At 44.0% G+C, this 144,179-nt stretch overlaps 3 protein-coding genes and 1 pseudogene across 5 annotated transcripts; all 4 read left to right on the forward strand.

Moving 5' to 3' along the window:
- The first annotated feature begins 23,060 nt into the window (after window positions 1-23,060).
- On the forward strand, window positions 23,061-25,882 carry LOC101322735 (uncharacterized; annotated as a pseudogene).
- A 35,265-nt stretch (window positions 25,883-61,147) lies between these two features.
- Window positions 61,148-70,998, forward strand: RGSL1 (regulator of G protein signaling like 1). The gene is given in 4 exon segments (XM_073808110.1): window positions 61,148-61,228; window positions 65,068-65,142; window positions 66,424-66,570; window positions 68,707-70,998. Coding segments are annotated over 4 exon segments (1,446 nt in total). The 3' UTR covers window positions 69,850-70,998.
- A 17,759-nt stretch (window positions 70,999-88,757) lies between these two features.
- TEDDM1 (transmembrane epididymal protein 1) lies at window positions 88,758-89,737 on the forward strand. The gene has a single exon (XM_033857917.2). The coding sequence runs from the start codon at window positions 88,778-88,780 to the stop codon at window positions 89,735-89,737; it is 960 nt and encodes a 319-aa protein (XP_033713808.1). The 5' UTR covers window positions 88,758-88,777.
- Window positions 89,738-95,381: 5,644 nt separating this feature from the next.
- Window positions 95,382-104,708, forward strand: GLUL (glutamate-ammonia ligase). Of its 3 annotated transcripts, XM_019918426.3 has the most exons (8): window positions 95,382-95,517; window positions 96,543-96,656; window positions 98,116-98,294; window positions 99,597-99,758; window positions 101,352-101,498; window positions 101,910-102,037; window positions 102,237-102,436; window positions 103,011-104,708. In XM_019918426.3, exons 2-8 carry the CDS (start codon window positions 96,646-96,648, stop codon window positions 103,327-103,329), a joined length of 1,146 nt encoding a protein of 381 aa, XP_019773985.1. In that variant the 5' UTR covers window positions 95,382-95,517; window positions 96,543-96,645; the 3' UTR covers window positions 103,330-104,708. The 3 variants fall into 3 exon arrangements, with proteins under 3 accessions (XP_019773985.1, XP_019773986.1, XP_073659742.1); XM_019918427.3 differs by lacking the exon at window positions 96,543-96,656 and having other exon boundaries at window positions 95,384-95,517; XM_073803641.1 differs by lacking the exon at window positions 95,382-95,517 and having other exon boundaries at window positions 96,158-96,656.
- Window positions 104,709-144,179: the final 39,471 nt, after the last annotated feature.

Genomic DNA, 144,179 nt, shown 5'->3' on the forward strand with positions numbered 1-144,179 from the left:
TATGCCAAGTAGTGGGATTTTGGGTCATATGGTAGTTCTATTTTTAGTTTTTTTAGCAACCTCCCTACTGTTCTCCACAGTAGCTGTATCAATTTACATTCCCACCAACAGTGCAAGAAGGTTCCCTTTTCTCCACACCCTCTCGACAGTTAGTTTGAGATGACCATCCTGACTGGTGTGAGGTGATACCTCACTTGGTTTTGATTTGCATTTCTCTAATGATTAGTGATGTTGAGCATCTTTTCATGTGCCTCGTAGCCATCTGTATGTCCTCTTTGGTGAAATGTCTATTTTGGCCTTCCTCCCATTTTTGGATTGGGCTGTTTGTTTTTTGATATTGAGCTGCATGAGCTGTTTGTATATTTTGGAGATTAATCCTTTGTCCATTGTTTCATTTGCAAATCTTTTCTTCCATTCTGAGGGTTATCTTTTCATCTTGTTTATGGTTTCCTTTGCTGTGCAAAAGCTTGTAAGTTTCATTAGGTCCCATTTGCTTATTTTTGTTTTTATTTCCGTTACTCTAGGAGGTAGGTTATAAAAGATCTTGCTGTCATTTATATCACAGTGTTTTTCCTATGTTTTCCTCTTAAAAGTTTTACAGTGTCTGGTCTTACATTTAGGTCTTTAATCCATTTTGAGTTTATTTTTGTGTATGGTGTTAGGGAGTGTTCTAATTTCATTCTTTTGCATGCAGCTATCCAGTTTTCACAGCACCACTTATTGAAGGGGCTGTTTTTTCTCCATGGTATATTCTTGCCTCCTTTGTCATAGATTAAGTGACCATAGGTGCATGGGTTTATCTCTAGGCTTTCTATCCTGTACCATTGATCTATATTTCCATTTTTGTGCCAGTACCATACTGTCTTGATTACTGTAGCTTTCTAGAATAGTCTGAAGTCAGGGAACCTGATTCCTTTGGCTCCATTTTTCTTTCTCAAGATTGCTTTGGCTAGTTGGGGTCTTTTTTGTTTCCATATAAATTGTAAAATTTTTTGTTCTAGTTCTTTGAAAAATGCCCGTGGTAATTTGATACGGATTGAATTGAACATGTAAATTGCTTTAGGTGGTTTAGTCATTTTCACAATATTGATTCTTCCAATCCAAGAACATGGTATACCTCTTCATCTGTTTGCGTCATCTTTGATTTCCTTCATCAGTGTTTCATAGTTTTCTGAATACAGGTCTTTTGCCTCCTTAGGTAGATTTATTCTTAGGTGTTTTATTCTTTTGGTTGCAATGGTAAATGAGATTGGTTCCTTAATTTTTCTTTCTGATCTTTCAATGTTAGTGAATAGGAATTCAAGAGATTTCTGTGCATCAATGTTGTATCCTGCAAATTTTCCAGATTCATGGATTAGTTCTAGTAGTTTTCTGGTGGCATGTTTAGGATTTTTTACATATAGTGTCATGTCATCTGCAAGCAGTGACAGTTTTACTTTTTCTTTTCCAATTTGTATTCCTTCTATTTCTTTTCCTTCTCTGATTGCCATGGCTAGGTGTTGAAGAACTATGTCGAATAATAGTGGCAAGAGTGGATATCCTTGTCTTGTTCCTGATCTTAGAGGAAATGCTTTCAGTTTTTCACCATTGAGAATGATATTTGCTGTGAGTTTGTCATTTATGGCCTTTATTACGTTGAGGTAGGTTCCCTCTATGCCCACTTTCTGGAGAGTTTTTATCATAAATTGGTGTTAAATTTTGTCAAAAGCTATTCTGCATCTATTGACATGATCACATGGCTTTTTATCCTTTAATTTGTTAATATGGTGTATCACATTGATTGATTTGTGTATATTGAGGAATGCTTGCATCCCTGGGATAAATCTCACTTGATCATGGTGTGTGATCCTTTTCATGTGTTGTTGGATTCTCTTTGCTACTATTTTGTTGAGGATTGCTGTGTCTATGTTCATCAGTGGTATTGGTCTGTAATTTTCTTTTTTTGTGATATCTTTGTCTGGTTTTGCTATCAGGGTGATGGTGGCCTCATAGAATGAGTTTGGGAGTGTTCCTCCCTCTGCAAGTTTTTGGAAGACTTTGAGAAGGATGGGTGTTAGCTCTTCTCTAAATGTTTGATAGAATTCGCCTGTGAAGCCATCTGATCCTGGACTTTTGTTGTTGGAAGATTTTTAATCACAGTCTCAAATTCAGTGCTTGTGATTGGTCTGTTTATATTTTCTAATTCTTCCTGGTTCAGTCTTGGAAAGTTGTACCAAGACTGAACCAGGAAGTTGCTTGTAGTAGTCTCTTAGGATGCTTTGTATTTCTGTGGTGTCTGTTGTAACTTCTCCTTTTTCATTTCTAATTTTATTGATTTGAGGCCTCTCCCTTTTTTTGTTAATGAGTCTGGCTAAAGGTTTATCAATTTTGTTTATCTTCTCTAAGAACCAACTTCTAATTTTATTCATCTTTGCTATTGTTTTCTTCTTTTTCTATTTCATTTATTTCTGCTGTGACCTTTATGATTTCTTCTCTTCTACTAACTTTGGCTTTTCTTTGTTCTCTTTCTAGTTGCTTTATGTGTAAGGTTAGATTGTTTATTTGAGATTTTTCTTGTTTTCAGTTTCAGAAACAGAAAAAGTATTCCCTTTTTCAGTTGTAATAGATACTGATAAATGTCCCATCAAAGTGGTGGTACTAATTTTCACTCAACCTCACAGCCCATTAATCAACAAGTTCTCTAGATTCTCCTTCCTAAGTAACTTTTCTGGTCAGTTCCTTTCACTCCATCCCCACCCACCACCCTTGTTCAGGCATCACCAACCCTGCATTGTTTCAATATCTCTTAACGAGGTTCCAATCCTCATTGATTCCTATCCACATTGCAACCACAGTGAATGAAGACCTAATCTTGGGAATGAAGATATAATCATGCCACTGGCTAATCTGAATTCTCTAGTGGCATCCCCTTGACTTGTGGATAAAATCCACGTCCTTAGAATGAACTTCAAGTCGCCTCGTGTTTTGCCCTGGCCTCATTTCCACTCCCTTCCCACATTCTCTCCAGGCATATCAGAAGCTTCTAGCTGGGTCTGAAATGGGCTTCCTATTACACATTTTTTCTCTATCTGAGAAACTCTGCCTTTCCTTCAAGGCTTAGCTCAAGCACTGCCTCCTCTCAACTGGGAAGGATATCTCTCCATGCAACTTCTAGTCATCTCTATCGGTACAATTGCCACCCTGTTTCACCAGTCTTGTTTTACTGGGAAGTCTTTGAAGTAGGAAACCGTGTCCTGTCTTGTCTCTTTAGAATCTAGCCCTATGCCTGGAGGTGCTCAATGGATGTTTGTTGGATGAATGAATACATGAACACATAAACACGTGAGCTCCACCATAAAATGCTTATGTTATAGTTATAAAGACAGAACAGATACATACAAATGATGCAAGTCACTAATGCTAAGAGTGAAATACCAAATGAGTGGAACAAATGACCAGAGCTATGCAATTACAAGGGAGAATTCACCCCAGCTGTCGAAGACAGGGCAAATTGGATCATTCCCAAAGAACAGCTGGAGAGACTGACATAGGTGTGTTCAAAGTTTATCTTGACTCCTTTCTCCTCAATTAAACACAGAAGAGGCCGAAGGAAAGGGTATGGATGACTTGGCATAATTATAATTTCCCAGAGACTTAGACCCCTTTTGCGTAAACCAGTGTTTTTCAACCCTTTTTTCATTTTTGTCCTCCTTAAGGAAGCTTTTCAACATATGTTCCCTTATCTCGTCCCCCCCGCCGCATGAAAATTTAATAACGAAATATACTGTCTATCTCTTTTATGTCCTATAGCCCTTTGGAAAGCCACACATCATTGTAATATCTAAAATCACAAATTGTTCTTCCTTGGGGGTCATAATGCCCGCTTTGAGAGCACATGGTGTAAACCAAAGGCAGAGTGTGATCCCAGCAAAGAGCTTGGTGATGCAGCACAGAGCTCATCTTCCAAAACACTGGTCTTCAATAAATGTATTTTTAGCAATAGGCAGTGAGGGTTCTTTAGTGAGAGGCAGACTAGATGGCCTCAGAGGCACTTCCAAATTCTACATATGGAGCTGTCAGAACCCAGAGATCTCAGGGGGAATGTCCTGGTATTTAATTAGAAAACTAATTTAATTTGGAAAGAAAGTAATTAGGAAATTCATGTTCTATTACAGGGACTTGAATGAAAATTGCTTTCCTCTTACTCTTCTCCAGTCAATAACCAGGGTGACAACTATAGGAGAGAGGGAAGTGTTATCTAAAAGGATGAAAGGGATAAGCATACCTCTGGTTTAGGGACTTGTAGCCCAAAATAGATGAAATGCAAATCAGGAGACTGAGCTTACCCCAATGTGGTGGAAGCAAGGAGCTCCCTTCTATTCAGCCACACATGGCACCGATGGGGCATCCAGCTAGGACGGGGGAGGAGCAGCTGCCAAACTCACTACCTGACGCTCTGTGACCTGCAAGTAAGGCCTCCTCCGGAGGCAGCACTCCTGGTACCGTGGTGGACACTTGGCCACGCACTGGCTTACCCTCAGGGACAGGGTCTGATGGGCACTTGTCTCAACAGTAAAGTATGCGTCTTGCTGCACATCAGATTCATCTCAGGAGAGCTGTTCTAAAATACAGAGTACTAAGTTTTGTGTGACCCTACTAAATAAAGGCTCTGGGTTGGGGCCCAGGAATCTGCAGTTTGTATCATCCCCCCCTCTCCCACCACTGGTGATCCCAATGCAAGGGCATCTTTCACCTGATGATTGGAGACCATTGCATTTGACTGGAAAGCACCACCCTGGTTATCAGGTCTCACCTGGAAGCTATCTTCCTGCCCTCACTGACCCACAGACTCACACAGGAGTGTGGGGCAACATCTTTGTAAAAGCAGAACTGAAAAGGATTTCCCAAGAAAGGCTGGCATGCAGGAGGAAACGGAGGGAGGGGGAGGGAGGTGGCTAAGAGGGGGATGGAGAGGGAAGGGAGAAGGAAGGAGGGTGGAGGAGAGAAAGAGAGATGGAGAAGGCTGAGGGAGAACGTGGAGAATTCCGCAGAAAGAAGACAAAGAGGGTGAATGCAGACCAGACCCTGGAAAGGAGAGGGGAGGAAAGGAGGAAACAAGGGAGCCAGAGGCCTGTGCTTTCTCTCTCAAGGTGGGAGAGAAGTAAAAAGTCCTCATGTCCAAGCCCAGGAGATAGTACCAGTTGGTGATTAAGAAAATGTGTGCTTGGCCAATTGCTAGGCGGGTGTTCTAAGACAAGTTACTTACCTTCCTAACATTCATCCTCCTCACAGGTAAGTGTGGAATTGTAATCATGAGGACTCCATGAATAGTGCATCTTAAAGCAGGTTATCAATATAAAGCACTTTAAGGTGTTAATCTTAGGGCTGGATGAGACCACTGGGTCTATTTCCTCCAAATCCCTCTTTTCACAGAAGAAGAAACCGAAGCCCAGAGACAAGTGACCCACAGGGTGTCACATGGTGAGCGGTGCGTCAGTGACAAAGTATATGCTGAGATACTCAGTCACCAGCTGTCAAGAAGTACGAGAGAACTCCAGCCCACCCTCAGGCAAAAGGGGAGGTAAGTGGACGAAGGCTGTGAGCCCTCTTTCCCAATCAGCCCCCTCGGCTGACGGCCCCCAGGCCACAGGAGAGCACAGCACTCGGGCCAGCCCGCGAGCTGGATCTTGGTCTGTCCCACCCTGCCCACCCCCTCGCGGTCTTGTCAAGAGGAGAGGCCAAAGGAGGCATCCCCAGAATTGGGGGACGAGGAGAGTCAGCATCAAACAAGCAGAATTGTCCCTGCAGGAGCACCCCACCCTAAGAGGTACTGGGCACCACACACATGTCCACCATTAAAATGCTCACTTGAATGTACCCTCAAGACTGGAATGCAGCTGGAAAAAGCAAGAATAAAATCAGTTATTTTGAGGCTGGGCTTCGTGGTAGAAGGATGTGTTGGCTGAAGGGGAGTGGCTGGTCAATACGGAGCCAGAAACACATATAGTTAGAAGCAAGAATTTATCGTCTTCATCCAGTGCTAACCAAGGAGAAAGACTGTACTGGGGAGGAAATAAGTATTACAGAAATGAAATCCTTTTGGAGAAGGGGCAACTTGTCAAGCTTTTCCTTTACCTGCTTTATTTTCCCCGCGAGTACATTTAGTTATCTATGTTCTGAGTCAATGTTCTGAGCTAAGCTATCCCTTGCTACTTTGATCTCAGGTGAGGGGCAGGGTGGGGGGCGGAGCGTGGATGGGTGGGGGCGGGGAGCATCTCATAAGCAGGCACAAGTAATTCAGTCACTGCAGAGACATATCCTTTAATGTTAATGAATACACGGGGCTTCTGGTTTATAAGCATCGGTCAGTCCTTCGGAACCTAAACAGACTGATAAACATGAGTTTCTGCATCTGTAAAGCTGAGGTCTTGGTCCTACTCAGGATTTATCCTGCCTTGCTGCGAGCCCCAAGCCCTGCCCCACCCTACTTGCCACCATCTCAGCTACAACAATACTCTAATACTGCCCAGATCACACACTTACATTTAAGGGAAACACCCCAGAAACACCAGTGCCTTAACCCATTTCCCTTCAACAAATGTATTAACCAGCTATGATCAGCCAGACGCTACACTAAAAGCCGGTATTACAATGGTGAATAAGACATGGCACCTGCCTTCAGGGAACTCAGAGGCAGGACCTTGCCACTGCAAGTGTGGTCCATAGGCCACCAGTGTCAGCATCACCGCGGAGCTCGTTAGAAATGTAGATTCCGAGGCCCTAGGCCAGACCTACTGATTCTGAATCTGCATTTCACTAAGATCTCCAGGTGATTTGTATGCATATAAAGTTTGAGAAGCGCTGATCTAGTAGCAAAGATTCAACTAAAGCCATGTTGAATTAAACTTCATGACGATGAAGTAAACTAAGTATGGTGGGAACATCGAGAAGGGTTTGGTTAATTCTGAGGGAGAAGTAGCCATTTGCACTGAAATTGAACTGGCCAACAAGTTGGGGCTGGGGGCAACTGAGATTAAGTAGGAGCATTCACCTGTGCAAAAGGGCATGAACAAAGCTGTGAATGTGCATGTTGTGTGGGTGATGGGGGCGTGTGAGGGTGAGGGTAGGCCATGTGCAGAGCCAGATTGGGACAGACTGGAAGAAAGGTCTTTCAAGGGCTCCTAAATCTCACCCCAGGATGGATGGCTGCCCAGCCTATAGGTGCTGTGTTCTTTGCACTGCCCTTGTTACCAGCCCTCCATGCTAGGATGTGACCAGTGCATGGACAGGGAGTGGCCTCTTCCCAACTCCTGGCCCTCAGTGACCCCTTGGGGATGAGGGGCTGATGTTTGCAGACAGCAAAGGATGCCGAGTCTCAGATCTCACGCCAGGACACCTGGTCCCTGGCAACAACTCTGCAGAACGACCTTGGTAGGAAGTGGACGCACAGATTCCCACGGATCCCACGGATTACTGGCAGCCCAAACAGCCTCCGAGGAGAGGGCTTCCCCCTTATTCAGCTTGTAAGAGAAGCTGACTCTGGAGAAAGTTGAGAAAGTAATGACATGTTATGGAAGGGGAATGGGTCAGAGTCTGGAGGCTGGGTTCCAGTTCTGACCTGGCCTCTAGCTGTATAACCATAAGGAAGTCTCTGGGTCTCAGCTGTAAAATGAAGAAGATGGACAAGGTGATTCCCAGGTCCTTTCCAGCCCTGATAGTCTGTGATTCTGGAACCTTCCAGTTTTAGAAAGGTCTGCCATGTTCCCCTTTTTCAGACTACTTGGATTCTTGTGGAATTTACTGCTGAGTGTCAAAATAAAACATCCTGAGGACAGGATCTCCATCCAACTAACAAGGGCGTCTGGATTATATTGTCCATTGGGTTACATTTAGAGGACTAGATAGATAGATAGATAGATAGATAGATGACACACAGACAGATTGGCAGATAGATAAATTATGAAACTGACATTAAACCTCTACCATGGGTTGTGTTTGGCAATTGAGTTCAGCACCCAAAATGCAAAACCTTTGATTCTGGCCAAAATGTTGTCATATATCTTTGGAGAAATATGACACATATTAACAAAGAAGAAAGCACTATATAATTTCATAATAAAGTGCTCTGTTAATGATAATTGTTAACATTTTACAGTGCTAAACACTTTATAGGAATTTCCTCATTTATCTCCCTCAAATCTATAAGGTAATAAATCATGTAATATGTTTTTGCCTGTAAATCATAGAAAACCCTGATGATGCTGGCCTAAGCAGTAAGGAATTTATTCTCTCACTTAACAAGAACTCCAGAGGTAGTGTACCTCCAGAGCTGGTTAATACAGTGACTGAATGAAATCGTCAAGGGTCCAGTTTATTTCTAGTTTTTCTCTCTGCCATTCTCATTGGCCTTGTCCTCAGATTAGCGACCGTAATCGTTCCAAGATGCTGTCACACTTAAAGATGCCATATTCTCATAGATTGTCCAGAGGCAGAAAAGACAGCTCTATCATATACATAAAATATTCCTTTATGATGGGGGAGCACTTTACCAGAAGAACCAGAGCAGGCTTCCCCTCGCATCTCCCTGCCTGGGCTTGCATTTCACGCCCACCCCTAAACCCACCACCAGCGAGGGAATCACTGCGGGGCTCAGCCTGCTTTACTGTTGTTTTACTCCTTGCCTGTGGTGGGCACGCAGGCCCACCTTCCTCGGAGAGGGAGGGGAGCTAGTGAAAAGAAAAGGAGGGGGTGTTCTATAGGAAAAAAGAAAGGCAAGTGGTTTTAAGGCAAAAAAAGAAAAAATATCATTTTACAGTATAAGAAATGGAAGTTTTTTTTTTTTTAATTAATTAATTAATTTATATTTTATTTTTGGCTGCGTTGGGTCTTTGTTTCTGTGCGAGGGCTTTCTCCAGTTGCGGCGAGCGGGAGCCACTCTTCATCACGGTGCGCGGGCCTCTCACTATCGTGGCCTCTCGTTGCGGAGCACAGGCTCCAGACGCGCAGGCTCAGTACTTGTGGCTCACGGGCCTAGTTGCTCCGCGGTATGTGGGATCTTCCCAGACCAGGGCTCGAACCCGCGTCCCCTGCATTGGCAGGCAGATTCTCAACCACTGCGCCACCACGGAAGCCTGAAATGGAAGTTTCGAGAATTAAGTAACTTGTTCAAAGGCATGCAACTTGCAAGCAGCAGAGTTGGGATTCAAAACAGAGCCCATACCCTGACACATTCCAAATCAGGTCAAAGTCACCTGCCCGCTGCAGCCTCCACTGCATTCCTGACCTCAGCCCCCAGGCAGTTACTCACTCTGGGGTCAGAGGCTTCTTGCCCCGTCAAGGTCACAATGCACAGATGTTATTTGCTCTCCCAGCCTTCTCCAGGGCAGGGACTAGATTTCATCCATCTTTTTATTTCTCTTTTATCCCCACCCTCTAACACCATGCTTAGTTTCTTTTTTTTTTTTAATTAATTAATTTATTTATTTTTGGCTGCATTGGTTCTTCGTTGCTGCGTGTGGATTTTGTCTAATTGTGGCGAGCGGGGGCTACTCTTCATTGCGGTGCGCGGGCTTCTCACTGCGGTAGCTTCTCTTGTTGTGGGGCATGGGCTATAGGCACGTGGGCTCAGTAGTTGTGGCACACGGGGTCAGTAGCTATGACTTGCGGGCTCTAGAATGGAGGCTCAGTAGTTGTGGCGCACGAGCTTAGTTGCTCCCTGGCATGTGGGATCTTCCCGGCTGGGAAGTGGGATGTGGGGATTAAACCCTTCTGCTATGTTGCCAAACAAAGGAAGTCCTTGGACTAGCTGTTCAAGATAAGCTCATTTTCTAATTCATTTATGCAAATGAATTACTTTTTAGTGACAATAAAACCTGTTTATTTGCCATCAAGTTGTCTAGGAAACTGGAATTAAATTCAGCGTTTAGTTTCAGTTTTTAAAATAATTTTAGACATGAATATTGCTAAAACATGTTGAAACTTCTCTGCTACCTTTAATAAGGGATGGTGAAAACAACTGAAGTTTTATTTTTTATGGCTCAGTTAGTTATCTTGTTGTACCATCATATAGGAAGGAACACCATGAGGTGGGGGGGATACAGAGGGAGCGCTGTGATTATCTACACTTAACCCCAAACTGGCAAGATCGTTTAAGTTTTGTTTTGCTTGTCAGAGTTTCTTCTCTTAGGCTACCAGCTAGTTCTTCTTTGCTGTCAATATGTCAATTTTCTCTTCAATTAACATACTGTTTCTAACTTATGACCTAATAAATGAATCAGGAAGATAACACTTATTAACATTGCATATAAAAGAAGAGCGAGTTGGTGCTGAGTGAGGTTTCCAGGTGCCTCTCTGCGTGATTGCCACTGCTTGAACTTTAGAACGTTGATTCCAGCTGAAGTGCTTAAGGGGGCTCTTTTCTCTTGGACCTTCTCTGTATTCTGGATACTTGAGGTTTCCGATCTATAATCTTCCACAAGTGAGTCAAGTATAAGGATGGACATTATTCTCAGAGATTCCACTCTTTAACACCTAACTCCATGTGTAAAAGTGTGGATTTGAGCACTCTTTCATTTTTCCTTTCTGTGTTCCCTCCCTCTCCCAGCTAATATTGCCCTGTTCCCTTCTCTCTAAGCATTCATGCCGGCAGCATATTGTCAGGAAATAAAATTGGCCTCTGAATTTGCACCACTCAGTCGAATTCCTAATTTTTCTTAGGATGTTAATTTGGAACGTCAAATGGCTGCTCTGAACCTCAATCACCTCATTAAAAAGAGTGATAATTCTTCTTAGATGGGAAAACTGAAGGTGGTAATGCTGTGAAAGCATTTCCTAAAAGTATTGTCATTCAACAGTGTAACCTTCTCACATGTCCTTGCTAACAATTATTGACAATTATTCTGTGACAGACACTGAATTAGGCTTCATAGATTTTTCTCATTTAATCTTCACCAAAAAATCCTAATTTATGCTGCAATAATGCTAATTTTACCTCATTTTGAGAAAGAGGAAACTGATGCTTAGAAAGGCTAATTAACCCAGGTTGATGCAGGTGATAAGTGTTAGAGTTAAGGTTTAAGCTCAGGCAGGAGGACACCAGACCCCAAATCTGAGTCCCCATACGATGGCAGAATTCAGATATCTTGTCTGGTGGGGGGATCAGGGAAAGAGGAGGGGTGAATTAGGGGAGCAGATTAGCAAAGGCCCCTCAGACCACAGCCCCACCGGTGGCTGTCTCTCCATCATGCTCCATTCAGGCCCAGGGCAGCCCTGGCCCCGCATTCCCACGACAGCTTTCAGAGTCCCACTTCAAGAATGATTCAAACTCCCTTCCAGGTAGAGGTCGGACCACCTCCCTCACAGGCCATGCTGAATTTCTATGGATTCCTGTATGTAGCTGGCATTGCAACTTTTCCATGGTGAAATGGGGCAAGCAAGGCCCTAACACCCATGGAAACACATCTGTGTCTCCATCATGCCAGCTAGCACTTGCTGATCTAAGAGAAAGCTATAGTTCTATAGAGTTCTATATATCTCCAAGCTGCTGATGGAGCCCAACGTCACTGGTTTACAAGCACTTTCTTTGCCTGCTCTTTCCCTCTGCCTATGCACCCGCCTAATCTCTCTATGTGAAAAGCCCCAGGATCAAAAAGGATATTGAGTCATTACCTAATAATCTAACAATCTAAAGAATTCAGCAATGACTGCAATCTCCTGTGAGAGCTTTCCTTGCAACTTGGACCATGGAAACAAAGTAGGATTACCAAAGAGGGGACTATAATCTGGGGCTAAGTGGGGTTTAACTAGGTGGAACTGTCACGTTCTGGCCAAAAAGTACTGGCGCTTCTCTCCCGTGGTTCTCCATTTACCCCATCATTTATTGACTCCTCACAACTGGATGGCATTTAAACATAAACTAATGGCATAACCCTTCTTATGCAACACGCTCTGTGGGTAGCAGATCCTTACAATAAGCTTCACCCTATTTGACAGATAAAGTATTTGAGGTTTAAGGACTTGTCAGAGGTCACATAGGCAGGAGGTGAAAGACTGGGATTCAAACCCAGGTTCAGCTGGGACCAAAGCCTGGTGCTTGCCCCTGGACCACATTGCCTCTTGGACTGACCGTCACCACTCATTCCCTGGGAAACTGGACTGTGCCAGCCATGTCTGGTCAGAATCTCAATACCATATGTGATAAGATGAATAATCCTACCTCTAAAATACCCAGCCGGCTAGCAGTTTTCTCGCCCTGATTCACTGAAATGAAGAGGCATTGTTAAAGCATATATTAGGCCCCTGCCTGAGAACCCAGAGCCTGCTGCTAACAGGCAGCTGACAGTAGTGCCTGGCTTTCTGCAGACACAGGCTGTTTTAAAGCCAGCATCAAATGCACTCATTCAGGAGGACCCCTTCTTCCCACCCCTCCTTAGATCCCTGGTGAGTTTCTATTCCCCATTAATCTTTATCCCAAGAATTGTATTCCCAGGATGGCCCTAACTCAGGAAGGAAACTGAAGGTTGGATTAGCATAAAAATATGTGCCTTTCATTAGATTGGCGGCAGGCAGCATGAGTTGTAACCTGCCCAACTTCAACACTTGGAATAGAAGCATAGCTCACAGTCTGAGAAATACAGTCAGTGCTAGATTCCCACTACGCCCCTGACTGTTCGGGATCTCTGGCTCCCTACTGGTTCATCAGGCCCAAAATAAATGCCACAGTCTGGCATTCAAGGTCTTCTGTCCGCTGTCTCCAGGGCTCCCTAGTCAACCCTGGCTGCTCCGCCCAAAGCTCCCCGGCTTGGCAGGCAGCTGCCCCCAGCTCCTCCCCATCTTGGCGCCTTGGCTTACGCCTGAAACACCCTCTCGTCTCCATCCTACCCCTCTAAGCCCATCATTCCTTTTAAGACTCACAAGGCTCCAGGAAGCTCTTCCTGACCAGCCCCTATGTCTGCATTTCTTTCCATTAGCCCTTACTCAGTAGACCTCCCATGGGTCATCAAGCCCTTCTTTGGCCAACATTTTCTGAGCCCTTTCTGTGTGCTAGGCACGGGGATAAGTGCTTTGCATATGATCCTCTTGCTCTGCTCCCCTTTACAGGAAACCTCCTCAAAGAAGTTGTTTATACTCGTGTCTCAATTCCTGTCCTCTCATGCACTTTTGAACCATCTTCAAACAGACCCTTGTCCCCACCTCTCTGCTGGAATTGTTCTTTTCAAGGTCACTGATGATTTCTACACTGCTAAATCCAATGATCACTTTCCAATCCTCTTCCTCGTTTCAACAGGATTTGATGCAAGCATCGGACTCTATCATACCCTCTCATGTTGAGTAGGTTTTACTAAAGAGAAGTTAGATAATACCCCGCCAAAATTGTCTATTTCTTCCTATTTGACCTTAAGAAATAAAGGCTGAATATAAATACACACACACCCCTACAATTACTATAATTGTTTCAGCTGCAACTGTAATGTCGTATGAGGTGTGACTACTCAAATAATGGGTCTTGCTGCTAACAATGTATTTTTTCCCCCAAATGGTAACTTTCGATAATATTCTGAACAAAGCAAAGTACAATGTTCCTTTGATTTAAATGATTAAATATTAAGCGTATGTTGCCATACTAAAAAGAATATTTTGTAAAGTGGAAAGACAGTCGAGGTTCAAATAATTCCAATAATTATAATTTTTTTCACTTCAGTGAATGCCTAGCAAGACATTCAAAGTGGTGTGGGACATGAGATCGTTCTCTTTGTGTGATACTCGTCTCTCACATTGCAGGATATCGAATAGCCCTGGCTCCTGCCTATGAAATGCCAGTAGCACCCCCAGGCATTGCAAAAGCCAACAGTGCCCCTTCAGAATTCCACAATGCTGCTTCAGGGGTGACACCATGTGGGGAGACAATTGTCCTGCACTCCTGAACAGCTCATGAGCAGAGAAGCCGACTGGCTTTATTCCGGACTGTCTTTCCAAGGATCTTTGTGTAGCAAACAGCTTTGGAACATACAGATAGTGTCCGTCTCAGAGCAAAGGATAGGCGTGCCTACTGCCTGTTACAAAAGCTTCAGGCTCCCTCAGCCTGGGGTTCCTTTCCTGTCATGCAACCCACTGTGTGTATGCAGGCACCTCTGGCCCTCTCCACATTGCCTTAGGCAACTGAGACTCAGGGAACAGGGCAGGGAAGGGCGGGTACTCTGGCTACTGCTATTGCTGAGAGTAATAATGTCTTTTGTCTGTGACCCCAGGAACTCATGTTTTCTGCCAGCATCCGTGAGGCTGGGGTAAGCTGACCTTAAATAGGGTCAAACTCAGATCCTTCACAGATCCTGACAATCACTCCACTGAAAATCAGTAGAACTCTACGCTAACTCCCATTTCTATATACTAGTCCTGACCCCTTCCTGAACTCCAGACGCTTATAACCAATTACCATCAACACTTGAATGTCCAACAGGCATCTCAAACTTAAAGTGCCCCCCAATACACTCCTTAACTTTCCCCCGAATCCTTTCCTTCCTGAAGCCTTTATCATCTCAACGGAAAGCAAATTCATCTTTTCTTGCCTCAGGCTGAAAATCTTGGCGTTGGCGTTTGGGGAGGTGCTTTCCTTTCTCTTGTATCACACATCTAGTCAGTCTCTTAGTCCTCTTGACGCTACCTTCAAAAACCACACAAACTCTGACCACTTCTCACCGTTTCACCTCTCTCACCCTGGTCCACACCACCATCACCTGCGATCTGGATAACTGCCATCATCTTAACTGGTCCCTTCCCCAGACAGTGCATGACTCACTAGCTCATGTCACTTCTTTTAGGTCTCTGCTCAAATGTCACCATTATCGCACAGGTTTTCACATATGACCCTATTTGAAATAGCATCCCCTTGCAGGCCTGGTGAATCCTATTCCCTTTCTCTGCTTTATTTTTCTCTCTAGACTTTACAGCATCTCATATATACATATATTGCTTGCTTATCTTTTATGATCTATTTCCTCCCATTAAAATGTAATTGTCTGTTGAATGGGTGAATCGATCAATACAATCTTCACAGCACACCCCTAGAATTCCAAAAGTAAAATTTGCAATAGTTGCTAGAACTGAACTGCTCATAACCTGTGTGGAGGGAGAGGATGAAATGCCATGAAACAACTGACAAACAAAACCTGGAACCAGGAAGCCTAGGGTCAGATCCTAGTTATTTCGGTGGCTAGCTCTGTACTACTGGGTAAGATAAGAACACTGACCTACAGTTATTTCATTTGTCGAACAAGTACATTCCCTGCTGATCCCATGGGTTGCGGTGATTGTCAAACTTAGTAAGTTATCCCCCAAAGCTCTGCAAACTGTAAAGGACTGTAGGATGTGTTTTTTGCTGTTTATCTTTAAAACATACCACATTTTTCATTCCCATTGTCACAGTTACAGCCTGTATGATCTCGATCGGCAAGCATTCCTGTGCTTTGTTGTACACCTGGATTGTCTCAAGCAGTTCTGTCTGTTTTACATGCCTTTGCCCCACCCTTGCCATTTGCCCTGACCCAGATCCCCTGCTACAGAGACTCCAGGTCCTATGATGGAATGTCTTTCCCATCCCTATACTGCTTTGGAATGGTACTGTCAGGCTTCTCAGGGTGTGAGTGTTATTAAAGGTGTTACTGCTCCTTAGCAGCTCCTAGGTTGCAGGTATTGGGCCTATTCACCTTTGTGACTCCCCGACTCCTAACACGTGTGGTTATAGCACAGCCTCTACTTGGCTGAATGAGCTCAACATGTCAGGGAGCAAGCTGGAAGCAATTTATGATTTCTCACTGACATCCTCTGTAAAGAAATCACCACTTTCCAATCTCTTGTCAACCTCAACTTCTTACATGGGCTGCGTGATGGACAAAAGCCAGCAGCGTGACTCCAAGCCTCCCTTAGAAAGTCTTGCATAGGGGCTCCAGCACCTCCCCTTGGAATGACAGCAGGATTTCCCATCAACGGTTGTATTACTAACCATTCAAGCCTCTGCCGAAACTTAGAGACAAAAGAGTGAGTTACAGTGAAGATCTTATTTCAAGCATTTGTTGACTTGAATACCAAAAATTCAAAATGATAAGATATAGCTCCAAACGAGGTGTATTACACTTGAAACAAGTCCAGAAGACCTACTCTGCTAGGAACAGAGCAGCTGATGAATTGTTAAGCTCCTTTCTGGAAATGTCTTCAAACAGAAGACTGGGAAAGCAGTGAAGGAAATGTCTTTGAAAGAAGATCTCTTTGGTGATGCACATGTGAGAAGACACTTGGAAAAGATGCTCATGCCATCCTGCGGTTTGTAACAGGATGGGAACAGTTCAGTCCTGGACCCGAGGGCCCTTTGATGACAGGGAGGAACTACCTCTGCTGGGGACTGCCTGTGGAAATCCTAAACCTCCTCAGTTAACCCTCAGTATTGACCTGCCGATCCCTCCCTTTTTTGCCCCCAGATTCCATGTCCCAGTAGAAATTCCTGGGAATCTGCTCCTCACCAGCTTAGGGACTGCAGTGAAGGGGAGAAACAGAAACAGGCATGAGGGACACTACTATCATTATTCAGGCACATATAACGATCTACACACTTGCCTGTTTTAAGCCATTTAATCTTTACAATTATTCTGAGGAGTATACAGAAGTAGCCCTATGGGGAAACTGAGGCTCAGGTTGCTGAAGACATTTTCCCATGAAAACACAGCTAGAAGAAACAGGGGAGGTACAATTTGCTGTTCCCAGAACGTTCCCTGGACTGCCCTGCTGGCGCTCACCCTGTGTACTCCACCTGAAAGACCACTGCTCATCTCTACTGGTCCAGATCCCACTCTTCTTAAAGGGGCAGCTCCCATCTAATTACCTGCATACAGCAGTCTTGGTTCCTCCCAAGGTGGAAGCAACGGCTTCTTCGTCCATCAGATGGAACTTTGTACGTTTTACATGTCACAGTCCCCCACTCCTGCCCCCAACGTGGCCATTTGTGTACACCTTAGTTCCTCTACTAGAAGAAAAAAGCCTGTGGGCTGCGACAGTGTCTTATTCACCTTGGTAATACCCAAAGCATATAATCAAAGCATTAGAGCAAGTTTCTTGCTCATAGTAGGTATTCAACACGTGTTTGTTGAATGAGGAACACAGAGGCATTGTAAAAGGTGAAATCTCAGGTATTCTGGTCCCAGAGCCCCTTGTTTTCAGCTCAGATGAAGAAGATCTGAGGGTTCGCTGTCATCAAAAGCAAATGCTGGCCCAATTCCAGAGGGCATCTACCCCTTCCTGGCTTCTGCTTCAAAGTTTCCCCTGAGTCCCAGTCGCAACCCTCTTGATCTTTCCCTGTTTGCTCATTAAAGTTAATTTGGGACATGAAAAGATCCAGGACTGAATACTTCGTTCAGGCCAGGTCTCCTTAATACAGCAACTGCAGACAAAACGTACAAAGATGGCAGAGGTTATCAGTACGAGGCCAGTGCATGGAGCACCTGTTTACACCCTGGACCCTCTGTTCATGGATATAGATCTTCAGTCAGCTTTGGGATGCTAAGAATAGCAGAAGTAGATTACGTCTCTTCATAGAGATGTCAAGAGTCTTCAAGAAGTTCCACAGCTCTCCTTCTGGGAGGGATTAAGAAAATGTCGATTTGTGTGAAAATGGCCTTATGTTGAGTCCTGGGTATGGACGAAGATCATTGTTAAGAATATCAGTTATTGGGCTTCCCTGGCAGTCCAGTGGTTAAGCCTCCACACTTCCCTTGCAAGGGGGCACAGGTTTGATCTCTGGTTGGGGAACTAAGGTCCCCCATGCTGCATGGCACAGCCAAAGGGAAAAGAAGCAAAGGAATATCAGTTATCATCTTCCGAGTTCTTCCGGTGTGGCGAGGATCGTGCTGAGTGTTTTCACATCGATTACCTCTTCCAATCCTCCCAGCAATCCTTCAGGTGGTATTATAATTCACCTTGTATTTCTTATGAGGAAAGCATGGCCTAGAGAAGTTCAGTTACTGGACTGAGATCTTACAGCTATCGGACGACAGGGAAGGTGACAAAGCTGAGATTCCAGCCATGGCAGAATAGGCCCAGGGTCTGGACTACTAACCACCACATCCTATTGTTCCTTAGGATGTCTCAAAGTGTATTTTTTAGCAGGTAGAAAAGATACGAACCAATAACTGCTGCCTTAGAAGGTGCCGCTCTGAAGAGTGGGGCAAGGCCTTGGCTTTTGTTAAATTTCACTTATAAAATTGATTTATTTGAGGAATGAAAGAACAGAGGTTGTCGCATAAACAGTTGGTGCCGTGAGAACCCAAGGACGACTTTGCCTATGTGACATGCCTATAAGGCATGTCAAGGTTTCAGGATTCAACGGGATGGTCTGTAAAGTTTACAAAGCTGGAGCCAGAGGGGTGAGGACAGTGGACGAACACAGAAGCACTGTAAAGTATCGCCAGTCTCAAGTGCCCATCGCCTTTGATTCTAACAGACATATATTTGCTTTAGAAGAAATTTTAATTCTAGTGAATGTAAGTTACTCAGTCCTATGGAAATATTTTTAAAAGCGGAACTGGGGTCAGGACTAAAATAAGAAACGATGGAAGCATAAAATAAATTTCTACAACTACATCCAAATATATCAATGATCACGGTAAATGTAAGTCTCTTAAATTCCCATCAAAATAATAGATTTTCAGAACAGGTCAAAATACCAAGTCAAGCTATATGCTGATTATAAGACATATGCTTAAACAACTGGGCACAGAAAGGCTGAAAACATAGGCATTAAAGAAGACTAGAAAAATAATAAAAGAAAATAGATGTTATAATACTAACATCAGACAAAAGAACACTAAAGATGAGAATCACTAACATTAAAAGGGACAAATATATTTTGTCCTTTCTGTTACGTTCAAGTCACAAAGAAGATAGAACAATTATCAATTGTAATGCGTTAACACTGCGGCCTCTATATGCATAAAATAAAAACTGATAGAAATAAAAAGAGAAATGTTTTCCAGATAACTTTTGGGTTAAATAAAAAATAAATAAAGTAATAATGACAATATAAATGGAAAAATTATTCAGAAGTGAATGACAGTGAAAGCGCTCTATGTACCAAAACCCATGGGATGCAGCGAGAGTGGACTCAGCTCAAAAGAAGTCACCTTGCCATTTCCTGAGCCTTCAGGCTCTTTACACCAGCACTGCACCATTTGCTGCAGTGGCCACTGTCCACATGTGGCTAGTTAAATGTCAATCTATTACAATGAAAAAGTCGCTTCCCTAGTTGCACTGACCACATTTCAAGTTCTCAGTAGCCACAAGTGGCTAGAAGTTACCATAGTGGACAGCACAGATTTTAGGAACTGCTCATCCTTGCAGAATGTTCTGCTTGGCCGTGCTTCTCCAGAGTTTGCCAGGGAAGTTCCAGTATGTCAACTTTGCCGACTGTAGGCCGCCATTGAGCCCAGGTTTCAATTGGCCAAACTAGCCAAGTATCGATATTTATACCATTCCCAGATGCTCAAGCCACGTATTAACCCTAGAATCTCAGGAGAGTCAACTCATATGGATAAATGAGGCCCAATCAACTCTTCAGTTTCATTCTACATAGTCAAACACCTTTAGAATTCATTCACACCCACGTTCCCCATACTCTTGCCAATGCCGATGGGTGAGGTCTTGTTACACTTTTGGTGGGTCGATTCCCTCTCTCACCTCAGGGCAGGTCTTGTACCCCTTGTCTGGGCTGTGCTGGGATCTACTCTTGGTAGGGACATGCAGGTATTAAGAGTGGTGGGAGTAGGGCCTACAAAGACTGGCATCCCCTGGTGATGGGACCATCCCGGGTGCAGTCACTGAAAGGTGTTTATGCAGAGGAAGACATTTTCTCTCAAGTGGGAAGACGGGTTTCCTCCATCAGAAAGAGAGGTCCTATGGAATTGGGGAGTTCAAACCTCAGCCTCCCCCGTTTCCCCATTCCAGATCTCAAGGTCCCATGCCTTCCTCCACAGGAGCCCTTGTCTTAGCGTTAGAGACTGGGGGAGCAGGCCTTTAATTGGCCCTGCCACTCTACAACACACCCAGTACAGCACTGGGTCCTTAGCCATGTTGGCCCTGCAACGGTAAGAACGGACAGATTCCTTTCAAGTTGGTATAAAGGCTTTTGAAAGTACTTGACACTAGAAGCTTCCCTGAGTTTCTGGCAGTTTTCTAAGACATACCCAGGGATGATTCTGACCAACCTTGAACCTCCCCAGGAACACCTCCTGTCAATGAACTATTCTAATCTGCACTCGACTCATCATTCAGCATGACATTCTCTCATTAGTGTGTAATTTGAATATTTCCTGTGCGTGTCTGAGTCTACTACACCTTTAACTATATCGTAAGCTTTGTGAGGGCAAGATTATCTCACAACATTTAGTAAATTCATATGTACTGAATTCCTGAAGGCATTCTGGCTCATCCTGGCATTTCATGCCAGACAAGTGGCAGTGGCTGTGCCTGGGGCCCCTCAAGAACGTGGGGTGGTGGTCAGGGAGACAGGTCTGAGGGGGAGTCTCGCCGTGGAGCAGCCAGGCCATGAAGGACGTCCGTGGGCTCCTGTGGTCAAGCTGAGTTTTCCTCAGGAAACTCTTTTGAGGCACTCGGTGTCCACAGACTCTGGAGCTGTCTGCCAGCTCTGCTAGTCATTCACCATCTTTGGCTTCCTTCTGGTGACTGGTGGGCCGTGTCTGGTTTGGGATGGGTGATTCCTATCTTCAAAGTCTTGGTCAGGAGGTTCCTATTTTAATGAACACCATGCAGCCTTGGTGCCTGGCCAAGGTGGGGGCCAGAGCAACCCGGACGGGACCTGAAGTGGGGCCCCCTGTCCTCATGCATGCCACTTGCAAACTCACACTGCTGTGGGCTCAGTGCTGCTGTTCTGTCTCCTCCTCCGGCCACTGGCAATCAGCTGCCGGAAATGGCCAAGAGGTGGAGAGAAATGTGGTCAGGAGATGACCGGTGTCTGCTTGCCCCTCAGTGTCCACTCTGTCCCTTAGATCTATAGCTCTGAAGTGCTGGACATATCATTAGGAGCGACCTAAAACAGCCTCTTTTGACACCTGCAGTCCAATCTAGGTAGAACTGGGCTACCCAGAAACGTGCACTGGCTCTGTGCTGATGGTGAGTACTCAGCGGAGCAATGGCCTTTGCTGCACAGAGGGCCACTTCCGCTCCCAGCAGCTCAACAGCTCCCCAGAGCGCGGGCAAGAACGAAAGAGAATACTGGAGATTTCTCCTCCCTGGTTCACTCATCACAGTGTCACGTGCATGGCTTCCCTTTGTACCTCCTCTCCCTGAGCATTTAGCTTTTTGAAGTTTTCTGGGTGTTTTGATCACTAGTTAATAAGGAAATACTGTGGGGTTACACAATTACTCCCTTCTAGGCAACAACCCCATGCTTCCCTCCCTCCTTCTCTCTCTCCCTCCTTCTCTCTCTCCCTCCTTCTCTCTCTCCCTCCTTCTCTCCCTCCCTGCTTCTCTCTCTCCCTCCTTCTCTCTCTCCCTCCTTCTCTCTCTCCCTCCTTCTCTCTCCCTGCTTCTCTCTCTCCCTCCTTATCTCTCTCCCTGCTTCTCTCTCTCCCTGCTTCTCTCTCTCCTTCTCTCTCTCCCTCCTTCTCTCTCTCCCTCCTTCTCTCTCTCCCTGCTTCTCTCTCTCCTTCCTTCTCTCTCTCCCATCATTCAAATGATGTTACATCATTTGCAAATATTTTCTCCCATTCTGTAAGTTGTCTTCTCATTTTTTCTTTTTTTATGGTTTCCTTTGCTGTGCAAAAGCTTATAAGTTTGATAAGGTCCCATTTGTTTATTTTTATTTCTATTGCCTTGGGGGACTGACCTAAGAAAACATTGGTATGATTTATGCCAGAGAATGTTTTGCCTATGCTCTCTTCTGGGAGTTTTATGGTGTCATGTCTTACTTAACATGTGTTTAGTTCTCACACTGCATGTTTCTGTTTCTGGAGTCTCTATTACATCATACTATGTTAATTTATGGGCATATGATACTTGCTTGCTCCTACACCACAGTTTTAATTATTGAATATGTATAATGTATTATGAAAATTGGTAAAGCAATTTATTCCTCATTTTTTCTTCTGGGAAAAAAAAAGAGAAAAAGACCTGGGTTCTTCTCTAAATGTCTTTCCCAGATATATTTTAGAATGGGTTTGCTGAATTCCATTAAAATTATGTGGACAATTTTTTTTTTTGGATTGGGAGTGCATTTAATTTAAATATGTTTCTATAAATTCAGGTATGTTACCCAAAAGATATGTTTTATGAGGTATTATGTTGGTAGAAATTCATTAATTATCAGAGATTTGCCTAGCAGTTTAGAACTGGAGCACAAATAACTTGCTAAGAGCAAGGAGGAAGTGTTTTCTGAGTTATTTCATCATTTTCCATGGCTGTATTAAAAAATGGCGATAAAAAAGTGGTATCCCAGAAGAAAAATAATAGGAAAGAGCCAAGTAACTAAGTGTAACAGGAGAAACAAGAAGGATTTGAAACACTCTGACCTGTACCGAGAAAGGTAAGCTCCAGCCGGGAACGTGGAGGCTTCTTAGCCTCTCCACACCCTGGGGAACCTGGGGATAGAGACAGAAAGTATGATGTATACATACTGTTTAGGAGGATAAGGGATATTCTCACTGTTCTACTCATGCACACTGGGTCTCCTTGCTGCCCACTTTTTACCCATTTTGTTGTCTGATTAATCACCCCGTTCTCTGCAGAGAAGTCAGTGGAAGCCAGATGACAGAAGCAGGGGCTTGAGGCCAAGCCTACCAGCTTAATCCCTGTCCTATCCCTGACCAGCCATGAGTCTTTGGGCAAATTAACCTGTTGGAGTCTCAGTTATGGAGATTTCTGGAAAACCAAGAGGGCGTACCTTACGTAGAGATATTAAGCAACGATATACAGAGAAACTCTCTCAAAGTCAGTGGCGTGTTTTTACACACAGAACAGAAAGAGAGTGGACCCGCTGCTTAGATAATTCAGACTTTAGACCATTGATGCCTCCCTGAGAGTTCACAGGGCAATCAGACATTACATTGAGGAGAGACAGGAAAGGGAGGCGCTAGAAGCAAAGGAGACTTTATTAAGTATCAACTGTGTAGAGGACATTATATTCTTCTGGAACTTGCAGAGCAAATTAGGTAGCTAGGATATGACAAAGTCTCTGCTCCCTTTTTTTTTTTTTCTGGCCATGTCCTGTGGCATGCAGGAGTTCCCTGACCAGGGATCGAACCCATGGCCCCTGCAGTGGAAGTGCAGAGTCTTAACCACTGGACCGCCAGGGAAGTCCCACAAAGTCCCTGCTCTTAAGCAGCCTCCCTTTTAGTTGCTGAGGCAAAACCTCCCCCCAAAAAACAATGTGAGAAACAGGACAAGGCAGAATCCATCTGTCTAACAAAGGAGAGAAGAGCAAAACTCAGGAGGTCTCCACCCGCCTTCTCCCTGAGGGCTCCTCAAGTTTGGGGCCGTATATACAGAGCTAACTTCTACCTACTTTTATCATCTCCCTCTGGCCACTGCTCCCGGGCAGAATGGAAAGTTGTGGACACGAGCCTACACGTCTGGTGAACTGGTTCTCACTGTTCCCTTCCATTCTAGCACACTGGGAACTAACTGCCTTCTGCCAAAGGAGGAAGGTAAACATTTCCCAGTGTGCACCTGCGAGAATGTGTGCACTCCTGACGTCTGTTTGGGCCTTTGAGATGCTTCTGGTTACACTTGTCCCTCTCTCCCATGGCCTGCTTTCTTCTGCTCCTGTCCAGTGCTTAGAGGAGAGGCGGACAGGTCCACAAACACGGAGACTATCCAGAAAAGGCCTGGGTTCCTCACAAACATTTGCACATCGTTTAAGATCCCTTACTCATATGTTTGGTCATATATTGAAAGCATGAAACCGTATAAACATTGGGGAGTGTGCTCACATTATACATACTGAGCATCTATCCAGCCTCTTCATTTTTCTGTAACAGACACATTTGGGGGAGCACCTAGAAAGCCCCTCACCTGCCCCTAAATCTCTCTCCACTGGACAGTAGATGAACCTGAAAAACTAGCTTTTGAGATTAATTTTGGGATGTCAGGGTATCATTTCTTATTAATATCAAGATATGTTGTTGAATATTACATATTCAACATATCTGCATATGTATTGAGTATGAATTAGCTCATCAACTTTATTCTCTAATTATCTGCTGTGTGTCTAACACACAATAGGGGCTCCCCGCTCCCTAATCATGACGCCCGAGCAGCGCGGGCCTCAGTGGCTGAGGAGAGGGGGAGGAGGTCGCGGCGGCGGGAAGATGCTGCACTTTGGCGTAAATTGCAATCGATTAGGGATCGTTTCTCGGACTCAAGTTAGAAGGGAGAGTTCAGATAAGTGAGGCCGCCATTGCTGCTTTGAACACCTCAGAAGGGGAGAATGGATTTATCAGGAGTGAAAAAGAAGAGCTTGCTAGGAGTCAAAGAAAATAATACAAAGTCCAGCACTGGGGTCCTCCTACCAAACGCAAAGACCTCTCTGATGGGAAGTCCAAGGATCGCTCTAAAGATAAGGGGGCCGCCAAGGAGTCCAGCGAGAAGAATCGTGGCAGGGATGAAACTCCAAAGAGGCGCAGCGCTTCCAGTGATAGCAGCAGCACCAGCTCTCGGTCCAGCTCGACCTGCAGCTCGGGCTCGAGCACCAGCACGGGCTCCAGCTCATCTTCAGCATCGAGCCGCTCAGGAAGTTCCAGCACATCCCGCAGCTCCAGCTCCAGCAGCTCCCCTGGCTCTCCGAGTCCTTCTCGGCGCAGGCAGGACAACGGCGGCATTCCCGCTCCAAATCCAAACCACCCAGAAGATATAAAAAGGAAAGGAAAAGGCGGAGCCCTTCCCCTAAACCCACCACAGGGCACATTGGAAGGCTCACCAGGAATGTGACCAAGGATCATATCCTGGAGATATTCTCCACCTATGGGAAAATTTAAATGATTGACGTGCCTGTAGAAAGGATGCACCCCCGTGGAGTCTGAGAATCCAGATGAGGCCGAGAAGGCGCTGAAGCACGTGGAGGGAGGACACATCGATGGCCAGGAGATCACTGCCACCGCTGTGGTGGCTCCCTGGCCTCGGCCGCCCCGCCCCCCGGCGATTCAGCCGTCCCTGGAGAATGCCGCCACCGCCTCCCATGTGGCGCAGGTCCCCCCCACGGATGAGGAGGAGGTCGCGTTCCCCTCAGCACAGGTCCCCGGGGCGCCGGCGCCACAGGAGCCGCTCCAGCTTCAACTCCTCCGTATAAGCAGGGCCACGGAAGCTCTGCCCTGTGACTTGTATCCCATCCAACTCACTTCTGTCACTTTTCTAGCCGAAGGAGGATCGGTAGGAAAGAAATCCCTCATTCAGGGTCAGGCTTCGGAGGTGAAGGCAGTAATTGCTACGTTTCCCCTGGCGGCAGATTTCCGGCTGCAGGGGCGTTGTTGGTTTGGGGGTCACGCTTATAAAGATGCCCTCCAGTTTTCTGGCTAGAAAGCTTCCACATTTCTAGTTCCTGAGAGGCAGTTTAGTGGCAAAGTCAGCAGGGATGAGCAGGGGGCTCCAGGAGGTGGTACAGCCCCAGCCTGGGAGCATGTTTTCCCCTTCCACAGATGACCTGGGGCCGATCTGGTGGCCTGCTCGTGCCCTAACCTGCTGGCCTGCAGGGTCCCACAGGAAAGGGTGTGCTTTCACGCAACTGCCGTTCCTGTTAGCCTGGCCCTGCGCCCCTGTTTGAGTCCTCTTCTGACCTCAAGGGCCAAATACCCGAAATGGTTCTTTTCATGTGTACTCATGTGCGTACACACACACACACACACACACACACACACGCACATCTCCCTTTCTCTCTGAAACTGGTAAGTTGAGAGCCAGCTCTGTCGGGTCATCACAGAACTGCCCCCTCACCCCCCCCGCCCCCCCCGGCCCCCCCCCCCCCCCCGTTGTGTCGGTATTCATGGTGGTCGTGTCGGTTACCTTGGCAATGTGTTCATTGCTTTTTTGGCTTTTATTGTACAGTCAGTACTATACATTTTCTCTGTTTTCAGTTTTGTAACTTTGTAGCATTTTAGATAATATTGTGTTTGTACTTTGTTGTGTAGAGAAAAGAATTGTGTTGAATAAACCTAGGATTAGAGTGCAAAAAAATAAAATAAAACATACACAGGTAGAAAGAGTTCTAGGCACTAGGTGACTTTCAGTTGCATTTGCAGGACTGTATTCAAGGCAAGAGTCTACATGTAAAGGGGATGGTGAAGAACAAGGTACAGGGAATGTGAGACATGCCCTGGGAACACCAGTGGTTCTGGATTTATTGTAAGAGGTACATGGAACCAAAGTTTCTCTGGGAGGGAGGGATAGGAGTGCTTAGAGGAGAGGAAGGCCATTATTCAACATGAATGATGCTGACCTCACAGTCTTCTGCATAATCATCTGTCCTTACCGTGTAAGCAAGGCTGTGGGGCAGAGAGGCAGCACTCATGTGCTGACAGCGCCCCTAGTGGAGAGGAGGAGAGTTTGCACCCAGGTCACAGCACTGCCTGTGAACCCTCAGTCTCAGCCCTCAGCTTCTCCGTTTCCTATAACTCTTTAATATCAGAAAGTCCAATCTGTCCATGCCCTTGAGGATGAAGGTCATTTTCTTGACTGTGGGACAGTGGGGATTTCAGTGTGAAAATGCTGTGGGAGAGAGAGCTTAAGATTGCTTTACGGAAGGGCTTACCTTCCTTATTCCATGTTAACTTCAACTTTCTTTTCTTTTTCTTGTGCAAGTGTGGCATAGATTGGCCAGCAATTCACCATATTCATTTCCTTTTCCTCTGTATGCTGATAAACTACATTTTCCACCTACCTTGCAGGTGGATGCAGCCTGGCAACTGGGTTCTGGCCAATGGATTGTGAATGGAAGCGACATATATTACTTTCCGGTCACATCCATAAAATCCTGTCTCGCACACTCTTCCATGCTATTTTCCTTTCCTCTGGATTTATACAGAATATCACAGCTTACTTGAAAGTCATATGTTGCTGAGGATGGAGGAGCTGCAAGATGAAAAGGAAAGATTTCCTGGATTACACCTTTTAGGAGGCCTGTACATTGTTCAGGAACACTCATTTTGGACTACATGTGGTCAAGAAACAAACTTTTTTGATTAAGCCATGGAAAGTTTTCACATTGTTTGTTATAGCAGCTAGTTTACCTGAGCTAAGGCAAAACTAATATGGAGCCTTTAGAGGAAAATTTGGAAAAATCTGTAAGCAAAAAATGAGAGAAAAAATAAGCACCTGCAATTCTAAACCTGATGATAACCACTGTTAATATTTTGCTGTAGAATCCTAGCTTTTAAGAAAGCAGGGTGGTGAAATGGGGTAAAAGAATGACTGGAAATAGAGAGACCAGGAATCTGGTCACCATTTCCCCCTAAATAGCAGAGCTTTGGTTTCTCTATGAAAAAAAAGAAAGAGCTTTGTCACCTGTCTTGTCTAAGGATGGGCGTTGTGGGGTGGGGGGTTGGAAAGCACAGAAGTGAAAAGAAGAGGGAGGGAGAGAGAGAAGGAGGGAGAGAGAGAAGGAAGGAGAGAGAGAAGGAGGGAGAGAGAGAAAGAGGGAGGGAAGCATGGGGTTGTTGCCTAGAAGGGAGTGATTGTGTAACCCCACAGTATTTCCTTATTAACTAGTGATCAAAACACCCAGAAAACTTCAAAAAGCTAAATGCTCAGGGAGAGGAGGTACAAAGGGAAGCCATGCACGTGACACTGTGATGAGTGAACCAGGGAGGAGAAATCTCCAGTATTCTCTTTCGTTCTTGCCCGCGCTCTGGGGAGCTGTTGAGCTGCTGGGAGCGGAAGTGGCCCTCTGTGCAGCAAAGGCCATTGCTCCGCTGAGTACTCACCATCAGCACAGAGCCAGTGCACGTTTCTGGGTAGCCCAGTTCTACCTAGATTGGACTGCAGGTGTCAAAAGAGGCTGTTTTAGGTCGCTCCTAATGATATGTCCAGCACTTCAGAGCTATAGATCTAAGGGACAGAGTGGACACTGAGGGGCAAGCAGACACCGGTCATCTCCTGACCACATTTCTCTCCACCTCTTGGCCATTTCCGGCAGCTGATTGCCAGTGGCCGGAGGAGGAGACAGAACAGCAGCACTGAGCCCACAGCAGTGTGAGTTTGCAAGTGGCATGCATGAGGACAGGGGGCCCCACTTCAGGTCCCGTCCGGGTTGCTCTGGCCCCCACCTTGGCCAGGCACCAAGGCTGCATGGTGTTCATTAAAATAGGAACCTCCTGACCAAGACTTTGAAGATAGGAATCACCCATCCCAAACCAGACACGGCCCACCAGTCACCAGAAGGAAGCCAAAGATGGTGAATGACTAGCAGAGCTGGCAGACAGCTCCAGAGTCTGTGGACACCGAGTGCCTCAAAAGAGTTTCCTGAGGAAAACTCAGCTTGACCACAGGAGCCCACGGACGTCCTTCATGGCCTGGCTGCTCCACGGCGAGACTCCCCCTCAGACCTGTCTCCCTGACCACCACCCCACGTTCTTGAGGGGCCCCAGGCACAGCCACTGCCACTTGTCTGGCATGAAATGCCAGGATGAGCCAGAATGCCTTCAGGAATTCAGTACATATGAATTTACTAAATGTTGTGAGATAATCTTGCCCTCACAAAGCTTACGATATAGTTAAAGGTGTAGTAGACTCAGACACGCACAGGAAATATTCAAATTACACACTAATGAGAGAATGTCATGCTGAATGATGAGTCGAGTGCAGATTAGAATAGTTCATTGACAGGAGGTGTTCCTGGGGAGGTTCAAGGTTGGTCAGAATCATCCCTGGGTATGTCTTAGAAAACTGCCAGAAACTCAGGGAAGCTTCTAGTGTCAAGTACTTTCAAAAGCCTTTATACCAACTTGAAAGGAATCTGTCCGTTCTTACCGTTGCAGGGCCAACATGGCTAAGGACCCAGTGCTGTACTGGGTGTGTTGTAGAGTGGCAGGGCCAATTAAAGGCCTGCTCCCCCAGTCTCTAACGCTAAGACAAGGGCTCCTGTGGAGGAAGGCATGGGACCTTGAGATCTGGAATGGGGAAACGGGGGAGGCTGAGGTTTGAACTCCCCAATTCCATAGGACCTCTCTTTCTGATGGAGGAAACCCGTCTTCCCACTTGAGAGAAAATGTCTTCCTCTGCATAAACACCTTTCAGTGACTGCACCCGGGATGGTCCCATCACCAGGGGATGCCAGTCTTTGTAGGCCCTACTCCCACCACTCTTAATACCTGCATGTCCCTACCAAGAGTAGATCCCAGCACAGCCCAGACAAGGGGTACAAGACCTGCCCTGAGGTGAGAGAGGGAATCGACCCACCAAAAGTGTAACAAGACCTCACCCATCGGCATTGGCAAGAGTATGGGGAACGTGGGTGTGAATGAATTCTAAAGGTGTTTGACTATGTAGAATGAAACTGAAGAGTTGATTGGGCCTCATTTATCCATATGAGTTGACTCTCCTGAGATTCTAGGGTTAATACGTGGCTTGAGCATCTGGGAATGGTATAAATATCGATACTTGGCTAGTTTGGCCAATTGAAACCTGGGCTCAATGGCGGCCTACAGTCGGCAAAGTTGACATACTGGAACTTCCCTGGCAAACTCTGGAGAAGCACGGCCAAGCAGAACATTCTGCAAGGATGAGCAGTTCCTAAAATCTGTGCTGTCCACTATGGTAACTTCTAGCCACTTGTGGCTACTGAGAACTTGAAATGTGGTCAGTGCAACTAGGGAAGCGACTTTTTCATTGTAATAGATTGACATTTAACTAGCCACATGTGGACAGTGGCCACTGCAGCAAATGGTGCAGTGCTGGTGTAAAGAGCCTGAAGGCTCAGGAAATGGCAAGGTGACTTCTTTTGAGCTGAGTCCACTCTCGCTGCATCCCATGGGTTTTGGTACATAGAGCGCTTTCACTGTCATTCACTTCTGAATAATTTTTCCATTTATATTGTCATTATTACTTTATTTATTTTCTATTTAACCCAAAAGTTATCTGGAAAACATTTCTCTTTTTATTTCTATCAGTTTTATTTTATGCATATAGAGGCTGCAGTGTTAACGCATTACAATTGATAATTGTTCTATCTTCTTTGTACTTGAAGGTGACAGAAAGGACAAAATATATTTGTCCCTTTTAATGTTAGTGATTCTCATCTTTAGTGTTCTTTTTTCAGATGTTAGTATTATAACATCTATTTTCTTTTATTATTTTTCTAGTCTTCTTTAATGCCTATGTTTTCAGCCTTTCTGTGCCCAGTTGTTTAAGCATATGTCTTATAATCAGCATATAGCTTGACTTTGTATTTTAACCTGTTCTGAAAAGCTATTATTTAAGATACTTACATTTACTGTGATCATTGATATATTTGGACTTATTTGTAGAGTTTTATTTTATGCTTGCATTGTTTCTTATTTTAGTCCTGACCCCAGTTCCACTTTTAAAAATATTTCCATAGGACTGAGTAACTTACATTCACTAGAATTAAAATTTCTTCTAAAGCAAATATATGTCTGTTAGAATCAAAGGCGATGGGCACTTGAGAATGGCGATACTTTACTGTGCTTCTGTGTTCGTCCACTGTCCTCACCCCTCTGGCTCCAGCTTTGTAAACTTTACAGACCATCCCGTTGAATCCTGAAACCTTGACATGCCTTATAGGCAGGTCACATAGGCAAAGTCGTCCTTGGGTTCTCACGGCACCAACTGTTTATGCGACAACCTCTGTTCTTTCATTCCTCAAATAAATCAATTTTATAAGTGAAATTTAACAAAAGCCAAGGCCTTACCCCACTCTTCAGAGCGGCACCTTCTAAGGCAGCAGTTATTGGTTCGTATCTTTTCTACCTGCTAAAAAATACACTTTGAGACATCCTAAGGAACAATAGGATGTGGTGGTTAGTAGTCCAGACCCTGGGCCTATTCTGCCATGGCTGGAATCTCAGCTCTGTCACCTTCCCTGTCGTCCGATAGCTGTAAGAACTCAGTCCAGTAACTGACCTTCTCTAGGCCATGCTTTCCTCATAAGAAATACAAGGTCAATTATAATACCACCTGGAGGATTGCTGGGAGGATTGGAAGAGGTAATCGATGTGAAAACACTCAGCACGATCCCCATCACACCGGAAGAACTCGGAAGATGGTAACTGATATTCCTTTGCTTCTTTTCCCTTTGGCTGCGCCATGCGGCATGGGGGACCTTAGTTCCCCAACCAGAGATCAAACCTGTGCCCCCTTGCAAGGGAAGTGTGGAGGCTTAACCACTGGACTGCCAGGGAAGCCCCAATAACTGATATTCTTAACAATGATCTTTGTCCATACCCAGGACTCAACATAAGGCCATTTTCACACAAATCGACATTTTCTTAATCCCTCCCAGAAGGAGAGCTGTGGAACTTCTTGAAGACTCTTGACATCTCTATGAAGAGATGTAATCTACTTCTCCTGCTATTCTTAGCATCCCAAAGCTGACTGAAGATCTATATCCATGAACAGAGGGTCCAGGGTGTAAACAGGTGCTCCATGCACTGGCCTCGTACTGAAAACCTCTGCCATCTTTGTACGTTTTGTCTGCAGTTGCTGTATTAAGGAGACCTGGCCTGAACGAAGTATTCAGTCCTGGATCTTTTCATGTCGCAAATTAACTTTAATGAGCAAACAGGGAAAGATCAAGAGGGTTGCGACTGGGACTTAGGGGAAACTTTGAAGCAGAAGCCAGGAAGGGGTAGATGCCCTCTGGAATTGGGCCAGCGTTTGCTTTTGATGACAGCGAACCCTCAGATCTTCTTCATCTGAGCTGAAAACAAGGGGCTCTGGGACCAGAATACCTGAGATTTCACCTTTTACAATGCCTCTGTGTTCCTCATTCAACAAACACGTGTTGAATACCTACTATGAGCAAGAAACTTGCTCTAATGCTTTTATTATATGCTTTGGGTAATACCAAGGTGAATAAGACACTGTCGCAGCCCACAGGCTTTTTTCTTCTAGTAGAGGAACTAAGGTGTACACAAATGGCCACGTTGGGGGCAGGAGTGGGGGACTGTGACATGTAAAACGTACAAAGTTCCATCTGATGGACGAAGAAGCCGTTGCTTCCACCTTGGGAGGAACCAAGACTGCTGTATGCAGGTAATTAGATGGGAGCTGCCCCTTTAAGAAGAGTGGGATCTGGACCAGTAGAGATGAGCAGTGGTCTTTCAGGTGGAGTACACAGGGTGAGCGCCAGCAGGGCAGTCCAGGGAAGGTTCTGGAAACAGCAAATTGTACCTCCCCTGTTTCTTCTATCTGTGTTTTCATGGGACAGTTTTCAGCAACTGAGCCTCGGTTTCCCCATGGGGCTACTTCTGTATACTCCTCAGAATAATTGTAAAGATTAAATGGCTTAAAACAGGCAAGTGTGTAGATCGTTATATGTGCCTGAATAATGATAGTAGTGTCCCTCATGCCTGTTTCTGTTTCTCCCCTTCATTGCAGTCCCTAAGCTGGTGAGAAGCAGATTCCCAGGAATTTCTACTGGGACATGGAATTTGGGGGCAAAAAAGGGAGGGATCGGCAGGTCAATACTGAGGGTTAACTGAGGAGGTTTAGGATTTCCACAGGCAGTCCCCAGCAGAGGTAGTTCCTCCCTGTCATCAAAGGGCCCTCGGGTCCAGGACTGAACTGTTCCCATCCTGTTACAAACCGCAGGATGGCATGAGCATCTTTTCCAAGTGTCTTCTCACATGTGCATCACCAAAGAGATCTTCTTTCAAAGACATTTCCTTCACTGCTTTCCCAGTCTTCTGTTTGAAGACATTTCCAGAAAGGAGCTTAAGAATTCATCAGCCGCTCTGTTCCTAGCAGAGTGAGTCTTCTGGACTCGTCTCAAGTGTCATACACCTCGTTTGGAGCTATATCTTGTCATTTTGAATTTTTGGTATTCAAGTCAACAAATGCTTGAAATAAGATCTTCACTGTAACTCACTCTTTTGTCTCTAAGTTTCAGCAGAGGCTTCAATGGTTAGTAATACAACCGTTGATGTGAAATCCTGCTGTCATTCCAAGGGGAGGTGCTGGAGCCCCTATGCAAGACTTTCTAAGGGAGGCTTGGAGTCACGCTGCTGGCTTTTGTCCATCACGCAGCCCATGTAAGAAGTTGAGGTTGACAAGAGATTGGAAAGTGGTGATTTCTTTACAGAGGATGTCAGTGAGAAATCATAAATTGCTTCCAGCTTGCTCCCTGACATGTTGAGCTCATTCAGCCAAGTAGAGGCTGTGCTATAACCACACGTGTTAGGAGTCGGGGAGTCACAAAGGTGAATAGGCCCAATACCTGCAACCTAGGAGCTGCTAAGGAGCAGTAACACCTTTAATAACACTCACACCCTGAGAAGCCTGACAGTACCATTCCAAAGCAGTATAGGGATGGGAAAGACATTCCATCATAGGACCTGGAGTCTCTGTAGCAGGGGATCTGGGTCAGGGCAAATGGCAAGGGTGGGGCAAAGGCATGTAAAACAGACAGAACTGCTTGAGACAATCCAGGTGTACAACAAAGCACAGGAATGCTTGCCGATCAAGATCATACAGGCTGTAACTGTGACAATGGGAATGAAAAATGTGGTATGTTTTAAAGATAAACAGCAAGAAACACATCCTACAGTCCTTTACAGTTTGCAGAGCTTTGGGGGATAACTTACTAAGTTTGACAATCACCGCAACCCATGGGATCAGCAGGGAATGTACTTGTTCGATAAATGAAATAACTGTAGGTCACTGTTCTTATCTTACCCAGTAGTACAGAGCTAGCCAACGATATAACTAGGATCTGACCCTAGGCTTCCTGGTTCCAGGTTTTGTTTGTCAGTTGTTTCATGGCATTTCATCCTCTCCCTCCATACAGGTTATGAGCAATTCAGTTCTAGCAGCTATTGCAAATTTTACTTTTGGAATTCTAGGGGTGTGCTGTGAAGATGGTATCGATCGATTCACCCATTCAACAGACAATTACATTTTAATGGGAGGAGATAGATCATAAAAGATAAGCAAGCAATGTATGTATATATGAGATGCTATAAAGTCTAGAGAGAAAAATAAAGCAGAGAAAGGGAATAGGATTCACCAGGCCTGCAAGGGGATGCTATTTCAAATAGGGTCATACGTGAAAACCTGTGCGATAATGGTGACATTTGAGCAGAGACCTAAAAGAAGTGACATGAGCTAGTGAGTCATGCACTGTCTGGGGAAGGGACCAGTTAAGATGATGGCAGTTATCCAGATCGCAGGTGATGGTGGTGTGGACCAGGGTGAGAGAGGCGAAGACGGTGAGAAGTGGTCAGAGTTTGTGTGGTTTTTGAAGGTAGCGTCAAGAAGACTAAGAGACTGACTAGATGTGTGATACAAGAGAAAGGAAAGCACCTCCCCAAACCCCAATGCCAAGATTTTCAGCCTGAGGCAAGAAAACATGAATTTGCATTCTGTTGAGATGACAAAGGCTTCAGGAAGGAAAGGATTTGGGGGAGAGTTAAGGAGTGTATTGGGGGGCACTTTAAGTTTGAGATGCCTGTTGGACGTTCAAGTGTTGATGGTAATTGGTTATAAGTGTCTGGAGTTCAGGAAGGGGTCAGGACTAGTATATAGAAATGGGAGTTAGCGTAGAGTTCTACTGATTTTTAGTGGAGTGATTGTCAGGAACTGTGAAGGATCTGAGTTTGACCCTATTTAAGGTCAGCTTACCCCAGCCTCACGGATGCTGGCAGAAAACATGAGTTCCTGGGGTCACAGACAAAAGACATTATTACTCTCAGCAATAGCAGTAGCCAGAGTACCCGCCCTTCCCTGCCCTGTTCCCTGAGTCTCAGTTGCCTAAGGCAATGTGGAGAGGGCCAGAGGTGCCTGCATACACACAGTGGGTTGCATGACAGGAAAGGAACCCCAGGCTGAGGGAGCCTGAAGCTTTTGTAACAGGCAGTAGGCACGCCTATCCTTTGCTCTGAGACGGACACTATCTGTATGTTCCAAGCTGTTTGCTACACAAAGATCCTTGGAAAGACAGTCCGGAATAAAGCCAGTCGGCTTCTCTGCTCATGAGCTGTTCAGGAGTGCAGGACAATTGTCTCCCCACATGGTGTCACCCCTGAAGCAGCATTGTGGAATTCTGAAGGGGCACTGTTGGCTTTTGCAATGCCTGGGGGTGCTACTGGCATTTCATAGGCAGGAGCCAGGGCTATTCGATATCCTGCAATGTGAGAGACGAGTATCACACAAAGAGAACGATCTCATGTCCCACACCACTTTGAATGTCTTGCTAGGCATTCACTGAAGTGAAAAAAATTATAATTATTGGAATTATTTGAACCTCGACTCTCTTTCCACTTTACAAAATATTCTTTTTAGTATGGCAACATACACTTAATATTTAATCATTTAAATCAAAGGAACATTGTACTTTGCTTTGTTCAGAATATTATCGAAAGTTACCATTTGGGGGAAAAAATACATTGTTAGCAGCAAGACCCATTATTTGAGTAGTCACACCTCATATGACATTACAGTTGCAGCTGAAACAATTATAGTAATTGTAGGGGTGTGTGCGTATTTATATTCAGCCTTTATTTCTTAAGGTCAAATAGGAAGAAATAGACAATTTTGGTGGGGTATTATCTAACTTCTCTTTAGTAAAACTTACTCAACATGAGAAGGTATGATAGAGTCCGATGCTTGCATCACATCCTGTTGAAACGAGGAAGAGGATTGGAAAGTGATCATTGGATTTAGCAGTGTAGAAATCATCAGTGACCTTGAAAAGAACAATTTCAGCGGAGAGGTGGGGACAAGGTCTGTTTGAAGATGGTTCAAAAGAGCATGAGAGGACAGGAATTGAGACACGAGTATAAACAACTTCTTTGAGGAGGTTTCCTGTAAAGGGGAGCAGAGCAAGAGGATCATATGCAAAGCACTTATCGCAGTGCCTAGCACACAGAAAGGGCTCAGAAAATGTTGGCCAAAGAAGGTCTTGATGACCCATGGGAGGTCTACCGAGTAAGGGTTAATGGAAAGAAATGCAGACATAGGGGCTGGTCAGGAAGACCTTCCTAGAGCCTTGTGAGTCTCAAAAGGAATGATGGGCTTAGAGGGGTAGGATGGAAATGAGAGGGTGCTGGGGAGAAGATGGGGAGGAGCTGGGGGCAGCTGCCTGCCAAGCCGGGGAGCTTTGGGCGGAGCAGCCAGGGTTGACTAGGGAGCCCTGGAGACAGCGGACAGAAGACCTTGAATGCCAGACTGTGGCATTTATTTTGGGCCTGATGAACCAGTAGGGAGCCAGAGATCCCAAACAGTCAGGGGCGTAGTGGGAATCTAGCACTGACTGTATTTCTCAGACTGTGAGCTATGCTTCTATTCCAAGTGTTGAAGTTGGGCAGGTTACAACTCATGCTGCCTGCCGCCAATCTAATGAAAGGCACATATTTTTATGCTAATCCAACCTTCAGTTTCCTTCCTGAGTTAGGGCCATCCTGGGAATACAATTCTTGGGATAAAGATTAATGGGGAATAGAAACTCACCAGGGATCTAAGGAGGGGTGGGAAGAAGGGGTCCTCCTGAATGAGTGCATTTGATGCTGGCTTTAAAACAGCCTGTGTCTGCAGAAAGCCAGGCACTACTGTCAGCTGCCTGTTAGCAGCAGGCTCTGGGTTCTCAGGCAGGGGCCTAATATATGCTTTAACAATGCCTCTTCATTTCAGTGAATCAGGGCGAGAAAACTGCTAGCCGGCTGGGTATTTTAGAGGTAGGATTATTCATCTTATCACATATGGTATTGAGATTCTGACCAGACATGGCTGGCACAGTCCAGTTTCCCAGGGAATGAGTGGTGACGGTCAGTCCAAGAGGCAATGTGGTCCAGGGGCAAGCACCAGGCTTTGGTCCCAGCTGAACCTGGGTTTGAATCCCAGTCTTTCACCTCCTGCCTATGTGACCTCTGACAAGTCCTTAAACCTCAAATACTTTATCTGTCAAATAGGGTGAAGCTTATTGTAAGGATCTGCTACCCACAGAGCGTGTTGCATAAGAAGGGTTATGCCATTAGTTTATGTTTAAATGCCATCCAGTTGTGAGGAGTCAATAAATGATGGGGTAAATGGAGAACCACGGGAGAGAAGCGCCAGTACTTTTTGGCCAGAACGTGACAGTTCCACCTAGTTAAACCCCACTTAGCCCCAGATTATAGTCCCCTCTTTGGTAATCCTACTTTGTTTCCATGGTCCAAGTTGCAAGGAAAGCTCTCACAGGAGATTGCAGTCATTGCTGAATTCTTTAGATTGTTAGATTATTAGGTAATGACTCAATATCCTTTTTGATCCTGGGGCTTTTCACATAGAGAGATTAGGCGGGTGCATAGGCAGAGGGAAAGAGCAGGCAAAGAAAGTGCTTGTAAACCAGTGACGTTGGGCTCCATCAGCAGCTTGGAGATATATAGAACTCTATAGAACTATAGCTTTCTCTTAGATCAGCAAGTGCTAGCTGGCATGATGGAGACACAGATGTGTTTCCATGGGTGTTAGGGCCTTGCTTGCCCCATTTCACCATGGAAAAGTTGCAATGCCAGCTACATACAGGAATCCATAGAAATTCAGCATGGCCTGTGAGGGAGGTGGTCCGACCTCTACCTGGAAGGGAGTTTGAATCATTCTTGAAGTGGGACTCTGAAAGCTGTCGTGGGAATGCGGGGCCAGGGCTGCCCTGGGCCTGAATGGAGCATGATGGAGAGACAGCCACCGGTGGGGCTGTGGTCTGAGGGGCCTTTGCTAATCTGCTCCCCTAATTCACCCCTCCTCTTTCCCTGATCCCCCCACCAGACAAGATATCTGAATTCTGCCATCGTATGGGGACTCAGATTTGGGGTCTGGTGTCCTCCTGCCTGAGCTTAAACCTTAACTCTAACACTTATCACCTGCATCAACCTGGGTTAATTAGCCTTTCTAAGCATCAGTTTCCTCTTTCTCAAAATGAGGTAAAATTAGCATTATTGCAGCATAAATTAGGATTTTTTGGTGAAGATTAAATGAGAAAAATCTATGAAGCCTAATTCAGTGTCTGTCACAGAATAATTGTCAATAATTGTTAGCAAGGACATGTGAGAAGGTTACACTGTTGAATGACAATACTTTTAGGAAATGCTTTCACAGCATTACCACCTTCAGTTTTCCCATCTAAGAAGAATTATCACTCTTTTTAATGAGGTGATTGAGGTTCAGAGCAGCCATTTGACGTTCCAAATTAACATCCTAAGAAAAATTAGGAATTCGACTGAGTGGTGCAAATTCAGAGGCCAATTTTATTTCCTGACAATATGCTGCCGGCATGAATGCTTAGAGAGAAGGGAACAGGGCAATATTAGCTGGGAGAGGGAGGGAACACAGAAAGGAAAAATGAAAGAGTGCTCAAATCCACACTTTTACACATGGAGTTAGGTGTTAAAGAGTGGAATCTCTGAGAATAATGTCCATCCTTATACTTGACTCACTTGTGGAAGATTATAGATCGGAAACCTCAAGTATCCAGAATACAGAGAAGGTCCAAGAGAAAAGAGCCCCCTTAAGCACTTCAGCTGGAATCAACGTTCTAAAGTTCAAGCAGTGGCAATCACGCAGAGAGGCACCTGGAAACCTCACTCAGCACCAACTCGCTCTTCTTTTATATGCAATGTTAATAAGTGTTATCTTCCTGATTCATTTATTAGGTCATAAGTTAGAAACAGTATGTTAATTGAAGAGAAAATTGACATATTGACAGCAAAGAAGAACTAGCTGGTAGCCTAAGAGAAGAAACTCTGACAAGCAAAACAAAACTTAAACGATCTTGCCAGTTTGGGGTTAAGTGTAGATAATCACAGCGCTCCCTCTGTATCCCCCCCACCTCATGGTGTTCCTTCCTATATGATGGTACAACAAGATAACTAACTGAGCCATAAAAAATAAAACTTCAGTTGTTTTCACCATCCCTTATTAAAGGTAGCAGAGAAGTTTCAACATGTTTTAGCAATATTCATGTCTAAAATTATTTTAAAAACTGAAACTAAACGCTGAATTTAATTCCAGTTTCCTAGACAACTTGATGGCAAATAAACAGGTTTTATTGTCACTAAAAAGTAATTCATTTGCATAAATGAATTAGAAAATGAGCTTATCTTGAACAGCTAGTCCAAGGACTTCCTTTGTTTGGCAACATAGCAGAAGGGTTTAATCCCCACATCCCACTTCCCAGCCGGGAAGATCCCACATGCCAGGGAGCAACTAAGCTCGTGCGCCACAACTACTGAGCCTCCATTCTAGAGCCCGCAAGTCATAGCTACTGACCCCGTGTGCCACAACTACTGAGCCCACGTGCCTATAGCCCATGCCCCACAACAAGAGAAGCTACCGCAGTGAGAAGCCCGCGCACCGCAATGAAGAGTAGCCCCCGCTCGCCACAATTAGACAAAATCCACACGCAGCAACGAAGAACCAATGCAGCCAAAAATAAATAAATTAATTAATTAAAAAAAAAAAAGAAACTAAGCATGGTGTTAGAGGGTGGGGATAAAAGAGAAATAAAAAGATGGATGAAATCTAGTCCCTGCCCTGGAGAAGGCTGGGAGAGCAAATAACATCTGTGCATTGTGACCTTGACGGGGCAAGAAGCCTCTGACCCCAGAGTGAGTAACTGCCTGGGGGCTGAGGTCAGGAATGCAGTGGAGGCTGCAGCGGGCAGGTGACTTTGACCTGATTTGGAATGTGTCAGGGTATGGGCTCTGTTTTGAATCCCAACTCTGCTGCTTGCAAGTTGCATGCCTTTGAACAAGTTACTTAATTCTCGAAACTTCCATTTCAGGCTTCCGTGGTGGCGCAGTGGTTGAGAATCTGCCTGCCAATGCAGGGGACGCGGGTTCGAGCCCTGGTCTGGGAAGATCCCACATACCGCGGAGCAACTAGGCCCGTGAGCCACAAGTACTGAGCCTGCGCGTCTGGAGCCTGTGCTCCGCAACGAGAGGCCACGATAGTGAGAGGCCCGCGCACCGTGATGAAGAGTGGCTCCCGCTCGCCGCAACTGGAGAAAGCCCTCGCACAGAAACAAAGACCCAACGCAGCCAAAAATAAAATATAAATTAATTAATTAATTAAAAAAAAAAAAACTTCCATTTCTTATACTGTAAAATGATATTTTTTCTTTTTTTGCCTTAAAACCACTTGCCTTTCTTTTTTCCTATAGAACACCCCCTCCTTTTCTTTTCACTAGCTCCCCTCCCTCTCCGAGGAAGGTGGGCCTGCGTGCCCACCACAGGCAAGGAGTAAAACAACAGTAAAGCAGGCTGAGCCCCGCAGTGATTCCCTCGCTGGTGGTGGGTTTAGGGGTGGGCGTGAAATGCAAGCCCAGGCAGGGAGATGCGAGGGGAAGCCTGCTCTGGTTCTTCTGGTAAAGTGCTCCCCCATCATAAAGGAATATTTTATGTATATGATAGAGCTGTCTTTTCTGCCTCTGGACAATCTATGAGAATATGGCATCTTTAAGTGTGACAGCATCTTGGAACGATTACGGTCGCTAATCTGAGGACAAGGCCAATGAGAATGGCAGAGAGAAAAACTAGAAATAAACTGGACCCTTGACGATTTCATTCAGTCACTGTATTAACCAGCTCTGGAGGTACACTACCTCTGGAGTTCTTGTTAAGTGAGAGAATAAATTCCTTACTGCTTAGGCCAGCATCATCAGGGTTTTCTATGATTTACAGGCAAAAACATATTACATGATTTATTACCTTATAGATTTGAGGGAGATAAATGAGGAAATTCCTATAAAGTGTTTAGCACTGTAAAATGTTAACAATTATCATTAACAGAGCACTTTATTATGAAATTATATAGTGCTTTCTTCTTTGTTAATATGTGTCATATTTCTCCAAAGATATATGACAACATTTTGGCCAGAATCAAAGGTTTTGCATTTTGGGTGCTGAACTCAATTGCCAAACACAACCCATGGTAGAGGTTTAATGTCAGTTTCATAATTTATCTATCTGCCAATCTGTCTGTGTGTCATCTATCTATCTATCTATCTATCTATCTAGTCCTCTAAATGTAACCCAATGGACAATATAATCCAGACGCCCTTGTTAGTTGGATGGAGATCCTGTCCTCAGGATGTTTTATTTTGACACTCAGCAGTAAATTCCACAAGAATCCAAGTAGTCTGAAAAAGGGGAACATGGCAGACCTTTCTAAAACTGGAAGGTTCCAGAATCACAGACTATCAGGGCTGGAAAGGACCTGGGAATCACCTTGTCCATCTTCTTCATTTTACAGCTGAGACCCAGAGACTTCCTTATGGTTATACAGCTAGAGGCCAGGTCAGAACTGGAACCCAGCCTCCAGACTCTGACCCATTCCCCTTCCATAACATGTCATTACTTTCTCAACTTTCTCCAGAGTCAGCTTCTCTTACAAGCTGAATAAGGGGGAAGCCCTCTCCTCGGAGGCTGTTTGGGCTGCCAGTAATCCGTGGGATCCGTGGGAATCTGTGCGTCCACTTCCTACCAAGGTCGTTCTGCAGAGTTGTTGCCAGGGACCAGGTGTCCTGGCGTGAGATCTGAGACTCGGCATCCTTTGCTGTCTGCAAACATCAGCCCCTCATCCCCAAGGGGTCACTGAGGGCCAGGAGTTGGGAAGAGGCCACTCCCTGTCCATGCACTGGTCACATCCTAGCATGGAGGGCTGGTAACAAGGGCAGTGCAAAGAACACAGCACCTATAGGCTGGGCAGCCATCCATCCTGGGGTGAGATTTAGGAGCCCTTGAAAGACCTTTCTTCCAGTCTGTCCCAATCTGGCTCTGCACATGGCCTACCCTCACCCTCACACGCCCCCATCACCCACACAACATGCACATTCACAGCTTTGTTCATGCCCTTTTGCACAGGTGAATGCTCCTACTTAATCTCAGTTGCCCCCAGCCCCAACTTGTTGGCCAGTTCAATTTCAGTGCAAATGGCTACTTCTCCCTCAGAATTAACCAAACCCTTCTCGATGTTCCCACCATACTTAGTTTACTTCATCGTCATGAAGTTTAATTCAACATGGCTTTAGTTGAATCTTTGCTACTAGATCAGCGCTTCTCAAACTTTATATGCATACAAATCACCTGGAGATCTTAGTGAAATGCAGATTCAGAATCAGTAGGTCTGGCCTAGGGCCTCGGAATCTACATTTCTAACGAGCTCCGCGGTGATGCTGACACTGGTGGCCTATGGACCACACTTGCAGTGGCAAGGTCCTGCCTCTGAGTTCCCTGAAGGCAGGTGCCATGTCTTATTCACCATTGTAATACCGGCTTTTAGTGTAGCGTCTGGCTGATCATAGCTGGTTAATACATTTGTTGAAGGGAAATGGGTTAAGGCACTGGTGTTTCTGGGGTGTTTCCCTTAAATGTAAGTGTGTGATCTGGGCAGTATTAGAGTATTGTTGTAGCTGAGATGGTGGCAAGTAGGGTGGGGCAGGGCTTGGGGCTCGCAGCAAGGCAGGATAAATCCTGAGTAGGACCAAGACCTCAGCTTTACAGATGCAGAAACTCATGTTTATCAGTCTGTTTAGGTTCCGAAGGACTGACCGATGCTTATAAACCAGAAGCCCCGTGTATTCATTAACATTAAAGGATATGTCTCTGCAGTGACTGAATTACTTGTGCCTGCTTATGAGATGCTCCCCGCCCCCACCCATCCACGCTCCGCCCCCCACCCTGCCCCTCACCTGAGATCAAAGTAGCAAGGGATAGCTTAGCTCAGAACATTGACTCAGAACATAGATAACTAAATGTACTCGCGGGGAAAATAAAGCAGGTAAAGGAAAAGCTTGACAAGTTGCCCCTTCTCCAAAAGGATTTCATTTCTGTAATACTTATTTCCTCCCCAGTACAGTCTTTCTCCTTGGTTAGCACTGGATGAAGACGATAAATTCTTGCTTCTAACTATATGTGTTTCTGGCTCCGTATTGACCAGCCACTCCCCTTCAGCCAACACATCCTTCTACCACGAAGCCCAGCCTCAAAATAACTGATTTTATTCTTGCTTTTTCCAGCTGCATTCCAGTCTTGAGGGTACATTCAAGTGAGCATTTTAATGGTGGACATGTGTGTGGTGCCCAGTACCTCTTAGGGTGGGGTGCTCCTGCAGGGACAATTCTGCTTGTTTGATGCTGACTCTCCTCGTCCCCCAATTCTGGGGATGCCTCCTTTGGCCTCTCCTCTTGACAAGACCGCGAGGGGGTGGGCAGGGTGGGACAGACCAAGATCCAGCTCGCGGGCTGGCCCGAGTGCTGTGCTCTCCTGTGGCCTGGGGGCCGTCAGCCGAGGGGGCTGATTGGGAAAGAGGGCTCACAGCCTTCGTCCACTTACCTCCCCTTTTGCCTGAGGGTGGGCTGGAGTTCTCTCGTACTTCTTGACAGCTGGTGACTGAGTATCTCAGCATATACTTTGTCACTGACGCACCGCTCACCATGTGACACCCTGTGGGTCACTTGTCTCTGGGCTTCGGTTTCTTCTTCTGTGAAAAGAGGGATTTGGAGGAAATAGACCCAGTGGTCTCATCCAGCCCTAAGATTAACACCTTAAAGTGCTTTATATTGATAACCTGCTTTAAGATGCACTATTCATGGAGTCCTCATGATTACAATTCCACACTTACCTGTGAGGAGGATGAATGTTAGGAAGGTAAGTAACTTGTCTTAGAACACCCGCCTAGCAATTGGCCAAGCACACATTTTCTTAATCACCAACTGGTACTATCTCCTGGGCTTGGACATGAGGACTTTTTACTTCTCTCCCACCTTGAGAGAGAAAGCACAGGCCTCTGGCTCCCTTGTTTCCTCCTTTCCTCCCCTCTCCTTTCCAGGGTCTGGTCTGCATTCACCCTCTTTGTCTTCTTTCTGCGGAATTCTCCACGTTCTCCCTCAGCCTTCTCCATCTCTCTTTCTCTCCTCCACCCTCCTTCCTTCTCCCTTCCCTCTCCATCCCCCTCTTAGCCACCTCCCTCCCCCTCCCTCCGTTTCCTCCTGCATGCCAGCCTTTCTTGGGAAATCCTTTTCAGTTCTGCTTTTACAAAGATGTTGCCCCACACTCCTGTGTGAGTCTGTGGGTCAGTGAGGGCAGGAAGATAGCTTCCAGGTGAGACCTGATAACCAGGGTGGTGCTTTCCAGTCAAATGCAATGGTCTCCAATCATCAGGTGAAAGATGCCCTTGCATTGGGATCACCAGTGGTGGGAGAGGGGGGGATGATACAAACTGCAGATTCCTGGGCCCCAACCCAGAGCCTTTATTTAGTAGGGTCACACAAAACTTAGTACTCTGTATTTTAGAACAGCTCTCCTGAGATGAATCTGATGTGCAGCAAGACGCATACTTTACTGTTGAGACAAGTGCCCATCAGACCCTGTCCCTGAGGGTAAGCCAGTGCGTGGCCAAGTGTCCACCACGGTACCAGGAGTGCTGCCTCCGGAGGAGGCCTTACTTGCAGGTCACAGAGCGTCAGGTAGTGAGTTTGGCAGCTGCTCCTCCCCCGTCCTAGCTGGATGCCCCATCGGTGCCATGTGTGGCTGAATAGAAGGGAGCTCCTTGCTTCCACCACATTGGGGTAAGCTCAGTCTCCTGATTTGCATTTCATCTATTTTGGGCTACAAGTCCCTAAACCAGAGGTATGCTTATCCCTTTCATCCTTTTAGATAACACTTCCCTCTCTCCTATAGTTGTCACCCTGGTTATTGACTGGAGAAGAGTAAGAGGAAAGCAATTTTCATTCAAGTCCCTGTAATAGAACATGAATTTCCTAATTACTTTCTTTCCAAATTAAATTAGTTTTCTAATTAAATACCAGGACATTCCCCCTGAGATCTCTGGGTTCTGACAGCTCCATATGTAGAATTTGGAAGTGCCTCTGAGGCCATCTAGTCTGCCTCTCACTAAAGAACCCTCACTGCCTATTGCTAAAAATACATTTATTGAAGACCAGTGTTTTGGAAGATGAGCTCTGTGCTGCATCACCAAGCTCTTTGCTGGGATCACACTCTGCCTTTGGTTTACACCATGTGCTCTCAAAGCGGGCATTATGACCCCCAAGGAAGAACAATTTGTGATTTTAGATATTACAATGATGTGTGGCTTTCCAAAGGGCTATAGGACATAAAAGAGATAGACAGTATATTTCGTTATTAAATTTTCATGCGGCGGGGGGGACGAGATAAGGGAACATATGTTGAAAAGCTTCCTTAAGGAGGACAAAAATGAAAAAAGGGTTGAAAAACACTGGTTTACGCAAAAGGGGTCTAAGTCTCTGGGAAATTATAATTATGCCAAGTCATCCATACCCTTTCCTTCGGCCTCTTCTGTGTTTAATTGAGGAGAAAGGAGTCAAGATAAACTTTGAACACACCTATGTCAGTCTCTCCAGCTGTTCTTTGGGAATGATCCAATTTGCCCTGTCTTCGACAGCTGGGGTGAATTCTCCCTTGTAATTGCATAGCTCTGGTCATTTGTTCCACTCATTTGGTATTTCACTCTTAGCATTAGTGACTTGCATCATTTGTATGTATCTGTTCTGTCTTTATAACTATAACATAAGCATTTTATGGTGGAGCTCACGTGTTTATGTGTTCATGTATTCATTCATCCAACAAACATCCATTGAGCACCTCCAGGCATAGGGCTAGATTCTAAAGAGACAAGACAGGACACGGTTTCCTACTTCAAAGACTTCCCAGTAAAACAAGACTGGTGAAACAGGGTGGCAATTGTACCGATAGAGATGACTAGAAGTTGCATGGAGAGATATCCTTCCCAGTTGAGAGGAGGCAGTGCTTGAGCTAAGCCTTGAAGGAAAGGCAGAGTTTCTCAGATAGAGAAAAAATGTGTAATAGGAAGCCCATTTCAGACCCAGCTAGAAGCTTCTGATATGCCTGGAGAGAATGTGGGAAGGGAGTGGAAATGAGGCCAGGGCAAAACACGAGGCGACTTGAAGTTCATTCTAAGGACGTGGATTTTATCCACAAGTCAAGGGGATGCCACTAGAGAATTCAGATTAGCCAGTGGCATGATTATATCTTCATTCCCAAGATTAGGTCTTCATTCACTGTGGTTGCAATGTGGATAGGAATCAATGAGGATTGGAACCTCGTTAAGAGATATTGAAACAATGCAGGGTTGGTGATGCCTGAACAAGGGTGGTGGGTGGGGATGGAGTGAAAGGAACTGACCAGAAAAGTTACTTAGGAAGGAGAATCTAGAGAACTTGTTGATTAATGGGCTGTGAGGTTGAGTGAAAATTAGTACCACCACTTTGATGGGACATTTATCAGTATCTATTACAACTGAAAAAGGGAATACTTTTTCTGTTTCTGAAACTGAAAACAAGAAAAATCTCAAATAAACAATCTAACCTTACACATAAAGCAACTAGAAAGAGAACAAAGAAAAGCCAAAGTTAGTAGAAGAGAAGAAATCATAAAGGTCACAGCAGAAATAAATGAAATAGAAAAAGAAGAAAACAATAGCAAAGATGAATAAAATTAGAAGTTGGTTCTTAGAGAAGATAAACAAAATTGATAAACCTTTAGCCAGACTCATTAACAAAAAAAGGGAGAGGCCTCAAATCAATAAAATTAGAAATGAAAAAGGAGAAGTTACAACAGACACCACAGAAATACAAAGCATCCTAAGAGACTACTACAAGCAACTTCCTGGTTCAGTCTTGGTACAACTTTCCAAGACTGAACCAGGAAGAATTAGAAAATATAAACAGACCAATCACAAGCACTGAATTTGAGACTGTGATTAAAAATCTTCCAACAACAAAAGTCCAGGATCAGATGGCTTCACAGGCGAATTCTATCAAACATTTAGAGAAGAGCTAACACCCATCCTTCTCAAAGTCTTCCAAAAACTTGCAGAGGGAGGAACACTCCCAAACTCATTCTATGAGGCCACCATCACCCTGATAGCAAAACCAGACAAAAATATCACAAAAAAAGAAAATTACAGACCAATACCACTGATGAACATAGACACAGCAATCCTCAACAAAATATTAGCAAAGAGAATCCAACAACACATTAAAAGGATCACACACCATGATCAAGTGAGATTTATCCCAGGGATGCAAGCATTCCTCAATATACACAAATCAATCAATGTGATACACCATATTAACAAATTAAAGAATAAAAGCCATGTGATCATGTCCACAGATGCATAATAGCTTTTAACAAAATTTAACACCAATTTATGATAAAAACTCTCCAGAAAGTGGGCATAGAGGGAACCTACCTCAACATAATAAAGGCCATAAATGACAAACCCACAGCAAATATCATTCTCAATGGTGAAAAACTGAAAGCATTTCCTCTAAGATCAGGAATAAGACAAGGATATCCACTCTTGCCACTATTATTCAACATAGTTCTGGAAGTCCTAGCCATGGCAATCAGAGAAGAAAAAGAAATAAAAGGAATACAAGTTGGAAAAGAAAAGTAAAACTGTCACTGTTTGCAGATGACATGACACTATATGTAAAAAATCCTAAAGATGCCACCAGAAAACTACTAGAACTAATCCATGAATCTGGAAAATTTGCAGGATACAACATTGATGCACAGAAATCTCTTGAATTCCTATTCACTAACATTGAAAGATCAGAAAGAAAAATTAAGGAACCAATCCCATTTACCATTGCAACAAAAAGAATAAAACACCTAGGAATAAATCTACCTAAGGAGGCAAAAGACCTGTATTCAGAAAACTATAAAACACTGGTGAATGAAATCAAAGATGACACAAACTGATGGAGAGGTATACCATGTTCCTGGATTGGAAGAATCAATATTGTGAAAATGACTAAACTACCCAAAGCAATTTACATGTTCAATGTAATCCGTATCAAATTACCACTGGCATTTTTCAAAGAATTAGAACAAAAAATTTTACAATTTTTATGGAAACAAAAAAGACCCCAACTAGCCAAAGCAATCTTGAGAAAGAAAAATGGAGCCAAAGGAATCAGGTTCCCTGACTTCAGACTATTCTAGAAAGCTACAGTAATCAAGACAGTATGGTACTGGCACAAAAATGGAAATATAGATCAATGGTACAGGATAGAAAGCCTAGAGATAAACCCATGCACCTATGGTCACTTAATCTATGACAAAGGAGGCAAGAATATACCATGGAGAAAAAACAGCCCCTTCAATAAGTGGTGCTGTGAAAACTGGATAGCTGCATGCAAAAGAATGAAATTAGAACACTCCCTAACACCATACACAAAAATAAACTCAAAATGGATTAAAGACCTAAATGTAAGACCAGACACTGTAAAACTTTTAAGAGGAAAACATAGGAAAAACACTGTGATATAAATGACAGCAAGATCTTTTATAACCTACCTCCTAGAGTAACGGAAATAAAAACAAAAATAAGCAAATGGGACCTAATGAAACTTACAAGCTTTTGCACAGCAAAGGAAACCATAAACAAGATGAAAAGATAACCCTCAGAATGGAAGAAAAGATTTGCAAATGAAACAATGGACAAAGGATTAATCTCCAAAATATACAAACAGCTCATGCAGCTCAATATCAAAAAACAAACAGCCCAATCCAAAAATGGGAGGAAGGCCAAAATAGACATTTCACCAAAGAGGACATACAGATGGCTACGAGGCACATGAAAAGATGCTCAACATCACTAATCATTAGAGAAATGCAAATCAAAACCAAGTGAGGTATCACCTCACACCAGTCAGGATGGTCACCTCAAACTAACTGTCGAGAGGGTGTGGAGAAAAGGGAACCTTCTTGCACTGTTGGTGGGAATGTAAATTGATACAGCTACTGTGGAGAACAGTAGGGAGGTTGCTAAAAAAACTAAAAATAGAACTACCATATGACCCAAAATCCCACTACTTGGCATATACCCTGAGAAAACTATAATTCAAAAAGTCACATGTACCCCGATGTTCATTGCAGCACTATTTACAGTACCTGGGTCATGGAAGCAACTCAAATGCCCATCGATAAACAAATGGATAAAGAAGATGTAGTCCATATATACAATGGACTATTACTCAGCCATAAAAGGAAAGGAAATTGGGTCATTTGTAGAGATGTGGATGGATACTGCCTTATAGAGTGAAGTAAGCCAGAAAGAGAAAAACATATATCGTATATTAATGCATATATGTGGAATCTAGAAAAATGGTACAGATGAACCTATTTGCAGTGCAGGAATAGAAATGTAGACGTAGAGAATGGACGTGTGGACACAGCGTAGGGGAAGGAGAGGGTGGGATGAATTGGGACATTAGGTTTGACATAAATACAGTACCATGTGTAAAATAGATAGCTAGTGGGAAAATGCTGTATAGCACAGGGAGCTCAGCTCAGTGCGCTGTGATGACCTAGATGGGTGGGATGGGAGGGGAGGGAGGTCCAAAAGGGAAGGGATATATATATATATGTGGCTGATATAGTTCATTGTACAGCAGAAACTAACACAACATTATAAAGCAATTATACTCCAATACAAAATCCAATGGCTTGTTTATTCTGCATATTCTTCTTTTTAATCCTCACTACTATTCTATGAAGTAGACTTATAGATGATAACCTAAAACTCCAAAGTCGTAACAAAGTGGCTAAATGTAGGTAGACATTTAGCCATGTCACATAATGCTATAGCTGCGAGTCAAAGGGAATGGAATTCTGTGCGGGTAGAGTTCAAGTATTGGGATCTTGTAAAAGAATGTCTTTATGCGACCCATTCTGCTTTTCTCCCTGCTGCCCCCAGGATGTGGAGAATCTAAGCTTCCCTACTTGTGGTCACGGCTAAAATATTTATGCTTCGAACAGAGTGAGGCTGGGACAAGGATTCTAGAGAGCCATTATCCTTCTAGTTTCCCCCTTGCTTCTAGTTCCTAGGAAAACAAGATGTAACCCTTTTCCTTTGGTTCTGGCGCTATTCTTCCGTGTTAATTTTCTTGTTCAAAAGTTAAGGTGTAGCAGGGGTAAATTGTTGTCTGGCTGTTAAGAGCCTCTACTCTCTGGTTTTGGGGATCTGTGAGCATTCTGACGATTGCAAAGGAGGGAGGTACTACCCAGTGTTATTTACAGGGGGCTCAGCAGTGTCTCAGGATGCAGGCTGGCATGCATGTGCTGAACGTCCAGTGTGTGAGCAGCGGGCAGCTCTCCACGGGAGGCTTACACCTTGTACCAGTGGGATGATCAGGTAATGATGCTGTCCACAGGAGATGAGCCATGGTCCCCGGGGTGGAAATAAAATATTCCCCAGACAGTAGTTCAGCTTCTGTGCTTCTCCTTGCTCCTGGTGACTGTGGAGCTCTGCACTTGCCCCTGGAGGTTCTTCTCTGTTTCTGGTTGTCACCTCTAGGTCCCATCCCCCTGTTTCTTACCCACACCTTGGGTACCTTTTCAGGCCTTGCCCAGCCTTGCAGCTCCTCCTTCCTGTGGCCTCATTCGAACTCCTCTAGTGCCTTGAGTTTGGGGTGGCAGGGAGTCTGGTTTTCCTCTATATTCGTTCCTAGTGATTTGACAAAACTCTGTTTTCTACTTCATGCAGGCCTCCTCTTCTTCGTATTAAAAGCATATTTTCGATTTATTTTAACCTAAAAATTGACTTTTTTTTGGTATTACAATCTGACCTCATCTTGAGGCAATGCCTTTCACTAATGGGAGAAAAGTTATATACAAGGGCAGAAAAGAACAGACACAATATTACTATTTTAAGGTATTTTCTCTCTACAAAGGTAGAAGTTGAAGAGATACCTCAGCCACTTTTTGACAGATCTGTCTTGCTTCTGAGTACTTTTGAGATCAGATACTGATGAGCTCATCTCTTGTAGTAAATTAATGCCTCAATATATTATTGTGTCTCACAATGTGTTCCTTTGAGGTAAAATAATAAATAGCAGCAGGGACCTTCAAAGCCACAAAGGATCATTACTGAGGCCTGATAGAATGGTGGAATGGGCAGGGCTGCTGTTTGGGTGATAAGGAACTTTCTGCATTCCTCATATCACAGTAGGTATGAGCACTCTGACAGTAATCCTAATGACGCTGGAATGTAAAATCAACTGAAGATAAATCTGGGAAAAAAAGAAAAATAAAAAACCCAAACAGAATTCTGGAGAGAATGGTGTAATTTTTACCACCATCCACCAGAGGGCACCATCTTTGCATAAGCTAGGAAGGGGCCCTTGCTCTCCATTTGTGCTGAGGTATCAATTTTAAAAGAAATGAGGGAAGGATGAAGAGGAAGGTAGAAAAATACATAAGCTAGTGTTTTCCCAGCATCTAGTAAGCATAATGAAGGTCTGTTTGTTTCCTATTAAACTTAGATGTGTGGACATGAATAAGCATAAAATTCAGCTGATAGATATAGAGTATATATGTATAGATCTATATACACAGATACATAGATGGATATATAGATATATAGATACAGATAGCTATATATACATAAACATTTAGATATATATGTTTGTGTGTCTCAAAAACACAGCAGTGTCAAAACGCTTGAGCTAAAATGGCTGTTTTTTAGCAACTCTATAAAAGTCATCAAAATGCTCATTTAGCTCATCACATAGGCATACAGTAAAGAGTTGGTGAATGAGTAAATAAAGCATCTAGTACAGGTGTAACATGGATGAAATGTCAATTTAATTCTGATCTGGGTTTTGAGGGATACGCAGGAGTTTGTTAGAGGAGTTCAGGGGAGGCACTTTGGGGTCATACGTTCCTGTACTCATAAGCCCAGCAGTGCAGTTCCAGAATTTCATGGCCCAATGGTACCAGAGAAAACTCTTGAGTTCCTGCCCCCTAGGAAGGATGGCTAAGGAAGAGCCACACAAATTGTTTTATGGAAAGTTCGTTAATTTGCATTTCAGGTGAAAGGTAGAAGATTATTAATGGGCTCTTCCAATGGAGCGAGGTGCCAACCACAAAATGCTGGCAATTGCTGTGTTATAATCAATATTCAATATATTATGGTACATATATATAAACTAATTGTTAAGCTTTTAAACTTGGCATATAGAATTACTTTTAAATGTAATTTTATTTTAAATTGCTTTCACTTTTTCCTCATTTTTCAATAAAATCATACATTTGATAAATCAAATTTTCCTAAACAGATACCACTTCCATATTTTGTTAACTAAAATTCCTTAGGCATTTCATATTATGGGCTGAAAATATGATTTTAAAAAATACTTTACATACCTAACAAGGCAGATTTACAAACCTAAGAACTTTCTCCTAAGGACTTAAAAAGGCTCTTGTAAATTTAATGTCAGATTTTAAAATGCAAAACAAAATTTAAGCATTTTACTGTGCAAAAAACAACATACACAAAATAGCACACATTTTTTTAAAAGTACAATATATTTGCATGTGTGTCTTGATGTTTCATGTGTTCCAAGATGAGTCTGTAGCCTACCATGTTTCTTCAATCATCAATTACCTCATTCATTAATCAGGGTAACACACACACATGCACACATCTTTCCTTAGATTATCACTTCCTTTGGAAAAGAGATCATAACCTGGGCAAAAGAAATTCTTTTAGTTCTCTTCCTAGAAGAGTGGTGTATACAGCACTGATATATACCCACATTCCTTAAGACACTATGTTTTTTATTTTTTTTTAACATTGTTATTGGAGTATAATTGCTTTACAATGGTGTGTTAGATTCTGCTTTATAACAAAGTGAATCAGTTATACATATACATATATTCCCATATCTCCTCCCTCTTGCATGCCCCTCCCACCCTTCCCATCCCACCCTCCCTATCCCAACCCTCTTGGTGGTCACAAAGCACTGAGCTGATCTACCTGTGCTATGTGGCTGCTTCCCACTAACTAGCTATTTTACATTTGGTAGTGTGTATATGCCCATGCCGTTCTCTTACTATTCCCCAGCTTACCCTTCCCCCTTCTCGTGTCCTCAAGTCCCTTCTCTACATCTGCATCTTTATTCCTGTCCTGCCCCTAGGTTCTTCAGAACATTTTTTTTTTTTTAGATTCCATATATATGTATTAACATATGGTATTTGCTTTTCTCTTTCTGACTTACTTCACTCTGTATGACAGACTCTAGGTCCATCCACCTCACTACAAATAACTCAATTTTGTTTCTTTTTATGGCTGAGTAATATTCCTTTGTATATATGTGCCACGTCTTCTTTACCCATTCATCTGTTGATGGACACTTAGGTTGCTTCCATGCCCTGGGTATTGTAAATAGAGCTACAGTGAACATTGTGGTACCTGAAACTTTTTGAAATATGGTTTTCTCAGGGTATACGCCCAGTAGTGGGATTGCTGGGTCATATGGTAGTTCTATTTTTAGTTTCTTAAGGAACTTCCATACTGTTCTCCATAGTGGCTGTATCAATTTACATTCCCACCAACAGTGCAAGAGGGTTTCCTTTTCTCCACAGCCTCTCCAGCATTTACTGTTTGTAGATTTTTGTTGATGGCCATTCTGACAGGTAGTTTTGATTTGCATTTCTCTAATGATTAGTGATGTTGAGCATCCTTTCATGTGTTTGTTGGCAATCTGTATATCTGTATATTTTGGAAATTAATCCTTTGTCAGTTGCTTCATTTGCAAATACTTTCTCCCATTCAAAGGGTTGTCTTTTTATCTTGTTTATGGTTTCCTTTGCTGTGCAAAAGTTTTTAACTTTCATTAGGTCCCATTTGTTTATTTTTGTTTTTATTTCCACCTAAACTTACAGCTAAAGCAATTAGAGAAAAAAGAACAGAAAAAACCCACAGTTAGCAGAAGGAAAGAAATCATAAAGATCAGATCCGAAATAAATGAAAAAGAAATGAGGGAAACAATATCAAAGATCAATGAAACTAAAAGCTGGTACTTTGCAAAGATAAACAAAATTGACAAACCATTAGCCAGACTCAATAAGAGAAAAAGGGAGAAGACTCAAATCAATAGAATTAGAAATGAAAAAGGAGAAGTAACAGCTGACACTGCAGAAATACAAAGGACCATGAGAGATTACTACAAGCAACTATATGCCAATAAAATGGACAACCTGGAAGAAATGGACAAATTCTTAGAAAAGCACAACCTTCCAAGACTGAACCAGGAAGAAATAGAAAATATAAACAGACCAATCACAAGCACTGAAATTGAGACTGTGGTTAAAAATCTTCCAACAAACAAAAGCCCTGGACCAAATGGCTTCACAGGCGAAGTCTATCAAACGTTTAGAGAAGAGCTAACACCTATCCTTCTCAAACTCTTCCAAAATATAGCAGAGGGAGGAACACTCCCAAACTCATTGTACAAAGCCACCATCACCCTGAAACCAAAACCAGACAAAGATGTCACAAAGAAAGAAATCTACAGGCCAATATCACTGATGAACATAGATGTAAAAATCCTCAACAAAATACTAGCACAGAATCCAACAGCACATTAAAAGGATCATACACCACGATCAAGTGGGGTTTATTCCAGGAATGCAATGATTCTTCAATATACACAAATCAATCAACGTGATACACCATATTAACAAACTGAAGGAGAAAAACCATATGATCATCTCAATAGATGCAGAAAAAGCTTCGAAAAAGTTCAACACCCAATAATGATAAGACACTATGCTTTTAGACTTGTCTTCAATGAAGTTATGTGAAGCCACCCTCTACTCCTAATCACTGCCCTGCTATCTTCCCTGCAGCTCAAAGAGGCTGACTACTGGAGCTATTAGCAACCAAATGGAGTGTTGTCACCCCAATAATAGCAAGGACTAAAAGCCAACAAGGCTGGCTAGAGGCTTGAATTACATGATGGTTAGATCCCTGATCCTTTCAAGACCTTCTAGTTCCCAAAGTGAAAGGGTACCAGATGTCTCCTTTACTTGTGTGATGATAAGAATCACCTGGGGTGCTTGCTAAACACATCCATTGGGCTTCCCTGGTGGTGCAGTGGTTAAGAATCCACCTGCCGGTGCAGGAGACACGGCTTCAAGCCCTGGTCCGGGAAGATCCCACAGGCTGTGGAGCAACTAACCCCGTGCACCACAACTATAGAGCCTGCAAGCCACAACTACTCAGCCCGCATGCCTAGAGCCCATGCTCTGCAACAAGAGAAGCCACAGCAATGAGAAGCCTGCGCACCGCAAGAAGGAGAAGCCCCCACTTGCCACAAAAAGAGAAAGCCCGCGCACAGCAACAAAGACACAACATGGATAATAAAACAAAACCAAAAAAAACAAACAAAAAACACATACATTACCATGTCCATGCTCTGACAACTCTAGCTTAGAAGAGCCTGGGTGAGGCTCAAGTGTTTTGTATATTTTACAAGTGCCCCAGATGATTATTATTATCAGGCAAATATAAAATATATTGTTTTTTAAAAAATTATACCTAAGTTCACTTCTCAGCTCTACCACTTACCAGTTGTGTGTTGGAGCAGATCTAGTGTGCAATGATTTCCCAAAGCTCTGGGCATCTCCTTTACTCCAGTGCACCCCTACCCTGGAAATGGCAGCAGATCTCTTTGGCAAAAGTTAGGAAGAGACTCTCAGGAAATACTTGCAAAAATATCGCAAGTTCTTCCTAAGGGGCAAAATGCTTTCTTTTCATTTAAGAGCTTCTAGTTCTGACTCAGGACTGAAAATTGGATGAGGGGTCTGGAATTCTACCTGACGGCTCATTTTTGGTTCATATTCATATTAATTCATTCACTCAAATATTTATTGAGCACTTCCACGTGACAGGAACTGCTCTAGATGTTTGGGATGCATCCCTTGAAAAAAGAGTAAAAAATTCCTGCCACCATGTAGTTTATGTTCTCAAGTAGAATCTCACTGAGCCTGCCACACAGTTTTTCCAAGGGACCCTATGATCATTTGCCACCACAAAGAATCTGTGTGTTGGATCATTCTGATATCCATACACCATAGCTGCTATTATGATATCCACATATACTTTGGTGGTTAGCACCACCTCCCATTGCAATCAAAGGTAATTTTCAACTACAGCATCTTCTTTCAGCCTTTGTGGACACCTCCACTGTGCCATTACTGCTGGCACCATCACCAATGAGCCTTTGCTGTAATAAGCACCACCATGCATAATCTCTCATTGCCCCTGAGCTTTTTCCTTTTGCTTTTTAAAATTATTATAATTATTATTGTTTATTGGAGTATAACTGCTTTGAGTCACCCCTTCAAGATGAAGAGCCCTGAATGGAGGATCTGACTGCTGAGTCTAGGACAGGTGCCCGTGTCCTTGCGGCCAGGACAGGAGAGGGACTGTCCGGCCCCTCTGGCAGGAGACAGTCCCTCCAAGACTCACACAATTTTTCAGCCCAAATAAGAAGGATGGTCAGAGACTGAGTGACCAAAACAAAGCTACACAAAACCCTAATAAATGCACTTGCCCCTGGCCCACTCAGTGTTCAGGATCCTCTTTGGGCTAATTTACAGGGATCCTAGGACAGTGTAAGGAGGGATCTAAATGTGGCAAATCAGACCCAAACCCGGGACTACCCAAAATCATTTGCCTCTCCTTCAAGTGAACAAGAACTTACTCTTCAAACCCATTTGAAGGCAATAAAAAATGAGTATCAAAAGTTAATTTCCACATTAAAATCTTCTGAACACTTGTCTTATAACCAGCTGTTCTCTGTGAGTAAACTCATGCTGAGCTCCAAATTTCCAACTTGCTACAAATGTTTTAGACCTTGCTAGAAATTACTTCTGCCTCCTTTCTCTTCGGTTATTATTGTTCTTCATCTCTAAAACTCTTTCTATGTGGATCAAAAGTGTTCTGCCTGGCCCAGTTTACAATAGAAAATCATTATACCATCCTGAGAAAAATTAAAATGAAAGAATTATAACTTCTTTCCCATATTGCCTCTTGCTTGCCTCTAGTTTTCTGGGGTGACTGGTCTAGATGGATGAGGGATTGATCAGGATCAGAACATTTCTGGTCAAAATTGGTCACAGAAAATCTGCAGTTCTTTTGTATGCTATGATTTGATGAAAATATTAAATGACTTTGTCTCAGTCTTATGGTAAAATTCTTAGATAGGTGGGGTACCTTTTTCTAAGTAGCTCTTTTCCATATAGGTATTGTTTATGTCTTCCTTTATAACATCTGTGGGAAAGAAAGCCTAATTAAACATATAAGGATACGCACAAGAAGTGGCAGGAGAAATTATACAGAAAAACACATCATTGTGAGCAAGTCTAAGAGACTTATTTCTTTTTTTTTTTTTTTTAATTTTTTTTATTTTTTTAACATCTTTATTGGGGTATAATTGCTTTACAATGGTGTGTTAGTTTCTGCTTTATAACAAAGTGAATCAGTTATACATATACATACGTTCCCATATCTCTTCCCTCTTGCGAGACTTATTTCTAAGCCCATTAAAACATGTTTTTCATGTGAAAGGGAGGTTTGATTTCCTGGCACATTTGAAATAAGATGGGCTCTTGAATCGCATAGGCAGAGTCCAATCTCAGTGTTGCACTTACTATCTTTCATTGAAAAGGAGGTGATGATAATCCCTATTTTGCATGGCTGAGAATGGAATGAGAATCAAGTATAAACACCTCATCTAATTCTTCCTCATGGAAGGCATTCAGCTAATATTTATTCAATCTTTTTTCAAAGCCAGTGGATAGTAACCCACAGCCAACCAGAGGAAACTCTTTGGGAAGGAAGAGAAGGGATGGAAAACAGCATGGATATTAGGTTGAATTTTCCAGCTTCTCTGGGAGACAAGTCATTAAACATTCACTGTGTACCTGTTAAATTTCTAGCAGGATACTGGATCCAAAAGACACATGAGAAATGAATGAACAGATTCCTACTCCCTCGAAGCATAAAATCAAGTTAAAAAGACAGAACTTAAACTCAGGATCTAGAATTAGACAACAATTATAAAGAAACTGTCGAACCACACCAAATAGTATGGACTGAAGCCCTAAGTATGGGAAGAGTCTGTATGGTTAAGGGAATCCAGAAGATCAGGTAACGTAAAGACTTATTTTCAGACTGAGGTCTCTACCAGAGGTATCGAATCTGGAACCCCTAGGAGAAGGTGTCATTGTGCATTCATAAGGAGCAGTGGCAGGAAGAGCAAGGCCACATGAGCAATGCTGGTGTGAGTCTCTGAGAGGGATGTCTCCGCGGCTTTGAGCCCCCCAAGTAAGGCAAACCACTCACCTTCGTGGTTGTTAACAGGAATGAGTCATTCAGGGACACCACATGTAGATTTTATGTTATTCATACCAGTTGTTTTTCTCTTTTCTCCCCTTAACCCACCTTATGCCACCACATCTTTTAGGATCAGATAGAGTCCCATTCATAAGACAACTAAGGCAACTAGGAGGGATAACTAATAGGGAAGAATTAAAATGCATATTGGCCCCTTGTGTGTCATTCCGCCTCCAGGGAGAAGGCTAGCATGAGGTTTGGGGTTATCCAACAATTTCTTTGTTACCACATCAATATCACTATTGTGTGGAACGAATGTTGAAAACCTGCTCAGATTATAATGAAGTTTGAAGGCAAAACAGGTGAGAATGGAAAAACAAGAATGGAGAAATAGGACAGGGAAGTGGAGGATATGGAGAGCCTTGTTCCTACATCCCATGAAGACTGTATTGTTAATGCCAAGCACTGCTCTCAGTCAAGCCCCTTGTCACCAACAGTATGTGTGACTATAGAAAACAATCGATTGAGAAATGTATCCAAAACCTTGCTTTCCTGCACTCAGATCGTCTCAATAATCTTATTCAGCAAATCCATGCCAGGATTTATGAATAACAACAAATGAACAAAAGTCCAAACGATTGAAGATCTTTTCTTGAAAGAACAATTCATTCAACATTTACAGAACTTAGACACTGTGCAAACACTCTTAGTGTCTAGAGGAAGAAAGATGAAAAGACAAAAGTCCCACCTCTCATGGAGCTCAGGGTGCTGAGGAAGACAGTTGAGGAATACTCCTCCACTGCATAGGGGAGTATTGAGAGAGAGAGAGAGAGAGAAACAGAGCAACAGGAATCAAAGATGATTTTCAAGTTTCTGGTTTAGACAACTGGATGGTGGTTCCAGTAACTGAGACTGGGAAAACAGGAAAAGGAGAAGGTTGGGAAGGAAAATTATCAGATCAGCTTTGAAAATGTTGAGATGAAAGTGCTTGACGGGTGTCCATGTGGAGATGTCCCATAGCTCATTGGATATTTAAAGCTGGAGCCAAAGAAAGAAGTCTGGACTGAGAACATAGATTTTGAAATTATCCATGGGGAATAGATAAATTAAATCAGGGAATTCTCATAAAAAGATGAGCAGAGGGCTGAGGAGGAGGACGATAGAAAAAAACACATAAATATTTACAACACTAGGTAGCAAAAGAAAAAGACATCTATGGAGCAGAGGGCAAGAACGGGCATCAGTTCTGTTACAATCGTGTTTGATTGTCTGGGTTTCTATTTCTATTTCTATTATTAGAAGACAATAACCACCAAAGTGTCATTAGGAAAAGTAATGAAGGGGATTGTTTAGTTTTCTTATGTTATTACAACTTCACCCTAGTGGAGTGCCATGTACTTTTCTCACCAGACATTTAGCTAGCTGAGAGATAGGACTAGTGTATAATATTTAAGTTTCTCATTTTATGAGTGTTTTTTTAAAAAAATAAATTTATTTATTTTTGGCTGCATTGGGTCTTCGTTGCTGTGCACGGGCTTTCTCTAGTTGTGGTGAGCAGGGGCTACTCTTTGTTGCAGTGCACGGGCTTCTCAGTGGCTTGTCTTGTTGTGGAGCATGGGCTCTATCTAGGCAGGCAGCCTTCAGTAGTTGCGGCGCGTGGGCTCAGTAGTGGTGGCTCGTGGGCTCTAGAGCACAGGCTCAGTTGTTGTGTCTCACGGGCTTAGTTGCTCCGTGGCATGTGGGATCTTCCTGGATCAGGGCTCAACCAGCGTCCCCTGCATTGGCAGGCAGATTCTTAACCACTTTGCCACCAGGGAAGCCCTATAAGTCTTTTCATTACACACTTTAGGTATGATGGAAAAATGCTGGGCCATTGATAGAACAATTAACTTACTATTTACCAGTTGACATTATACACTAAAAAGCAGGGGCAGTGAATTAGAATGAACCTAGAGAGGCCACCTAGTCCACCTGTGGTCTCTATGCTTGACTTTGAGGCAGTCAACATTTATTTCCTGAGATTAACTTGGGCAGCACAATGATCAAGCTTGAGAGAAATAGTAAATATGTTCCATTACCGATATATTCAAAAAAGCCTCTTTTTGGGGCTTTAATGTTGGGCCCAAACCGACAAGTTGAAATTTGACTTGATTTCTGAAAAGTGACTGCACAAATTAAAGATGGTGAAAGCTAACCCCACTTCCGGCCATGCTAATATAACATAGAACATGGGTAATAGTTGTCTTTTGCTCCTCACTGGGAAGGATGTGGAATGATTGAGTTGTGGGTGCCCCTTAGGCAATGAGAAGGGAACCAGACAGAAAGGAGGCCATGTGATGAATTACCGAAGAAATGCTTAGTGACTAGCCAGAGGGGGTGGAGGTAGGTAGAAGGTTGTAATGACTTTGTAAATATGGGATCTCTGTCCATTAAAAGAGGACTTAGATGAATTCAATCAAGATTCAGAGGGCAGAGTTTCAACAAACGGAAAGAAGGTAAAGGAAGGCAGTTCACAGTAGGAAAGATCTTACGAAACTATTTTCTCTCTGCATAAATGGAATGGGCAGTCCTGTGAGGCGGGGAGCTCCCCACAGCTGGGAGTGTTTAAGCAACGCGATGTTGCAGACGAGGGTCCTGGAGAGGGGAGAAATTGAGTTAGATGACCCTAAAAGCCATCGTCATGCTGAGATTTACCCTTGTGAAATGATCCATTCAAATTGCTTCATTTTCCCATCCTCAAAGCAATCCTGCTTATGAGAGATTTTTTTCTCCCCATATAGAGATGATTGGTTCTACAAATCTTATATTTCTTCTAGAGGATGAAACCTTTGCTGATTTTTTCAACACATTTCTTTCTCTCCTAGTAAGCATTCTCAGACTTAAATCCAAATGTTTCATCAACAGCTGAATAGTGAATCTTACTGAGCTGAGTTTCTTTTTTTTTTAATTTTACATTATTTATTTTTTATACAGCAGGTTATTATTAGTTTTCCATTTTATACATAATAGTCTATATATGTCAATCGCAATATCCCAATTCATTCCACCACCACCACCATCATCCCCAGCCAACTTTTCTCCCTTGGTGTCTATACGTTTGTTCTCTACATCTGTGTCTCTGTTTCTGCCCTGCAAACAGGTTCATCTGTACCATTTTTCTAGGTTCCATATACATGCGTTACTATATGATATTTGTTTTTCTGTTTCTGACTTACTTCACTCTGTATGACAGTCTCTAGATTCAACCACGTCTCTACAAATGACCCAAAATTGCATTCCTTTTTATGGCTGAGTAATATTCCATTGTACATATGTACCACATCTATTTTATCCATTTGTCTGTCAATAGGCATTTAGGTTGCTTCCATGACCGGGCTATTGTAAATAGTGCTACAATGAACATGGGGTACATGTGTCTTTTTGAATTATGGTTTCCTCTGAGTATATGCCCAGTAGTGGGACTGCTGGGTTATATGGTAATTCTATTTTTAGTTTTTTAAGGAACCTCCATACTGTTCCTCAAAATGGTTGTATCAATTTACATTCCAACCAACAATGCAAGAGGGTTCCCTTTTCTCCACACCCTCTCCAGCATTTTTTTAAAAATCAAGTTTTACCAAATCAAAAGTATTTCAATTTGAGCAAATAAACATGAAGTAGAAAATCCTCTAAAATCTCCAGGAGTTCCAGTTATTGATATAATGAAATCCTAAATCCCCAGCCTCCTTGATCACCTTTGCCTGTACACAGTTATCTTTCATCACACCCTTTGCTGGTCCCCAGCGCTGCAGTGATGGCCGCTCTACCCTTGCAAAGCACACCTGGCATTCTCCCACCTGTATGCTTCTCCTTGGCTGTGTTCTTAGTTTCCATAGTTTCACCCACCAAACTCTTAACCATTTTTCAGATCTCTAGTTAAATCCTGCTCTGCTTAAGGAGTTCCTAGGTCCTCCCAATAGGAACTTATTTCCCCCTGCCTCTGTGCCCCTTGGCACTTTGCAACTTTCTTGTGTTATATGTGTGTATCTGCCCCACTGGATTGTGAAGTTGTGAATTCCTCCAGAAGGACAATGGATTATTCATTCTGCTCTACTCCCTTCACCCGGTGTTTGGCAGATAGCAATTGCTGAGTTGTTAACTGAAACCAAATTTATATATCTTCTCAATCTATGCAACTAAAACAAACCTCAAATATCAAAATATTCTTCAAAGCAAACCTACACTAATCCTCCTTCTTTTTTGGTTTAAATATTTGGTTGCATCTGAGCGCTGGTGCCTTATAAATAGTTGCTCATCTCAGTGCACCTTTTTCCATGGATGCTGCCTGTGAAAAGGTGAAATTTCACAAAACTAGGAAAGAACACTATTATTCTACAAACACCTATTGGGTGGCCACTTTGTGCTAGACGCTGAGCTTAGTCCTGGGGACACAGATATTAATGATACCATCTGTGTCTTCAAGGAATTCCAGTCCAACGTGAGAGACCAGTGTTTAAGGCCAGTGCGCAAAGGGTTGTGAGTGACATGACTGAAGTCTCTAGGAGGTAGTGGGGTACATTGGAGGAAGGGGCCACTCCTACCTGGAAGAGTCAGAAAGGTGCCAGTGTAGAAGTCACACAAGCCAAGCCTGGAAAGAAGACTAGATATTTGACAATGGTCTGGGGACGAAGATGGGGAGGGAAGGGTGGATAAAGAAGCAAGAGGAAAAGACTGGGGGGTTGAGTATCAAGAGAAGCAGAGGCCTTAGGGACAGGACAGAGTAAGTAAAGGCACCACGGAATACAGTCCTATGGCACCTTGGGGGAACCTCTAAGGCTGAAGAAAAAGTTGTGAGAGGCAGACATAGCAAGAGATGAGGCTGCACAGCCAGGCCTCCGAGATAGGTAGGCCGAGCTTAGGAGTTTGGACATCATTCTGAGGGCAACAGAAAATCATCAGAGGTTTTGGTAAAGGAGTGACATGATCAGACTTTCATCTAGGAAAATTATTTCTGCAGAAGTCTGGCCATGGATAGCGCTGTCAGGGGGCCACAGTGGAGACAGGGAAACTAGTCAGGAGATTGTTTCAAGAGTCTAGGTGAGAGGCGATGAGAGTCTAAAGGCAAAATGATGAAGAGGATGGATAAATAGGAGAGATTTTTCACAAAGCGAAACGCAGGACCTATCACTCTGAATGTCAGACAGAAGTGGTAACAAGAAGAGAGGGATCAGGGTAGCAGGCGTGGGTGCCTGGGTGGATGGTGGTACCAGCGACATGGTAAGAAAGGGAAGGAGGAAAAGGCCTCGAAGAGCAGGTGTTTGGGGGTGATCCGCACTCATACTCTAGCATCTGCCACTGTCTTAATGAAAGGTTTCAGAAGTAACCTTAAGGCATTTTAGCTAATCAGTTTGTCAACTTAATTATGCAGCCCGCAATAATGTTATAGAAATGGCGAACGTAATGTGGGAAGTAGAATCCTGAGAATGTCCTGGCCATTTAGGTCGCTGTGGTCTATTTAGGAAGAAAGTGGTATTTCATGTTGAGTGCTGCTGTCAATTTACAAATTTCTACCATTTAATGTCCATAATCACCCTGTCAGGTCGACATCACTCCCTCCTTACAGATGGGTCTCAGAAGTTAAATGACTTGCCTAAGATCACTTGGCAAATCTGGGGCAGTCCTAGAGTGACCAGGTCCTGTGGCTCCAGGCCTGGTGTGTTTTCCACATCAGCCTCCGGCCCTGAATGGCACAAATGTCACATGGTGAAAATGCTCCCACGCACTACTCCCACAAAATCTCACGATTTCACAGTCCCACCGCACATCCCATAAAGGTAACTTCACACGCCAGGCAGGGCGTGTCTTGTCCAACACCGAGTGCAGAGCAGGGAGGGGTCACTAAGGATTGAGTCTCCTTCATAGACCGATATTTGTGAAGTGCAGGCAACACCATCACCTTCCATCGATACAGCCAAGGACAAAGGGAAGACAAGGAGGGGGCCGCAGACTGACAAAAGTTTGGGGCTGTCGGTCTCGGGGAGATGGTCAGAATGACGTGATGTGCTGAGAGTTCACTTTAGCCCCTCTGGTTTATCACACATACTTTGGGGGCACTTTGAGATATTTTGATGCCTACAGTGAGACTGCTAAGCATAGCTACCTGTAAACATAGAAGCCCTTTCACATTAGGCTCAAAACTGCCTAGGTCACAGACCCTTCTCCTTGACAAAAGAGGACAGTAGCCTAGAATTTTCTATCAATTTTGGACACTCTTAATGCCCCCCTAAGTAATTTGTACCTTTAATCCTCACATCCTCTGTTCTCTCTACTTTCTCCAGTTAAAGAATTTAGGCAAATCCAAAGGTATTTCTCTTTATGAAAAGGCTTTAAGCCTTTGCTCTTTCTAAGTCCTGTAGAAATGAATAATGCAATACACAAAATAAATACCTTTTAATGTCATGAGCTTTGGCCTTTGCACACAGGCAAGATAACTCCCAGGTCGGGGCAGGATGGAGCCAAAAGGTAAATGAATCTTGCAGTTTAATCTTTCTTGGTTGTTTTGCACAAAGCAAGTTGATTCAGTGCAATGAAGTTAAGAATTAATGTCCCTTGATATAGGAAAGCAATGGAACCTCTCTTCGCCTGTGGCTGCAGATGGACTGTGACATTTTCATGAAGAGAAACTCTAGACCCCTTTGGCTGTTTCTTAGCTTTCTTTTGCAGGTCTTTGGTCAGACACCATTTTACACTCTTGAAAATTCATAGTGGAGCTTGTGGCCAGAAATACCCCATGACTTGGTGAGTGTGATTCTTGAATGGTGTATGGTCTGGGATGGGGGAAGAGGCAGCTGAATTTGATGTGTGGATTCGGACAGGGAGAGGGATAGGAGCTCCTGAGGGTGACTATGGAAGAAACTATAAAGCAGGTAAGTAGGACAAACAGCATCAAGCCAGGTAGACATTTCTGCTTTTTGCATTTTTACCACTTGGGCAAGCAACTGCTGGTGAGTTCTTTCCTCTATATTGTAGTCCATGGCTAGCAAAAGGGATTAAACTCTCATGTCCACTGTGGTCGTTGGGTAGGAGATACTTGGAGGACTGTGTTGAGAAGAACTCTGAGGCCACACCTAAGCCAGAAAGAGTCTGGGAATTGGTTTGCGATGCTTGCCATGGGTGTGAGATAGGCAGTGCAGCCCATGGGCCACATAGCAATTATTCGCATTGTAAGGTGTAGCTCAAGTCAAGATGACACTCTACAGTTCCTAGTGACTGCTTGACCATGAGACCTATCTTTCTCCCAATCATTTTTTCTCTTTATATGTTTTTTCCTTGTCCTTGTTCACTGTCTTTCTCTTCTCCTTTTCCCCCCTTCCTGTTCTCCTTTTCCACTCTGTAGACCTTGGACTCACCAATGGCTTCCTCATGCCCTACCTGTGACATGTGGCATCAGAAAGATCACTCAGCCATGCTCACAACAAGGTTTTATTATTCTCTGGGATCTGGAGAGCTGAGAAAGACACTCCACTTGATTCTTATATTTGGTTTTCTTACGAGAGCCCCAAGACTTACAATTTTATTTTATTTCCTTTCTCTGGTAGTTACATCCTTCAGGGATGCGTCCCGTATTCTAAATGATGTTATGTGTGAGTGTTTGTGTGTTTTCGTTGTGTTGTGCTGGTGATATGGGTTGGGAGCTTGTGAGAAATTGTAAGTGTGCTTACAAAGAAGCAAGTTGAGTAGAGTTATGACTTGACACAACAGACCAAAATCTCTCCTGCTTCTCTTCTCTCAAGCAAAACTTAGACTTTTTTTTTTACTTTGACCTTTTCTTAAACAACCTCACCCAGGAATAAGAAAGATTTTTCTGATGAGAAAACAAGCCTTTCCTTTCCTACCGATCAGTCCTTTGAGAACCTCAACCCCAATCTCTGCCTCCCTTAGATACTATTTTTAATCATCATACCTCTCCTCTGGGCCAAATACTACAAGCATGAGGTTATTTATTGCCCTTGGTAAGCTGCATTTCTTAGCAATTCAGTTCCATTTCTCTTTTCTGTTCCTTGTTTGTTTGGACTCTAGATTGCAAAGTACAAAGGATTATTGACCTGGTTGGAAAAATACCGGTTACCTTTCTTCTGTAAAACCAACTTGTGGTTCCATTACATTCTCTGTCAGGAGTTCATCAGTTTCGTTCAGTCCCCAGAAGGAGGTAAGCCCGTGGGGTGTGTGGGGAGAAACCTGGGCAGCTAGGTTGCACAGCATCCCGTGCCTGTCAGTCCTACAGTAAGGTACAAATACGGGCTGCCTTTATAGCCTTAGATGTACGGTTGGCTCAGGCTGTGTTGCGGCGAAATCTTAGGCTGAAAAATCGGAACCAAGAGCAACAAGCAGGAGTCTGATGGGCTGGGCTGTTTGTCTCACTGCAGCCAGACATGAGAGAGTTAATGACGGCCACATTGCCTACAATATGTTCAGAATCAAAGGTAGCACCACCTTCACTGTTATCACCTGGCCTAAGCCACCATCATTTCTCGCCTGGCTATTGAAATCATCTCTGAATCAGTCTCCTCACTGCTGCTCTTGTTCTCTGCTCCCAGCAGCCAGGGTGAGCTTTTTAAAACATCCGTTAGTTCATGTCACTCCTCTGCTCGCTGACCCTCCCCACCACCACCACCAATGGCTCCCATCTCAGTGTGAAATCCAGAGCCCCTAAAATGCCTTTCCAGGTCCTAGAGACCTGGCGCCATTGCCTTTCTGACCTCATCTCCTGCTTCTCTCTTGCTCCCTCATTGCAGCCAGATTGACCTCCCTGCAGTTCCTCAGACATAGTGGACACATTCCCAGTTCAAGGCTTTGCACTGGCTGTTCACGCTGCCTGGAAGGCTCCTCCTCCATGTATTCACATGGACCTCCCTTCACCTCAAGTCTCTGGGCAGTTCTGACCTCCTCATTGAAGGCTACCCTGATGGCCCAATGCCCACTCATCCACCCCTGCCCTAGCTCTCCCTACGTCCTCCTTTCCTTTTTTCCTGTAATGCTTATAACTTTCATTCTCACTAGAGGATGTATTTATTATGCTTATTGTATATTGTCTCTCTCCTCTGCTAGAGTATAAGCTCCTTGAGGGCGGGGATTTTTGTTCTGTTTGTGGATGTATCCCAAACACCTAGATGGTACTCGGCACTTAGTAGGCACATAATAAATATCTGTTGAAAGAATGAATGAATAAGATTTCCATCTAGGGTTGATTTACAACTTGATTCTCAGCTCAACTAGCCAAAGGAGAAAGGAAACCAGGGAACGTTAAGATTCTGGAGATCCCACTGAGTAAAATGTTGTAACAAATCGCCCATTGTACTCACCTCCCGCCTTCAATATGTTGATATGTATTGGGAGAGAATTATAAAGCATATCCGAAGTGAAATCCCTGGGAGATATAAGAAAAAATCAATCCAGTGTCTGATAGTCCTCAGTCTCTTGCCTTGCAGACTGCTACCCTCTCCATCAGGGATATTAGTGGGAACCCCAACCCTAAACAGGGAAGGGCTTGAGAGAGACCAGTTGTCCTGAAGCTGGTAGGTGCCTATTCCTGAGATAGTACTTGTGAGTGAAGGGTGGCTGGCAAGAATGAAGGGGAATTGGGACAGGGTAATTGAATAGCTCCTGCACTTCTAAGCCTGCATGGCATGTTTTGTTTTGTTTTCGTAGTTGGTTTGTTTTATTTTTCAATTGGGATTCTTGAGAACAAACTACAGTCCACAGGCCAAATGCAGTACATGTGGCCTAGGAGCTAAGAGTGTTTTTGTATTTTTAAAGGCTTAAAGAAGAAGACTGTGCAACAGAGACTATATATGTGTTACAAAGCATAAAATACTTACTACTGGCTCTTTACAGAAAAAAGTTTGCCAACCCCTTCTCTAGAACATCAGATTCATTCAAATGTATTTATTTACTAACTGAGAAGGTGTTCCTAACCCAAATACAAATGTGTTCCAGAAGATTCGCTGTTTGGGCTTTAGTCACACTCCTCTTTATTCATATAGATAACTGAGGATTGATGACATTAAAATCAGGGCTAGTTGGGAGTTTTTCAATTTGTCCAGTCCAAACTCTTTCCTTCAGTCAGATCTAACTTTGAGAAATCCCATTCAGAGGTACACGGTTCCTGTTCTTGAACATGTTTTCGCGTACCTCTTGCTTTCCTTTACAATAACTTTCAGTAGTCTGAAAAGTAACTTGAGGAATCCCACGAAATGGTTATTTCTCTGGGGAAGAAGGAAGGTAATCAGAGTAAGGGGTCACTGAGTGTTGAACAAACCCTAAAAACATGTTCACTATATATCTGACCTGTCTACACCCTAGGACACAAAAACATTTGGAAAAATTCAAAAACCTCACCATTCCACATCATTTTCATCCTTTATCTTTCTTTCCAGAGGCCCTTCTGAACTTTCCGTCTGGCATCCCAACCAGTCAACCATCAGGAGGGAAATCCTGAGTCACAAGGAAAAAGTGGCTCTGTTCAAACTCCAGAGCTACTGGCTCCCAAACTTTTATACCCACGCTAAGACGATCATGGCCAAGGAGGAATCGTGCCAGGCTCTGATGCAGGAATACGAGACTCGCCTGTACAGTATCTGCTATACCCACGTAGGAGGGCTCCCTCTGAGTATGAGCATCAAGAAGGGGCACCACCCCCAGAAGCGGTACTCGAGCGGGAAGGCCAAGAGGAAGATGTGGCAGTTGACAGACCAGGGATCTTGGTCTCTGGAAGTGAATACCAACCCAGATACCAACACTTTGCTCCCCCAGGAGCTGTTTCCTCAAGGCAAGTTGGTTATACAAATGCCGTCCCCGAAAGAGACCTCTTTAAAGGTGAGAATTATCAGTTTCCAGGAAGAGGATATTCTCTGTGCCAAGAAGTCCAATGTGAAGAACAAAGCCAAGAGCCACCTCCACATGGAGGGCCTCTTTGAGACATCATTCTTTACCCACCTGAGGACTGTCACCCCCATCATCAATTACTCCCCCCACATGACAATTAAGAAGGCCATGGAGCAAAACCTCTCCTTGGGGTACACCCACTGGGCCTTGTGTGCTGATGCCTGTGCAGGGAGTCCCTTCCGGGACCACCTGAAGAAGCAAAATTTGAAAGTGGGGGTCCAACTCCTGGACCTCTGGCAGGACCTGCACGATTTCCTCAGTGTCCTGATGAGTAACAGGAAGACTGGGAAAGCCATCTTTTGGCACATGCTGGGCAACCGGATCTGTGAGCTCTACCTGAATGAGCAGATTGGTCTACGCCTACCACTAAAATCCCAAACCATCAAAGGCCTGAAGGAGCTGCTGCCATCTGGGGATGTGAACCTCTGGATTCCCAGAGCCCAGAAGGAGATCTGCAATGTAGGCCATGCCTCACAGAAATGGGTTGGTATCTGGAAGATTAGGTCAAGACTGACCAAAAATCCTATCTGGTCATCTATCCTGGCTAACTTAATGATATAACTACCCACACAACGCTTTCCATACTGAAGAGTTGGTTGATCACTTAGGAGCAAGTTATATAAATTCCCAAGAAGCAGCCAAAACTCCAAAGTAGGATGGAGGCGGAGGAGTGGTCTTCAATTCCCCCTTATACGGAGTCACCAAAACTGTGAACCTCGGACTGTTCTATTGAGGGAAGTTTTAAGAACTCTGTTCTAAACCTCATGTACTGAAATACAGGGTCTCCGTTTCCTAGACTAGCCGTCACGGAAATGGCCAAATGAGAGGGTTTATTCTTTATTATTATTATTATTATTATTTTGCGGTACGCGGGCCTCTCACCCCTGCGGCCTCTCCCGTTGCGGAGCACAGGCTCCGGACGCGCAGGCTCAGCGGCCATGGCTCACGGGCCCAGCCGCTCCGCGGCATGTGGGATCCTCCCGGACCGGGGCACGAACCCGTGTCCCCTGCATCGGCAGGCAGACTCTCGACCACTTCGCCACCAGGGAAGCCCGGGAGGGTTTATTCTTATCCCCAAACATTAGATAAAAGCATGGGACTATCCTGGAGACACAGGAAGTAATAGTTTGATGATTGTTAAGTCAAGATCTTGGCAGAAAACAAATGGTGGAGCCAGATTGGGTAACAGATGAGAGCTTAATAAAAAGGCACTACTTACAAAGAAGGGTAGGGAAACCACAGTGGATACCCCGTGCAATACCCCAGGGCCAGTAAGGGTGGGCCACCTTCATCACTCTTAGGCCTGAAGAGTGGAAGAGAGGGAGCAGTTACCAGAACCAGGGGATAAAGAGCTGTGTAGAGTGGAGCACTGGTCAGGAGCTGTGACTGTCAGTAGAGGGACGTCTGGAAGGATCGGGGGGAATAGGTATTCCAAGCTCACTCTCCACCTTTTGTTTCCCTTTTCCTACCAGCTCCGGATATATCCAATGAGAGGTCAAGGGAGTGTGTTAATGTGTCCATACAGGTTAATTTCCCCAGGCACAAGCAGGGTGAAGAAAGGTAGAGAGTGGATCTGGAGGGCAATGGCTATAAACAAAAAGCTATTTGGGGGGCTTCCCTGGTGGCGCAGTGGTTGAGAGTCCGCCTGCCGATGCAGGGGACACGGGTTCGTGCCCCGGTCTGGGAGGATCCCACATGCCGCAGAGCGGCTGGGCCTGTGAGCCATGGCCGCTGGGCCTGTGCGTCCGGAGCCTGTGCTCTGCAACGGGAGAGGCCACAACAATGACAGGCCTGCATACCGCAAAAAAAAAAAAAAAAAAGCTATTTGGTGCATTATAACATATTTACCTGATAAGCACACTCACTACCTCCTTTGGGCTTCTTAGCACCTCCAAGCAGCAGACAGGGTAGTAGTATTGACACTACTACACAACTGAGGAAAATGAGGCTTAGAGAGGGTGTGTGGATTATCCCAAAGGCATGCAGCAGACTAGCGGAGGAATCAGGGTTAGAACTCAGGAGTCCTTGGCTCTAAATCCAGCACAATTTCTAATGCACCTTAATTATCCAGGGTTGCACATCTGGACAGTGTAGGGATGAGATCAGTCCAGTGGGTCCACAGCCAAAGCTGTTTGCACAGTTCTCGAGTAGTAGAAGCTCCAGAGAAGTCCTCCCTCCCCTCCCTTCCCCACCCTTTGTAGAGGCATTTGGGGCTAAAGGCTTAGATAGGCTGTGCTTTCTGGATCAGCAAGTCCACACAGTAAAGCTCCCTCTCTAGGCCTTTGGTCTTCAGCAAAGATATTGAAGGTATTTGTGTTATCGATAATGCTGGACTATCACAGTTTCTAAGATTAAAAATCTTGATATCATCTATGACTCTCCTCTTTGTCTCATACTCACGTCTAGTCTTCCAGTGAATCCAGTTGGTTCAACCTTAAAAATATATCCAGAGTCTGGTATTCTTCCCCTCACCTGTTATAACCACTCTCATCCAAACCCTGTCCAAACTCGCCTGGATCACTACAGCGGCCTCCTACCTGATGCCTCTGGGTCTGCTTTTGGCCCTCAGCAGGTTCATTTCCAGTGTGGCCACAGTGATTCTGCCGGAACATAAACTGTGTAATTTAACTGAAAGTAAGTAAACTCAGTGAGGACCTTGAAAAGAGATGGCTGTCTCCAGTAAAAGCCAAAGCCCTTGCTAAAACCAACAAGGTCTACACTATCTGTCCTCTGCCTCTCCTCTCTGGCTTCATCTTCCTCTGCCTCTGTGCTCATCACATTGGCTAAGCCAGACACACCCCTAGCTCGGTTGTGCTGCTCCTGCTGTATGTCACATGCAGATTCCTGCACGGCTGAGTCCCCCACTCCCTCAGGTCTTTACTCAAGTCATCTCATGAGGCCTTCCCTGCCCACTTGATATAAAACTTCAACCCTATCTCCATTTTACTTTTCTCCTTAGCACTTATCGCGATCTGGATCAATGCATCCATCCTTCCATACATACATACATACACTTTGCGTGCATTCATGTATAATACATGTATAATCCTTACAATGCACATGTATGCATTTGTGTATACAATGTACATCTATCATATACACATATAATATACTTGTACTATATTTCAAATAAATACACTATATATAAGTTATATATGTTATATATATTGTGTTATATATATGCATATATAAATACATATATATTTAACTTAATTTGCTTATTTTCCTTCTCCCTATGAGGACAGAAGTTTTCATCTGATTCGTCACTACTGTCTCCACAGCATCTAGAAAACTACTGGCAGTGCAGTGTTTAGTTCTCAGTAGGGCTGATAGATAGTCAAACGTCAACAGACATTTGTTGAATCAATCAGTCCTAGTTGGAGATGACCCTTCTTTGGGCTTTTCCACAATCTTTTCTGGTCTGAGACACCTGTCTCAGTGAGAACTCTGATTTTCATCCACCTGTTCAACCATCCTCCAATTATACAATCAGCTTTTGTTGAATGCTTAGAGCATGCCAGTTAATATGTCTACATCCTGACTTTTGACTCACTGATGTGGAAACAGAGTCCACGTGGAATAGAGGAAATTACTCTAGAATTTGTCCTAATTCTAGAGAATTGGGACAAAATCATATTTTGTTATTATATTTGTGAATTCAATAAGTTTATACTTATGTTGAGAATACTATACTGTAAAAGGTAAATAAGTAGAGAGAAAAGGGTGTGAACCTGGAAGACAGAGCATCAGCCTTAAAGTCTGCTCTTGCTTCTAACCAAAGAGGGGAAGATTGAGAGATGGTGCTGAAGATGTCTGGGGTATGCAGTTTCATAGATACTGATCGGAGACCAAGTAGGATGACAAGAAATTTAACTAAAATTTCCTTAATTAAATAAAATCTAATGGAAAATAGATTCATAGTTACCAGAGACTGGGGGAAAGGAAAATGGGGAGTTGTTTCTTAATTAGTACAGAGTTTCCATTTGGGGTGATAAAAGGTTTTGGAAATAGACAGTGGTGACTGTTGCATAATGATGCATGTAATTAACGCCACTGAATTGTACACTTAAAAATGGTTAAAATGGCAAATTCATGCTATATATATTTTACAACAATAAAAAGTTTCTTTTTGAAAGAAAGTAAAAGATACAAAGGACATTGAGTTTTAGTGAGGAGAGCAGACAGCAGTGAATTTGAATTCTAGCTTCTCCACTTTCAAATCATTTGATCTTAAGCAGAAGGCTGCCGGGCCCCTTTGATCCTTGTCTCCTCATCAGTACAATGGGGATCATAATGGCTCCCTCAAAGAAAGACACTGTGTGTATAGTGTCTGGCAAGTGGTAGTACACAAATGTTCACCTCTTACAACCCTTAATCAGAACCATAGGACCTTAGAATAGGATGAAGCCCTCGAGGTTCCCTCAGCCTCCCCTCTCATTGTACAGATGATAGAGCAGGGTCTAAGGTCCCACTGCTGTTTCCTGACAAGTTTGGAGCCAGTGTCCAGACTCCCCCAGTCTACAGCAGAGTCAGCAAACTTCAGTCCGGGAGCCAAATCCAGCTTACCTCCTGTATTTGAATAATCAGTGAGCTAAGAGTGGTTTTACATTTTTTAAATGGTAGAAAAATATCAAAAGAAGAATTCGTCATGCCACATGGGTATTATAAGAAATTCAAATTTCTGTGTCCATAAATAAAGTTTTATTGCAACACAGCTATGCCCATTTGTTTACATGTTGTCATGTGCTCTAACTACACAGCTGAATCATTGCAACAGAGACCGTTTGGTCTGTGGCCCATGCAGACTAAAATATTTACTATCTAGCTCTTTACACACTGTTCTGAGGAGAGGCCAAGAAGGTTTACCAAGTGATGGACAAACACAGTTCTGAAGGAAACACTAATACATTCTAACAAAAAAGAATTACAGAAAAATAAAATATAGGGACTTCCCTGGTGGCACAGTGGTTAAGAATCCGCCTGCCAACGCAGGGGACACGGGTTTGATCCCTGGTCAAGGAAGATCCCACATACCACGGAGCAACTAAGCCTGTGTGCCACAACTACTGAGCCTGAGCTCTAGAGTCCATGGGCGACAACTACTGAGCCTGCGTGCAACAACTACTGAAGCCCGCGTGCCTTAGATCCCATGCTCCACAACAAGAGAGGCCACTGCAATGAGAAGCCTGTGCACCACAATGAAGAGTAGCCCCTGCTCGCCGCAACTAGGGAAAGCCCGCACCCAGCAATGAAGACCCAAAGCAGCAATAAATAAATAAATAAATAAATAAATTTTAAAAAAGAAGAAAAAGAAAAATAGTTCAAATTTTATTTAGGTCTTCTGCCCATTTTTGGATTGGGTTGTTTGTTTTATGGTTATTGAGCTGCATGAGCTGCTTATAAATTTTGGAGATTAATCCTTTGTCAGTTGCTTCATTTGCAAATATTTTCTCCCATTCTCAGGGTTGTCTTTTGGTCTTGTTTATGGTTTCCTTTGCTGTGCAAAAGCTTTGAAGTTTCATTAGGTGCTATTTGTTTATTTTTGTTTTTATTTCCATTTCTCTAGGAGATGGGTCAAAAAGGATCTTGCTGTGATTTATGTCATAGAGTGTTCTGCCTATGTTTTCCTCTAAGAGTTTGATAGTGTCTGACCTTACATTTAGGTCTTTAATCCATTTTGAGCTTATTTTTGTGTATGGTGTTAGGGAGTGATCTAATCTCATACTTTTACATGTACCTGTCCAGTTTTCCCAGCACCACTTATTGAAGAGGCTGTCCTTTCTCCACTGTACATTCCTGCCTCCTTTATCAAAGATAAGGTGACCATATGTGCATGGGTTTATCTCTGGGCTTTCTATCCTGTTCCATTGATCTATCTTTCTGTTTTTGTGCCAGTACCATACTGTCTTGATTACTGAAGCTTTGTAGTATAGTCTGAGGTCAGGGAGCCTGATTCCTCCAGCTCCGTTTTTCGTTCTCAAGATTGATTCGGCTATTTGGGGTCTTTATTTCTCCAAAGAAGATATACAGACTGCCAACAAACACATGAAAGAATGCTCAACATCATTAATCATTAGAGAAATGCAAATCAAAACTATAATGAGATATCATCTCACACCAGTCAGAATGGCCATCATCAAAAAATCTAGACAATAAATGCTGGAGAGGGTGTGGAGAAAAGGGAACACTCTTGCACTGCTGGTGGGGATGTGAATTGGTACAGCCACTATGGAGAACAGTATGGAGGTTCCTTAAAAAACTACAAATAGAATTACCATATGACCCAGCAATCCCACTCCTGGGCATACACCCTGAGAAAACCATAATTCAAAAAGAGTCATGTACCAAAATGTTCATTGCAGCTCTATTTACAATAGCCCAGAGATGGAAACAACCTAAGTGTCCATCATCAGATGAATGGATAAAGAAGATGTGGCATATATATACAATGGAATATTACTCAGCCATAAAAAGAAATGAAATTGAGCTATTTGTAATGTGGTGGATAGACCTAGAGTCTGTCATACAGAGTGAAGCAAGTCAGAAAGAGAAAGACAAATACCGTATGCTAACACATATATATGGAATTTAAGAAAAAAATAATGTCATGAAGAACCTAGGCGTAAGACAGGAATAAAGACACAGACCTACTAGAGAATGGACTTGAGGATATGGGGAGGTAGAAGGGTAAGCTGTGACAAAGCACAAGAGAGGCATGGACATATATACACTACCAAACGTAAGGTAGATAGCTAGTGGGAAGCAGCCGCATAGCACAGGGAGATCAGCTCGGTGCTTTGTGACTGCCTGGAGGGGTGGGATAGGGAGGGTGGGAGGGAGGGAGACGCAAGAGGGAAGAGATATGGGAACATATGTATATGTATAACTGATTCACTTTGTTATAAAGCAGAAACTAACACACCATTGTAAAGCAATTATACCCCAATAAAGATGTTAAAAAAAATAAAGATTATAGTCTAAACATAAAAAAAAAAGCTAAAAATAGAGTTGCCATATGATCTAGCAACCCCACCCCTGGGCATATATCTGGAGAAAACTATAATTTGAAAGGATACATGCACCCCAACGTTCATAGTAGCACTATTTACAACAGTCAAGACATGGAAGAAACTTAAACATCCATTGACAGATGAATGGATATAGAAGATGTGGTATATATATATACAATGGAATATTACTCAGCCACAAAAAGAATGAAATAATGCCATTTGCAGCAACATGGATGAACCTAGAGAGTATCACGTTAAATGAAGTTAAGTCAGAAAGAGAAAGACAAATACCATACAATATCACTTATATGTGGAATCTAAAATGTGATAAAAATGAACTTATTTACAAAGCAGAAACAGACTCAGAGACATGGAATACAAAGTTATGTTTACCAAAGGGGAAAGGAGGTGGAGGAGGGATAAATTAGGAGTTTGGGTTTAGCAGATACAAACTATTCAATACTATATATAAAATAAATAAACAACAAACTCCTATCGTATAGCACAATATATGTAACGTACACTCAAAATCAATACCCAGATTATATAGACAAAACATTAATAGGCAAACAAAAACACAACTTAGTACTAAAAAATAGTAGGATATATAAGTAACTATGACTCAGAAGAAGAGCAAATGATTAATAAAGATTAAAAATATGTTAACCTAAGGACTTCCCTGGTGGCACATTGGTTAAGAATCCACCTGCCAATGCAGGTGACGTGGGTTTGATCCTTGGTCTGGGAAGATCCCACATGCTGTGGAGCAACTAAGCCCATGTACCACAACTACTGAGCCTGCGCTCTAGAGCCCACGAGCCACACCACTGAGCCCTAGTGACACAACTACTGAAGCCCGCGTGCCTAGAGGCCATGCTCCGCAACAAGAGAAGCCACCACAATGGGAAGCCTGTGTACCGCAACGAAGAGTAGCCCCCGCTCACTGCAGCTAGAGAAAGCCCGTGCGCAGCAACGAAGACCCAACATGGCCAGAAATAAATAAATAGGCAGACTGAAATAGAGCTGTTCAAAACACAAATAAAAAATTAGTTTTTTGAATTTTATTTTATTTTTTATACAGCAGGTTCTTATTAGTCATCAAAAAATTATTTTAAAAAATGTTAACCTAAACAATTTTGAGAAAAACAGATTTAAATAAAGTAGGATCTTTTTTTCACCATCAGGTTGCCAAAAATTGTCACAAGTTTTGAAGAAACAATATTATCCACTGCCGGAGAAGATTAGGGGAAAAGGAATATCATACACTGTAGGTGGAAATATGAATTGGTCTACATTTCCTTGAAGTCAAGCTTGGCAGACTTTTGGTGTGCCAGAATTTAAAGTGCATATATCCTTCACGCAAACAATTCCACTTCCTGCTACCTGCAGTGGACATTTGTCATGTGAATCTAACAACATCTTTGAAATAGCCTCCCAACACTTTCATCAGTTTCCACATTGTCAGGCCTGCCTTCCTGATAGATTTCTGTTTTTAACCCCTGACCTCCCTTGTAGCCAGCTAGGGTACAGGCATGTGACCAGTTAGACACACCCACTTGAGATTTCAACTGAGAATTGAGCAATGTAAGAAAACTGAATCTGCATGGGGTCTCTATTCTGTAACAAGAGTAGTGGCAAAGACGGCAGCCTCTGTTCATCACCAAGCTGGTTTGCCCTGTAGTTCTGAGGTCAGTGCCAGAAGCAGAAACCTAAACCCATCTGACAGTGAAGTCCTGGGCATTGGTCCTTCAAACTTAACCTGGAGCCTTTCTCCAGCCTTCCTAATGATTCTGTGAACTAACATCTATTTTAATAAATTTCTTTCCCTTAAACTAGCCAGAATGGATTCTTGCCTGTAGCTAAGAACTCTTTCACAGTGTCTATTCTAGAAATACTCACATATCTATACAAAAAACATGTACAAGAATAGTCACTGAAGCACTGTGTCCATAGGTAGCTTTATTTATTTTTTATAAATTAATTTGTTTTTATTTATTTATTTTTGGCTGCATTGGGTCTGCATTGCTGTGCTGACTTTCTCTAGTTGCAGCAAGCAGGGGCTACTCTTTGTTGCGGTGCGTGGGCTTCTCATCGCGGTGGCTTCTCTTGTTGCACAGCACAGCCTCTAGGCATGCAGGATTCAGTAGTTGTGGCATGCAGGCTCAGTAGTTGTGGCTCGCGGGCTCTAGAGCGCAGGCTCAGTAGTTGTGGAGCATGGGCTTAGTTGTTCCATGGCATGTGGGATCTTCCCGGACCAGGGACAGAACCTGTGTCCCCTGCATTGGCAGGTGGATTCTTAACCACTGTGCCACAAGGGAAGTCCCCACAGATAACTTTAAATAATAAATGTTCACCAGTAGGGGAATGGGTAAATAAATTATGGGGTACTATGAACCAGTGAAAAGGAATAGGGGAGATCTGTGTCTTAAAAGATCTCCAAGATGCAGTGAAAAAAGTTAAATGCAGAAAATATGGGGCATATGATCCAGGTTTTGGAGACAGTTGTGTTCTTGTTAACTTCAGAAAGTCTTAAATTTTCTCCTTACACCTGTCAAGAATGGCTAGGACCATAGAGCAACCAAGAGAGAGGACATCTTGATGGGTGTGACTTGCTTTACTTAACATACCCTACAGCAGATTTTATCTCCATTTGAATAATGATCCAATTGGATTTTAACCTATAATTAATGTGACTATATAATTTATTATTTAAACTTGGACACAAGAGAGAAAAGATGCAAAATTAACTCTTCCACTGAAACAACAGGTAAACACCAAACTACTCCAGGCAAATCAGGATCTATGGTTACCCTACCATAACCTAAAAAGAGATGTGCCGTATATCTTCAATTTGCCCCTCCAAATCCATCTTTGACCTCCACCCTTCTCCCTCTCGCAGGAGACTGCCCTGGTCTGTAACACATCATTGAGCCCCCTTATCCTTTGGCTTCGGGCAGCACTTGGCCAATGACTAGCCCCAGCCGGAGGATGGAAAGAATAGTGAGATCAGGGTAGTATTGTCTTAGCTACTATCTCTGGGGTCACCTCAGGCTGGCTGTACCCTGCCACCACAACACCATCAGTATTAGTTTCCCAGGCTGCCACAACAAATGACCACAAACGTGGTGGCTTAAAACAACAGGAATTTATGCTCTCACAGTTATGGATGCCGAGGTCCAACATCAAGGTGTAGGCAGTACTGGCTCCTTCCGGAGGCTCTAGGAGGCTCTGTGCCATGCTTCTCTCCTAGCTTCTGATGGCTGCTGGAAATCCTCAGTGTTCCTTAGCTTGTAGATGCATCACTCCAAGCTCTGCCTCCCCCTTCACATTGCTCCTCTGTGTGCCTCTGTGTCTCAAAAATCCCTCCGCCTTTCTCTTATAAGCTCATTTGTCATTGGTTTAGAGCTCACCCTAAATCCAGGATGATCTCACCTCAAGATCCTTAATTATATCTACAAAGACCCCTTTGCCAAATAAGGTCATGTTCACAGGTTCTGGGATTAGGACTTGGAAGTATCTTCTTAGGGGCCATCTTGCAACCCACAACACTGTACTTGCACATACCCAGGAACTTCGTTCATCCCATGTTCCCTGGGGCCTAGAGGTAGTAATAGCTCCAACGGTTACTCAACTATTCCTTGTGGTGTCCTTACATTGTACCCATGTCTATGTGAGAAGTACCTTTATCAAACCTTCCTTGAACTATCCCAACTTGGGTTGCCATCAATTTTCTGTTGGGACCCTATCTGAAACACCAGTGGAGTACTCGCACAGGAGGCCATAAGCCTTAAACAGAATTTACTCCCAGATATTTGGAACAATGACAAGAGAAAAAAATTTACAACTGAATTTCACAAAAGTGCACATACAACGAAGGAGATTAATTTGTAAATTTGCAGGTAATACATTAAGGAGGTCTTCCAAATTCAATCAAGATGACCAAATGATTAATTAATTCATTAAAAAAATCCTAAAATAGCTACTATTTTCCAGGTACTGTGAAGGTTTTAGCAATATAATAATGAGAAAGATACAAAGATGTGCACAATTGTATTGCAACTTACAGTAATGAACAAAAAGGAGGATTGGATGGTCTGGTAAGCAGAATTCTAGATGGCCCCCAAGATTCCTGTCCCTGGTATACATGCTCTGTACCCTCCCCTTGAGTGGGAGTGGGACCAGAGAATATAATGGAATATCACTCCCATGATTAGTTACTAATCAGTTGAGTTATGAATTAGTGAAAAAGAAGATTGTCCTGAATGGGTCTGACCTAGTCAGGTGAATCATCTAGGAGATGTACTCCAGTTGGCCTGGAAGAAAGCAAACAGCCATGCTGTGAACTTCCACTGAGGGCCACATGGCAAGGAACTGTGGGCAACCACTAACAGCCAGCAAGAAATGGGAGCTTCAGTCCTAGAACAGCAAGGAGCTGAATTTAGGCAACAGCCAGTGGGCTTGCAAGAGGATCCTGAGCCAGACAACACCTTGATATCAGCTTGGTGAGAGTTTGAGCAGAGGACTCAACTAACCCATATTGGATCCCTGACCCATGGAAACTGTGAGATAATAAATTTGTGTTGTTTAAGCTCCTAATTTTATGTTAATTTGTGGCATAGCAATAGGAAACCAATTAGGTGGTATTAGTTTGGGGTGAAGTACTGGTCAGTGATGAGAAACACCGTATCTCATTAAGATGTGCGGCCCTGTTATTGGAAGATTGTATCCAAAATGAAGCAGAGGTCCTAATGAGAATGAGAAGCTTCAGGACCACCAAGATATTGTGCTCCATATCCAAAATCATAAGGCACCTTTGTGAATTCACTTTCCTGGGCCCCAGAAGCAGTGGCTTGGACAGGGTATGTGAGAATTCTAGACTTTGGGATACTGGAGGCAGAGGAGGGAGTTGGATGGGAGTAATCAACTTAACCCTTCAGGTAGTTTACATCAAAGGTGATGGCCAAGAGTTGCATTTACATGAGCTCTCAGTGGGCCTGTTAGAGGCCTGGTAGACAATGTAGATTCATTAACTGATTTAAAACAGATAAACCCTTAAATCCTATTGGCTTAACACAACAGAAGGTTATTTCTCCCACATTCATAAAATTAAATGCCAACACTTCTAGTTAGTAGGCAGCCTTTCACCTGGTCCTTCAGAAGCCAGACTCTTCCCATCTTGTAACTTTGTCCTCTAGTGCCTCACAATCTTCTGTATTCAGCCAGCAGATATGGAGAAAGAAAGGGTGAAGAATGAGGAGAGAGGTTTCTATGGGCCACGTCTTGAAGTGGTGTACAGCACTTCCACACACATTCCACTGGCCCAGACTCAGTCACTGAACATGCAGGTAACATGGTCCCTGGCTAGGTGGCAACTTCCCAACAACACCCTACATGTGGGAGGGGAGCAAGGATATTCAGTGGGGAGATAGATGTATCTTCCACAGGGAATTTTGAAATTTACAGTGGGGTTCCCAAATTGCAGAGTTAAGAATCCTGCACAAGAGGGCACAAAGGTTAACTCCTGATTTGGGGATGTAGATTCTGGTTTGGAAGAGGACTGATCTATGGAGAAACAGACTCTGGGTCCTTGAGTTCTCTCCTCAGCCACGGGTGTGAGTTAATACCATAGTCATAAGGGAAGAAATAGGTATAACAGAGGTAAGATGAGTATGTGCTTCCACCTTGCCAAAAGTTTCTAGAAGAAAAAGAAATTTGCAGCTGTTGAAATGTGATCAACAAAAGTAACTGAAATCTATTATATGAACTGTGAAACCTAAGTCATGGTTATGCAATGAGGTATAAAACTCCCATTATAGGAAATTTCAAAGAGGAAAATTATGAGCTGGCGTGCCAGGAGAAATAAAGCAAATAGGTCCTTTCAAACTAAGAAATGAGAATGTTGTTTTCCATCTCTCATGAGCTTTGTTTTGGTAAGTTAGTGACAAACCCCAAGGCTTAGTAACCCCTACTTGAAATAAGATGAAAGTTTGGCACATAAACAAATGGGCTCTGACCTTGTTCTGATTCCATGGACCCACTCCCTGTGTAGTTCTGCTCAAGCACCTACCTCTGGCTTTCTCCCTTCCTGGGGTGTATTTCTGCCTAGCAACAAGGTGAGTTGTAATCATTTTTTGATGATGATGATGATAATGGTGCCCCTCCCAAACAGAAAGGAAGTAAATTAAAAGATGCTTTTGGAAAGCACCATACTAAAAGCCTACAACCATTAAGTTTATAGTTTAGCTGTCTAGATGCCATTTCTGAAGAAACCTCTACCTCCACCATGAACTGTTCCTTTCACTAAAACTAAAATTCACTCAACATGTCATTCTATACTGTCTAAATCTGTGTATATCAATATAGCAGCCACTAACCACATGTAGCTATTGAGCATGTAATATGGCTCTTCTGAAATGAGATGCACTGTACATGTTAAACATAATGCTGGTGGGACTTCCCTGGCAGTACAGTGGTTAAGACTCGGTGCTTTCACTGCGGTGGGCCCGGGTTCAATCTCTGGTCAGGGAACTAAGACCCCACAAGTCCTGACGCACGGTCAAAAAAAACCACAAAACATTGTAGTTTGTAGACTTAGTATGAAAGATGGAATCTAAAGTACTTCATTTATAAAAAAAAAAATACTTCATTTATAACTTTTATATTAATTACATATTGAAATGATATGTGGGCATATTGAGTTAAATATCTCATTAAAATTAATTTCATCTTTTTATGTTTTTAATGTTGCTGTTAGAAAATTTGTTTTTGCTTTTTAATTCTTTATCGAAGTATAATTGAGTTATAATGTTGTGTTAGTTTCTGGTGTACAGCAGATCAATTCAGTTATATATATATTATATATATGTTCTTTTTCATATTCTTTTCCATTACAGTTTATTACAGGATATTGAATATAGTTCCCTGAGCTATACAGTACGAGTTTGTTGTTTATCTATTTTATATAGTTTGTATCTGCTAAACCCAAACTCCTAATTCATCCCTCCTCCACCTCCTTTCCCCTTTGGTAAACGTAACTTTGTTTTCCATGTCTCTGAGTCTGTTTCTGCTTTGTAAATAAGTGCATTTTTATCATATTTTAGATTCCACATATAAGTGATACCATATGGTATTTGTCGTTCTCTTTCTGATTTACTTCATTTAACATGATAGTCTCTAGGTTCATCCATGTTGCTGCAAATGGCATTATTTCATTCTTTTTGTGGCTGAGTAATATTCCATTGTGTATGTATATGTATGTATATATATATGTATATACATACATATACATACACACACACATACACACACACACACCCCCTACATCTTCTTTATCAATTCATCTGTCAATGGACATTTAAGTTGCTTCAATGTCTTGGCTATTGTAAATAGTGCTGCTATGAACGTTGGGGTGCATGTATCTTTTGAAATTATAGTTTTCTATATGCCCAGGAGTGGGGTTGCTGGATCATATGGCAGCTCTATTTTTAGCTTTTTAAGGAACCTCCATACTGTTTTTCATAGTAGGTGTACCAATTTACATTCTCACCAACAGCAAAGGAGGGTTCCCTTTTCTCTACACCCTCTCCAGCATTTGTTATTTGTAGACTTTTTAATGATGGTTATTCTGACCGTGTGAGGTGATACTTCACTGTAGTTTCAATTTGCATTTCTCTAATAATTAGCAATGTTGAGCATCTTTTCATATACCTATTGGCCATCTGCATGTCTTCTTTTGGTGAAATGTCCATTTTTTGATTGGGTTGTTTGTTCTTTTGTTATTGAATTGTATGAACTGTTTGTATATTTTGGAAATTAAGCCCTTGTTGTTCGACACATTTGCAAATATTTTCTCCCAGTCCACAGGTTATCTTTTTGTTTCGTTTATGGTTTCCTTTGCTGTGCAAAGGCTTATAAGTTCGATTAGGTCCCATTTGTTTATTTTTGCTTTCACTTCTGTTGCCATGGGAGACTGACCTAAGAAAACTTTACTATGATTTATGTCAAAGAATGTTTTGCCTATGTTCTCTTCTAGGAGTTTTACAGTATCATGTCTTATATATAAGTCTAAAGCCATTTTGAGTTTATTTTTGTGTATGTTGTGAGGGAGTGTTCTCACTTCATTGATTTACATGTGGCTGTCCAGGTTTTCCCCACTTGCTGAAGAGACTGTCTTTTCTCCATTGCATATTCTTGCCTCGTTTGTTGAAGATTAATTGATCATAGGTGTGTTGGGCTCTCTGTCTTATCCATTGATCCATATGTCTGTTTTCTGTGCCAATACCACAGTGTTTTGATTGCTGTAGCTCTGTAGTTTTGTCTGAAGTCTGGGAGGGTTATGTCTCCAGCTTTGTTTTTTTTCCTCAGGATTTCCTTGGCAATTCTGGTCTTTTATGCTTCCATATAAATTTTAGGATTACTCGTTCTAATTCTGTGAAAAATGTCATGGGTAATTTGATAAGGATCACATTAAACCTGTGTATGGCCATTTTAACAATATGAAATGTTCCAGTCCAAGAGCATAGGATATCTTTCCATTTATTTGTGTCATCTTCAGTTTCCTTTATCATTGTTTTATAGTTCTCAGCACATAGGTCTTTCACCTCCTTGGTCAGGTTTATTCCTAAGTATTTTTTTTTTGGATGTGATTTTAAAAGGGATTTTTTTTTTTTTTTTACTTTCTCTTTCTGATATTTCATTATTAGTGTAAAGAAATGTAACAGATTTCTGCATGTTAATCTTGTATCCTGTTATCTTGCTGAATTCATTTATTAGTTCTAGTAGTTTTTGCGTGGAGTCTTTAGGGTTTTCTATATATACTATCATGTCATTTACATATAGTGACAATTTTACTTTTTCTCTTCCAATTTGGATACCTTTTGTTTCTTTTTCTTGTCTGATTACTGTGACTAGGACTACCAATACTATGTTGAATAGAAGTGGTGAGAGTGGGCATCTTTACCTCCTTCCAGATTTTAGTGGGAAGGCTTTCAGCTTTTCAACATTGAGTATTAGGCTGGCCATGGGTTTGTCATAAACGTATTTTATTACGTTGAGATATGTTCCCTCTGTACCCACTTTGGTAAGAGTTTGCATCATGAATGGATGTTGAATTTTATCAAATGCTTTAGAAAATTAAAAATTACATACATGACATTTGATTTCTATGGAACCAAGGTAGTCTAAATAGTTCTCTATATGTTGTGTGTTTGTGTATGTGTGTTTGAGTGTGTGTAGAGATGTGTGCCTTCAAATTGTAAGCCCTTTGTGGATAAGAACTACATCATATACTTTTTTATATGCTTGCTGTACTCAGCAGAATCCACAGCAGTTAGTAAATTCATAGGTACTGAATTCCTGAAGGCATTCTGGCTCATCCTGGCATTTCATGCCAGACAAGTGGCAGTGGCTGTGCCTGGGGCCCCTCAAAAACATGAGGTGGGGAACAGGTCTGAGGAGGAGTCTCGCCATGGAGCAGCCAGGCCATGAAGGACCTCCGTGGGCTCCTGTGGTCAAGCTGAGTTTCCAGGTACTTGGTGTCCACAGACTCTGGAGCTGTCTGCCAGCTCTGCTAATCATTCACCACCCTTCGCTTCCTTCTTGGCTATTTGTGGGCAGTGAGTGTCTGGTTTGGGATGGGCGATTCCTATCTTCAAAGTCGTGGTCAGGATGTTCACGTTTTAATGAACAACATGCAGCCCTGGTGCCTGGCCAAGGTGGGGCCTGAGCAACCCGGACGGGACCTGAAGTGGGGCCCTTTGTCCTCCTATGTTCCACTTTCAACCTCACATTGCTCTGGGGTCAGTGCTGCTGTTCTCTCTCCTCTTCTGACCACTGACTCACAGCTGCAGGAACAACTGGGGAGAGGAGGATAGGAGCTGGAGAAAGCTCTGCTGCACCCACCTTACTAGGACCACAGCCTCGAAGTACTAGAAGCAACATTAAAAGCAATCAAATGTGGCTCCTCTCGAGGCCTGTAACCACATGCTTCCTGTCCCGGTCCTGCTGATACATAGAGGAGCGATGGACCCTGGGCCTCTCCCAGAGCAAATCCAAGAACCTAAGAGAATCCCTCGGGTTCTCTCCTCCTGACGACTTCAGAAGCGTCACTCAGATTTTCCCTTTGAATCTCCTACCTCTGAGCATTGAGCACTACAGAGCTCTCCCAGTGTTTTGGTAATTCACCAAAAGGGAGAAGACAAAAGATAAACATGTTCACTTCTGTGCAACCATATTCATGCCCTTTTATTTTCACTTTAATAGAAAGTTAAGTTGAACACTCAGTTTTTTTTAGATGAGGGGTATGACATGCAGCAAATCAAGGGGAACTGGAGTGAGAAGGCAGATTTCTGACTTCCATCGATGCATTTTCCATTCTTCATGCTGCTTTCTTAGAACTGTGTTTCTACACCTCAGTGGTAACAATGGTCACCTCCAGATTGTGAAATTAGATGATTTGTAATGTTCTTCTTTTTGCTGATGCATTTTATCTGACTTTTCTATAATGACTGTATATTAATTGAATAAAAATACTTAACTTTAAAATTTAAAGTTAGAAAATTCCCCCAGAAAGCTGAATTAAGTTTCGCTTTTCTAATTTCCCTTCACACTCAAATCCCTAGCCCCACCAAACCTCTAAATAGCAAGAAGAAATCTGAATTACTGTCATCCTCAAGGGCAGAAAGATTTAACTTTTTCTGGAATTAAGTGGACTTGTGGAAGTGTAGGTAGTTGGGTAGGAGTGAAGTCTCAGAGGCAGTGCTGTGACCTGTGTGTAAGTTCTCCTCCTCTTCACTAGGGGCACTGTCAGCATACAGGTGCTGCCTCTCTGCCCCACAGCATTACTTGTACCATAAGGACAGATGATTATGCAGAAGACTGTGATGTCAGTACCATTCACGTTGAGCAGTGAACTTCTCCCCTCAGCATTATTATCACCCCCAGAGAAATTCCTATTCCATGTACCTTCCACAGTAAACCCAGAACCACTATGAGCTTCACATTATCTGTACTTTGTTCTTCACCATCCTCTCTGCCTTATACTCAGCTGGCTGTTACTCAATACCTAGGACTCTGTCCTCTGAGGTGCATTAGACACTAGCAGAGTCATAGATAAATGAAGCTGATGGGCTAATTCACATTAAAATCCAAATGGCCAACACTAGCACACTGGAGTCACTCCTCTCAACGGTATCTACATTTTAGGGATTACACCTTAAAGCCTTGCATCAGTTAGGGATAGATCATGGGAATATGGATTTCTTATGGATATTAGACCTTACACATTTGTAGTGAGGAAGTCTATGGAAGGCTCTTGCCTCTCTGTGTGATGGGGTGGAGGCCATTTCAGCTCAAATTGGCAGCAGTCAGGAAGAAGTACATTACACGAAGTTGGGGAAGAGCAAGGACAAACTGCAGCTTATGAAGATAGACTGAAGCCTCTGTCTTCCCCTCATCACCTCATACTTCAGTGGCAGGTGGCCTGCAGAAGCAGCTGGTGCCCTTCGCACAAAGAGAAGCTGAGGGATCTGTAGGCCTGGCTGTCCATGCCAAGGAGTTGAGCCAGCAGATCAGTAACTGAATACGTGAACTGCAGTGGCGCCTGGTACCCTACACCTTCAGAGTGTCTTAGGTTGCTTCATTTCCATCTTTAGGTTCTCTTGTAAACTTCTCTTGCAGCCAACTCAATCTGGAATCATAGAGGGAAGGTAACTCTAGGAAACATGGCTCAAGCTTGGTTAGGTTGACACAGTACAAAATACCCACTGTTCCTGAAATCAGTATCAAAAGTTAGCTTTTCAGATTCATTTACTGGCCAGTAGAAATGCTGAAGTGGGGAGACAAAGGTGGGGAGGTGAAAAGATAAGGGGAGGAGAGGAAGGGACCTTTCTTGGTGATCCTCAGAACACGTCTATAAAAGAAGAAAAGCCAGATAGGTACGAAACATGCTCATATATCCAAATGTTTTTAAATATATGTGTCCAGAAAGAAAACTTTGTAATCAGGCCAAAGTTATGTCTGAGAGATACCAAAGGAAACCTGAGGATTTGTGAGTGCCCAGGCTTCCTCTGGAGACCATGGCAACCCCTAATCCCATCCCATGCTTCTGTGCCCTTCTCTGAGTGCTGGGCAGTACCAGGGGAAGGAAGCCATAGGAGAAAGGGACAAGTATGACCAGAAGCGCCCCAAGGGCCCTAGAGGGGAGCCCCTAAAGGCACATTCACCAGCTGTCTTCTTTGGCAGAAGCCAGTTAGTCCCCAACGTCCCAGAATGGAATGGAGCAATGAGGCTTTACACCACCAAAGTCATAGGCTTGTTTCAAGAAGCATTTCCTCTCTATGGGGGAGCAGTGGGTGGGGCGAAATGATAAAAGTTGGTGGAAGGCAATTCTTTCCAGAGTCCAGATCTTGAAGTGGCCCCAGAAGGTGTGGACGTGCCTTGGTTTTACTCTTCTCACCTTCTTTAGAGGGATTTCTAGTTCAATGGGAACCTTTATCGGTCATGCGTACCCAGGGCTGTTTCTACTCTCATATGGGCTGTATCAAGCAGTAGTGGTCTCCAAAGCTGTGATATTCAGTGACTCTTTCCTGTACCCTTCATCACCTCCCAGGAATAAGGGGAGATGGGCCAGGCTGTGGAAAATATCCTACGGAGGTTTGCTGAAGACGCTGGCTGGCTCTGGCTTGTTAGTGTATGAGATAAGCTGTGTGAAGAGAGGGCTGATACTGATGAACAGGGAGCTGCCCCTGACAGTTATGTACGCCAAAGAGTGGCAGCACGTCACCATGTACATCCTTCTCACCCTCAACGGCTGTGTAGAGGTCGTGAGCAAGAACTTGCTGCCTCAGCACTGTGTGCCCCCAGAAGAAGGGACCTTGGTGCTGACTTTCTATGTGCTCCTGCTGTTGCTGGTGTCACATGTTCAGGACTCAGCAGGGGTGGAGCTGCAGGTTCACTCTCTGCTCATCTTGGTGGTGTTGTTGCTGATGCTGGTGTTGACCGTACAGCTGTGGGTTCCCGACACGTTTCAACTCTCAGTGATCGGGACCTTTCTGTTTCAGATCCTGGGCTCCTGGCTGGTACAGGCCGGCTTCATTCTGTACAAACCAGGCACCGGCTACCCGGGGCAGGATGATGACATCATTGACATCACGTTTGTCACCACCTTCTTCTGCTGGCATGTGATGATTGATGCTTTGTGCCTGTTGGGAATCTATGGCGTCTCTTCCTTTTGGCATTGTTGTTACCGTCCCAGCTGGAAGCTAACAGGGTCCAGAGAAGCTCCATGTTACATGACCACCGTGGGACCCCTCTACAAATTGCTGCAGGAAGTGGATCAGTCAGAGTCTGGCAGTCTCTCAACCTCTAGCTGGGTCTTAAATGTCTGGGCTCAGATCCTAGTGAGGGCTGAGGATAACAACTGTTGTGACCAAGTTTTCTGATCCCTGCTATTTTCCCTTAATTCTTGGTTCCTAGACTCTTCCAATTACCTTTGTTGGGGGAACTCCTTTTTTGTCTACCTCTCATACACGCTGATGTCAGATGATGAAAAAGCACAGGTGCTGCCAGCTGCCCATTTCTAGTCATTTGAGGCCTAATTTTATAATGATAAACAAACCTCAAGTAATCAATTGATATCCCCCACACAATATCTCTAAAATATCCAGTGTAGGTAATAAACTTGCATGCTATTAATTTACTATAGTATTTGAGATGTAACAGAGAAGCCCTCCCCTTGAAGGCCAGCCAAGAAAAGACTTCTCAAACACTCTTAAGGTTGGGGGGAGAAATTTGCAATTCTCACAAAATTCCACCAGAGGGCACTATATTCACATCACCCCAGCCAAGCCTCTAACTCTCCAACCCAGTAAAAAGTCTCCTAAGAACCGGTTCAAAAAAAGTGGGGGGAGGGGAAAGGAGGTCAGGAAAAATATAGAGCCAAGTTTACGTATTGTCCAAATATCCAGAAAATGTACCCAAGCGCTGTTTGCTTCCCGCTAATATTTGGCGTGGAAATGTGAAATAAACAAGGATTCAAATCAACTAATGGGATAGGAGTGAGGGAGGATGAGCTGTGGATCCAGTTGAGGATATCTTTGGGAAAAGTACCAACTCAAGGACACACTCTGATCCTAGTCAGTTTTTGACCACAATGCTAAATTTCCTAAACTTCTAAATAAGCTTCAATAATGTTCCAATCAATCTAGAGAACAAAGATAAATCCATACATACCTTGAGAATAGGAAGAAAATTTATCTGTGAAGATCCCACATTCACAAAACAACGAAACAGATTATTAAATACACAAAATGATCTCCAAAGATTCCTTTAAAAAGAACCTGTCATACAGCAATTTTTCCCCTGGTAATCTAGTTATTCACAAAGAATATATTGAATGTCCATTGTATGTAAGGTACTGGGTAAGCCACTATGCAGGATTCAGAGGTAAACTAGTTGGTTCCTGGACTGGGTACTTTCCTTAGTGGGTACAGTAGGGATTTCGGAGTTTAGAGGTGGTGGCCCAGGAATGCATCACCCACAGCCCGAGAAGGCTGAAGGAAGGGCAACAGAAAAAGGCTCTCAAGGGAATTGCACCTTGGAAGCATATTAGCCTGTGAAATGCTGCACTAAGGTGAATCCAGCTAGCTACTGCAAGTGAGCACGTCCTCAGCTTCCTCACTGGTCAGCTAGAATGATTTGAAGGTTCATTCTAGAATTATACAGCTGTAATTTTCTCAGTAGCACTTATTTTACCATGTCGTTAGCTAAGATGAACTTAATTCCTCCCAACTCTCCAAGCAGTTTCCTGTGAGAGACAAGATTTGGGGTAGGGCTCAGACCCAAACCTTCAGTCATAAGGTGTAGGCTGGGAAACGAAGTGTTCTCTATATTTGAATGGTTTCCAGGGGCCTTCAACAAAACTCAAATCAGACAAAAAAAAAAAAAAAAAAAAAAGTTGAGACTTGAATTTCTAATTTCCTAACCTGAGCTTAAGAATATCAAACAATCAGAAAAGAGATAAAGAACAATTCCTCTGGGTTCAGTGTTAGATACCAAATTGACGTAAAACCTGGTCTTTCCTTCTTTAATTGTGTACTGTGAAATTTGAAGTCTTGGTCAATTGCAGCTTTTCCCCAAAATGTGCTTTAAGAGTAATGACATCAACTTCCAAGGCTGTTTCTTTTTCTTTTGTTTTATTTTTGTTTTGCTTTAAGAGATACAATGGTCTATTCTTTTGGAAAGAACTGGCGTTGGTTTATTGAAAAAAAAAATTTATAATTCTGGGTTGGGTTTCCGGGGTGTTCCTCAAGCCTGAGTCTCAGCTATGTCTCTTTAGCCTAAGTTAAGGGTTTTGTTCAATGCCTACTGAAATCATTCAAATGTTGGAAAAACTCCATTTCCCAAACTACATGTTCTGGTTGAAGGTTTGAGTACGTTTGAGCCTTACCCCAAATCTTGTCTCCAATGAGTGCAAGGCAACCAGCCACACAGGCCTTGGGAAGGCACGCTCAGATCACTAGATTAAGGGCTTACGACCTGCAGAGTGAGAATGGGTCCTTTAAAAGAGAGTGAAAGAAATTGAGAGAATTCACAGGTAAAGCCCAGCCAAGACAAGGCCTTTATTTCAAGCAGCAGAACAACACTGAAGAAATGCTTTTTTTCAGTCCCCAGTCATTTCTGCAGATTTGGAACCAAATTTTTACCTGTGATATTTCTCTCCCACTCCACCCACCCCTTGGACACAGCTGCTCTATTCTAAGAGAGAAAAACCTGACTTCAAAGCACACGTAACAGAATCCCCTGTGTGCTTTGATACTGGGTGTACCAGGAGACAGAAGAGTTCATCCGTTCAAGTGCTCTAATGCTTTTTAGGGAGCGAGTGGAGAATGTGGGCGGGTAGCAATTTAGGGAAGAAGGAGAAAGAGAACAAAGGGCAGCAGACACAGCAAAGTCAAACAGGATCAAACAGTCCATTCTACTTCTAACTTCTCTAAAAGTACAGTCTGGGTTTCTGGGGACGAACCAGTTAGTTTAAGGACTTTCTTCTGCTTTTTCTTCCCTCATACTCTTTTAAGGTTCCCTGAACAATCATTGGGCTCATTTGGGCCCTAATTCGGTTGGGTTAAGTAAGTATGGTGCTGACTAAGGGGGACAATGCCTCTTGTTCTGCCTGAAAAACTCAGTAGTCATGTATTACCTTCCTAACCCTCACAAAGTATGCCCTGTCACGTGAATGGATCGAAGCAAATCCATTTCCATTCTTGGAAAAGCAGCTCAAAGCACATGTTCTCTTGATGGTGCCGCTGTCATTTCTGTGTGGTCAACAAACATGGGTTATTGACCACTCACCCTGGACACTCCTGGGGGACACTAAGATGAATAAGCTGCTCAGGGAGGTTAAGACACCAGCAAGGGTGGCAGGCACCCACAGGCTAGAAGCTTTAAGAACTGCACATGCTTCCTACTTTTCCATTTTCTATTCTGTGTGCCATCCCCGCCTCGGGTGCTGGTGGTGACGAGTACAGTAAAAAGCTCTGGTTCACTTCTGGCAGTTTGGCAACTGGAAATCAACATTTTCTAAAACAAGAACATGACTCTTCCCCTCCCTCACACCCCCTCCTCAACAATTTAAACTCAAGACCTCACAGAAAGAAGTGGAATGAAGACATCTCAGTTTGCTACCAGGTCTAAGCCCACTCTCATAAAACCAACGGTAGAGCATTACACGAAGTTAGGAAGTTGTACCTCACAGGTTGTGGTGGGGAAAGGAAGAATCCAATCCCATCAGATTATCTTGGCCTATAATAATTATTATTGCTCTTTTCTAAAAATTTACTATATGCATGTGCCATCACAATTAATCCTTACAATATACAAGGTAGACGTTATTCTTATTTTGGAGGCAAGGAATCTGAGGCTCTAGGGCTAAGTACCTACCCCAACACAAAGCTGGTAAGAAGTAAAGCCCAGATCTGAACCTGCGTTGCCTGAACTGAAGCCCAGCTTTTAACCATCATATCGAAGGATCACATAAAGGATGGAATCCCTTACACTTGCAAGGCGACTTACCTGGTCCACAATGTTACCTGTCTGAAACATACCAAAAGCCCCTGTTTGAGATGAATCTTGCATCTCTCATTTTAAATCACTACAGTGTTAGACACACTCTCATAGGGAAGGGATGTTGACCAAAGAAGCCAAGTTATGTGTGTGTGGTCACAGGCAACATTTCTTTTCCATATTTGTGGTACAAAAAATAACCAGAAGTGCAAACTTCTTCCCTTCCTCTTCCAAAGGCCCTGGAAACATGACTTCTTAGTCTTCAAACAGAAAACCTCGAAGTCTCAAATATTGGGGCTCTTGAAAGATGCAATAAAGGCTAGACACCATCAGATGGATTCAGGCAATAAAAATAGTATGATCAAGTAATAGCACTGGTAGAAGTGAAAACATTATATTCACGTGTGTGTTGTGTATGTGTTGTATACATATATATATAGTTATTGTGTATCTGTTGACAAGCATCCACTTCAAGACTGTGTTCACATACACATACACGTTTTCTCAACTATCATAGTAAGGCTATAAGGAGAGAGGAGGAAGGGGTACTGATTCTCATTTTCCATATTACAAAAACGTGCAATAAATTACTTGACAAACAAAAACAGACAGAATTCGTTTCAGGAATTCTAAATTTTTGACATACCCTGAGCTTCGAAGAGGAGATGCCAAGACTTCACCTTCCTTTCAGCTGTCCTCGGGAAACAGTTTGCACACAGAATTTCAAATCTGATGGGCGACTCTTAAGGTCCTTTCTTGAACCGCTTTACTGAACAGAATTTCAAATCTGATGGGCGACTCTTAAGGTCCTTTCTTGAACCACTCTATTTATTTTATTTTTTTAATTAATTTATTTTATTTTATTTATTTTCGGCTGCGTTGGGTCTTTGCTGCTGCGCACGGGCTTTCTCTAGTTGCAGCGAGCGGGTGCTACTCTTTGTTGCGGTGCGTGGGCTTCTCATTGCAGTGGCTTCTCTTATTGCAGAGCACGGGCTCTAGGCGCGTGGTATTCAGTAGTTGTGGCTCACGGGCTCAGTAGTTGTGGCTCGTGGACTGTAGGGTGCAGGCTCAGTAGTTGTGGCTCACGGGCTCTGGAGCGCAGGCTCAGTAGTTGTGGCGCATGGGCTTAGTTGCTCCGCGGCATGTGGTATCTTCCCGGACCAGGGCTCGAACCTGTGTCCCCTGCATTGGCAGGCGGATTCTTAACCACTGCACCACCAGGGAAGTTCCGCTTTATTTATAGATGAGGGAACTTGGGCCCAGAGGCTGCGAGAATTGCCTCAGGTGTGACAGAGGCAGAATCAGGTCTCCCGACTTGTGTCTCCGCCCGCCAGGATCCCTTCTATGGAATGAGACAAAACACAGCACTTTCACTACCAATGTGAGATCCTAGACTTCTGTTCACATCCCCAAACCCGCCGAGAGACCTCCGGCAGCCCCGTCTGCGCCGCCCCCTCCGACGCCTGGCCACGGCTGCGGCGAGCCCAGGGCTTCCCCCACCCCGCGAGCTCCCTCACAAACTTGACCCGAGGGCCGGGAAAGGGGGCCGGGGGTTCTCTAACAACAAAAGGCAAAAGTGGGTGCCCGTGGGTCAGAATTTCCTGTGGGAGCTCTGGGGCGTGCAGTGTGACCTAGTAAAAGAGAGAACTCTCCCGCAAAATATCCGACCTGAATGCAATACTGGGCTGCGGGGGCGGCCCCAGGCCGGGCGGGCGGGGGCGCCGCGTCGCTGCGCGGCAGCCCGGGCCGGCGGGGTCCTTCCCGGCAGGCACTGGGCCCTCCGCCGCCGCCGCCGCCGCCGCCGCCCCGCCCTTCCTCGCTCCCCTCCCCCACACCCCCTTCCCCCACCGCCCTTTCCCTTTCTTTCTTTCCCGGGCCGGCTCGCCCCCACCCCGGCGGCGCCCGCTCGGCGGCTCGCCCAATGGCCGAGTTGCCGGGACGCGCATCAGCTGATCCGCCCGGGCTCCGGGCCTCTGGGAGCCAATCAGGGCGCCGGGGGCGGCCCCGGCTGCAGATAAAGCGTGCGGGGCCGCAGACGGCCTTGCAGAGCCGAGAATGGGAGAAGAGCCGGCTGTGTAAGCAGATCTTCCGGCCTCCTCGCCTCTCCTCTCCGCACCTCGCTCTCGCGGCCTGCCCACCCTGCCGCCTGCTCGCCGCCCAGGTAAGCGCCTGGCCGGCCCGGAGGGCTCGGAAGTGTCGCGAGCCGCCGCGCTCTGACCGATCGGCTGAGCTCGGTTCGGCCCCTTCCCACCTCCAGCCTCTACTCTGCGCCCCGGCCTGCGGGCCCTCCCGCTTGCTTCCGCCGCCCGTGCCTCCCGGAGGGTCTGGGTCGGCGATGGCGGGGCGCGCGAGTCGCCAGGGCTTCGAGAAGGGCGGGGAGTTGTTTTGATCTTCCTTCAGCTGCTTGCAGCTCCAAGCGCCGCCCCTGGATGTCGCTCGGCAGGGCGAGCTGTGGAGGCACTGCCCGGGCCCGGCGCCCCCGGCTCGGCCATGTGGTGTGCGTGGTGGATGGAGTGGTCCCCTGCTGGAGCCTCGCTCTCTTCCTCCGCGGAGGCGGGCCCTGGGGCGGTCGTCGCGGTTAGCCGCCTGCGCGGAGGCGAGGGGCAGTGAGCGTCTGTGTTGCGGCCCGCTCCCGCCGCGGGCTCCCGGGGGCCTACCCCTGTGACTGAACAATGGGGAGCCCGGGATGCGGCATGGCCGGCGGGCGCGGCGGGTGGAGAGGACTGGCCGGCCGGACAGGGGCAGCAGCGGCACGCTGTCCCTCTGGCGGATGTCCCCATCCCCCGCCCCTCCTAGCCCTGTCCTTGGAGAGGGATGGCCCCCCTCGGCTAGGCCCTGAGATCCAGACGGGGGCCCAAGGGGCGGGGCGCCGACTTTCGGGACCTTTCTGTGGGAAAGGGCTGCTCTCAAAGTGGATTATCCCAACCACCCCGGGGGCGGGAAGCGGGGATCCTCCCCTGGCCGCAAATCCGTGAAGAAGACCATGAACGAAGGTGACGACCTGGAGTCTCGGTCCTCGGGGTCCCCCTCCAACTGCTTCGGCTTCGTCGCCTACTCAGTGAACGCCAGAGAGAAACTGCGAGTCAAGATCGAGACGTTGACCTACCAGCCTTCGCATTCCAGCTCGTCCCGGTCCGATCCCTACCGCTCTCCAACTCCCTCTCCCTCTCCGTCTCCCTCGCCCAGAAACCTCCGGTGCCTGGACCAGCGAGAGCCGGAGACCCACGAGAGGCGCGAACGCCACTCGGAAAGGAGAAAGGCTAAGGAGGGCATCGATACCGTTGACCTTATGTGGCTGGGGTGAGTGAGGAGCAGGGATGAGGACCCCGGCTCCCACTGCAGCTGCAGAAACAGCTAAAAACTGCAGAATCCCATCCCTCCCAGCACCCACCACGTAATCTTGGCACCTCGGCGGCACCAGTTGATACAGTAGACTAGGCTGTTGGCATTGCAACTCGTCACCAAAAAGAGCAGGATCCGAGGCTTAAAGGGAGACAGAGTGGTTTGAAATTGGAGGTGTAACAGGTTGGGGACGAAAGCCAGAGACCGGGTTATAGCTTTTAGTGGGAGCTGAAAGGGTCAGGGATTGCTCCCTCTGGCTTTTAAAGGCAGGATGGGCGTCGGGGGTGGGATTTGACTGACCAAGTCTTCTACAGGAGTAGGCAAAGGTAGTGGTTGTCTGCTAACACTGCTTGACAGACAGCTTCTCCGCTTTCGGGGGTGGGGTGGGGGGAGAAGGGTGAGGCTGTTGGAGGGAGAAGCAGTTATGTTTTCAGCTGGGCAAACATGGACGGTTGCCCATAGAAACTTTGCCACTGTACTTCAGAAAGTTACCCAAGTCATTGGAGGAGAACAGTGTGTTCCCTTTCCAGCCACCCTGGGCTGTCGACAGCAGAGGGAGGGGTGGAACGTTTCCTCTTAATGTTGAGGTTTGGTTTTGTGGCTTCAGTGTCTCTTCTTTCAGGGGTTTTGCAGTGGAGCCTCGCAGTTTTTAGCATGCCTCAGCTTTTGAAACCCCAGAGCTTTTTGATTTAGAAGTGGGAATTTCTTAATTACTTGAAAAGCTCTCTGGTGGAATCTGGTCAAACTTAAATCTCCTGTCTGAAGTGAGAACTTTGCCTCAGACTGATGCAAATTATGCCATCGTGTATCTTAGAATCCAACTTGGATTGGCTATTTTTACATCTTGGTAATTGTAATAACTGCTGTTCTTCTAGGAAGCCACCAGTCTCTTAAATCTTCTAGCTAGCCCCCTTGTTTCATCCTACCAACTAAATGTGGGGGGGTGTTTATTTTTTGGAAGGGTGGAGGAATCTTCAAAAGCACTCTTTACTGAGATATCCTCTGGGGTGTAAGGAAAAGGGAAGACTTAACCCAGAGATCATAGCAGCCAAGCCTTTCTGTGGCTGGATTTTACTTGGAGACGATGTCTGTTCGGCAGACTTTCTGTTTCAGAACTTTTGTATCTTCATTGTGTTTTGGTGTTTTTTTTCTCCCTCTAGTATCTTAGTGTGAAAAATGAAACAATTCCTCTACCTCTGATAAACTGCAAAAAGTAGAGCTTAGTGCTCACAAGTTTAGATTCTGGCTTGAGGAAGCTTATAAGGAGACTTTTGTCTAGTATAAAAGTTTAATCTCCCTGAAAGCAAGTTAAATAGGGAGGGGCCACCACTCCCGCTGCTTCTTGATTTAGTTGTCCTTATTGCGTCAGAGGATCTGTTTGGAGTTGGTGTTCTTATTTTATTTTGTCTCTCTCCAGAACACCTTCCACCATGGCCACCTCGGCGAGCTCCCACTTGAACAAAGGCATCAAGCAGGTGTACATGTCCCTGCCTCAGGGTGAGAAAGTCCAAGCTATGTATATCTGGATTGATGGTACTGGAGAAGGACTGCGCTGCAAGACCCGGACCCTGGACTGTGAGCCCAAGTGTATAGAAGGTGAGAGACTGAGCTGGCTGGGAGCAGCGTGAGGGTGGGCGGCAGCCTGAGACCAAGCCACTAGATTTGGCCTCTGTTTGTGATGCTTTTCGAAGGCGGGACTTTTCAGACTTCATTCAACCAACATTAAGCTCCTACACTGCCTCCAAGCATAACAGCAATGGACCCCTTCATTTAAATGAAATCTTGCATGTAAGCCAGTATATTGAAGGAAAAGAGACAAAGTCTGGGGGCAAGAGGGGTTGGAAACTTTGTTTACTTGGGCAGTCCTACTTAATTGGCCCTAAGGTACCGCCAGGAACCCAGTTTGAAAACCACCGCTGTAACCTGACTGTGCCATCTACTTTACAAACTCTTTGAATGCTGTTTCAGACTCATGTGTCACTGAGGTTCTACATGCAAAACAAACACCCTAAAGTGGTCTCTAGGACCAGCCATCATTAGTTTTTAGTTGATGCCACTTCTGGAAATTCTTAAACTGGCTGATTGCTTATCCTACAGGAGCTATTATATGAGTTGTGACAACTTCATTCTTTTGGTCTAGAACAAACCATAGCCACTCTCCTTCTGGAAAGGGACCATGGTCCATCATCTTTTACCTGCTTTTAGGTTAGGTTACTCTTCTGATAATGTTCACATTTGAGCAAATGAATGAATGACTATAATATAAAGCATATACTGTGCACCTGCTATGTGGCAGGTGTTGGATAGGCCCTGGGAATACAAGATGAGAGTCTGGTCTCTGCCTTGGGAGAACTCATAGTCACCTGGAGTGATGAAGGAACTGGCCTTTAAAACATAGCGTGGATACGTGACATGGGAGCACCATTGAATAAGTCATCCGGCTAGTGTCTGTTTCCTCATCTGTTAAAATAAGGACACCACTTGAACTAGGACAGTCCGTCCCACAGCGGGGGGAGGAATTAGAGAAAGAAGCAACACAGTTGGCTCTCAGAGAATCTTTATTTCTCCTATTTCAATACTTTAAATGAGGACTGACTGACTGACTGGTGATATCCAGTTTGTCTCCTTGGTGTCCAGTAGACTTATTTACAGAGGAAACGTCATTCTTAGGTTGTTCTTGTGACTGTTACTTCTTTTAGGAAAGTGATGCAGTGGTCTTACTTGGAACTCAGATAGGAAGGACTGTAGGGCTACCTGCAAACATCAAGGTTTGTGTGTTAATAGTGGCAGTCATGCATGCCTCACTGGCTTTCTGGACAAGAGAGTACAGATCTTGTGAAGATCTGAAAAGTTCCTGTGTGTTTTAACTATAATTTTCCCCTCTCTTTTTTACCCCAGAGTTGCCGGAGTGGAATTTTGATGGCTCCAGTACTTTTCAATCCGAAGGCTCCAACAGTGACATGTATCTCGTCCCTGCTGCCATGTTTCGGGACCCTTTCCGCAAGGACCCCAACAAGCTGGTGTTCTGTGAAGTCTTCAAGTACAACCGAAAGCCTGCAGGTGTGTATAGGATAGGTATGGATACCCCACCCCAGTCCATGAATTGTAAAGTTGGGTGGGAGAGGATATTCCAAAATCGGTATTGGAAAGACGAGCTTACCTCAGAACTGTCTTAGAAGTCTGAAGGATTGGACATGGACCTCTCCATCCTGAACTTCCTTGTTCAGAGAGGTTGTATGGTCCATCCTCCCATTGTTGGTTCCATAAAACGACATTGGATTCTTCTAAATCTGCTGGGGGAGTGCCGCATGTCACAGTCCTCCTGCCTGTAGATTTTAAGAACATGGATTCTGAAGTTAGAATGTTGGGTTTGAGTTCTAGATCTGCCACTTGCTTGGTATGAACTGGGGCAAAAGTTACTTTTCTCCTATACTTTTCACTTCCCTATTTTAAAATGGGGAAAATAATGAAATCCGTCTCATAAAGTTGTTTAGAGGATTAATTGAGTTAATATGTGCAAATGATTGAGAAGAATTGTATGTTATTGGTTGCCTTTTCATTCCAGAGAGCTTGTCTTCTTTCTCTGTCCACTGACTAAAATAAGAGCATCTTGGTTCACTGATAACATACGTTTGCCTTGAGGTTTGCTGTAACTGCACCTTTGGTTTTTGTCTGGCATACCCATTGCTCCCAGTTCTCCACCATTCACCTTTTTAAGCTCAGCTGGAGTCTCACGTCCATGAAGTCTCTTGCTACACTCAGCCAGTGAGACTTTTTGGCAAGTCACTTAGTGACTCTGGACCTTACTTGTCTTTGTTTTGAGAGGCATTATCAAATTGTGGTAAAGGGCCTGAGCTCTGAAGTCGACAAGCAGGGTTTCCTGACCTTGCTGCTTGTGCTGTACCCTGGGCAGGCTACCTACCATCTCTGAGCCTCATTTTCTCATTTGTGAAAATGGAGACTTGTAATACCCACCTCAGGGCTGTTAGGAAAACGAAGTTGGGGGTTTTCTTTGATGTAACGTAGAGATCTTAAAATGGTTCCTGGGACATAGTGAAACAGCCATAATGAGTCTATAAAGTTCCGGTCTGGGTTAGAAATTGTTCCCAGTTGAGCTCGTCACATTTTATTTTATTTTTATTTTTTTGTACTAACCAGTACTATAGAACTTAGCACTTTATCTGCTCACCTGGAATGTAAAGCTCTTAATAGGCAAATGATTCTCTCAATAAAAATTGTAGATTTGGCTCTAAATGCTTGAGAAACTAGGAATAAGTCTGACAGCTAGAAGCAGTTCTTTTGTGAATAGAGGGTTTACGTGCCTGACATTTGGTATTTGGGAAGGAGCCAGCTTGCAGATAAGGTGAAAACTTGCTCTGTTCTGGATCCACTCCCATGTGACTCTGTTGTAACCCAGTTTAGTTATAAATAAAGCCTTTTGAGAGTCTCCCTGCAGATATATAATCATAGCTTCTCTTATCGTCCCCTTTTACACCGACCGACGGGGGCACAGAAAGGTTAACACTGGGTCAATTCAGCTTATAATCAACATCTCAAGTACCTGGAGTCCAGGGAGTATTTCCCATCAATGCAGGGATTCAGTACATTTGTCCATATGTCTCTAATAGTGTGTTGACTCTTTCTTTTTCCTAGAGACCAATTTAAGGCACACCTGTAAACGGATAATGGACATGGTGAGCAACCAGCGCCCCTGGTTTGGAATGGAGCAGGAATATACTCTCATGGGCACAGATGGGCATCCCTTTGGTTGGCCTTCCAACGGCTTCCCTGGGCCCCAAGGTAAGTCCCCTTGGTGAGGGGTGAATCTTGCTCCTCCCCAAGTGCTTAATTAGCAAGGAAAGTCTCTCTCTCCAGAGATGGGATTGAATCCTTGTGGATCAAAAAGCTAAGGGAGTATCCCTGAGTTTGGCTGAAATAATACCGTAAAGAGAGAGAGCCCTTGTGCTACCCAAATCCAGACGTGGATGTTGAGACATTAACATTGCGGGAAAACCTTTGGCCCTACTGAGAATGTGGCCAGGAGGGCCCCCTGCACTCCACTCCTGCACCTCCAGGTGAAGGCAGGGATGGTGATTCCAGAGAGCAAGTGTTGAGAGCTTTCTGACTTCTGACTTTGGGCCGTGCATCTCACATAGATAGGAATTTTCTTGATGTCCTGCCTCTTGACCTTCCATCTTGACGCCTCTGCAGGTCCCTACTACTGTGGTGTGGGAGCAGACAAAGCCTATGGCAGGGATATCGTGGAGGCTCACTACCGGGCCTGCTTGTATGCCGGCATCAAGATCGGGGGCACAAATGCCGAGGTCATGCCTGCCCAGGTAAATGGCTCAAGTCCGTCACCTTCCCCACCTAGAGGCGAGTGGAGACTTTTGCTAGCAAGGGCTGCTATGGGGCCCCGCTCCTTAACCCAAAGTCCTCAAGGTGGCTTGGAGTAGGGGTGAGAAGGGTGCACGTGTCAGAGCTTCTGGGTTGGGGTGAGCAGTGGGTTTTAAAGGCCAGTCTTCTCGTTCTCTCTAGTGGGAATTCCAGATAGGGCCCTGTGAAGGAATCGACATGGGAGATCATCTCTGGGTGGCCCGCTTCATCTTGCATCGTGTGTGTGAAGACTTCGGAGTGATTGCCACCTTTGATCCTAAGCCCATTCCTGGGAACTGGAATGGTGCCGGCTGCCACACCAACTTCAGCACCAAGGCCATGCGAGAGGAGAATGGTCTGAAGTGAGTGCCGCCTCCTGCTGGGGCTGTTTCACTCTCTTTGCAAGAATACTTGCCAAGGGTTTGATGTATCGGGAATGAGTCAGCCGCCTTCTCAGTTCGTACCTTGGCCCTTGGCTTCAAAAATTGTCTTCTGATCCTGTCATTTTGTTTCTATTTGAAAAGTACCCCCAAAATACTCTAGGAGTAGGATTCAAGGATGGTGATAGGGGAAAGTTGACACAGATGAATGCATTTGAAAGTCTTTAGTAAGAACTAAATTAGTAACCGTACAGGCTTATGAATGAATTCAATGCCTGGGTGGGAGAAAGTCCTTGATTGGGATCTTTTCATTCAACAAATGCCATCTACTGCATGTCTAGCACTCTTCCGAGCACTAAGAGACACAGCTTACAAGGCAAAGTGCTGCCCTTGTGGAGAATTTGTTCTCCTGGGGCCGTGTTTTGGTGAAGTAGACCCTGGACAACAGTCTTGGTAGATGAGTCACTCCATTCTTGGATCCACACCTGCTCCTCTGCCCTTGAAGGGCGGGTTTCCTGGTGGCAGGTTGGACGCTCATCTTAACTGTCTCCTCCAGGTACATTGAGGAGGCCATCGAGAAACTAAGCAAGCGACACCAGTACCACATCCGAGCCTACGATCCCAAGGGGGGCCTGGACAACGCCCGGCGCCTAACTGGATTCCACGAAACCTCCAACATCAACGACTTCTCTGCCGGTGTGGCCAACCGTGGCGCTAGCATCCGCATTCCCCGGACTGTCGGCCAGGAGAAGAAGGGTTACTTTGAAGACCGTCGCCCCTCTGCCAACTGTGACCCCTTTGCGGTGACAGAAGCCCTCATCCGCACGTGTCTTCTCAACGAAACTGGCGACGAGCCCTTCCAGTACAAAAACTAAGTGGACTAGACTTGCAGCCGTCAAAACCCCTCCTAATCCTACATCCTACTGCCACTCTCGCCCCTCTCACCTGTTATAATAGCTGTTAACTCAAAGGGCAGGATGTCAATGTCTTTTTTTATTCCTCACTCTTGCTTTCTTTGGCCAGGATAGAGGGGTCAAGTTCTTAATCTCTTCACACCCACCTACCCCCCCACCATTTTTTTTCCTATCACTGAAGCTTTCTAGTGCGTTAGTCGGGGTGGGGTTGGGGAAACATAACCACTGCTTCCATTTAATCAGGTGTGTTTGTCCAATAGGCATAGCTATCCGGACAGAGAGCATAGTATTTGTGAAGGGAGGGCGAGGACTTTCTCTGCGTGGTAGCTGAGTGGGGGGCAGGGGGCTTGATTCTGTGGTAAGGTTAGGATTTCCCTTTCTTGGTGAGAAATTCCATTACTTATAAGGTTAGAACCAACTTTCTATTAAAAGTGAGAATTAGGGGAGAAGGAGTGGTGGGAAATCAGGTAGGAAAATGCCCTAGATCTCCTAGTGTGGTGCTTCCCTTGCCTGGGGCTGAATGCCCTGACAAGCTCGGCATAAATGGATGGATAGCCCTACCTTAAAAGAAAGAGTTCCATGTTGTTTGGTCCTCCATTTATAACACAAAGCAGAGTAGTATTTTTATATTTAAATGTAAAAACAAAAAAATTATATATACGGGTGTGCAGATAAATGTGTGTTTTCTCCTTAGCAAGTAAAAACCATTCTGGTCACGGGGAGCCAAATTTGAGTTGAGTAGTCTGGTCTCCTTTCGCGGGGGGGAGGGGGGTGCTTGACAAGTTGGCTACTGGGCTCTCATCCCCTCACTACCACTTCAGGGCTTCTCTGCCCTGCTCACCCTTCTGGGGAGGCTGGCACGGGTTGGCTGTGTCAGCCCGCGGGAGCAGCAGCAGTCACCTGAGCCCTGGGGCTTTGGTTCAAAAGACACACACGTACTTGTACACACAGGGGTTTGGAAATATGAGTTGGCTGGTCAACTTGAGCATGTTACTGACAAGGGGGGTTGGGGGTTATTTTCTGGTGGGACTAGCATGTCACTAAAGCAGGCCTTTTGATATATTAAAAAAAAATTTTTTTTAAAGCAAAACAAGTTTAGATTTTAATCGTATTTGTAGGGTTTCTAAGCCTTTGTTTTACAGAATTGCTTGTTTGCTTCAGCTGTCTCCTTCCCATGTCTGCTGTTGGAGGAGATGAGGACAGGTCTGGAGTCAAAATACTTGTAATTTTGTGTCCTGGTGTCTATTCTCTGAGTGTGAAATATTCCCTTCCTTTGTTTAGATTCCTGAGGAGGTTTTTTTTTTCTTTTATAATAAAAACAAACCCCACCTTTGTCCCTACGTCTCCCCTACTGTTTCTGGCTGTTTCTGTGTTGGCTGCAGCAGGCAGGCTATGGTTTTTTCTTACCATGACAACTTCTAATTGCCATGTACATACAGTATGCTCAGAGTTAGATAACTACTCATTGTAAACAAACTGTGTTAACTGCCCAGAGCAGCTCTTATAAATCAACCTAACACTTATAAGACCTCTTCTGACTGGATTCTTTGTTATTCTTTTAAATCGCTATGTGCCTCTTCATTCCCTTTTACTACCAAAAAAGGGGAGTTTTTTAAAAGAGGCAAAGTAAGTTCAGGTTTACCTGTTCTTGGAATAAAAAAAAAAAATCTTTCCTGAGTCTTGTTGCCAACCAGATCTTTCCCATGCTTTGGGAATTTGGATATGTGGGTTAAGGCATATCCTAGCCTTAGAATTTTGCAGTAGGGTACAAACACCAGCCGTCCCCTGCCTGTGCTCCAGAGCTTGCCTTTGACCTATCATGCTATCACATTGTTTTGAATACCCCTCTGCCTTAATTTTATAGCAGCCTGAAGTGTTTAGTGTGCTTTCAACTGGTCTCACTATCCCTACTGGTCTCCATTTCATCCTGTGCCCAGCTGCCAGTGATTCATCTAAATAGCAAATATTGACCACGTTGCTATGCTGGTTAAAGCCTTTTTTTTTTTTTTTTTTTTTTTTTTTTTGCGGTACGCAGGCCTCTCACTGCCGTGGCCTCTCCCGTTGCGGAGCGCAGGCTCAGCGGCCATGGCTCACGGGCCCAGCCGCTCCGGGGCACGAACCTGTGTCCCCTGCATCGGCAGGCAGACTCTCAACCACTGTGCCACCAGGAAAGCCCTGGTTAAAGCCTTTTGAGGTTACCTGTGCTGAGGGCAAGCCAGCCCCAGACATGCCTTGGATACGCTTTTCCTTGCACCAGACCAGTGAGCTGCTTGTGATACCCTCAAAAGCACTATGTTGACACCTCAGTGCCTTTGCTCCCTGTCCCTTTACCTGGAAATTCTTCCACCTCGTCCTGGTTTCTTCCTACCCTAGTTTCATTTCCACATCAGGCTGGGTAGGAGCTCTCTCCTGCTCTCCGGTGCTGTGCACATACCTCTAGCAAAAGCACTTATTCATCCTTTGTCCTTGTAAGGTACCAGGTATTGTGGGCAATCGTAATTATCTTTTTAAAAAGTAGTGTCCTCTATCAGTTTGGAGGTAGCTGGTGCCTGTTACAGCAAATTTATTATAGAGATGAGTTTTCTTTGGGCAAGTGCTTATTGCTCTAGTCTTAGGTGATCCTAGATATCTGCATTTTTTTTTCCTAAGTTATATCCCATTTTCAAAGTAGGATGATCTTACCTGTTGGTTTGCTGGGAGTGGTCCCAGTTTGCACCATGTTTTGACATGATTTAAGAGTGCCCTCTTGCTCTCGGTGTTTTCCAGGTTTTGCTGATAAATTATTTATTTCAACTGAAGCTCTATTTCCCTCTCTCCAGCCGAAGTTGGCTTCCCTTCCCTGGGTCACCAGCACAGTTCTTGGTGAGGGGGTATTCTGCACAGCGCAAGCACTACATTAAGGAAATAACCTGAGCACTTTGCTTGTGTGCTCATTGTAAGCAATTCTCTGACAGATTACGTAGAAAGGAATTCTCGATGTGATCAGGATTTAGGTGGAAACAACTAGTATATTTCCTTCTCCAACCTCTTACATAGAGTTAGCTTTGACCTACAGGTCACAGTGCAATCCCCTTGTATTTCTAAGGTGTTCTTTATAGCTCATTTAGCAGACACTAGGTTACGTGATAACTTTATCAGTGATAGATTAAACAGAATGACGGCCAAGCCTTCAGCCTTAAAGAGACAGGCCAGTATTCACAAAAGGAGTTTCTCCATTTTAAACACGAGTTCCCTTAATTCCATCCTGCCAGTTATTGGATAAGAGCTAAATGACAACACAAGCTAGAAGAAGAACATCAAGGAGCTGATAAAGGATTCCAAGGAGTTCCTTGGATGGTTATTACTGGGATCATTTAACAAGCCAGATCTGCGCTGCTGGGTAGAATTTTACCCTAGTGGATAAAAGAACTTCCTAAACAAATACTTGGTGCTGGGGCTCCAAATATCTCACCAAAGCCTGCATTTAGGTAATTCCAGCTACTCCTTGGCCCTTACACCAATAAAAGTACAAAGTTTGAAAAGTAACTTGCTATCGCAAAGAAAGCCCTTCACTCACTAGACTTTTTGATTGTAAACTTCATGAAGGCAGGGATCCTGTTTTTCTTTCTCAGGGCTGTATCCCGACCTGTCATGGTGCCTGCAGGGCTTGTTTCATGAATTATTTTTAAGTACCAGTTTTGCAAGCTTTAAGCCCACAATTCTATTGGGTGGTGTTAAACCCATGAGGTCTTGGTGGTTTGGCTGTGTTTTAACTCTGGTCATGGCACTAAGGTGAAGTTCTGTTTTACTGAATTTTTAATGACTGCTGGCGTGGTTGATTCTGGCTGGAGTCAGGCTGCCAAGAGCCTCATGTTGCTTTATGAGTAGTGGCAAGTTACCGTGTCATTCCAAAGGCTTCAGGTAGATTGCTACTGTAACCAATTTGACTTGATTAGAGCCCTATCATTTTATAGGCTTTAGCTCAATCACCACCTACTCATTAAATAAAAAGGTCAACCTGATTTTATAATATGCAGATATATGCACATATATAAAATATAGACACATACCATATTGGGACATATGCATATATGTACACATTAGAACACAATCTAGGTACCTTACATGAACCTTCTGCAAAAGCTATAGCACCTTATAAAGGAGACAGGAACTTAAGAATATCTCTTCCAGAAGCAGTACATATTCAAGCAGATTCACTGGTCTGAAAAGCTGTCACTAGGAGTGGAGGGGCAGGACATAGATGCTATAATCATTCTCAAAGCATGGTTCTACCACCAACCCTTTCTAATTCTACCCTCTCCTGTGCTTAATGGACAAGAAGTTTTGGGGCACTGTCAACTAACTGTTTATCTATGATTCACTGCCTGGAGCCCCTCTGATATAAAGGGGATGGTGTCCTAGTCCCATGTTACAGAGGAAGTGTCTATGCAGTTCCTATTGTTATTTGATGACTTTCTTTTGCAGGGCCTTGGACCTCAGCAAGTTGTCCTCTTTCTCATGGATTTCAGATTAAGTTACTTGCATTGTCTTGAGGTTGTGACTGTCTCAGCTTCCTCTACTCCTCCACCTTATGGCATAGTCAGCAGATCTATAGGCTTAACTCCAGTGGGTGCACACTCGTCAGATCTAAACTCTGCATGACAGCCTTTCTGCACTTGCCTTTCAAGAAAGATTCAGAATAACTCCTCCTTTGTGACTACTGACGTTAAATGGAAGAGGCATTCAAGATACCTCCAAAATTTAATAGATATAATGTGGACCAAATAGGCACTACTTTTTGGTGTTTTGGTGCAAACATAGGAATGAGGGTGTCAACTGAATAGAAATTCTTCCTCTTCTTCATGCCCCTCCCTCTTACAGCTAAAAGAGTGTCATTGGCATCATGAAACAGTATGAGACTTCAGGACATATTGCTATGTATACTAGCTTATCCTCAAATGATTTTTTGAGCTGTTTTGATAACTACTCAAATAATGCTGTATAATGAAGTACAGTATCATACTGGTAGAAGGGAGGAAAGAGGATTGGGGGAGGGGCAAAGAAGCGAGTTGTCTGGTCTCTGGCAAGGAATGAGAGACAGTATAGTAGGAGAATCCACTTCCCCAGGGCTTTCTTTACAAGAGAGGATCATGAAATGAATGTACTGGGTTTCTCCTCCCCAAATAACCTACCTCCAGACTCATTCCTAGATGGGCTTAGGAACCAGAAACTGCCACCCTATTTTAACATCTTTACATAAATACATTATGGCCTAACCTACTTAAGGCACTGTAGCCATGTAAGCCTTTGGTAAATGTTTGTCGAATTAACTGGAAAGGTCATTATCAGTGTCAGTGGCTAAAAGAAGTGAATAGAGGGTGGAGGATGGGAGTGGGAGGGCAGTTTACCACAAGCATGAATCTTAGATGTTTATGATTTGTGTATGAGCTTCCTTACTCCTGCAGTTCGTCCCAAATTACCTGGTCCAGAAATAGTCTCCTCTCCCTGGTCCCAAATGCAGGGCCTTCAAGGATGTTCACCCCAACTGCTCTATCCTGGAAACAGCTGAGCCTTGCAGGTTCCTCCCTTCCCTAAGGAGGGAACAGTTGGGAGCACATTGATACCTAGACTATCTGGCATTAAATGATTCATTTGTACAGAAATTGACACCATCCTAATAGAATCAGCCTGAGATAAGCTATGGACATCCCTGAAATTCCTTCTGGATTTAGAATTCCATGCAGTGAACCATGTTCTACCATGAAATGAAGCAGTTAAGGGTTAAATTTGCTTTCTTGGAGGATGACTGCTTTCAATTTACAGTTATTTATTTGTGATCAAGGTTCACAGCTAAATTCAGAAAGTCAGGGATGTTGGAGAAGTCTGAAAGAAATGAACAAGTCACACCTTGACACAGCGTTTCTTTGGGGGTAAAAAATATGAGGCAACATTTTAGTATGAGTAATGACAGGAACATTTAACCTATTTAAAACTCATTTCTTCTAGGTTAGAGAGAACAGTTTCTCTCTGTTTGAAGACTCCTGCTTCATGTACAGGAATCTTAAAGCTGGATGACAATCTTTCCCAGGGAAATTAGCCCAGTACTCTCCATCCCTGAGGGCTATATATAATTTGAAAGCATTGAAGTGTGTTACCCATCATTGCATAACAAATTACTCCAAAAATATAGCAGCTGAAAACAGCAAATATTTATTATCTGATACGGTTTCCTGGGGTCAGGAATCTGGGAGTGATGTAGCTGGGTGGTTCTGCCTCAGAGTTTCTTTGGAGGTTGAGTCAAACTGTCAGAGCTGCAGTTTATGAAGATGTGACTGCACTACAGGATCTGTTCCCAAGCTCAGTCACATGACTGGGTAGGAGGCTACAGTTCCTTGCCACACAGGCCTCTCCACAGTGCCACTCGTGACACATCTTTCTTCAGAGTGAGTGAAGCAAGAAAGAAAATGAAAGCAAGAGAGAGAGAGATGGAAGATACAGTCTTTTTATAACCTAATCTTAGAAGTGATATCCCATCACTTTTTTTTTTTTTTTTTTTGCGGTACGTGGGCCTCCCACTGTTGTGGCCTCTCTCGTTGCGGAGCACAGGCTCCAGCCCTGCAGGCCCAGCGGCCATGGCTCGTGGGATCCTCCCGGACCGGGGCAGGAACCCGCGTCCCCTGCATCAGCAGGCAGACTCTCAACCACTGCGCCACCAGGGAAGCCCCTCCCATCACTTCTGCCGTGCTCTATATGCTGGCACTGAGTCACGAAATTCAGTCCACGCTTAGAGGAAGGAAAAGCTCCACCTCTTGAGCTTAGGCCAATCTTTAAATGTATCACGGTGAGCAGCTTTGGCCCTAAGACAATAGTAAAGATTAAAGTATTATCCTGGGGAGAAAGCCTTTTATTTACAGTTTCTGGTTTCATTTCTTTGATTCCTGTTTTTAATGATTCTCTCTTGTCTGTCGGAGAGTGGAATTAAGGATTTCCAGTTCAATGCCTGCACTTAATTGGGAGCGAGGAATAATTTGGATATGTCTTTCCCTTTCTCCATCCCAAACCGCAGGAAGGTCCTCTGGGAGCTATACAGGGAACACGGAGCAGGCAAGAAAATAGAGGCAATGTTTCCAGGGACCAAAAATGCCCCCAAGTGTGTGTGCATATAAAGTAAATTCCCAGACTGGACTCCTATAGGCCTTCCAAAGCCAGGTGCAAGCTCTCCATTCATATTAGCTCCACTACAAGCCCAAACCTCTGTGAGATATCGCCTTCCTGTCAAAGATGCCCTTGATGGTCATTGTAATCCACACTTCACCTGGATTAAAATGTTTGGAGAAGATATATACACAGTGTGATTGATTCCCCTTTAGCCTGGGCTAAACTTTCTCTAATCCTAAAAAATGACATTATGGATCAGCCCTTCTCCTGATCCATATACTTAGGAAAAAAAGGCGAGTCCTCAGGAGAATGAATACAAACCCAGAAACCGCAAAAAAACTATGTTCTTACCACAGCATTCCCAGGAGAGACCCCTGGGGGGGGGGACTTGCATTAATATTTCTGCCTGAATAATCAAGATCTGGGAGCCAGGGACATCTCCCAGGGGACGAGGTTAACTTAAGTCACTTCTGGGAGCTTGAAACTATTGATATGGACTTGCCCTTTGTCTTCCCATCTATTGAGAAACCAAGAACTACATCTAGGGGCTAGTAAACTAGTGTGTATTGTGCAAAGTTTTCAGCAGAGAGGCCAACTTAGAATTCCAGAGGTGGTGACAGAGTATGGAAAGGATGGAAGGTTCCTGTCCTAGTTCACACGTTTATTTAATCATTGAGTCTGTCTTTGCCACCGCTCACTGCAGTCCCACCTTCCCTTGTCTCTGACCTGTTCTGCCTCTGCCTTCTGGAAAGCTCCAAGACCTGACTGAGTTCATCTCAAGAGAGACTCAGATGTCTGGTGCCCTCAGAGCACGCAAGCCCTTTTCTGCTGACCCTCCTTGCGAAGAATCCAAGAAAACCCAGAAGCGCCGAGCACCAGGTTTTTTTTTTTTTTCATCTGGGTTTCACCCAGCCTGGCATGGCAGGCGGCAGGGTTATTTTGCTTTCATAAGCCATGTTATGTAACTAAAATTTTGAATAGTGACACTGAGCCAACTGAGATGTCACACAGAAGGGGAGGGGAAGAACAATCAAAGAAGTGGAGAGAGAATACGGAAAGAGAGTAAGAATGGAGGAGCAGAAAAGAGAGAAAAACTGGAAGGGAGAGTGGGGATAAGGAGACTATTTATTTCTCCTGCCTGTTCGTATGTTCTTGGTCTCCAGTGACAGGATATGCTACCTGAAAAGTTCTCCTCCCCTCATTTGAGCTGGGCTGGAGGCCTCCTTCAGGTCCCAGTCTGTGGAAAACCTTGCTGAGTGCCAGCTGTCTGCAGGCATCACCCCGGGGCCCACTGGTGTCCTATTGGAGGCTGCAGCTGCCTGGCATGGTGTAGCACACAGTGTTCTAGGTGGAAGACAAACAGGCATGACACTGTCTCCAATCATGCAGCCTCCAAGACAATTCCAGGCTGACTGCGGGAGTCAGGGGCTGGTGAGTAGGAAAGCCCCAGAGGGTTCTGGAGACCTGAGGCCTTCTTCTTCTGCCATATTTCAGAAGATTAGAGTCTACTCTCACCCGCTTCCAGGAGCTTGGGTAGACATCAGGAGCAGGTATCAAAGAAGGCTAAAGGGTTTTGAATTTGTACCCACAAAATGTCACTTTGTTTCACTTACTACAGATTAGATCTGAAGCCAAGGGAATTCCCTGGCAGTTCAGTGGTTAGGACTCCAAGTTTCCAATGCGGGGGGCCTGGGTTTGATCCCTGGTTAGGGAACTAAGACCCTGCAAGCCATGGTGTGGCATGGCCAAAAAAAGAAAAAAGAAAAAAATCTGAAGCCAAAAGTAGTGATGCTGAGGTAGGGATGGCCCACATCTACGTCCCAGGCATCCAAAGAATCCTCTTTTCTTGTCAATGCATGCTCATTGGAAGTTTCACTGACCTTTGGCACACAAAGATGTTGGTGCAGGAATTTCAATCCTAGAGTCAGAAGTGGAAGTCAGACTAGGGCAGTCACCCTAAACTTTATTTTGGGTTATTCCTTTCTTGGACACTCTGGTTTAAACATACGAATAGAAGCAGTTATGGATAGATACAGATGCCCCCCTAAAATAAGCTTTATTTATAATTTCAGTGTGTTCAGAGTCTGCCTGAAGCCTACCCAGGGATTCAGGTTAAAAACTCCTGCCCAACAGCTGATTTTGTGCAGCCTTCCAGGTTTAGAAACTGTTTTTACAGCATTCATTATAGGCTGTCATGTACTTTATGCTCAAACTCTCTAGGGCAGGGAGATCTCACTATATCATAAGGAAGCCCTTTCCATTTATGCAATGCTTTATGCTTTTCTTTATGATGAGGTAGAAGTTGCTTCTCTGTAGTTGTTGTTTGTTCTTTCCTTTCTTTTTTCTTTTCTTTTCATCTTTATCCTCATTCTGCCCTCTGAAATTACACAGACCCAGGAGGCTAATCTTTCTCAGGTGAAAATTCTTCAGAGTTGAAGACAGGACTCATGTCTCCATTGAGTCGTTTCTTTTTCACATTGAACATTCCCAGTTACTTCTGTCCTGCAATGACTTCTAGATCCTTCCCCAGCCTGTTCTCATTCCTCTAGATATTCTCTGGATCACTGATCCAGTGATCCAGATCTAAAAGGCTGATTCTCTAGGACAATTCTAATGGATATGATTTTTAAACAGGTGTCTTGGACATCCCTGATGACGCAGTGGTTAAGAATCCGACTGCCAATGCAGGGGACACGGGTTCGTGCCCTGGTCTGGGAAGATCCCACCTGCCATGGAGCGACTAAGCCCCTGCGCCACAGCTACTGAGCCTGCGCTCTAGAGCCCACAAGCCACAACTACTGAGCCCGCGTGCCACAACTACTGAAGCCCACGCCAAGAGCCCACACTCTGCAACAAAGAGAAGCCACCGCAATGAGAAGCCCGCGCATCGCAATGAAGAGTAGCCCCCACTCACCGCAACTAGAGAAAGCCCGCACACAGCAACGAGGACCCAACACAGCCAAAAATAAATAAATTTAAATTAAAAAATTTTTTAAATAAAAATAAAATAAAAAGCTTGCCAGTCTCACTACCAAAATTTGCATTTTAAAAAATTAGGGCAGCGTTCACCCAGTGTATAGTATCCTGTCTACCCTTGTGCTAAGGTTACTGAGGGTGGTTCCAAGAGCACTTTATCAGGTAGTCCTCCCCTCCCCCACCCCCAGCTGACCCCACAGCTTGGCCATCGGTTAGCTGGGATTTTTGTTTCTTTGCCTCAGGGGAAGGTTGGGTTGCTGGGTGGAAACCGAAGCTGGGTGGAAATCTGAAGCTACCGGGGAGACTACTTCCCCAGTAGTCCTTAAATGAAAGCTCAAACACTTTAAATCTTACTGGGGGAGGGCACAGAGGGCTCCCCAAGAAAGGGAGCCTCTGAGAAGACTTAAAGGAAATACTCCCCAAGACATAAGGGACATTGATATTGTTTTGGGGGTCCAGGAAGGTGACAGGAAGGGGGCAGTTTTCACCTGAAGAGGCTGGGTCAGAGTGGCGAGGAGGCCACCTGCTTCCAGGGTACCATGGGCAGTGACATCGCCAGCAGCAGCCATTTGCTACCTTTTCCTTGTGTTCTGGGCACCAGGTAATTCTCCTGAATTTATTTCCAGCTCTGGGCAGGGCCAGGGACCCAGCAATGCAGGCTCGGAGTGCAGCGAGGGCTCCATTGAAAGGAGGGGCACAGGGCAGCTCTTCGGTCATCAGGGCAGCCTGGAGACTTGTCCCTGAGTTTAGAGAACAGGGACACTTTTTACATAGCTTGTAAATCTATTTGGAATGGCTGAGTAGAGATTCTGATGGAGATTACAAGATTGCTGAAACCACCTCAATACCACTACTATTGGCTTCAGATGAAGTAAAATAACATTTTATGGGTGTAAATTCAGAACCCTCTACCTTATCTTTGGCATTCTTTCTGATATCAATTCAAGTTCCTAGTAGATACTCAATAAGTGTTGTTGAATGCATGGATAAATTCAGGGGTTTTTTGTTTGTTCTTTTTGGCCCTGCCGCTCAGCTTGTGAGATCTTAGTTCCCTGACCAGGGATCGAACCGTGCCCCCTGCAGTGGAAGCACAGAGTCTTAACCATTGGACAGTCAGGGAATTCCCATGTGGATGAATTCTTAAAGGAGCTGAGCTACTCATTTATATTCCTTTATCTTTTGAGCATGTGCTTTAAAAAAAGTATAAACTCAGGACTTCCCTGGTAGTGCAGTGGTTAAAATCTGCCTGCCAATGCAGAGGACACGGGTTTGAGCCCTGGTCTGGGAAGATCCCATATGCTGTGGAGCAACTGAGCCCGTGTGCCACAACTACTAAGCCTGCATGCCACAACTACTGAAGCCCGCGTGCCTAGAGCCCGTGCTCCGCCACAAGAGAAGCCACTGCAATGAGAAGCCTGCACACCGCAACGAAGGGTAGCCCCTGCTTGCCGCAACTAGAGAAAGCCCGTGTGCAGCAACGAAGACCCAACGCAGCCAAAAATAAATAAATAAATAAATTTAAAAAAATATAAACTTTACAAAAATCTCTATAATAAAAGACTATCGGTAAAGGATTTTTTTTTTCCCTATTGGTAATTACTGCATGCTAGGTGCTGTTGACTCACTTAACTGCACAACAATCCTATGAGCTGCTGTTGCTATTATTATTCCCATTTTGCAGATAAACAAGTTGAGGCACATAAAGATTAAGTCACTTGCTAAAGGCCACACACAAGTAAGAGGCATAGTTAGGATCTGATCCCAAACAGTCTAGTTCCACAGCTTCCTGGGACTCTGGTCTGTCATCCTTAAAATGGCAGTGATAGCTGTCCTGTGCCCACCACTACAGCTGCATGGACACAGTGAATGTGAAAGTGCTTTGTAACTTGCACTATGTGGCACTGGCGTACAGTAATTTTAGCTACGAGAGTAACAGAGCCCTTTCTCTTGTTTGAACTTTCTGTGATGTGGCCACAGTTTTATTTTAGAGCCTGTGTTCTTGGCTCCTGCTCCATTGCCTTTGTGTCTCAGAAAGGGAACATTTCTAACTCAGGTTAAGTTTGACTTCTTGGTTGCCTCGGTGTGTTCCTCTGAAACCTTTCCTAAGAAGTCGAGATGGTGTAACTCACAGAAGCAATCACCTTAGGACACATCTAAATTGAGATCAAGCACAGGTGCTCACAGACACAGTTCAAAGTTATGGCGGTTTGATGCTGAGATGCTGAGTGTGGTTCCCAGGAAATAGCTTGCTGGGGCCACTCTCACTGCTTGGGTGGGGTGTGTGCTGCTCTACAAAGGAGGCTCCGGCAAAACAAACACTGAACCCTACTTTCACTTTTCGACTTTTCTTGTAAAAGCAAAATTCCTCTTCGGATTTATTTCAGTTAGCAAAAACAGGTACTACCATAGGTCTTTCCTAAAATCGGAGAGGTGTAAAGGAATCTGAATAAAGTGAACTTTTTTTAGAAATTTTATTGATTGATTGTTTGATTTTTGGCTGCATTGGGTCTTCGTTGCTGTGCGTGGGCTTTCTCTGGTTGCGGCGAGAGGGAGCTACTCTTCGTTGCGGTTCGTGGGCTTCTTTTTTTTTTTTTTTTGCGGTACGCGAGCCTCTCACGGTTGTGGCCTCTCCCGTTGCAGAGCACAGGCTCCGGTCGCGCAGGCTCAGCGGCCATGGCTCACAGGCCCAGCCGCTCCGCGGCATGTAGGATCTTCCCGGACCGGGGCACGAACCCGTATCCCCTACATCGGCAGGCGGACTCTCAACCACTGCGCCACCAGGGAAGCCCCGTGGGCTTCTTATTGCTGTGGTTTCTCTTGCTGCGGAGCACGGGGCTCTAGGCGCACGGGCTTCAGTAGTTGCAGCACATGGGCTCAGTAGTTGTGGCTCACGGGCTTTAGAGTGCAGGCTTGGTATTTCTGGCACACGGGCTTAGTTGCTCCACAGCATGTGAGATCTTCCGGACCAGGGATCGAACCCATGTCTCCTGCATTGGCAGGTGGATTCTTAACCACTGTGCCACCAGGGAAGTCCCTAAAGTGAACTTTTGAAAAGTGGGGGATACCTGTATGTCAAATCCATTTAACTTTTCCTTTGTGATATGAAAAGACTAAGTGTAATGATAATACCTCTATAGTTTTTTGGTTTTTTTTTTCTTTTCTGGCTGTGCCTCACAGCATGCAGGATCTTAGCTCCCAGGCCAGGGATCGAACCCACTCCCCCTGCATTGGAAGGGGAGTCTTAACCACTGGACTGCCAGGGAAGTCCCTCTATTGTATTCTTAAAGAACTGAAACAAGGGTTAAAATGACCAGATGGATGAAGAAGAAAAACAAACAGCTTGAATTTTCCACTATGATTCTCATAGTTTCCTGAGCTCTTCACACCTAAGGACATACTAGGAGCTAACGGGCATCCGTCAGGACATCCCTAAAAGGCAGGTGGACAGGAGGTTCAAGTAAAGAAAGGAGCAAGGAAACTAAGTGTGATGTCCCTGAGAAAAATGATTAATAGATCTACAATTGCTATACAGCTAGTGTATTCATTGACCATATAATTCTTGCTTTCAAAAGGCAAAGGACTTATTTGTATGCTGTTTGTTTTTAATTGGTGGGGATATATGAGACTAAACTAGAGCCAACCTTTCACTTCTCCTCTACCTTTTCCTCAAACATCACAATCATATAAAAGATGGTCCTGTAAAATTCCAAACTAACCAAAGAGTTCTGTGTTCCCAGCAGCATCTTCTTTCCACAACTGCAGTAATGGGGCAAATTATAAACTTTCAGAATTAGGGACCCCACCGTAGACCTAACTACATAATAATCTCCAGAGGAGGGAGAGGGGGAGTACATATTTTTAAGAACCGTTCCAGATGACTCTTCTCAGTCAAGTTTAGGAAATACCTCTGAGCTTCGGAGTGCCGGGCCAAGCCCAGATTTTGGACTCAAAGGACCTAGTTCACTCTCCATCTGGCATCAATTTTCTCAAACTCATCAAGTGTAATTTTCTACACTTGTGAAGCGGGACTCATAATACCTCAAGCTGCACAAGGGAGCTTGTTGCTACAAAGCCTAATCTCCTCACTCAGACATCAGGAATATTCTGGAGTGTACTTTGAACTGATTACCCAATACGAATTCCATCCCTCAGCCTTTATCGCAGGGTCTCTCATATCCATGCTGTCCCACACATTCCCTAATGTGGACCAATTTATTCCTCCCCTCCCCACATCTGACCCCTCCACTGTGCTTGCTAGAACGCCTGGCTTGTGATCGGCAGAATTTCTATACATATAGTCCTAACTTATTCCTTCCATCTCATTGCCTGGACCAAGGCTCCCCTTCAGGGCTAGTTGGATATGAGTCCGGAGCTCTTGGTTCCCAGATGTTTCTGTGAGTTCTTAGCCCTTTCTCATCCCCTACATCTCACCTGGCCTTTCCTTTCAATCTCTTTCACTGGTTCCTCCTCCTCCCTTGACTGGCTCCAATGCCTACATTTTAGAGAGTTTCTAGGGCTCTATCCTAGACTCTTTTTTTAATGTATATCCCTCCCCTGGTAACCCTCAGACTACATGTCCCAACTTTTACCTCCAGCCTAGATCTTTCCCTTGAGCTCTTGACTTCTATATCCAATTACATACTTGAGAACCTCACTTGGTTATCAATAAGAATCTAAAACTCAAGTATGTCCAATAAAGAGCTCTTTATTTCAGAGCACCATTTCTAAGACTCTTCCTCCTCTTCTCTCTGGTACCAGTCATTGTTGCCCCAAACCTAGCAACTGATCTTGCTTCTTCCTTTTCATTTACAGCATGCTCTTTCCCCATCTTGTCTATCAGCAAATCCTCTATGTTTTATTTACAAATGTATTGTGAATCCTCCCATTTTTATCTATCTCCACCATTACATTCCTAGTCCAAGTCACCATCATCTCTCACTTGTCCTTCCACTTAAGCCTTGCAAATGGTCTTTCTCCTTCAACTCTAAGCTCTGATGAATGCATTTCCCAACAGCAACCAGGGAAATCTTTCAAAAACCCAACCTGGATTATGTCTCATCTCTTCTAACACTTTTTAATGGTTTCCCATTGTTGTTATGGAATTCAAGCTCCATTCTGTTGTCTCTTAGGTCTTGCTTTGATCTGGACCCTTCCTGCTTCTCCAACTTCATCTTAGACCAGTCCACCCTCACTCCCTCTGCTCAGTCCCTCCATTCTGCTTTCTGTTCTGTGAACACACCAAGATGGTGACCTCTGCGTGTGCTGTTTCTTCAGTCAGAAGAGGTTCTTCCTCAAATTCCAAGCAGAGCTGTTTTTCGTAAGTCTCAGCTCAACTGCCACCTTCTCAGAAAAGCCTTCCCTAACCATACTCTCTAAACCCTCTACTCTGGCCTCTGCTTTATTCTAGCACATCCATCTTAACACTTCTTTCATCACAAGTATCATAATTAGCATAACATTATCATGCTAATCTATTTATTTGTGTGTTGATTATCTGTATTCCTTATAATGGTAATTATTATTTTCAATATGAGATACTAGAAAGAGTTTGGGATATGGAATTCAATGGAAGGCATAGGTTAATTTTAGGTCTCATTACTTACCTGCTATATGATCTGGCAATTTACTTTCTCTCTGTCTTATTTTTCTCATTAGTAGATGGGATTAACATAGCAATATAAAGTCATTACAATTAATGAGCTAACATCCATGAAGGGCTAAGCAAAGTTTTTCCTGTTACTATGCACTGGACGTGGCATTTTTAAAGACGTTCACTTTCACAAAATTACTTCCCAAGTAAAATCATTTTAAGAATTACTTAAGGGCTTCCCTGGTGGCGCAGTGGTTGAGAGTCCGCCTGCCGATGCAGGGGACACGGGTTCGTGCCCCGGTCCGGGAAGATCCCACGTGCCGCGAAGCGGCTGGGCCCGTGAGCCATGGCCGCTGAGCCTGCGCGTCCGGAGCCTGTGCTCCACAACAGGAGAGGCCACAACAGTGAGAGGCCCGCGTACCGCAAAAAAAGAAGAATTACTTAAGAAGTTTTTTTCTATAGTTCACCTCCCATTTTTATGGTATGAATCAGGGAATGCTCTGGGCACCTGTATCTTGCAAACCAGTAGAATGGACACAAGGGCCCTCACTCTTGGAGAACAGACACTAGGGAAAGAAGGCAAAGCTCTATGGACCCACACAGTAAAAACTTCAGAGCCAGACAAGCCCAGTGAGGCCCAGGGAAGGCCTTGGAGAGATTCAGTGGAGACAAGGTAGTACTATAAAGTAGATCCATGCAAGCGCTGGACTTCTGAAGCTCAGAAAGAGGGCTGGCCATTGGACCTTCGGTTGTTTAGTGATTTGTTCAAAAGTTTGTATTGCTTCCTTTACTCCTAGGAGCTAAGCTCCAAAGGTAGAGACACTATCCCTTCTGTTTCATTTAAATTCTGACTTTCTCCCACCTCCTTTAGACTATGTCTATGTGGAAGGTAATTTTGCATAAAAGGAAAAATAAACAAATACTAGAATTAAAAACAGAAGTCCTGGGTCTGGGCACTGGTTCTGTCAGATACAATGTGGAAAGGTTCTGGGTCTTCTGGCAGGTTGGGAATCACCAGCAGTCTCTCAGACATTGTTACTGGAGGTGGAAGTTGGGACATCCTTTTGGGAGGGCAATCTGGCAATTTAAATTACTATTTCCCATACATGTACCACAGTGTTCATTGTAGCACTATTTATAATAGGCAGGACATGGAAGCAACCTAAATGTCCGTCAACAGATGAATGGATAAAGATGTGGCACATATGTACAATGGAATATTACTCAGCCATTAAAAGAAATGAAATTGGGTTATTTGTAATGAGGTGGATGGACCTAGAGTCTGTCATACAGAGTGAAGTAAGTCAGAAAGAGAAAAACAAATACCGTATGCTAACACACATATATGGAATCTAAAAAAACAGTACTGATGAACCTAGTGGCAGGGCAGGAATAAAGACGCAGACGTAGAGAATGGACTTGAGGACACAGTGGGGGAAGAGGAAGCTGGGACGATGTGAGAGAGTAGCATTGACATAAATACACTACCAAATGTAAAATAGATGGCTAGTGGGAAGCAGCTGCATAGCACAGGGAGATCAGCTCGGTGCTTTGTGACCACCTAGAGGGGTGGGATAGGGAGGGTGGGAGGGAGGCTCAAGAGGGAGGGGACATGGGGATATATGTATACATATAGCTGATTCACTTTGTTGTACAATAGAAACTAACATAACATTGTAAAGCAATTATACTCCAATAAAGATATTAAAAAAAACTAAAAAAAAATTACTATTTCCAATGCACATATCCTTTTGACACAGCAAATATCCTTCTAGAAATATATATGCTTGTATATATGCATAAATATGTGTAAAGAAAGATCATTGCCCTATTGTTTATATTAGCAAAATATTGAAACCAAGTGGTTAGATAAGTAAGGCCCATTCATAGGTAGTACGCAGCTGTTAAGAAGAAAGAAGGAGGTCTATGTGTACTGATAGGGAAATCGGACCTATATTGTTAAGTGAAAAAGCAAAGGTTGGAGCACACCAAAAGCAGACACATACACTCCCAGGCACAATTATATGCTTATATTCATAAACTATTCCTGGTAAAATTTTCAGGTACTGATGGTGACTTCCTTGAGACAAGGATAAGAGCGAATTGTTTGTGATTGCTTTTCTCTGCAGTTTGGAGTTTTAAAAAAATCATGCATTTATCATCTTTTCAGAAGAAAAAGTCTACACTTTTCAGCCCCATGGCCGTAAGTCTACAGCACTGAGTCAGTGAAGGAGCGATGTCTGATCCTCTTACCTTTGGGCAAGTCATTTAATCTTGCTGAGATTTTTCATCACCTACAACATGTTTATAATGATATACAGCCCTCGGGATTAAGTAAGGTCACTCTGTGGATGTGCCAAAGCACACTAATAGGGAACACAGCCGATGTCTAATAAATGCTCATTAGCCTCCCTTTCTGTCCTTGCCACAGTAGGTAGAGCCGTGGGCACATCATCTCTTGTGGCTTGGGTTTCCTTTCTTAGGCCAGGAAAGTTGCTGCGGATGCCACAGCTATTTAAATCAACTGACCTTTCCTGCTAAGGCTGCAGGGCAGCCTCTATCTTAGGCTGGGGATGACTAAAGTTGCTGATGATGGAGGCTGCTGACGGTGGGTGTGTTGGGAGGTGGGGCAGGGGTGGGGCCATTCTTTCCTCAGACCCTTCTGACCTACTGGCTCTCATGCTCTGCAAATTTCTCTTGACAGAGATGCCTGCCAGCCAGACTGGTAATCTCTGGGAAGATAGAAATAGCAGGGCTCGTGGCTCCACCTCCCATTCTTTGGGAAGGGGACTTTGGCCTGAAGTCTTTTTTCACTTTTGCCAGAGTTTTAATTCCCTTTATTGCCTTGGCCGCCCCAAGCCCTCTCCTGAGGGTGATGAAGCTTTGTCAAAGCAGTAGGCTGGGCTTGCATGCTTTCCAGAGGACACGATCTGGAGAAACACCCAAGAACATTTCATTGTCTCCTTAAGAGGTGCTGTCAGGATGTCATTGTCCCACCTGGTTCCTTCAAGCCAAGTGACCTCATTAAGGAAAGTCATGTGATTTAACCACCTCCATCCACAATTTCCATCAGCTCTACTGCGAACTCCTATCCTCATCATACAATCTAAACAAAAGCAGTGAGCTTGCTCATTCCAGAGAGTAAAGCACTCCACGCATACTACCACACCTACTAGAAAACTCTTCCTAGAGTTAAGTAAACTTGCCCAGGGTTCAGCACCTGGCATGATTTCCACAAATACCGTTATGGTATGAGAAGCAGCTTACACAGTGCTCCATTCGACCCTCAGAACTTTTATTTATAAAAATCTTTTACAAAGTGTTATTTTTTTTTTTTTTTTGACCACATTATGTGGCATGTGGGATCTCAGTTCCCCGACCAGGGATCGAATCTGCACCCCCTGCAGTGGAGGCGCAGAGTCTTAAACCACTGGACGGCCATGGAAGTACCAAAGTGTTAGCTTTATATATCAACTAGCCTGGGCCATGGTGCCTGCCCGTGGTTTCTGTGAAGGTGTTTTTGGATGAGATTAACATTTCAATTGGTGGACTTTGAGAAAAACAGTTTACCCTTAATAATGTGGGTGGGCCTCCTCTAATCTGTTGAAGTGGGACAAAGAGTAACTTCCCAGAGCAAGAAGGGACTTTGCTGTGACTCAAACTGGAACTCTTCCCTCAATCTCCACCCCCTTTGGATTTGCCAAGCCTCCATGATCCTGTGAGCCAGTTCCTGAAAATAAACCTCTCTCTCTCCCTCCCTCTCTCTCCCTGTCTCTGTCTCTCTCTCTGTCTCTCATTCTCATATATATATTTTATATATTATATATTTATATTTATTATAGGTATACATATATATATTTGTATTTACAATTTTGTCCTAGAAGAAAATAAAACCTAATTAGGTTTTATCAGCATCTTACCAAAGTCAAAACCAAGAAAAAAGCACACATTGAAAAAAACTGGAAAAAATATGTTAAAATTAAATGGTAGAACTATGGGTGATTTTCCTACATTTTAAAATGTTTAGTAATGAGAATGTAGGACTTTATAATGAAAATGTTAAAAATTAATTTTTTAATAGGGAGGTTTATGTTATGACAAGATAGAAGTTTTAAGTAAAACGAAACAAAAAAGGGTGTGCTTCCTAAGCAAATAGAGCTTCAAATCAAATATCCCAGAGCTCTCTTTCAACCATGCTGCCACTAAGACCCTGTAGCTAGGAATCTTGCTGAGGTTTTCCCTGAGAGCTGGGGCTGCCCGTCTCCCAAGATTCAGATGTGACCAACAGTCTATGAAGGCCAACTACATGCCAAGCTTGAGCTGGGTGCACTTGCTCACTGCACGTGTTCATCTGATTCTCACAACTCCTCTACGTGAGAGGTAAGTTATTCTCAACAGATGAAGAAACTGAGGTTCCAGGACTTCCCTGGTAGCACAGTGGTTAAGAACCCGCCTGCCAATGCAGGGGACATGGGTTCGAGCCCTGGTCCAGGAAGATCTCACATGCCATGGAGCAACTAAGCCCATGAGCCACAACTACTGAGCCCACGTGCTGCAACTCCTGAAGCCTGCTAGCCTAGAGCCTGTGCTCCATCACTGGAGAAGCCACTGCAACGAGAAGCCCGTGCACTGCAACCAAGAGTAGCCCCCACTCGCCGCAACTAGAGAGTCTGCTCAGCAACTGGACTCAAGGCAGCCAAAAAGAAAAAAAAAAAAAAAAGAAACTGAGGTTCCAAGAAATGATGTGATTTCCTTAAGGCCACACAGTTAGTTAAGTGGCAGAGCCAGGATCTGAACCCTAATTTCCTAACTCCAGCCTCAGTGCTCTTGCCTCTATCATGGCTGTCTTTCCTGGGATCCCAGGAGATGTGGGAGAGGGCAATACGCAGAGTCTGGTTCATTCTACAGCAGCTTTTGTACTGGAGGAGGTGTAATGTGAAAAAATGCATATGATCAAAGTTTTGCATACCATTTCCCCGGGCTCGTCATCCCCGCCTCACCAAGTCTCTAGGAAACCCACATTCCAACTTTCTGTTCCAAACAAGAGAGGGAGACGAGGCCAATTCACCCCAGGAGCTCAGCAGAGGCTTAGGCCTTGATCCTCGTTGGCTCATGCCTCAGCCCCTGCCTGGCCTCCATGGTGGCCATCTGCCCTTTACTCGTGCTCTGCCATTTTCTTCACACCACAGGAAACCAGCCTTCTCTCCTGCCTCTATCCGAACATGAACACAGGAGAAAGGCAAGGACATCCTATTGACATTGAAAGGAGATGGTAGGCGGGGGATGGGGGGGTGGGGGGTGGGGATAGTAGTGGCGAGGAAGCAGAGGGATGGGGGGGTGGAGGTAGCTTGGGAGAGTGGAGAAAAAGCTATTGAGGAAGCAAGGGAATAAAAAGTGGTTAAGAGAGCACAGACTCTCTGGAGGCAGATTATGTGGGCTCAAACCCCAGCTCTGCAGCTTACTGTCTCTGTGTGACCTCAGATGAATTACTTTGCCTCAGAATATCCACTTGATAGGGCTGATGTAAAAATTAAATGAATTAGTGGGTGGAAAGTGTAAAGTTCCTGGTATATGTGCTCTGTGTTTGCTTTTATAATACCCAAACTAGCTGTGTGACTTGGGCTACTCACTTCCTCTCTCTGACCTTCAGTTTTCTCATTTATGAAGTAAAGGGGTTGGATTAGGTGGTCCAAGTTCCTTTCTCACTTTCAAGTTTTAGGCTGCTGACCTCTCTTTAGTCATTAGGAAATATTCTCAAGTTTCTATTGAGAGCTGGCTCTGTGTCTCGTGCTTTAAATGATCACAGTACCCTTGTCACTTGGCATTTACCATTATAACACGTCTTTGGACATTAAAAATGTTTCATTTTTAAGATTGTCTAGCTGAAGTTCAAATTCTCTAGGAGATCCTAAAAGCAAAAAAGATTAAAGGACCCTAAGAGCAAACAAAAGGATAGGAGGCACCCGAGGAGATGGGGTGAGCGCAGGCATGGCTGCAGCCTGCCACCATCTAAAATTCCCACTCTGTGTGCCCCTTCGGTCCTGCTGGCTACCTCTCTTGCCTGGATCTCTCTTCTTTCCTCAACTCCACCGTGTTGTTAAAGCTGCTACCATATTTGTTTCTTTCCTCACTGCCAGACTTTAGGAAACAATGGCCAACCCCACCTGCCTACACAGCCTGGCCAACTGGCCACACCACCATCTTCCCAGGCCTCTCTGAGTAGCTCCACCCAGTTGACTCCTTCTCAAAAGGCTCCTCCCCTTTCATGTCAGTGACTGACACTTTAGTCTCCTTTTGACATTCAAACAGCCTCCAGTCTAGTCTAGCTCTAGTCTGGCTGACCCTTGGCTGAGCCCAGGTCTAGGGTGTGGTCAGGCTCCGGGAAATCCCATCAGGGGAGATTTGGCCCATCTGAAGAGACTAAGATTGCCTTGGGGCATATAATCCATTTCAAGGGTGTGTGCCATTCCTTTCCCTTCTCCTAAGCTCTTTTTTTCCACCCCTGAAATGTCCCCTTCCCTTGCCTGCTTTTGAAATAAATGTTCAGGGAGCTGCCCGGGCAGGTTCAAAACAAACAGCTGCCTCAGCACCAGCTCTTCCCCCACACTTGCTGCTGCTATATGTAGAGTGGGATCTATGGCCCTAAACGCTGGAGTCAAATTGCAGGTACTCAGCTCTTTAGCAGCCTGTCCTTCTGCCCTGTGTTTTTGCTTAGGGGGATCTGAAACCCGTGCACCCCCGCCCCCTTCATTCCATGTTTCCCCGAGGCTTTGAGGGCTGTGGCTCTATCTGATGCCCAGTGTGTCTGGCACATGCTCTGGGCCTGGTGGTCCCAGGGAACCTTGGAGTGGAACAGCAATTCTTTTACACTTTCAAAGCCATGCTAGGCTAATGCCTTTCAGGCACCTCTATTTTTTCCCCAAAATGAACCTCTCCAGAGTCCCGTGTGTTTGTTAGACAACACTTGTCAGCATGGAACCTGACTGTGGGATTAACCAAAAGGTTTATTTTTCTCACAGAACAAGAAGTCATAGGTAGTGGCCCAGGCTATGCAGCAATGCCAGGATGTAATTAAGGTACCAAACTCCTTAGATGTTTTTGTTCCACCATCCTTAGTAAGTAGCTCTTCTCATGGCCTAAAAATGGCTTTTGCATCTCCCAGCATTATTGAGAAAGGATGCTACCTTCTCCTTTTCTCTGCTTTTAAGTATGAAAGCAACTATTTTTTTTTTTTTTTTTCAGTACGCGGGCCTCTCACTGTTGTGGCCTCTCCCATTGTGGAGCACAGGCTCCGCACGCGCAGGCTCAGCAGCCATGGCTCACAGGCCCAGCCGCTCCGCGGCATGTGGGATCTTCCCGGACCGGGGCACGAACCTGTGTCCCCTGAATCGGCAGGCGGACTCTCAACCACTGCGCCACCAGGGAAGCCCGAAAGCAACTATTTTAACTAAATAAGTGATCCATAAATTCACAGGCCTTGTAAAAATTTAGAAAATTACAGAGAAGGCTAAAGGCATCCCTTCACCATTCCTTTTTCCAGTCCCTGGAAGTGAATATTGTTATCACTTTTTGGTTTTCCTTCAGACCTTTTCCTGCATATTGCATACACGTATATGTGCACATGGAAAATACAAAGTTTTAAAATAATTTTACTTGTATCATATTGTATGGATAATCCTTCAACTTTATTTTTCTTTCCAATTCAACCATAAATTTTGGCAATCTATTCTTTTATTACATGTAGCTTTCTCAAGTTGTCTTTTCTTTTTCCAAACTTCTTCCTGGTATTTCCTACTATGAATATATAATGCTCTAGTTTCTTTAGCCAGTCAATCCCCTATTAATTGACATATAGGTCATTTCCAACTTAGGATACTGCAGAACAATGATGCAAAGATTATCCTTATACATATGCCTCTTTTGTACATGTAGATACCATAAAATGAAATTTCTGGGTTTTAGGATGCAGGTATTTTTAAAAAAATATTTATTTATTTATTTGGTTGCACTGGGTGTTAATTGCGGTATGCAAACTCTTAGTTACAGCATGCATGTGGGATCGAACCCGGGCCCCTGCATTGGGAGCGTGGAGTCTTACCCACTGCGCCACCAGGAAAGTCCCAGGCATTTTAAATCTTTACAGATATTGCCAAGTAACCCTCTCCTCCCCCGCAGAGAGAGCCATATCTAAGAATCTGGTTTGTTCACCTTTAACTCCGTTCTACCTTTGGGTCTAGCACGGTCTAAGCTCAATAAATGTCTGTTAAATTGCATGCTCCACCAGGATTTTATATGGAGATTACGCAGGCAAGTAGCTACTTCCCCCTTAAACTGCTTTCTCTGTTAAAAGTACATTCTGTTGAGTCTTGTGTTCGCTCTCTCTCTTATTTATTTATTTATTTATTTATTTTTGTGGGATCTTACTTCCCCAACCAGGGATTGAACCTGGGTCCTTGGCAGTGAAAGCATGGAGTCCTAACCGCTGGACCGCCAGGGAATTCCCCTCTCTCTCTTTACCATTATACTTTGGTTCTTTCCTATCCCTAAGATCCAGGGAGAACAAACCTAATTCCTGTTTCATGTGACGTGCCCAGCCTGTATCAGACTGAAGATTCCTGCTTCCCCCTCCCCCATGCCCGTTTTTAATTTTTCAGGGTTTTTGTGAAGATAAATGAGATAATCTTTGTGAAAGTAGTCTGAGTTCTCTTCAAGGCTGGAATGTAACTATGGCAACAACATGTCCCCAGTTTTTGAGGACAGATTCGTTTCTATCTGATGAACTCTTATTTCATACATTTAAGTTTTTGAATATGAAATACATTCACAGGGCTCAAAAATTCAAAAGTACAAAAGGGTATACATTGAAAAGTCTTGCTGCCATCCTTATCCCCCCCCATCCTTTTAGTTACTGACTTCTGTCTCCATGCCCCCCACGTAACCACTTTAATTCATTTTTGGATAGCATTCCATAATTTCCTTATTTAAGTCCTTACAGATGTATGTTTCCCCACTGTGTCCCCCCATCCTGCTCCTCACTTCTTTCTATTCACATGTATATCTTGAAGATATTTCCATATGAAAACATAGAGTGCTTCCCAATGATTACTTTTGCCTTTTTCTATTAATAGAAAATTTTAAACAGTATATAGAAAATTTAACCTTTCATATAACCTCCATCCAGCTTCAATAATTATTGACAATTTGTCAATTTTTAAATCTACTCTTCTTTTAAAATTTTTGTTGTAGGATCCTAAAGCATATCATATTTCTATTTTCATCTTTATTATTTTTAATGGATACACAAATACTCTGATATAAAGATATGCACCATAATTTAATTTAGCAGCCCTTCACTGATGGATATTTGTTTCCATAGTATAATTCTTTTTAATAAATGGGATTATATCTACATATGTATATATGTGTGTGTGTGTATATATATATATATATAAATACAGATATAGATAAACACATACATACACATGTAGTATACTTTTTACTGTTTAAAATGTTCACATAAATTCACTACTCAGAAAAGGAAAATTTTTATCAAACCATGGCTTCAATTTGGAGTTCATAAAATAGAATCACTGCAGAACCTGAACAGCAACTATGGAGTTTCTAATCTGCTCTTCTCAAAATGCTGCAGTATCTTTGATTTTAAGTATTAAAATCATATTAACACTCTTCTCGCAATTTCATGATTAAGAAAGCTATGGATTTCCTGAATTTTATTTTCTCTTTTTTCTTTTCAAGGCTTTTCTCAACTTACCCAGACTTTGTCCAGTTTCTCAACCTCAGCACTACTGACATATTGCATAACTTCTTTGCTTATCCAATTGTTCTGTGAATTGCAGGATGACCTGCATCATCCCTGGTCTCTACCCACTACATGCCAATAGCACTTCCCACCCCCCTCCATTTTAACAATCAAATGTCCCAGACACTGCCAAATCAAGTGTCCCAGACACTGCCAAATGTCCCCTGGGGAGCAATTTCCCGACCTTGAGAACTATTGCTTCAGACTTAGAGCAAATGGAGGAAAATTGGACAAGATGGCCAGTAGCAGACATAGAAACACGTCATGCTCTACTAGCTGATATCCAAACAAAAACAAGTAAACTGAATTATGCTTCTGTTTCATTTTCCATTCTGAGCTAATTACTTCTTTGTTTATTTAATCAAAAAGTTCTAACTTAACTAGTTTAAACAACGTTTGAGAATATTATTAGAAGCAGAAGACTAATGAATGAATTTTCTAATTCGTCTTTCCAGCCAGTGACCTTGGTTAATATTTCTTAGCAGTGACATGTCTCAAGTACTGTTTATCTTTTTACCTCTGATAAGTCATATTTTGTGTAGTTATTTTGTGATTTAATGCTGTGTTTTCCATTGAATGCCTCAAAGTGAACTCTATGAAGTTGAAACATTTTTTATATGTGAATTTATATATAAGTCTTGATTAATTCCTGCATCAAAAGTTCTGTGTTTTGGTCTAGGTGGCTCTCAAGATGTGTATTCAGTTTTAGAATTGGATACTGACTTCAGATGAGAAAATGCAAGAGGAGTATGGAGTCTCCTTTACCCTCCTTTTTGAGAAACAACTTGTCTTCTTTGCAGAGGGAAGAATGTAACCAAATTTTCTCAGCCTAGACTATAAACATGCTGTCAGACGCCTAGAAATCTTGCCTAGCTAGCCAGGGTCAGTTCACTTTCTTACTTTTCTATGAGTTCCTGCACCTGCTAAGCCACACTGGCCAGTCTCATCCTCTTTGCTCTGACAGTGTTTTAAAACTCTGCCTGACATCATGGTGAGGTGTGGACACATGTCCCGTTTTTTTTTGTTTGTTTGTTTGTTTGTTTTAATGAAACTGTGTGACTTTATTAATTTACTCATTTATATTTTGGCCATGCTGCACGGCTTGCAGGATCTCAGTTCCCTGACCAGGGATTGAACCCGAGCCACAGCAGTGAAAGCATCTAATCTTAACCACTAGACCACCAGGGAACTCTCCACATGTCCCCTCTTAACCTGTCACCTCCTCCATTTGATTGTGAGCAGCTTAAGGGCATGAACTCATTTATATGTATCCCTGATATGCCCAGTATCTGTTATCTTACTTGGCACACACTAATTGCCAAGTAAATCTCAGTTTAGTTTAAATTAGTTAAATAATTGAACCCTTTCCCCTCAAATCTTCTGACTGCTTGAGGAGCATTTATTGCTTACTCCTTTTGGAGTTTATGCCTTTGGGATATTCCTTCTATGCCCAGTGACCAGTGTTGCTGTGTTGCTATCAGTGAAAGATGACATTCATTATCATCATCATCATCATCATCATTACTATTAATTAGAGTCTCTTATGTGCCAGATATTTTACACATAATCTCATTTGTTATTTTGTAATTACGTTGCAAAGTAGGCATTCTTATACCCATTTTTCAGATGCATTAGAAAGCAGAAGCTGGGACTTCCCTGGTGGCGCAGTGCTTAAGAATTTGCCTGCCAATGCTGGGGACACGGGTTTGAGCCCTGGGCCAGGAAGATCCCACATGCCACGGAGCAACTAAGCCCGAGTGCCACAACTACTGAAGCCCACGTGCTCTAAGGCTCACATGCTGCAACTACTGAAGGCTACTGGCCTAGAGCCAGTGTTCCACAACAAGAGAAGCCACCACAATGAGAAGTCTGTGCACTGCAACGAAATGTAGCCCCCGCTCACCACAACTAAAGAAAGCCCACACTCAGCAAAGAAGACCCAATGCAGCCAAAAAAAAAAAAAAAAAAAGAAAGCTGAAGCTCAGAAAAGTTAAGTAACGTACCCAAGGTCACCCAACTCATAAGTGGACAAGTTAGAATACAAACTCAAATGTCTGATCTCTAAATATTTGCTCTTTCCATGTGTCATTTCACTATGTGATCAAGGAGAATCTCTGGGGGAGAACCCATGTGGGGTAAAAGCTTTGGTCAAACAGGACATTCAAAACCTTGGTGGTCTCTTAGATTTCTCCTCCACAGGAGAGAGTCCTTTATCTGTTAGGGTTAGAAGGATGTGGGTCTCCTGCCTGGAGAATTAGTTTGCTCACAGTAAGGCAGGGATCCACTGGAAGGGTCATCTGGGGTCATAAGAATCCTCCGGCATGTTCCAGCCTTATTTCCTCCTGTCCTGTAGGTCATAGCTCTGGCATTGTGCAAGGAGGGGTATGAGCATTTTGGAAGAGAGCATCTGAGGCAAAGCCGGCGGGAGTAGCAGGGGTGGGGCAGACCCTGAGAACATCAAAGCCCTAATGAGGCCTTTTCCATGCCTACTGCTCAGTGACCTCTTGAGCAATTCTTTTTGTAGTTTTTCCTATTCCTTTGCTCCTGGTCTATCTTGGATAGGGTGACTATGTAACATTGTCCAAACTAAGACAATTTTGAGAAGAGGACAATATTAATAATAACGTTGGGATATCAGAACCTCCTGGGGAAACCAGGGTGCATGATCTCTCTGTTTAGTTTGTAATTTTTTTATTTTTTTGGCTGCACCGAGTGGCATGTGGGATCTTAGTTCCCTGACCAGGGATGGAACCTAGGCCACAGCAGTGAAAGCGCTGAGTCCTAACCACTGGACCACCACAGAATTCCCTGGTCTCTCTATTTTTGAAGTCCTATTTCCATAACATTTCAGAAACCTTTCAGAGGTGAATGTCCCCGACACCCTTGAACACAGAGAACACATTTGTATAGGCTCGATAGGAAATGTCATAAGGCAGTAAAAATTGATGGGGCCTTTTCCAAACTACATGACCTTGGATAAGCCACTCAACTTCACTGAACTCAGTTTCCTCATGTATATAAGGGCATAATGGTATTTACCTCAGGGGGGCTTACATGGAATAAGTAAGATATCATAGATACTATCTGCATAGTAATCCCTTTCTTAGCTGAGTTGGGAACCCTTGTGGCTTTGGGGTGATGGTGGGGACCCCTGAATATTTGGTCCAAGGTCAGGGGATCTCTGGAAACCTTGAGAGATGGTCTGAGTTTCACGTTCCTGTGATCTGAGGATTCTTGGCCCACCCTTAATTAATGAAAGTGGGGCCCACTCATTTTTACTGGTTAAAGAATATTCATCCACCAGCTGGGAATAAGAAAGGAAAAAAAGAAAAGAAAAAAGAGCTTCAAAAACGTGCGTTTCGTACTGCCCTGGAGATAGGACAGAGAAGGGTCTGGGGAGACTCTGACATGATCCCACCCATGACAATGTGGAGAGAGTATGAGAGTTCATCTTGGTTGCTGTGTTTGCAGTTTCTGTACAAATAGGAACTGAATAAATAGGAAGTGAAGGAAAGAGCTGAGATCCTAAGCTTAGGGCTGGAAACGACCTCAGTTTTGGCCTTTTACCTGTTTTCTTGGCCCTGACAAATAGGCTTGCAGTTTCCTGATTGGACAATGATCCCTCGGGCACCCAAGCTCAGGGAGCATTTTCCAAGACTAATTAGAGTTTAGGAGAGACTTTTCCTGGTAAAATGGCCTCCACCTTAGGCTTCCTTGTCCTGAGGGGAGGAGAGAGGGAGGCCTTGCTTTCCTGAGACCTACTAGTTTTGCTTAGAAGGGAAGACTGTTGAGTCCCATGCTTGCTTGGTCGGTCCTGACTTCATTAGTTTTGCTGGAACAGCTACAAGATGGGCCACATGACATCTGTTCCCTGAGAGTAAGCTGAGAACACCACGTAAATAATGGTCACGAATTCCATCCAAAGAGACAAGGACACAAGTGACTCTGCTTATTGGGCTTCGAACAAAACACAGCGGGCCTGGGCTGGCACCCGGGGGCCGGGAGATTGTCATGAATTCTCATCTTCCCTACCTTTGAGCTCCTTCTCAAGGCCTGCGGCTGTGTCTCTGTTTTCAGCCCTCCAGGCTCCTCTGCTCTTCCAGTGGGATGAGGACCAGATGTGCTGAAATGCTGGAAGGCACATGGGGCGCTGCGATGCTATTTCTGGCTTGGGCTGAACTCACAAGTCCTAGAAAGAATGTTTCTGACACTACTTGCCTTTTGAGAATTCATGATGCTCTGCCTGGCTGTTCCTGATACTCATTCAGACAATAAGCTTGTGGACCATGGCATCCAGAGGGGCCAGGGCAGAAGGGTGATGGAGGTGGTGACCCAGCACATACCGAAGCAGCTCTCTAGTGGCTGGCTCAGAGCAAGCCACACCCTTGGCTGCTTCATTTATTTATTCATTTGTGCATTTATTAAGCAACTATACTTGTCAGACATTGTTCTGGGAACTTGACAGGCGTAAGAGAAAAGATCAGACTTAACATTCCTGCTTTCATGGATTTTATATTCTAGCAAGGGGAATATAGATAGTAAATAATAAGTATCATAAATAAGTAAAATGTTTAATGTTAGAAGATGTTAAATGCTATAGAAAAAAGAAAGAGCAGAGCAAAGGAGACCAGGAGTGCCAGTGGGGAGGTTGCACTATTAGCCAGGGTGGTCAGATTAGATGTCATTGAGAAAGTCCTCCTTCACAGACTTGAAGGAAGTGGTTAACTTAGGTTATATCTGAGGGAAGAGTGATCAAAGTAGAGTTAAATTCTAGAGCAAAGGTGCAAAGATGGAAGATGTCTGGACTGTTCAATGAACAGCAAGGAAACCAGCGTAGCTGGAGGGGAAACAGCTAAGAGGGGAAGAATAGAAGAAGGGTTCAAAGAAGTGAGGAGTATGGGGGGAGGCATTGACCTTACAGGGTCTTGTAAGCCATTGTAAAGACCTTGGCTTTCACTTTAAGTGAAATGGGAAGTCATTTCAGGATTTTTGAGAAGTGGCATGATCCGACATGATTCAAAAGGATCATTCTGGTAAGATGGCAGCAGCAGTGGTGGCATACTTTTTGGATGTTTCTGAATCTCCACATAAAAACAGACAGAGAAACTAGAATGAAAACTAAAAACCCTTGGACATCATTTAGCTCAAAACTAGATGACACTCAGCTTGGTGCTCTCTGATGACCTAGATGGGTGGGATTGGGGGGTGGAGGTGGGGTGGGAGGGAGGCCCAAGAGGGAGGGGATATACGTATGCATATAGCTGATTCACTTCATTGTACAGCAGAAACTAACACAACACTGTAAAGCAACTATACTCCAATTAAAAAAAAAAGAAAAACTAGGTGACAAGGTGTTTTCACAACTCCCCAGAAAAGAAATGGACAGAACAAATCACCAAAAGCCACAAGACCTGCATAGTATCAGCTTCTCTGCAGAGGAAAGGAAGGGATTTGATGGACCTGAGGACAGGAGAATCACAAAATAGCCAACAGTTATTCACTGGAAGACACAGGAGGCCAGTCTGAGAACAGCATTCTGCTGGTGGGGGACTTCAGGGCCTGGGTTAAGGTCAGGGCTGGAGCACACCAGTCCCTTTGAACTTTTGAAACTGCCCATTCCAGGCTCCCTCCCTGGACACAGTCCTGTTTGAGGAGAAACTGCTGGGAGTGGATTCAAAATACAACAAAATAGGACAACAGAGATGCAGAAAGAGAAGCCAAGTGGTAGAGCAAAACGGAACCAGGAAATCTCAGAAAAAAAGCCACGATGGCTCATTTTGTTTTGGTTTGTTTGGTTTTCAATATTGCCCAAAACAACAGAGGAGGAGGTTCTTCGAAATTAGAGAAGCTATCTGAACCAAGGCTCCTTCTAACAATTCTAGAAAATTTAACTCACATCAAAATGAGCAACAGAAAAGTATCAAATTTAAGTCCATACAAAACGGTTATAAGAAAAACAGAATATGGATCATGAAATCATGCCAGAAAGCGTGCTCAAAAAGCAAAAAATCAAAGCAGTAGTATATATTTTTTCAAAATGAAATAAAAGATGCTAATAAAATGTCTTACATTTGAATTAGAGAAACGGAAATCAAAATTACATAAGCTCAGAAATGATGTGACAAAACTCAAGAACTAATCAGAAGTGAAAAGGAAAAAAATTGAAATAAATATCATAATAGAAAGACCACGAAAGCAAATTAAAAAAAAAAAACCTTAACAGAAATAGAAGGTAAAAAGGCAGAACACTTTTAAATATCAAAAAGTAATGGGGCTTCCCTGTGGCGCAGTGGTTGAGAATCTGCCTGCCAATGCAGGGAACACGGGTTCGTGCCCTGGTCTGGGAAGATCCCACATGCCTCCGAGCAACTAAGCCCGTGCACCACAACTACTGAGCCTGCACTCTAGAGCCCACGAGCCACAACTGCTGAGCCCGTGAGCCACAACTACTGAAGCCCATGTACCTAGAGCCTGTGCTCTGCAACAAGAAAAGCCACCGCAATGAGAAGCCCGCGCACCGCAACAAGGAGTTGCCCCCACTCGCCGCAACTAGAGAAAGCCCGCATGCAGCAATGGAGACCCAAAGCAGCCAAAAATAAATAAATAAATAAATTTATATACTAAATAAAAGAAGTAATGAAGAAGATAAGGATTTGAGAGAATGTGACAAATATTTCAGATTGGTAAAAAGATACAAAATAAAGGTAATGGGAGTCCTGAAGAAGAAAACCAAGGCAAGGAAACTAAATACTAAACACTATAACTTAAGAAAATTTGCCTAAATTGCAAAAAAAGAAAAAGAAAAAGAAAAAAAGATTTAAAACTACATATTGGAAGAGTATATAATGTGCTGGAGAAAAAACATATCTTAGTAAAATTTTTAGATTGTGAAGAAAGTGAAATGAGCATGTTACTTATAAGGGAAAGAAAATTTGTTTATCATCAGACTTTTTCACAGCAATGTATTATGCCAGAAGCAAGTGGAGTACCACTTTTAAGGTACTCAAGGAAAGGAAATATGAACTGAGGGTATTAAATCCAGCAAAATTTACCTTAAAATAGAAAGGCCCTGACAAATCTATCAACATGCAAGAGCTCAAGGAATATTGTTCCCATGAGCCCTTCCTAAAGAATTTTCTAAAAAATGTGCTGCAGACAACCACACTGACTTAGGAATAATTGATATAAGGACTGTTGGTGAGTATTAAATATACAGTTACTTGTAGAATTAGATTAAATGAGAGTTAAAAGGCGTAAGGCATTGTGAATGTAATAGCTATATGCTCTGACACCGTAAATTTAATATAACCATTAACAAATAAGAAAGAAGAGAATAGGAATGGCATCAGCAAAAGCGATTGAAGGGCTGGGGTGGAAAAAATATTCTTACAAAGGAAAATATGTCCTTTCTACCGGTTCTCAGGAATGTCTCCTACCCTAGCCAGTCTTCTATTTTCATCTATAAAGGGGCCTGACTGAAAGGAGCTTTGCTTTCGCAGTGAAGTTCAAACAGCCACCCACCCACATTTTTCTAGCCCACAGGCTGTTTCCCTGCCCAACAAACATCGTCCTGTGTCACTGCACTGCTGTCTATGGCGCTAACAATATCCTGAAGACATATCTTAGACAGTTCAGGAGTTCACATTTTTATGAAGTTTCTCATTTGCCACCTGTGTTCTTTTTGGCCTGGCTTAACATTCCCCAGCCCTGGAGAACAGGCTTCAAGGAAATCGTGCGGACTGATTTAAAGCTAGAGGTCCTTGTTCCTGTTGTTCTCTTTAATCTGTGTCTGTAATCCCTAGCAATCCTGACATGGCATGTACCCTCTCACGATATCCTGGGTCCCCAGCGACTTCCTGGCACAGATAGACTCAGGGTCCCCAGGACTACCACCTCCCGTGCCCTCCACTGCCCTGCGCCTTGCCTCTTTCTTCCCTGACCCTGGAGCTTGAGCCTGATGTCCAAACACTCAGAATCCGACTCGTTATGTAAGTTTCCTGGTCCCTGAACTGGGTGATTCAGCACCGGGTGGTGCCCCGCTGTTTCCCAGCCTGGGGCAGCACGCTAGCAAGCTGCAGTGGAAAACAGGCCTGCTGTTGGGGTCCAGCCCTTCAGCCTTCCTTCCCAGTGTGTCTGCTGAGCCCAGGAAACCCATGGGAACCACCTGAGGGCTGTAGCACACTAACCCATGGGTGGAGTTCTCCAGCTCCCTGCCCACTTCCTGTTTCCTCCCCATTCACGTTTGGTTGAGGGTCACAGAAGCTGCACATTTGGTTCCCCTCTGCCCTGAGGCTGCCACTTTCTGGGTCCTTGTTAAGAACTGAATGTTTGTGTCCCTCCAAAATTTGCATGGTGAAGCCCTAACCCCCCAATGTTAAGAGGTGTTAAGAGGTGGGCCTTTGGGAGGTGATTAGTTTAGATGAGGTCATGAAGGTTGAGAGTCCCTCTCTTTCTCTGCCATGTGAGGACACAGCAAGAAGCTGGCCATCTGAGAGCCAGGAAGAGGGTCCTCATCAGAAACCCACCCTGCTGGCACCCTGATCTTGAACTTCTAGCCTCCAGAATTGTGAGAAAATTAATTTGTTTAAGCCTGAGCTAAGACAGTCCCACTGACTTGGGCCCTCACCTCTGAGTTCTATGAAGGCTCAGGCAGGCAGCAATGTTGGTGCAGGAAGAGGCCCCTTGGGTGCGGTTCGCCTGGACCCAGACTCTATCTCTCCTCTGCCCCAGGTCCCAAGCACAAAGGAGGAAACCCACTGGGAACACTGGTCATAGAGAAGACAGACTTTGGCTGATTTTGGTCTTGGGTCTGGTTCTTCCTCATTTCCCTTTCCTGCAGGCATATAATTGAGTTTTCTTTCCTTTCTAGGACAGGGACAGGTGCTGGCATCCTGCTAACTGTTGGACTAGGAGCCAGAGACCCCAGATTCTAGTACAGGTTTTGCCACTAATCAGGTGTTCAGGGTTATAGGCAGCACACTTTTTCTCTCTGTGCCCCAGGGATTCATCTGAGCGACACCCACCTTAGAACTGTTACTCGTTCATTAATAAAAATTGTGTGCCGGCTCTTCTAGTGTTGGGATATGGTGCTAAACAAGATAGCTATGATTGCTGCCCTCCTGGAGCCTGCATTCCAGAGTGAGGAGGCACGAAGGAAATAGGTAAATAAGACAATTACTGATTGTGACAAATGCTCTGAGGGAGATAAATAGAATGATGAAATAGACAGCCACTGGGAGGAGGTGACATTTATTTAAAAGACTCCTCCACCTGCAAACTGAGAAGGGGCCAGCCCTGCCACCAGGGAAGAGCCTTTCAGGCAGAGCTCTGAGCTAACAAAAGTAAACATGCTCTACAAACTGTATAGTGCAATGCAGATATCAAGTTTAATAGGAGTTAAATCGCCTTCATCCTCTGTGGCTTTGCTGCACATTCCTTGATCACAGCCTGGAGTTGGCACCACTGGCCAGTGTCTGGAAAGCAGTGTGAGGACAATTTAAGTCCCAGAGTGTGGTAAAAAGAAGGGTGGACTGAGTTCTGCTCTCTTTGAGGACGTGATGATCCAGTCTATGTAGGCAGACCCTTCTCCTCCCACAGACTCGTGTCCCCAAATGCTTCAGTTCTCTGTCACCGTGCTTGCAACATTCACCTGGCGTTTATGGAGCACCTTCTGAGAGACAGGGACTCTCCCCTCCTCCAAGCAGGAACTCAGGCCTGTGGGAGGCCCCTTCTCCCAGCCTGTCCATGTTTGGGTCCGTGTTGCCTGCTGTCCGTTTTGTTTATTAGTTTGCTGTCCAGCTAGATCCTAAGCATGTGGCTCCAAGCATGCTGCGATTGTAAACTGATGCCATTTACCACCCAGAGGGGCCATTTGGGGCTGGAATGTTTCCGCGTGTGTCTTCTCTCTGTGGACAAATATCCAGGGGCATGTGGAGCAGTCATGTGGTGCATCTCCCTCAGGGCACCCCGGCAGAAAAGTTCCCCAGCTGACCGAGTGAGCCAGCCTCAGCACAGTGGCACAGCAGGGCTGCTGCTTCACATCCTTTCTGGGCACGTCCCCTCGGAGTCAGGGATGCTGGACAGAGTGCCAGAACACCAGGGTCTCCACCTGCTAAGCGTGGAAGCTGCTCTGCAGTTTTATGTTCCTTTGGTGCTAACATTCTCTAGCTGTGTGACTTAAGGGGGACAGTGGTTTTCAAACTTCAGCGGGCATCAGAATTCTCTAAGAGGTTATAGAAGCAGAGCTCCTTGGACCTGCTAAATCAGTAGCTCATTGAGTAGCAGTGCAGGAATGTTCGTTTTTAACAGGCACTGAAGAGCGATTCTGACTGCAGGTAAACTGCAGCTGAGGAAACGTGGCTGTTTAAAGACATAATTCAGTTCACTCCTCCCTTAAAGGACTAATGGTTCCTCAGGGAGCCTTGAAGCCAGGCTGCCTGACAGGGTTTATGCAGGCAGCAAAGGTGACAATGCCTCCTCTCAGGTGGCACCGATGCTTCACAGAGTGCAGGGCTCAAGAGTGTGTGCTAATGTTGGCTAAATGGATGAAGTGCCCAGAGACTCAGAGAGATGGGAAGGGCAGTTGGGGGTGGGCTGTTAATTATGTTTGTGCTGCCAGAACGCAAGTTCCAGAAAAGTAGGGAAGTAAGAATAATAATTCTTAATTATTCCCAGGGCCTGATCCATACTGAAAATGCTAAATGAATTAATGACACCACCCACTTCTCTCTCCCTTGGGAAAGAGAGAATGTCTAAAAGCCCAGTGAAATAGACCTACCATATCTAATGAAATTCCCTAATTCCCCAAATACTTGATTTAAATAGACTCCCATAGGATCAGCATTGTGTGATTAAAAACCAAGTTCAGGGGACTTCCCCGGTGGTCCAGTGAATACGTCTCCGCACTCCCAATGCAGGGGTCCAAGGTTCAATTGCTGGTCAGGGAACGGACACTGCATGCCGCAACTAAAGATCCTGCATGCTGCAACTAAGACCTGGCACAACCAGGTAAATAAATCAATAATAAATAAATCAATAAATAAATATTAAAAAATAAATCAGGTTAAGACTTCAAGGTTTTTAAAATTTATTTATTTTATTTTTTGTCTGCGGTGGGTCTTCGTTGCTGTGCGCGGGCTTCCTTTAGTTGTGGCGAGCGGGGGCTACTCTTTGTTGCAGTGCACGGGCTTCTCATTGCGGTGGCTTCTCTTGTTGCAGAGCACGGGCTATAGGCATGCGGGCTTCAGTAGTTGTGGCTCACGGCCTCTAGAGCACAGGCTCAGTACTTGTGGCACACGGGCTTTGTTACTCCGCAGCATCTGGGATCTTCCCGGACCAGGGCTTGAACCCGTGTCCCCTGCATTGGCAGGAGGATTCTTAGCCACTGATCCACCAGCGAAGCCCCAGGACTTCAAGATATTTTTGATACCCAGTGACAGGCAAACGCATCAACTGGGCATAACAAAGTGAGTCATGCAATTTCTATTGTAATGAGAAAGGATGGAGTAACTGATTTCCCTTTCTTCCCCTTAAAACACCAGGGCCAGAACAGCTGGGCCATTAGGAAAATTTACTAAATAACAAACCTCATTAGAAGCAAAGAAAGAGTAAATTAAACTAATAATGGAAAACCATTTTAGAACCACCAGGTGGACAAAAAGTAAAAAGTCTGACAATAGCAAGTGTCAGCAAGGATGTTAGTATGATAAAAACTAGTTGACTGAGGATGGTCAACCACTTTGGAAGAAAAGTAGACATCCTCAAGCAAAGTTGCAAATGTGCCTTCATGTTTTATGACTCAGCATTCCCACTTCTAGGGAGTTACTCCATTCTTGCACGTATACAAGAAACATATAAGAATGCTCACAGCAGCACTGTTTTATATGGCAAAAACCTGAAACAAGCAGCCCAAACGTACATCAATGGTAGAATAAGAAACCATTAAGCACATACAATGGGAAACTATATAGCCGTGAAAATAAATGAACTACAGTCGTGCATCAATATAAATGAAATTCAGTATAGTATTGATTGAAAAAAGCCAAGTCACAGAAGAATTTACACTACGATTCCCCTGATTTAAAGATCAATAACAGGACTTCCCTGGTGGTGAAGTGGTTAAGAATCCACCTGCCAATGCAGGGAACACGGGTTTGATCCCTGATCTGGGAAGATCCCATGTGCCTCAGAGCAACTAAGCCCGTGTACCACAACGACTGAGCCTGCACTCTAGAGCCCGCGAGCCACAACTGTTGAGCCCGCATGCCACAACTACTGAGGCCCGTGTGCCTAGAGCCTATGCTCCGCAACAAGAGAAGCCACCACAATGAGAAGCCTGCGTACCACAGAGAAGAGTAGCCCCTGCTCTCCACAGCTAGAGAAAGCCCGCACACAGCAACGAAGACCCAATGCAACCAAAAAAATAAATAAATTAAAAAAATAGATTCTTTAAAAATAAATACAGATCAATAACAGAACAAACAGAACAGGTTATCAAATTTGGGCAAAACTTTATGTTCTAGAATCTTTGGGGTTTCTTTCCCTGGAATTCCCTTCCTTATTTTATTTAACAACTTCTCATTCTTTCCTCAAGATAAAACTTAAAGGCATCCTCTATGATGCCTTCCCCAAAGGCTCCATGTAAAGTTATTGCCCACCTCTCTGTCCTGACATATCTTTCCCTTGCACATACACTGTCACAGCTCTTGTCACATCATGTTGGCACAAATGTTTGCAATGTCTGAGCCAGTCGTGTGCTGGTAGCTGGTTACTAACTGGATTTCCATGGCTATCTTTCTATCTATCTACCTATCCATCTATCTATCCATCTATCATCTATCTACCTGCATATAAATTTATTACAAATTTTACTGATATAAAGGGTATATAACACATAATCTATAAATAATAATAAAATATTCAGTCTCCTTATGTGAATTCTATGTAGCCAAATTGATTCTCACAGAATGTTTTTTATTGTCTGAAGAATCTTGAATGCATAGCCAGCCTTACATTAATTAATAAGAAAAAGTAAAATAATAAAGACATTAGGACTTCATTTGTTCATTTGCTGATGACTTTGCTGAAATGGATGATAACTTTTGAGTACTGGAAGAATATTTCCTCAATTTTCTGCACCATTTACAATGTAGTAGCTATAGACATGAGACACTTTGAGTTTTTATCTGCATTCTTAACATTTTCTCCATCGCTCAGGTCTGACAGCCAACCAAACAAGAAATGAAGCACTGATTTGTAGTGTTTGCCAATTTCCATGGTGTAAATTCTCCCACCATGGAAAATTCAGGGTTTTAGGGTGATGTTGAATGAAGAGCTGGAAAGAGATGCATGGGAGCATAGCATTATACATACTTGTACCACATAGACACAGTACAGGTAAGTCATCACAGGAGCATAGATAACAGTGAAATGTAGTAAATAGTAAAAGACCAAAATGAAGCTATAAGTAATTAGGAAGTGATGAGTACTACTTTTGTTTGTAATATAATTTACTTAATGGTAAGTTTATATAATTTTAAAAATAATGGCTGTGTTTAACAACTGGCTCTTAAAATTCCTGAAAATGTAACCACCAGCATTTGTATAGCATTTGTCTGCATGAGTCAGCTCCAGCAAGTGTCACTGTGTGTCTCCCAACCGAAATGTAGCTCCTGTGTGGTGTGGATGTGCCTTATTAGTTTTGTCTCCCAGTGACTATCAAAGTCCATGGAACATAAGAGTCATTTAACAAAAATTGGACAAATGAATGAATGGACTCATACACTGCAGGCCATTTTGCAAAAATTCTGGGAGTGTAAGTGGCTTGGTTCTGGTATCACACAACATCTAGGACTTCTGAGTCTCCTTTATGTTAAGGGTCTCCCAGCTCTAGGAAGCATTCTCATATGCTCACACCCAGAGAACAGTGCAGGTGTGCACCTGACTTATATGGCAGGGAGAAGGGTTTGTAACTGGCAACTAGAAGAGTGCAGGAAGAGCCCAGGACTCTACCTGAAAGAAAAATTTGTAAGATATAATTTCAAAGGCAGGCTGGGTGCCATGTGCTGAAAAATGTGTATTTAAGAGGCAGAGGTGAAGGGGAAGGGGTACCATTTGAATTTCCTCTTGTGGCTTTGAAACACAGCATGTAGGCTTTCCCCCTAGTGATTTACTGTCCTCATGATCAAATTGCCTGTTTGGCTCAGTGTGTCTTAAAAGAGGTTGTTTACCCTTGGCCCACCATAGCAAGAACTAAGGAAAGTAGTTTGTTCCTAGAAGAAACCCATCTGAAATTAGATACTATGTTTTGGGCTTTTGGTCTGTTTTAAGGGTCAGACCCAGGAGCAAAACCAATAGCTGAACACATCCTTGGTTCTTGCAATGCACCCAGAAGAGAAACCAGCCTATATGACTCCCTTCATGAGCTCCCACTGCTGTCGGAGTAAAATCTAACTGCAATCTGACTGCAGCCGACCGTGCCAAGTCCCTAGTATATTTCTACCTCTCTGCCTTCTTTCTTGTCCTCTGAAACCCTGCGCTCTTTCTTTCCTTGGTGGTTTGACACTGCTGCCCCTGCTGTCTGAATAGTTCTTCTTCTGGTTCCTTAAAAGGATGGCTTATCCTCGTGCTGCAGATCTCAGCTTAGATGTTACCAACTTACAGAAGCCCTTGCTGACCTAATTCACCCCCCTCATTTATTTGCCTACGAGCCTATTTCCTTCGACACACTAACAGCAGTGTTTAATTATCTGGTTTATTTGTTTATTGCTGCTTCTCCCATTAATGTCCTTTCCTTCTAGTTAAGGACCTTGTCTGTCTTGAACATTACTCTAGACAAGGCCTTCAGCAAATATTTGTAGAATGAGTGAACGAAAATGTAAAAGAGGATTCCTCAAGACAGGGGTTCTCAAGCTTCAGCATGTAAGGGAATCCATGGAAAGGCTTTTTAACACAAGATTGTTTGACCTTCACTCCCAAGGTTTCTGATTCTGAACATCTGAATGAGCTGAGGGGTTTCCAACAAGTTTCCAAATTCTGCTGGTCCAGGGACCATAGTTTGATAGACACTGCGCACCCCCATCTGTACCACATTAAAATGTATCTGTTGACCAGTCACAGGAGGAGCCTGGGAGGGGGGAGTTCATGTTGAGGGAGAGGAGAAATCAAGACAAGTTGACCTCAGAGGTACCGTGGAAAAGGTAAGGGGCTCCAGGAAAATGGTTGGGTATCTTTCTACTCAGAGGTCCTGGACTTTGGAGACAAAAGGCTGCTTTTCCAATGAGGAAGCCA

The sequence above is a fragment of the Tursiops truncatus genome, chromosome 1 (assembly GCF_011762595.2).
Source record: "Tursiops truncatus isolate mTurTru1 chromosome 1, mTurTru1.mat.Y, whole genome shotgun sequence".
In the NCBI taxonomy this organism is placed as follows: domain Eukaryota; kingdom Metazoa; phylum Chordata; class Mammalia; order Artiodactyla; family Delphinidae; genus Tursiops; species Tursiops truncatus.

Bases quoted from the DNA above. Each gene is read 5' to 3' on its own strand.
- TEDDM1 (XM_033857917.2), top strand. From the start codon at position 88,778: ATGGGAACCTTTATCGGTCATGCGTACCCAGGGCTGTTTCTACTCTCA.
- GLUL (XM_073803641.1), top strand. From the start codon at position 96,340: ATGAACGAAGGTGACGACCTGGAGTCTCGGTCCTCGGGGTCCCCCTCC. The intron at 96,657-98,115 runs GTGAGTGAGGAG...GTCTCTCTCCAG, and splicing joins GTTGACCTTATGTGGCTGGG to AACACCTTCCACCATGGCCA. The intron at 102,038-102,236 runs GTAAATGGCTCA...CGTTCTCTCTAG, and splicing joins CCGAGGTCATGCCTGCCCAG to TGGGAATTCCAGATAGGGCC.